This window comes from Ceratotherium simum, chromosome 9, assembly GCF_057802395.1.
Source record: "Ceratotherium simum simum isolate JZ-2026a chromosome 9, ASM5780239v1, whole genome shotgun sequence".
NCBI lineage: Eukaryota > Metazoa > Chordata > Mammalia > Perissodactyla > Rhinocerotidae > Ceratotherium > Ceratotherium simum.
The window spans coordinates 81,464,157-81,586,052 of NC_141908.1; the positions used below are offsets into that span (position 1 = coordinate 81,464,157).

Sequence of the window (121,896 nt, forward strand, 5' to 3'; positions counted from 1 at the left end):
CAAGTGGGTTATAAACAGGGTTAATATGTCTTTTAGCCCTGTACTGGACCTCTTTCTCCAAACTCAGACAGGCACCACTTTGCTTTTTACAAATCCTAAGCCTAGTGAACACTAAAAGTAATGTGATGCCTAAAGTTTAAAGTTAGCTCCTCAGGGAGTCCTTGGTTCTGATCATTTTTACCCGTTTCTAACAAATTATTTCCATCTCCAAATCAGTTTTAGTTATGTCTACATAGGAGCTTCCCCCGCAAAAGTATATCTACCTATTAGAGAAAGAAATCAGAAAACTCTATGACTATGTCTCAAACTCTCCCTTTTTCTATCAAGTTGTCATTTGAAATGGGCAAAGGAAAGAAAAAAGACAGTTCAGAGTTGAAAATGAGGCATGGGGCAGCTTAGGAGGGTTGTTACACCTGGCAATGAGAGAAGGCAGAATGCAGGAGGCCCGTCCTCTGAGAGCAGGGAGCTCTGGACACACACAAATTGCAGCTGCTGTGAACAAGCCCTGTGCTCAGCCCAGAGCCCAGGAACGAGGAGAAGGCACCACATGAAGAGCTTGGAAGGAGAAGGGAAGACAGAACTGCCAGCCTTTCCTCCAGGCTTTCACAGGGAGGGTTGGAGGGTGTGCATAGTGTGGGAGGAGCTCCAGACTCCGGTGGGTCGCCTGGGGCCCAGTCTTCATTGGGGGCCGCTGTATGAGCCCTCCATGGCTATCTGTCTCAGTCAGCTCCAGTTGTAGTAACAAAATGCCCCAGGCTGGGGGCTTACACCACAGGCATTTATTTTCCCACAGTTCTGGAGGCTGAAAGTCCAGAATCAGGTGCCAGCTTGGTCAGTTGCTGGTGAGAACTCTCTTCCCGGCTTGCAGACAGCTGCCTTCTCCCTGTGTCTTCACAGGCCTCTCCTCAGTGTGTGCAGGGAGGGCGGGGGGAGAGAGGGAGGGGGAGAGAGAGGCTCTTTGGCGTCTCTTCACATAAGGGCACGAATCCTGCCAGACGAGGGCCGTACCCTGATGACCTCATCTAAACCTAATCACCTCCCAAAGGCCCATCTCCTAAAACCACCACAGTGGGGGTCAGGGCTTCAACATACGAATCTGGGAGGCACCCAAACATTCAGTCCCTTACACTACTATAGGCCACAAAACCACCAACCACCATGCCTAACGCCACACAACAGCAGACGTTTATTTCTCCCCCGTCTGGGAGGCTCCCTGATTTCATCTGGACTCGCTCACGTTTTTGGGGCTGGCTGGCCCCGCCTGGAGCTCCTGGGGCCCCTGTCCCTGGAGGCCCGTGTCCCTCCCCTCCATCGGGCTGGCCCGGCCAGATGCTCATGGTGGTGGCAGAGGAGTAAGCGAGAGAGCAAGCCTTCTCCAGCTTCTGGTTGTGTCACACGTGGTACCAGCCCATTGGCCAAAGCCAGGTCACATGTCTGAGCCTGGAGTCAGCTTGAGGGCCACTGGAAAGTTGGACTCCTCAGTGGGGTGCAGGAGGGGCCTGGGGCCACCCTTTAACCCCCACGGCCACGCTGGTTGTTCAGATTACCTCGCTCTCTGCAAGGGCTTCCATTTCATCTGAGGGGCATCAGAAAATGTAGTTAATACTCTTTCCAGCCTTATTATTCTATGATGATTGTCTTAATATAATATTTCATGTATAATTTCATCCTATTGATGAAATAGTTAAGTAGTATTTTAACCCTAGTTAAATAGTATTTTAAGCAATATTTTGACATATTTGGGGAGTGGAGCTTTTAAGTCTATATAGTGTTCAATTAAATCAAGACTTTTTGAAGGAGTTAGCCAGAAAGTAACACTGCTCTCTGCCAGCGGTCTACAGTCTTCTTCTCTGAGGAGCACTCGGTGTTGACTTCGGCAAGTGACATATCCAACGGGGCCTGTTGGCAGCAGAGTCCAGTTTGTGTGAGAAAGTTAACACCATCCTGAAAAGTTACAAGGTGAGGGAAAGAAAAAGACAAAAGAGCTATTGTTCAGACATCCCAACGAATTTTAAAAAAGAGAAAAACCCTAGATGGAGATTTAAACAGAAAATCTAGGACTAGAGCTTGTGAGTTGTCAGGATAATTGAGAACAGGCAATTTCCTCAGTGATAATGAACTCATGTAGAAGAAACGCATTTTTTCACCGATGGAAACAGGTTGTACCAAAATATCAAATTTAGGGAGATCCCAGAGAGACAGTTAGACGCGTGGGAGGGAGAACGGCGCCGACCTTACAAAGCCGAGCACCCTAGTGCCTCCTACTGCTCTGGGCCCTCCCGAGCGGGCGAGAGCCTGCGGCGGGTCCCGGTCGTGGTAGCCAGGCCGCCCTTTCTGCAGGGCCGGGGCTCAGCCCCAAAGGGACCGCGGGGCATAATGCAGGCAAACCCTTGCCCAAGAGAGCATGGAGCTTTGCCGCTGGGGAAGACGCCGCTCACTGCTCCTTCCCGAGTCCCCTGACGTGTGACTCCGCGAAGGCAAGCCATCGGCAGACCCTGTGAGCTCAGGGCAAACCCCGCTCCATTTCTCCATCCGCACAACATTCCGATCGGGCGGCCGCGGGCAGGCTGTCTGAGCCGGAAACCACTGCCTGGACGTGCCCACGCGCGTGCCCCCGTGCCGGGCACCATGCTAGCCCCTCCACGCCCGCCGACTCGCAGTCTACGAGACGCACGGAACATCGCGGTGCGCGGAGCCGGCTCCCAGAGCAGACGCCCCCCGGAGGCCCCGCGGGGCCGGAGCGCAGCGCGGCACAGCAGACAGACCGGATCCGGGGCGCAGGGGGGCGCTCGCGGAGGAGCCGCCGTCCTGCCGGGTGCTGGCCCCCCCAGCCCACCGCACGCTCCCCTCCTCCGCAGGACGAGGCCCGCGCCCCGGCATTGGAACCCCTCGCTCACCTGCACAGTGACGGGGAGACGCAGAGGCTGTCCCCCTTGTCACCAACACTGGACGATCTGGTGGAGCCCCCCCCCCCGGCGCTTCTGGTGACCGGCCGTGGGACAGTGCACGACGTGCTTGGAGGGAGGGCAGCGGGGGCTCGGCGCCGTCTGGGCGAGGAGACAAGCACCCGCTGGAAACTCTCCTTCCGCTGGACCAGGACGAGAAGTTGGACCCGAAGTCAGTCAGCGGCCCACACGAGTTCACACTGGACTCCACGCCTGCGTTTCTGGGTAAAACCACGAGGAAAAGAAGGTTTTATCCAAAAGGAACACACAAAGCTGCTTTGATGCTGTGTTCATTCTGTGCCATGTTTGGTCGTTTATTTGATTAATAAACAGAGGTGATTCCACAACTTAAAGAAAGATGAAACTTAGAAGCTACCCTTCAGCAGTATCAGAAAATCACCCCAACCCGTAGGAAAACCCAACCCAGAGGGCAAACAGCTCAGGACTGGGAGCTGCGGGTGGCTGGGACCGTCAGAACGTCTCCACCGCCGGCTCTGCTCCTCTCCCCCTCGCCTGCTCTGCCCCCAGCTGCACACTGTGTGGTCCGACTGCAGATGGACACTGCCCTGAATGCCACAGAACAGGCTACTTTATACCACCAGGAATTCTGTAAAAGGGAAATACGTAAAAGCCAGTGCTTGTAGATTTTCACCATGATTGTTTTCAGCCAGGCTTCAAAAAATTCTCTGATGTTGGGAGAAGTCTGACCCACAAATCTTGCAGGAGGAGACAAGATACCAGAAAACAAAACTGATGTGTCTACACGAGGACAATCACAGCCAAAAACAAACCAGGCCCCAGGTTCTGGCTCAGCCCTCCTCAGCCCACATGCTGTACATCCGTCCTCTTGGCGGTTTTAGGTACCAAGGAGGCGGTCCCTACAAACTGCATCTTTTCATGAATCTTTCATGAAAGCACTCTTTTCTTAAGCAGTGGTAATCTGATGTTCATCGAGATTGACGAGGGGCCCTGGGTGTCAGCAGAGAATCAGACAGATGGCAATTGTGACAAAAAATAATCGTGATGCTTTTCACTCTCTTGACCTCAATAATTTAAGGGTCTCAAAACACAGCAGAAAATCAGAAGTATAGGGAGGGAAGAGACCTTGGGAAAGGGCATCTCCATCATCCTTCCGACTCCTCACCCGGAGCTCAGACTGAGCGAGATGCTCTCACCAGCACTGGGCCCCTGATGCAGTGGGGCCTGCTGTGCTCCTGGTGAGAACACGGTGCGGCCCAGGAGTTACGTGACCGCTTCCTCGGTGCCCCAGGGGGACGGCAGCTTGAGACTCCAGGGCAGGAAACACAGTGGGCTCCAGAGCCCGCCCCCCCCCCCCCCAGTGAAATGGGAAAGCTGGAGAGAAGCTGGTGGCCGAGGGCTGGTGGGGATGCAGAAGGCAGCAGCGGGCCCTCAGAGCACCGTCCTGGCAGGAGCTGGCCGCTCTGGCCACCAGGAAGGGCAGACACTGGGGACCCTGGCTGTGACACCAACGTGCTGACCCAGGCTCATCGCCCTGGATAGTCCCGGCTGCCCTGCTCTTTCCTAGAGCACACATTCTAAATGACCTGCCTCCTGGAGCCCCAGCCTGGGCTTCTGACATGTCGACTCCTCTTCACGGGCTGTAATCAGATGCCGAGAGGGGACGTGGCACAAGATGCTGAGTAGCAGCTCGCCTCGCCTTTCACCTCCCTGCCTCCGTGCCAGGTGTAGACGGTAGTGTCCTGGTATTTCTAGACGTGGGTGGAGGGAGATGCAGGACGGCAGTCACCCACTGGGGTGCCAGGCAGAAAGGGCCAAGGAGCGAGGGGAGGGAGGGAAGTTTGCTTTCAGTTGCCCTCATCTTCCCACTTCCCATCTTCATGAACCAGTTTGAGGACAATGTCTGGCAAAATGGTTGTAAATATACTGATGTTTAATTTTCCTCCTTTCATGCGGTTCAGGGCCTCTTTAGAACTCCCGCCTCTTCATGGCCCATCACCATGAGTATTCCAGCCAAACCGCTCCGGGGTCTCCTGTTTCTGTTGGGGGACCTCTCCCTTCCCTCGGGGCCCGTCTCCCCTGAACCTCACATGTATCTGAATTCTCAGCTCCTTTGAAAAAGACAATCTTGTCTTTGACTAGAAAAGCAGGAACTATCCTGCACCCATCAAGATCTATAATAACACCCTTGTTCCTGAGATCCAGATGAAAAGAGAGAGATGTTTCAGATCCTTCAGGCCTTCTTTACTGGGTCCCAAATGAGAAACCTGAATTGAAGGAGTTTTGAAATTGGACACATTTCTTAATTTACTTTTTCCAATTTTAAAAAATGTAGTTGTTGTGCTACAGAAAACTGACTTTGAAACAACAGATGCCAGCAAGCAAATAGTGGGGGCTGACAAATCATTAAGAAAAATGAAGCATTTTTTATAAAAGTCCTGTGTATGGCTCAGTTATCCTGTTCTAAGTACCTCCACCATCAGAAATAAATCCACACATCATTAAGACAAGATAGAATCTGATGCCCAAAGTGTTCCAAATGCACAGCTGCTCCTCAAAGGCACAGTCTAGCTCCTCTCCTCCCAGCCTCCCAGCCGGCCGCAGATTCCGCAGAGAAAACCCAGGATCGAAGCCCGGCGGTGCTCTGCCATCTGGTGGCCACAGGCGAGATGACCCTGAACGCTCAGCCAACAGACAAAATCGAGGAGTCACAGAAACAACAGTCATCATTGACTAGACGGCCCCCGCTAGTCCCCTACCAAGGAGCAGGGAAAGTTGGGATCCTGAAGAAACAAACCCAATTTTGAAGAATCTTCTCCTCCAAACCTCACAGGTATGAATGCAAAGGTCTTAAATCGCTTCCTTAGAGGAGCCTGTCTGATTACCAAAGAGACAGACAGAAAAATAGTGGTGTCACGTGTACAGTGACAGATGGCAACTGGACTGTTGGTGGTGAATACAGAAGTCGAGATACAATGATGTACGCCTGAAATCTATATGATGTTATAAACCAATGTGACCTCAATTAAATAAACAAGAAAAACAGCAGTTATGAAGTGTGCAAACACCTTTGGTCACATGTATACCCTGACCATCCCTCGGTGCCGTGCTCTTCTCTATTGGGTCAAGTGGAGAAGCAAGTGGCTCATTTTGGTGACAAATTACAGGATGGGAAAGGGGACCCGAGACACTCTGAGAGCTGCTGTGGATGTATTTAAGTAGCCGTGAGCCCTTCCCGGGTCTGGTCTGTGACACACCAGCCCCAGAGGCAACTTCCACGACTGGCCACCGCCCTCCCCCACCGCCTTTCTCCAGCATGTCTTCCCTTTCCCGCCTCACAGATTCGGAGATTAGTAACATACTTGACACAGGAAAGCCTCAGAGAAGTCGCACAGTGAAGCAGTTTAACTATGCTTAACTCAGAACCTCCTAAGTCTCTTGGGCCTCTGAATAGATTTTGGTCTTGGTTTTCTTCAGTTAAATTTTTGTTCTTGGGTCTTTTTTTTTTTTAATTGTTGTTGTTTTTAATATAATCCAGAGAATTTGAGAAATGCAAGTCTAAATGCAGTCTCGGCTCTGCCTCCAACTGAGCAATATTTTGGAAAGTCACCTAGCCTCTATGTGCCATATTTTCTTCAGATGTAAGCCAAGAGCAGAAAAGGAAAGGGGAGAAAATATGTTACTTCCACCGTCTCTAGGCTCTGCCATCGTTTCCGCACACACAGTCAACGTTCAAAAGTCTGCGTTGTGGATTATCTGAGGCCATTCAGCTTGGATTACCCCTCAAAAGAGCCAACTGACACACACAGTTGTTCCTTCCCCCTCCTCACACCCAACTAGGCTGTGAAGGAGTAGTAAAAGGGTATTAACTTATAGGGAACAAAAGAATAGAAGAGGGAACAGCCAAAGACACACGATTTCAAAAAATGCAGGGTGGCTGGAGAAATAGCCACTGGCTCAAGTCACGACACACAGCAGACTGTGTTTTCAAAGATGCCCCACACTCCCTCCCGTCCCCCCCTGCAGTGTGGCCTCACCACGTTCCCGTCAAGACGTGCAGTCCGATTCCCCTCCCCTTGACTCTGGGCTGGCCTTGGTGACTTTCCTGTCACAAACAGAAGTCTTGCAGCTCTGCCTGGGCATCTTGAGAGCTCGCTCTTGGGACATTGCCTTTTGGGTCCAGCTGCCATGCTGTGAGGAAGCCCATGTCGCAGGAGGTGGCTCCGTGTAGACCCCGGTCCACAGCCCACCTGAGCCCAGCCTTAGAGTCATGTGGGTGAGGAAGCCTCAGACAGAGGAGCTTTCCCTGGCCAGTCCATCCAGAACCCCCCCTCATCCTGCTTTGTTTTACCTACAGCCATAACATAATTCATTTGTTCATATTCTCTCCCACTAGAATATAACCTTCATAAGGTCAGGAGACTTTATCTTATTAACCACCATATACCCGACACCTATAACAATACCTGACACATAAAAGGCATTCAATAGATATTTGACCAATAAGTAAATGAATAAAGCAATCAGAAAAAAAAAGGAAAGAGGGGAAAATGCAATCAATGAGAGGAACAGAAAAAAACATCAACAAGGTATTAATTAATGTCCTCAGAGGGGTGGATAGCATCCATGTAACAGGAATTGGAAGCTTTCGGGGGAGCGGGGCAGACAAGAATAAACAGAAAATGAGAAAGAGCTTATACAAAGTAAAATGTGGTAGCGGAAATAAAAACCTCAGTAGAAGGCTTATTAGACAAAGCTGACTAAATCTTCCAGAAAGCTGAACCCAAAAAATGAGATGGAAAATGGGGGACAAGGGGAGGAATGAGGGGGTCAGTCGAGGAGGACTCACGTCTAATACAAGTCCAGAAAATAGGAACAGAGAAACGGAAGGTAGCTGAGCAGCAAAGGGAACTCGCAGGAGCCAGAGGGCACCCGCCAGAGGGCACCCGCCAGAGGGCATCCGCCAGAGGGCACTGCCAACTGGAGCTGACCCAGAGGGCCAGGCTCACGGGACCACAGGACTGACGGATTGTGGGATGTGTTTGAGCATTTGGAAGAAGCACTATACATTTTGTTGGAAAGATATGAAGTATTTACAAAAAATAAATTTGTATAGTGGTAGACCCATAGAAAACTACAAAAATTAAAAGTTAAGATAATTAACTTTTAGCAAAGCAAAACATTGTACAATTTAACCTGGCAGTAAAGAAACGTGACTACTAATTTAACCCCCAAATGTGGTATCGCCGCATCAGGAGGATGGGGGGAGAGAAACTCGGAGAGGAGGGAACTAAATCCTCAACCTCCAGGAAGCCAAGGTCATGTCCAAAATGGGTAACTAACACCTAGTAATATAAGCATACTATTTAGAAACATGGAGTAAATACAGAAGAAAAAACTGTAGCGTTCTAACTGGGGGCCTGTGGAGAGTAGAGAGAAATGGAGCAGGAAATTAATGTTTTTCTCTATAAGCCTTTTGATGCTCGTTGATTTCTCAGCTATGTGCATGTATGTCTTGAATAAAATAAATAAATGTAAAAAGACAAGGAAATAGACTAGCACGATGCCTGAGAAAGGGCTGTGGCAGGTTCTGACAGTGAGACCTGGGCATTGTTCTGCCCTCCTTCTCCTTTTTCACATTTTCCAAATTTTCTGTAATAAGAATGTAATATGTTTGTAATGGAAAGGTCCCAATAAATATTTTTAAAGAAAGTACTTACAAATATGCCAAAGTGAAGGTCCCCGAACGTTAATATGCATAGAAATTACCTGGGGAGTTACTTAAAATGCAGAAGCCCAGGCTCACCCTCTGAGAGTCTGGGCCTTTATAGATGCCCCAAATATACCAGAAGTGCCACAGTGCCCCACCCCTCAGATAATTCAAAGTCAAAAGCAACACCAAACCAAGAAATTTTTTTGCTTTCCTAAGTTATCCAATACATAATACACACACAATGGATATGAAGTTTAAACAGTGTCTTTCTGGACTGAACTATTTTCCAATCTGTGAGTGTGTGTTCCCGCACATGCCTCTGCATGGCTAGTGCTCTCAGCCCATGCCAGCCTGCCTCCTGCTCACTCAGCCCTGGTCAGAGCTGGGGACAGAGACGTGCATTTGCAGCGCCCTCCCCAGGTGATGTGGGAATCGCTGGTCCAGGACTCCGCTCCCCAGGGCCCAGTCTCCCGGCCCACATCCCTCTCCATCCATGCCAGATGCAGTTCCTCCTTCCACTCACAACATCTGTGACCAAGAGACACTTGGAACTTTCCTGGAAAGTCGGATTTGGTGGAAAGCAGCAGCGGCAGCTAGTAAATTCAACTAAAGAACAGTTGACAAAGTGAAGCAAATCCCCTCAGGCAGAGGGAGTCGAGCTCCGTGGAAGTGTTCAAGCCTCATCCCTCCCCATGTCCCGTGGCGAAGAGGGAGGCGCTGGAGTTCAAGGTCACTCATAACCCTAGAGCGGTGGTCCTAGAGCAACTTTGCCCTCCCCTACCCCACCCCGCTCCCCACCCCCAGGGACATTTAGCCATGTTTAGAGACATTTTGATTATTACCACTGGGGAGTAGGGGGTGGGATGCCACTGACATCTAGTGGGTAGAAGCCAGGAATGCTGCTAAAAATCCTACCAAGCACAGGACAGCTCCCCCTACCCACTCCAATAAAGTATTATCTGATCCAAAACGTAAATAGTGCCCAGACGGAACAAACCGTCTGCTAGAACCTGTGATACAATTACTCAAATAAGACAAAAAGATAAGCTGTCGTCTTCTTTTACCACCATAAAGCTCTGTTATCTACAAATACTTGGCTTGATAGATTGTTTTCCAGGCCACCTGAGGAAGTTGGGACAATTTATGACACATGCATTTGCGGGAACCTGGGTCAACCCTTCCCAAGGAAGATCAAAACACACACCATTGCCGCCTCTCCTTGGCAGCCACAGACGTAGCCTCATAAAAGATGCTTTGCATGATATGCTTTTTCTTTCAAGTCTTATTTCCCAGCGGAAGCTGGAGATGGTAAAAAATAAAATCTGTACACAAAGCTAGTGAGAAAAACAATTTGAAGAGTGAAGTCTAATGCTAAAAATACAGTAAGGGGTGTTAGTTTCCTAGTATGAAGGAGAATATAAGATGCTGTGAGGCAAGGTCAAGATATCAGCATGATATTTGCTGGAATGAACGGACGTGACATTCAGTTGTGACATCATACCAGTAATAAAAGGTCTGGCAATGTGCTAGGGTAAGGTGCTTGTTAGGTTGTATTATTGTTTAGATATGGTGAGGCCCACAGATCAGGGGATGATTGCCATTGAAAAGATAGTTTGTTACTAAGAGTTCTCAAGAGGAGGGGGCACGCCAGGCCACCAGGGCCACAGGGGGAAGCCCCAGGGTCAGTCAGGGGGCAGATGGGCTGGGAGTGGGGAATCGGCAAGAGTCTTTATTGTGGTTTTCATGAGAAGGAGTGGACAAGCCAGGGTAAGCAGGCTCGCAGGTTTGGGATTGGCTAGTCTGAATAATCTCAGCAGGCTCTGTGCATAGGGGCCATCGCTAGCTGTCTGGTACCTGGTGATTCGAGCAGGGTAATAGTGGCCCCGCATGTGAGAGCCTGATAAGACAGGCGGTTGGGCTGTGGGCTCTGGGTTGGTCAGTTTGCATTTGAAAAGCACATTGGAGGGTGAGTTCTTTACTATTCCAGAAATTGGCTAATCCTGAGGGACAGTCCCTCCAGGGTCAGCAAGGCCCCAGATAACAAAATATCAGAACACAGAAAATAAAAGACATGGTTAATACACAAAAGGAAAGTCAGGATGAATAACAAAATATGCAAAATGAAAAATAGCGAACTAATTCCTGCTGAGTGTGGGTGGGTCCGTGAGGAGACACACATCCAAGAGAGGTGAATGGAGCCAGACAGGGGGGTTTCTTTTGCCTCTGCAGAAGGGGTTTAATTCACATGGCTGGGTCATATAACAGGAGAAAAAAACCTAAAGTACACCCAAGTGCCCATCAACTGATGGATGGATAAACCAAGTGTGGTCTACCCACATAATGGAATATTACTCATCAGTAAAAAGGAATGGAGTTCTGATGCATGCTAAACCACAGATGAACCTTGAAAACATCCTACTACGTCAGAGAAGCCAGATATAAAGGGTCACATACTGTATGATTCCATCTATATGAAATGTCCAGAATAGGCAAATCTGTAGAGACAGAAAGTAGATTACTGGTTGCCAGGAGCTGAGGGGAAGGGGGAATGGGAATGATTGTTAATGGGTACAAAGTGTCTTTTTAGGATGATGAAAATGTTCTAAAATTAGGTAGTGGTGGTAATTGTGTAAGTCTATGAAAATACTAAAAATACCGTTGAATTGTACACTTTAAAGGGTGAACTTTATGAAATATGAATTATATCTCAATAAAGCTGTTATAAAAAAAAAAAAAAAAACAGGCTGTGTTGGGGCCGGCCCAGTGGCATAGTGGTTAAATTTGTGTGCTCCGCTTCTTCCGCAGCCCAGCATTCTCAGGTTCAGGTCTTAAGTGCGGATTTACGCACAGCTCATGAAGCCATGCTATGGTGGCAACCTACATACAAAATAGAAGAAGATTGGTATGGATGTTAGCTGAAAGACAATCTTCCTCAGCAAAAAAAAAAAAAAAAAAATGCTGTGCAAGTGCTTCCTAAGACAAGACTGATGAATTTATAGAGTGACAAGGCAAGAAGGTGGGGCTCAGGGCTGGCAGTCAGCCCAGGGGAAGGACCTCTGATGGGAACGGAAGGTTGGCAGGCCTGCCCCCAAAATACCTTCCCCAGAGTCTGCCTTGGTTAATTATATTCTACCCTAAGCTATTTATCACGTTGAGACTCCTATTAACATGCAAATGCTCCTGGGAGAGTTATAAAATAGCAGTCTCTCCTGCAGGTGGAAGGAAACCTTGCATCTGCGTTCAAATGCGTTGGTGCAGGTATTGCAAAAACCTCGGTGTCTCCCTCAGTAAGTCTGGGGTGAAGTCCCCAGATGACACCAATGTGCATACTGCCGATCTCACAGCAGATTTCCAGATAAACGATCTTACGTGTTTCCCAGCTCCCCAGAGTGGATGAGTCCCATGAAGATACACACACAGAGTCTAGAAGAAGGGCCCAGGGTCAAACAGGCTGGCTGGGGAGAGACGCCATTGGGAATCCCACACAGTAGAATGATAACAGCACCCAGTACTGGTTTACCGTGCGCTGACAATGTGCTGAGCATCCTCGGAGCACTTTATGATCGATCTCATCGAAACTGCACAGCAACCCGGTGGAGGTGGTGCTATCCGTACCCCGCTGATGTAGAGGGAAGGTAAGTAACTAGGTGGCGCCAAGATTCAAGTCCAGCTCAAGTGCCCACACCCTTGACCGCTGTGCCCTGCTGCAGGCAAAGGGAGCCAAACCAACCAGGAACAGAGAACTAGAATTTTCTTTCCCTTGTGAGTCCTCCTGCCAGGCCTTCAGGTAAGCACCTTAACTTTGCAAGCTAGTCTTTTTGGGAGAGAAGTAGGTGAAAAGGAAGTGGATTCGTCTGCTAAGGCCACCAAAATAAAGTACCACACACTGGGTGGCTTAAAGAACAGAAATGTATTGTTTCACACTCTGGAGGCTGGATGTCCAAGATCAAGGTGTTGGCAGGTTGTTCCTTCTGTTGGCTAGGAGGGAGAGTCTGTCCCACGCCTCCAGCCTAGCTTCTGGTGGTTTGCTGGCCATCTTTGGCGCTCTTTGGCGAGTAGACACATCACCCCAGTCTCTGCCTTTATGTTCCCATGGTGTTCTCCCTGTGTGCATGTCTTTCTCCAAATGCCCCCTTTCCATAAGGACACAGTCATATTGGATTAGGGGCTCACCTTACTCATGTATGACCTCATCTTAGTAAATTACATCTGCAACAACCCTAGTTCTAAATAAGGCCACATTCTGAGGTCCTAAGGGTTAGGACTTCAACATATGAATTTGGCAGAGGGGCTACAATTTAACCCATAAGAGGAAGCAAAAGTCTTCCTGGAACTAACTCCAAATGCCTACATCCTAAAGATATCAAAAATATTTCCCTGGACAGAGCCAACCTGCCGTACTGTACACACTAAATAAGAAGCTTCACTTTCATCCATGACTTTAGAAACCGTCACCTGATGTAGAATCAACTAGGAAAAAGTAGGAGTATGTTAAGGGAATTTTATAATGAGAATTCTTTTTTTCCTAACACTTTACTTCAACTTGAATGTTTCTCTCTCAGATGTATCTACCATCCAATTATAAAGTAGAAATGCGGCAAGTCAGGTGAAAATGGTCTTTGGCACCTGCCACTACCAGTGTGTGAACCTCTCCTCTTTGAACAGCATTTGAATAAAAGCCGTGCTCATTTTTTGAGAGCGGGGTTGAATTAGAAAAGATGGATGTGAAGATTTCTCTGAAGAAAGGTCTAAGAAGTAAAACAAAGAGAGCTGATGTTCTGTATCAAACTGTGCAGGAAAGACATAGTAATCTACTGATTTCGTTATTAGAGATGGTCCCACTTCCTTCCACCACTCAATGTGGGATGGGCCTGTAGGGGAGGAAAATTTTCTTCTACCCTTCTAGGTTTTTTTGGTTGGTCTAATAATTAAATTGACATAAGACAGATTAACAGGAGAAAAACAAATTTAATTATGTACATACGGGAGCCCATACCTAAGGGCAAGTGGGGAAGTTGAGGCTTATATGCCATCCTGAGCTAAGGAATGGGACAGGGGCCTGGGGCTTCAAAGGGGGGAGGGCAATTCACATGAACAGTAAGGAGAGCAGAGGTTTGGTAATTACAAGTTTGCCCTGCCAAACAGACAGGTCTTTCAGATAAAGCTATCTCTGGTAATAGTTCTTTCTCTGAGCCAGACCCACTATCTAAATTCTTTTCGGCAGTTAAGGGAGAGGTAAGAGTTTTACTTGAGTCTGCTGGGTCTTGACTGCCTTCAGCTCAAAACAATCCACACGTCAAAGTGGTATATTTTGGGGTCACATATTCTGCTCTCCTTCAGGCCAAATGTAGGAAAAAGCATTCTCTGAACCCTACAAGAAGTTCCTATGACTAGGGGTGGGAAGAACAGCCTTTCTTTGGGTACAGAATGCAGCATCCTAATTAATTGGAGAGAGAATAAGGAGAACATTCTTGAGAATGCCAATTCACATCCAGTGCAGAATTCAATTTGTTTTAATGTAAATCATACTTCTCTAGAGAGGAGAAGATAAAGAGACTTGGGTTCCAGCCTTTGCTAGAAATACCTCATTCATTCTTCCCTTTCTTCACTTTTCCTGGATTCCTGTCATGTGCCAGGTGTTATGAAAGCAATGAGTTAGAGAGTCAGATGTAACCAGCTCCTCTTCTCGTGGAGCTCTGTGAGAAGTACTTTTCTTCATGCATTAGCTTCTCAATCGGTAATATGAAAATAGAAAATTGAATTTTCCTAAGGAATTCAATTCAACTCGACCAACATCTACCCAGTCCCTAGCTTGGTGCCAGATAGTGTGTTCAGGGCCAGAAGACTAGAGAGCAAGAAAGGGGGATGGGATCTATGGTGAGTTAGACGGGACCTGCCTTAGAGCAACTGATGTAGGACGGGAAGGCAGATGTGTAAATGACCGAGACCAGAGCTCAGCAGAGGCATAGACACCGAGCAAAGGAGGGACTTACTCTGAGTGCTGAGGGAGAGCAAGAAAGGCCCCAGGGAGTGATGTGGACCTTCGCCCTGGGCCTTGAAGGGAGAGATGCTTTCTCTGGTAAAGAACTCAGGAAGGACAGTCTACATTGAAAGTATAGCATGAGCCAAGGTCCAGAGCATGAAAATGCCAGGCTGGTGAGAAAGGCACAGAACAACGTAGTGTCCTGGATAACGTGGCTCCTGTCTCCTCCTATACTCAGGAAAATGCAGTTCAGAGGGGAGTCAAGAGACAGCTGGGCCCCAAGAGCCTTCAGAGCCATTCAGGTAAGTCAATAATTGGACATTGAAATATTGACATGGGCAGGGGTGGTGACAAAGAGCACGCCATCTAAAGGGGACAGCACTGCCCAGCTTGGCACAAGGAAAATTAGAGCAGCCAGAGTTTGGGATTTTCCAGAGAAGCTGGAAAGAGATAGATAGATAGATAGATAGATAGATAGATAGATAGATAGATAGATAGATAGATAGATGGATGGATGGATGGATGGATGGATGGATAGATAGATGGATAGGTAGGTAGATAGATAGATAGATAGATAGATAGATAGATAGATAGATAGATAGATAGATAGATAGATAGATTAGATAGATAGGTAGGTAGATAGATAGATAGGTAGATAGATAGACAGGTAGAGTGTAGGTATGCATACACTCTCACTTATACACATGTATATATATATGCACACATACATACATAATGTATATTTATATATTTTTTCCTTATATTAAATATGCTTACCACATTATGCAGGGCAGATAAAACACACCTGTGTCTTTGGGCCAGCTTCAGACCGACCGGCCACCTCAGCATAAGTCGAGAGGACACTGAGGCTCCAAGAGGATGAGTGACTCGCACGAGGCCTCGACTAGCGGGTTCAGGGGCTGGGCTTCAAATCTTGGGCTGTTGGACCCCAAAGCTGAGCTTGTGGAAGGCTGGGCGGGGAGAGAGAAACCAGTCTGATGATGGAGCTGGCAGCTGCCAAGGAACGAGGACAGCAAGCCGTGGAGCCACCGCAGGACCAATGAGACGTTCCGGCAGAAGAATACTTTTTAGGTGATTAAGAAAGTCGACGTGCACATATGCACTGGTCTGTGAAGAGCAGCAGAGGAAGGGGAGGATGGGAATCCGAGGCTTTGCTCCCGAGAGAGGCTAGGAACCAGGAAGGGGAGAAAACACTGGGAGTCGCCACAACTGCTGACGCTGCATTCTGACGGGCTAGGACTCCACCGTGGCTCCAGACTCTCAAGTGAAGTTATTGCCAATTAAAGAAACACACCAACCTGCCCAAAATAAACCCCAAAAGAGAAACAACTCCCGGTCTCTCCACCCCCAGCCCTTCCAGCCACAATTTCTTTTGACAATAATTGAAACAACATCCCCCAGCATATTAAAGAACCTAGAGGAGAGCTCTGCCCTGCGGGGCCACAGGTGAACGTCTGCGTGTGCCAGAGTGAAGATCAGCGTCTCCACCGGCCCCTGTCCTCCACAGACAACCCCGGGCCTTGCAAGTCGGGCAGAATTTCCTTGGAAGGTGAGTTGACAAACACATGCACGCTTCCACTGAGTGTGTGTGTGTGTGTGTGTGTGTGAGAGAGAGAGAGAGAGTGAGAGAGACGCCCCACTCAACTCAAGTCCTGTCAAGAAACAACTGAGGGGCAGAACAGTCTTTCTGGGAATGTTTCTTTCTAGCCCAGAAGAGAACACCCACACATATAAATGAGGTGGGTATTTCTACCCCTCAGACATGTGTTTCTCAATTATGTTATGAAGAATTGAGAGCAGAAGATAAAACAGAGTTCACATACCCATTTCCTCTCTGCCTGAGGAGCCCGCTGGGTGTGAGAAGCCTGGGTCCGCGACTTCCTGGCGCCTGTGCCTCATTTCTCCATCACACGTCTGCTTGTACTGCGTGCATGCGCATTTTCTTTACAGGAATCATCACTTTTATACACAGCAAAATATCCATGTTTAGTTTTCCCTCGGGTCTCTTAATTCTTTTTTCTAAATATTGAAAAATATCCTTATCAGAAAAAAGTTGATTAGATTTGTTTACTGGATGAAAAAAATCCACTTTCCAAGTGTAAAATATAGTATGAAAAGAGTAATTTGGAAAAAATAGAATTATCAAATCTAGATTTGCATAACACATCTTCTCCTGCAGTTTACTTCCGAGGGAGATGAAATAGGGAAAGACATCACACTAACTGAAAATTTCTCTGGGAAAATATGTTCCTGCTCTGGGAGAATTTTGACAAACAGCATTTCAGAGGCAAGGCTGACCACATCGTAGGTCAAAAACAATTAAACATCCACAATTTCATATGATTGAATTGAAGGGGAGCAAGTTATTGCCACTCCAAAATATGCCACATTGGCATGAGGACTATTTTGAGCGAAAGGAAATCAAAAACCCAGCAGATTCAGGAAAAGCTCTTTGCCTCCCCCTCCGCTGCCGAAATTGACACTGGAGAGGAAGCCTGTACCCGGAAGAGAGCCATCACCAGAGGAACCTTCTCACCTGAGACACTCGTCTGCATAACAGGCAACCTTAGTTTTCCAAACATCCCCTCTGCCTCTCTGTATCTTTATGGGGCTCTCGGACGGGTGTAATTTTGTTTGTATGTTTTCTCCTGTTAATCCGTCTTATATCAGTTTAATTATTAGACCAGCCAAAGAACCTGGAAAGGAAGAAGGGAAAAGTTTCCCACCCCTACAGAATCTTACACAGAGGACTGAGGAAGTGTCGTTACTTTTCTACTTGGTTATAATAAAAGTTCTGCTCAAATTGTACATTTGAGATGCGTGAATTTTATAACATGTAAATTATATCTCAATGTTATAAATTGAATATTTGTGTTCCCCCAAATTCATGTTGAAACCCTACCCTTCGAAGTAGCCTTTGGGAGGTAACTGGGATTAGATGGCCATGAGGGTGGAGTCCTCATGAACGGGATTAGTGCCCTAATTAGAGCGAGGAGAGAGCTTGCTTCCCCTCTTGGCTCTCTGTCTTGAGAGGACACAAGGGGAAGGTGGCCGTCTGCAACCCGGAAGAGAGCCTTCACCAGAACCCATCCATGCCACACCCTGATCCAGACTGCCAGCCTCCAGAACCGTCAGAAATACATTTCTGTTGTTTTTAAGCCACAAGTCTGTGGTGCTTTGTTATGCAGCCCAAGTGGACTAAGACATTCAATAAAGCTGTTACAAATTCTCCCTGAGTCCTTTATTCATGACCACCTCTATTTTCAAAACACTCATCCACTATTATTATAGGCGGGAGATCTCACTGGGGTTCCATGGAGCTCGATGACTTCTCTAACTTATCCAGAGAAGGGGAGAAACCAGGCCACGACAAAGCCCAGACCTTTCTCCTCTTGGCTCAGTCCCCTGCTTCACAAGACTTGGGTATAAAAGGGACCAAGCTATTCCAGTGTTGGCAGTTCTCCAAGACGGGAGGATAATTAAACCAAGGCCACAGAAGTTTGTAGAAAAAGAGCCAGAAACTAAAGTCCACTGCCTCAACTTCTTCTCTCTCCGGGGCAGAGTTAACCATTAATTCGAGGCACAAACAAGGACTCCGTCCTTTTCTCTGCTGCTTCCCTCTTCTACTGCGACACAGCTCCTTCTTCCCACCCCACCTCCCAGCCCCCCGTGTGAAGTGTTATCAGACGACAGCCTCCCTGTGGAAGGCCAGCTCAACCCAAACGGTCAGTGCTGGGAGACGGAAGAGCAGTTTCAGCAGCAACATTCTGAAAGCCTGTGACTTGCTGTGTAGCGTGCCCCAGAGCAGCAGCCCTGCTAGAATGCATTCCTGGTGGCACACGGACGACGCCGCCGGAGGCCCTGGAAGGGCTGCTTCTCAACCTTGAATGCCCCTAGGTGGGTCTGATTGGAATGCAGACTCTGATTCTCAGGTCCTGGTGGACTCCGAGATTCTGCGTTTCCAACAAGCTCTCCGGCAATGCTGGTGCTGCAAGGCAGGCCCACACTTTAAGTCTCAAGGTTCTGGGGCAACGCTGTTCAATAGAAATATAAACATGGGGCTGTTCCCGTGGCGCAGCGGTTAAGTGCGCGCTCTCCACTGTGACGGCCTGGGGAGTGCTGGTCGGGATCCCGGGCGCGCACCGACGCACTGCTTGGCAAGCCATGCTGTGACAGCATCCCAAATAAAGTGGAGGAAGATGGTATGGCATGGATGGTAGCCCAGGGCCAGTCTTCCTCAGCAAAAAAAAAGAAAGAAAGAAAGAAAGAAAAAAGGAGGATTGGCAGATGTTAGCACAGGGCTGGTCTTCCTCACCAAAAAAAAAAAAAGTAAAAAGAAATGGATAAAATTAATTTTAATAATACATTTTTATTTAACCCAATAATTCAAAATAACATTTCACTATGTAACTAATATAAGAATGTTTTTATGAGGTGTTTTACATTCTTTTTTCACACTAAATACTGGAAATCTGGTGTGTATTGTACACTTACAGCACATCTCAATTCCCACTGGCCGTCATTCAAGGGCTCGGTAGCACCACGTGACCAGCGGCTGCTGCACAGGACAGCACGCTCCAGGGGACTCCTCGAGTGGCCCTGTAGTGCCCAGCCCGGCCCACCACGGCAGCCCACACTCAGGGGAGTCCTTCACCCCATCCCACTGTATCTTCCCTAGTGAGAGGTCAGGGAGACTCAGAAATCAGGCAAGAACTGTCTTGTCGTTTGAGGTCTACTTATCAGAAACAGGAAGGAACGTGATTCCAAGGAGGGAGGGCATTTGCAGCTGGGAGCCTTCTACCGGGAATCTAGCGAGCACCTCAGAAAGTGAGGGGTGGCCGAGCCTGGGGAGCGAGAGCCCAGGAAGGGGCGGCAGAGCCCTGCAGCTGCTCACCCGTCCCTGCCCGGGGCTGCTGCGGGCCAGGGCCCAGACCCTCAGGGCATGGGCAAACTCACCCATCCTGTGGTGGAACGTAGGATCAAAAACGAAGTCAGAGAGGGAAAGAAAGGATAAAACAAAAGGAAAAAAGTGAAGTGAGACAGGCGGGAGATGCAAGAATCCCAAGGCAAAGCAAAACTCTCCTCAACACGGCACCTCAGCTTGCCGTACACACAAGAAGATAAGCCCTGGAGACTTCTTTCTCCTGCCTTAGCCTAGAGACAGGAGGAGGCTTGACGCCACAGCACTTAGCCATGAAACCACCAGGAGAGGATCACCCCTGACTCCTCTACAGAATTTGCTCATGGAAGTCGTAGGACCGGAGGACCGCTGACTTCAGACTCCCATAAAAAGCAGCCTTCCCCTGAAAACTTCCAGAGTTCAACACCTCAATAAGACATCCTTTTCCATTTTTAAGAAATATTACAAAGTTATTTCCATCAGGCTGAAATTTACCTCCATTTAATGTTCGTCCACTAATCCAAGTCCTATTTTCTGGAACAACATGAAGTACGTGTTATCCCCCTTCTTTAAATAATGGGAGACAGCTGTTCTGTGTGCTTATCCTAGATCCCTTCCTGTTCAAATCTGCTAACACCTTTACATCAGTTTGAGACCAATGTATATAGTATCATGATATCCAGAAAGAGGATTAGTTAAATAAATTGTAGTACATCCATACAATGGATTATATGCAGCCATTTAAAAAATGATGCTGGAGATGTAGATTCATTGACGTTGAAAGATTTTCACCGTATGTTAAATGATTAAAAGGCAGGCTAGAAAACTATGTGCATGGTAGGATCCCATTTTTTAAAAATATATGTGGGCCGGCTCCGTGGCTTAGCGGTTAAGTGCGCGCGCTCTGATGCTGGCGGCCCGGGGTTCGGATCCCGGGCGCGCCCCGAGGCACCACTTCTCCATCCAACACGAGGCCAAGTCCCACGTACAGCAACTAGAAGGATGTGAACCTATGACATACAACTATCTACTGGGGCTTTGGGGGGAAAAAAATGAATAAATAAAATCTTTAAAAATATGTAAGTATAGATATATACTTTTCTAGAGAGGTCTAGAAGAATTTATGGGTGAAGGCATTATAGATATTTTTGTCTTTTTGCTTAACTGCATTTTCTAATTCTTTAATAAGAACATGTGGTGCTTGTATAATACAGTTAAATCATATTTTATATAAGTAAATATAAATTATAACCAGTCTTCATAGCAGATAAGGACCAATGACAAATCATTCATTCATTCAGTGAATGAGGGCCTACTATGCACCAGACACTGCTCTAGGTGCTGGGGTACTGTAGTGAACAGGACAGACAAAAATCCCTGCTTTTCTGGAACTTACATGCCAGTGAAGACAGACATTTAAAAAATAAGAAAAGTATGTAGTGTATCAGTAGTGACACGTGGTAAGGAGAAAAACTTGAAGCAGGGAGAGGGTATCAAGTGATGGGGGAGGTTGAAACTTCAGAAAAGATTGTGGGGAAAGCCTCGCTGAGCGGTTCTATTTGAGTAAAGACCCCATGTAGGAAGAGAGAGAAGCCCTATCTCAGGATCTGTGGAAAGAAAATCAGGGAGATTAGGGACAAAGACCCTGAGGGAGCAACATGCCCCACATTCAAGAAGTAAGACAGAGCCCCGCAGGGCTGGAGTGGAGGGAGTGGGCGGAGGAGACAAGGTCAGGGAGGAGACGAAGGCCGGGTCACTTGGGCCTTGCATCACCCTGAGACACAGCCCGTGGGGGTTTCTGAGCAGAGGACTCGCATGGTCTGACTTATGTCTTAACAGAATCACTCTGGCTGTCACTTTGATAATAGACTGAAGGGTCACCAAGCGGCCACTGGAAGAATCCAAGAGAGAGACGACAGTGGCTTGGACAGGTGTGGTGACCAGTGGAGGTGCTTCATCAGAATCAACCAATTGTTCCTCAAAGGTAAATGAAGAAAGAGTTTCAAGATGGAAAGAGTGGTCAGCTGTCAAGTGTCGAGGGCTGCTGCTAGGATAAGTAAAGTGAGGAGCAAGGGCTGACCTTGGGATTTAGCAACACAGAGGTGTAGACGACCTTGACAAGAGCAGTTCTGGTGGAGCTGCTGGAGGGGGCTGGAGGTGGTGGTGAAAACCTCATAGGGGTGGGTTCAAGAGAGTACTGAGGGGGCCAGCCCCGTGGCTTAGCAGTTAAGTGCGCGCGCTCCGCTACTGGCGGCCCGGCTTCGGATCCCGGGCGCTCACCGACACACCACTTCTCCAGCCATGCTGAGGCCGCGTCCCACATACAGCAACTAGAAGGATGTGCAACTATGACATACAACTATCTACTGGGGCTTTGGGGAAAAAAAAGGAGGAGGATTGGCAATAGATGTTAGCTCAGAGCCGGTCTTCCTTGGCAAAAAGAGGAGAATTAGCATGGATGTTAGCTCAGGGCTGATCTTCCTCACAAAAAAAAAAAGAGAGAGAGAGAACGGAGGAGAGAGACGGGAGACAGCAAGCACACACATCTCTTTCAAGGAGCTCTGTTCTAAAGAAAAGAAGAAAAATGGAATATTAGAGATGAGGATTCAAGAGAGGGTTTTGTTTTGTTTTTTGTGAGATGTGAAATATCACAGCATGTTTGGATGTGAGTGAAAAAGATCCAGTAGATAAGGAAACGCAACACGGGAGAGAAGGGGAAATTGGACCCTGGAGCAGCGTCTTTGGGTAAATGAATGGGTGTGGCGGCTATGCACCAGTGGAGGGGAGGCCCCTGCTAGGAGCACAGACACGTCCTCCCCCATACCCAGGAGGAAGGTGGAATGAACGGGAACAGGTGCATCTACAGTGAGCAGAAATGTCATAGGAGCGTGCAGGACTTGTCTGTGATGGCTTTAATTTTCTTAGTGAAATAGGAAGCAAGGCCATCTGCTCAAGGCGAGCATGAGGTATGAGGCGAGGTTGGAGCAGAGAGGAGAAAGTATGGACTTAACCATCTGGAAGAGGGAGAGGAGTAAAGGGATTCTGTGCTTCCCCGGAAGCAAGAAGGGCACACTTGACTTTAATGACCACAAAACCATGCTTGAGACCTCCGATTCATAATTCCGTTTTTAAGAATAATGAGGAATCAATCAATGGAAATACTGACTTCACTACTAAAATCAGAGGACCCCAGACCTTTCAAACTGGGAAATACTTTAAATACCATCATTCAACTTCTGTCTTTCATAGAGAAAGAAATAGGTGACCAGGGATGTTAAGACTTTTGCTAAACAAGGTCCTGAAACAAGTTAGTGGCTAAACCCAGATCTTTACTGTGGGGAGGAGAATGACTAGTTGGTAGGGGTGTCCCCAAGTGCAGAATATGCACCAATGGCTGGAATTTATAGATTTCAGCTAATGTGACACTGTCTTACTAGAGACGGTCAGTAATGGGGTGGCCTCCCTGAGAGGCGGGGGGGTAGAAGACTTCCTTTCAGTGTAGCAAAGGATGGCTCCTGAGTCACGGAGCTCGTCCAAATTACCCTCCCAGTTCTGATTTTCCACCCTTCAAAGGGAGTGTCCAAGAATATTGTGCACTGGCTACTAAAAAAAGCAAACCAGGGGCAGAGTTAGGACTAGCAGAATGACTAAAGCCCACAGCTCACCCAAAAGGCCTCCACTTCTAATTTCTGCAATTACAACTTGTGAAGTATCAGAACCCACTGAAGTTCCTCATTTCCCCACCCTCCCTGAGGGACCCGAGCTTACACAGCATGAAGTGTCTAAAAACAAGTCGCCGGAGGAAAAGTTAGGAGACCTAAGGAGCTTGGATAATAAACAGAACAGATAATTAGTCCTTGAATAATTGATGAACTTGGGCTCCAAGGCTATTCAACAAACAGTCTTAATGGTACTAAAACTAATCCAGACATTTTCCCGCTGCCAACCAGTGAGTGGATTACAAGTTTGCTCTGAAGGAAACAATGCGCAGAAATGATGAGTAGGTTGCTATTCCAATAAGTAGGAATTGCCGTGGCAGAGACAGTGCCTGTGAAATACAATCTGGGAACGTATTCTCCAGTCTAGTTTACTCCGTGGCATGTTTGTACCTTTTAAATTTTCTACAGCATATTTGGAAAAGGATTAGGGGATGGCAGGGAAGATAGAACACGTCCACTGGTAATTGCCAAGGGTCGCTCGAGGCTGTCCGGTTCGGCTGCTAGAGAAACAAGGAACCCTGCGGTTTACTACTTAGACAGCAAAAGAACGATGAGCAGAGGTGCAGCTCCCCAAACTCTTTGTTCCACAGGACAGCCCAGGAACAGAAGGGGCAGATGACTGCAGCACGGAGGACAGGAGCTCTGCTGCTGAGGGCTGTGCACACAGCCCAGCAGGTTTATAGCCTGCAGCTTCCCTCTAAAGGTAGGGCAGGCCCCAGACCTGGCCAGAAGTCAGGGAGCATGAGAAACTGTCTCACCATGGCTCCCAGGAAGCCCGGGAGGCAAGTGGGAAATGGCCCTAAGCCTCTCACGTTCGGAGACAATCTCAGGGCCCGTGTGGAGACACGCACAGATGGCCAGGGCGCCAGGGCGGGCCAGTCCCCCACACCACGGTGGACTTAAAGAGTCTCTTGGGAAAGATTATGAAAGAGAGGGAGGAATGACAGGCAGAAGCCAGTAAAAATAGCCAGAAGGGCTCTGATTAGGAAGCTGAGTCACTGGTCAGCCGGCAAGGGAAAGAGGTCACGCAGGCAGTGCGGGTTTGTAGATGTGGATCCATCACAGCGAGGAGCTCAGGAAAGCCTGAGGCCAGGGCACCCCAGCACACGGGACTGAAACGCTACTTCAGATCAACAAAACCAAAGGCAGAAGGGCTTAAGCTTTCAGAACAAACAATTTTTAAAGGCTAACAAAGAAAATCACAAAATACTCTGAGAAAACTATTCTGTTAGGTTACAAGAAGATGCATTTAAAGAGTTTCTGTCATAGCATGGTGCCCCCTCATCACTGTGCTCAACAGACTTGGTTAAAATTTGGATCTTCCTAATCCTGAAGACCCTACAATGCTGGAACCTGGTGGCATAAGGAAGGAAAAGTATGATTAAAAAGAAGGGGTCCGCAACAGTTGTTATCTTAGTACTCTAGACTTCATAGTAAAGACACTATTCCAAAACAAAAATAAAAGTTGTTACAATTTTAGATTTGGAAAGAATCTTGGAGATTATATAATCTGAAGATTTTTTTTTTCAAACATTTTTAATTTTTAGCTCCAGAACTCACTATTCAAACAAAAGCCCATGAAAAGGGAAGGGGGATCATGGAGCCAGCAGTCCGTCGGCTCTACCATTCGCTCATTCACCCGTGACTCTGAGGGGCCTTGAAGACACTCCCAGAGCAAAGTTTAGAAACCACTCATCTAGCCCAATTCTCTTAGTTTACAGATGAGGAATCTAAAGTCCAGAAGGGTGAGGTTATTTTTCCAATAATAACCTCTAGTTATTAAACTTCTAGTTTAGAGAAGCAGCTTGCACCCTTGAGCATTCTTTACAGGACAGCGGTGCTGTTTCTAGTAGACGACTCATTTCTAAATCACTACACGTGTTTTGGTTTGCATACCAGATCACACCAGTAAGAAATTGTTCCAAAGCAATTGAGACTTTTAGACTGAGACTTTTAGACTTCTACTATTCTGAGACTGAAATTATGCTTTTAAAAAATCACTTACTTTTTTTTTCTCCCAGACTAGTTCAATGGCATCAAGCATAGCTTCCATTCTTAGTAATTTAAGCATTATTTTATCAGAAATTTAAGATTATGTGATTTTAATGTTTCATTGCATTTTCTAGCAAGACTTTTATTTAGTCTTAGACCCAAAACACTTCCCAAAGGAGAGCATCTTCAATTTGGTAATTTATGTCAACAGGAAAATATGATTAATTAATATAAATCAGATTTACTGCCAACTTTTCAGTAATAAATTTATTTTGTCAAGTAGCCTGTTAATTAAACAGGAGTATAATAAGAGAAACAAATGATAATAATACAAATAAATTATAGCACCAGGTTTCTTACTATTTTTAGAGAGAAATGTTGTCGGTAATAGTCACGAACAGCAAAACACCTTATACTTTCAATACCAAAATTCAGATACATTATGCTAGTCCATCAGTATATAAAAATTAAATAAAAGAGACACTGGGTACACATTCTTAATGATTAATACTCTGCACATATTTTGAGGGAGACAGGACATATATAAATGAAATGCTGACAATCTAGCATATGCTGTGACAAATGAGTGTTACAGACAAGATCACGAATTTTGAATATCAAGATATATTTGAAGGTTCCTTGTCTTCCCCCATCCAAAGAAACCAGATGTATTATTTGGCTTCTGCTAGCATCACAATGAGCAACAACTTTTTGAGGTTCAGCTCTACGCATTGGGCCACCATCCCAAGCAATAAGATTTTTAAAAAGACAAGTCCTTATCCTAATGTGGCTGGGTCTTCTTGAGGAGCACAAGACACAGAAAGGTAAATAAAAGTCAGGGAAGCCTGTTCTGCGTCACTTAGTGCTACAGGCAGTGAGGGCTGCCAAGGAAAATTGACTCAGGATTTCTCTGGAGTGGGGAGTCTTCTTGAGGGTAGGATGGCTGGAAAGAAGGTAGCTCTTAGATAAGCAGAGGCAGGGTCTTGGCAGTTCTCGTGATCACAGGTCCAGACAGGACGAGGGGCATGTGCACAGAGTGTGTGGGGATGGTTGGGCGGGAAGAGAGGGGCTGTGAAGGGAAGAACATTTGTTGATGATCACACAACAAAATTGGTTCAAACAGGTTATAAGAGACATCATGAGGAGCCTTGACAACGAAACTATGTTGGGACCTTCCAACAGCGGAACGGAAGGAGACTGAACAAAGGAGGTTCAGATCCAAAATCATAAATTACCCTTGGCCGATTTTGGAATGTCTCAGGAAGATCAATCTGGCGTGAGCGTATGTAAAGGACTGATTTTAGGGAGGAGAGGTCAGAAGCAGGGATACCAGTCAGGAAACTACTGCGCTTGTTCAGTCACCAAGTGATGAAAAGCTGGAGACAGGAGAAATCAAGATGATGGAAGATGCTAGTGTGGGTGACGGGGAGTCTCTGTATTTGCTGAATGAATGAGTGAACAAATGAACAAGGGCAAAAATTCAGGGTGAGAGCTGGAAAGATAAGTTTGGGTTTAGACAAACTAAATTTATAGTGATGGTCAAAAATGGAGGCAGAGGTCCTCAGGCAGCAGTGGGAGCTGTGAGACTAAAGTCTGAGAGTAATCAGAGCTGTAGACATGGGTTTGGAGTTCATCTCCAGAGAGGTCAACGTTTAAGCTATGGCAGTAGAGGCATCCTCCACTGGGAGCTCACGTACAGAGAACAACAACAGAGAAGGCTGAAGACTGAGTTTGAGACATGTTCAAATTTAGGGAGAAGAAAGAGGAGAAGGAACTGACAAAGAACCCAGGGAAGACATAATCTGAGAATTAACTGGAGAAGCAGGACAAAGGAGTGTCGTCAGTGCTGACTGGTTCAGAGAGGTCACAGAGAACGACAGTGAAGGTCACTGACGGCCTTGGAAAGAAGATTCAGGAAGATAACAAGGTGAAAGCTAAATGGCAGTGGGGTTGAGGAGTAGACATGGGAAAAGCAAGCACGATGTTTAACAGCAAGGAGAAATAATAGCAAGTGAAAGGACAAGAAAGGAGAGGGAAGATTTTAGTCTTAAAGAAAGGGCCGGCCCCGTGGCTTAGCGGTTAAGTGCTCATGCTCCGCTGCTGGCGGCCCGGGTTCAGATCCTGGGCGCGCACCGACGCACCACTTCTCCGGCCATGCCGAGGCTGCGTCCCACATACAGCAACTAGAAGGATGTGCAACTATGACATACAACTATCTACTGGGGCTTTGGGGGAAAAAAATAAATGAATAAATAAAATTATTAAAAGAAAAAAAAAAGAAATATCCATGGTACAGAGGTAAGTACTGTCAGGCACCATGTTTGGCCTCTGGACTGTGGAGGTGATAGATAGTCTGGCTCTCTAGATTTAATGTCTACTTCTTAGTTTAGCAGGTGACACGCACATCTTTTGATAAAGGACCCTCTACTAATTCTTGGTACATATTTTATTTTCTTAAATACTTTTTAACCCAAAGTATCTTCTCCAAGTCAGGATACAATGATATATTTTGTTCCACTAAATGATGCTTTATACTATGTAAGATGAAATGTAGGAGAATTTTAAAAAGTTATAAAGCAAAAGGCAAACATATTTCAGATAACAGGATTTCAGTAACTGCATATATCCTAGAATATCTTAGAACTTGATCGGGTAAAAGCAACCCCATCTGTTGGTTACCTATGTCCTCTCGTATTATGAAAATCAGCACTCCTTTATCAGGCTCCCTTTATCATCAGAAACTTCTTGCCCAAGCTCCTTGCTTATCCCCATCCTCCTTCTCCACACCTAACCTTTCTTCATTTTCCCTCCACTTCCTCCTAGACACTGATTTCAGGAATTGGTCTATGTTGTTTTTATCTTCAGTCTTTCCCTCTGGTCATAAATGAACATAGCTAAAATTTACCAAGTGCTCACTATGTGCCAGAGACTATCCTAAGTCTTTACAAGGGTTGCGTTGTGTAATCCTCCCCACGCATTTACGGATGAGGAAACCGATGCAGGGGGAGGCTAAATGACTGACTTGAGATCACAGTTTGTAAACAATGGAATCAAGATTAGAACCAAGGAAGTCTTGCTCCCAAGTCCACAGCCTTAACCAATTGCCTTACTGCTTCTCACTGGATCCTCCGAGTCTCTTCAAATCTGCGTTCCTTCTATTCCCGAACTTCTTCAGCATAACGTCATTCAGTAATGTTTACTGTGTGATTACGGGCAAGCACGCTGTGCTAAGGGCTGGGGTTTCAGGAGCTAATGACACAGACGCTGGAGCACACTGTCCAGAAGGTGAGGCTACCAAGAAGTCGTCAGAATGCAGTGTGAGGGGTAAGTGCACACCCATAGAACCTCACAAGGCCAGGGTCGGGGAGGGGGCCGACTCTCCTTAGTGCTATCACTCCTAGGGGCCAATGAAGGCCAGCCTGCAAGCCTTTGAACACCAGCTCCACAGTTACCAAGTGGGAGACTCGGGGAAAATTATTTAAGCTCTTCTGGCCTGTAAATATATTATAATAGGTTACATACAGCTGTTCTCCAAAATCTGCCCTTATCTTCTTCCTTGATCATTTACAGCTGGCTTCAGGCAGGCCCCATGGCTTAGCGGTTCAGTGCGTGTGCTCTGCTGCTGGTGGCCCGGGTTCGGATCCCGGGCGCACATCAAGGCACCGCTTCTCCAGCCAAGCTGAGGCCGCGTCCTACATACAGCAACTAGAAGGATGTGCAACTATCACGTACAACTATCTACTGGGGCTTTGGGGGGAAAAATAAATAAATTAAAAAAATTGTTTACAGCTGGCTTCAACAATCTACTCTTTGCCCATAAATTCCTTACCCATATCTTCAGAAGCTTAGGCCTCTCTTCTGAGCCCTAACTACAACTACTGGTTGGCCATGCCAACTAGATGCCCTTGCATCCAACGTAAATTTTATGTATTAAAACTCATTGCCTCTCTCAAAACCAGAGTGTTGAGAGTGGCACTGCCCACTTCTACCACCAGCACCACCTTTCTTCCAGAAATCCAGGGGTGAAGGCTCTTTTGATTCCTCCTTCTCCCTTGCCCCTGATATCTAATCAGTCTGTTTCCAAGTCTTTTTGAATTCCTCCTTCCTTTGCATTTTTACTGCTACTAGTTTCGACTTCATTAACCAGCCTAACCATTGCAGTGGCCTCCACCTAACTCACCTCTGTTATGAACCCCAATCTTTTAAATTATAATACCAGATTAGTCTTCCTGGATCACAGCTAACCATCACTTCTTTGTCCCACTGCCCATCCTAGCCCTCCATGCTCATGCTCTCACCCACATTAGCTTCTCCACTCTATTCCTCACCAGTCTCCTTCACAAATTCTACACTTGTCAGTTGAACTGCTCCCTGTTCTCACACAAACCATGAGGTACCCACCCTCCCTGCTTATGCTGCTCGCTCCATCTGGAATACTTCCTCCATTTCTGAACGTCCAAACACTGCCCATCCTTGAATGCCCTGTTCAGATGCACCTCCTCTCCTCTACGACAGTTTCTCTCCTTTGGTTGGAAATCATCTCTTCCTGACATGAACTTACACGTTTTATCATTCCTCCTAGCACCTGACGTCTACCTTGTTGGTACAGTTACGCATCTTCTCTCTCCTACCACACGGCAAAGTCTTTGAGCGTAGAATCCAGTTGTGATTCATCATTATGTCTCCCACTGTCCTAACACAAAGCACTCAAAAACAAAAATAAGTGAATAAAAAAGTGAATGGAAGGCTGGAAGGACAGAAGACTGGGGAGATAGAAGAACAGAAACAGCAACATACTCCCAGGAGCTTGACTGAAATCTGAGTGCTAACAATAGGCATCTCTCCACCACAGGGATGTGAAGTAGGTAAAAGAACTGACTATGGTCACAACATGTTAGTTACAGAATTTTCTGGGGCCGGCCCAGTGGCATAGCAGTTAAGTGCGCACACTCTACTGCAGCGGCCCGGGGTTTGCAGGTTCGGATCCCAGCTGCACACCGATGCACCACTTGTCAAGCCAAGCCATACGGCGTCCCATATAAAGTAGAGGAAGAGGGGCACGGATGTTAGCCCAGGGCCAGTCTTCCTCAGCAAAAAGAGGAGGATTGACGACAGATGTTAGCTCAGGGCTAGTCTTCCTCACCAAAAAAAAAAAAAAAAAAAAAAAAGAATTTTCCAGGAAGCCAGTTATGTGAGAGGAACAAATAACACCACCTTAATGTTCAGATCCACACATTGCTGAAAGGTACAAATAAGTAGGTTTTTAAATAATACAGGCTTTTTTTTTTTCTTAAGAATTATTGTTAATGAGGAAGGAGCAATGCGCTGGAGATATGCTAATGAAGCGTTAAGAAAATATATTCTCTTCTAAACTTAATTTCTATTTTCACTTGGAAATCCACAGGCTCTGAGCACCACCCCTTTAAAGATGTTGTCTCAATTCAAACATTTCACTAATAAGCTTGTCTCTCTAAGGCTATTTTTTAAAAATCAAATCAAGAACTTAACCAGCACAATCTCAGAAGTTTGTGCATGTGTGCAGAGATTTAGAAAAGAAGCGTCCTTCAGTAGAAAAGAAGAGTTTTAAATGAACTACCATATAACTGAAGACATGGACCAAATAATTTCAGGCATTAGTCTTCATACTTTGCCAATTTCAAAAGCAGAGACATGGATGGATGACATTCCTCAGTGCTGGCCATTTCACTAGTACTGCAGCCTCTGTTTCTGATCCAAAATGTTAATTTCTTTTAGAGAAGCAAAGGACAATCTTAGAATGAATCTTCAACATTCCTGGATAAGAGACCAAGTCCAAATGCCCCCCAAAATTAAAAAACAGTGAATCTCTACACAAGGAATGTGTGATTACAAGATGACTAATTTTTCTTTGCAAATTTTGTCCTAGCCTCTATGTGGACCACAAAATCCCTCAGCAACAACAGACAGCACGGGAAATGAAGAGTTCCAATCTACATATTTTTTTTAAAAGTAACAATTCACTTCCAAGGAGAACAAGACAGGCACTTGGCAATGCCCTAAAGGAAAAGTGTTTCTTCACGTTTTTTTTAACTTTGGTTATACAGCATGAAATTGTTCTTATACTATGAAGAGAGAAGGGGCTTCTGATGAAATGAAACAGACATTGGCTTGTAAAACCTCCACCAGAGCAGATAACAATTTCAAATGCAACTTCTGGTTGGATTTCAAGGTTGGATACCACATTCAAGTCACCTTGGATAGCATTTAATTGATCCGCAGCTAATACAAGTATTAATCATTGTTAGTCTAACCATAAAGAACCAGGAATACATCTCCCGACAGTTCTTGATAAAATATAAGATATAAAAAAAATGTTTACTCTATTTAAATAACAAAGGGGGGAAAATCTACCCTGGATTGTCAGCTTTCACTAATATCCAGGCAAAGGAAATGACAGTAAAAACAAGGCTACTTCACAGCAAGATTTATTATTATTAATACATCCAAAAGAAAGAAAGAAAAATCATTTTGTCACACTATATACAGATAATACATACAGTGTTTTATACACATATTACATCAGTTTTTACACAAGAAAAATATACATAAAAATGTAAACTTTTGTATACAAAAACCCTTAAACAAATTAAACAAGGACCAGATAACAAAAGGAGACCAATCAATTATTATTTCATCAAATTTTTAAAACAGTAATACAGTACATTCATTGAGATATATATGGAAAATGTGAGCCACCTCTTCTTGTTTAAAGGGAAATTACAAACCAAAAGCCCATCACCTTCCAAAACGTGGTCTCCCCAGCAACACCACACCAATGCCACCAATGCGCATTTCCGTTAGAACTAGGGGGCGCGACCACAGCCTGCCCGTCTCCTCACCTTGCTCCTAGTCTGTGCAGAAATGAGTGGCCCCAGGTTTTTGTGCATATAACCAAGCTCCCAGCCACCATCAACACGAACGCAGAGAAGGTTCTCAGTTTGTAAGTTCCCTTTAAGCAGTGTTTTTTTTTTTTTTAGATATTTCTAATGTATGGCGTGTTAGCATGTGTGCCAAGGTGAAGGAAAACACTGAAGGAGGAGGGCTTGAGAACTGCTAGTCCTTGCTACCGTGCAGTTACTGTGTCAGAAGAGATTTTAACTGTGCGACCTGCCTGTCGCTGACTGGGTTCAGGAAAGCCACCTCACCTTTGATTTCCCACTGCAACTTGGTTTCAACCTGTACTTCAGTCCTCTTGTCAGTACCATACACTCGCTAAGAGGCTCTTTGTTAAAGGCTGCTTCTGATATCAGGGTCCAGCGAGGCTGCTACGTGACGTCGTTCCAACCCCAGCCTGTTTCAGTTTTCAGGGGGACTCTCACTCCCAGTCCTCGTAATGTCTTACAATTTAGGATTGTCCACCTACCTTCTCTCTCTGTCAAGTCTTGAAATGTAACCTGCTGCCAGCTCACCACAAAATAAGATACTTCACAGCTTTCTCTTAGTATTCTTTCGTTCAGTGTGTCAAACTGATATACTAATGAAAATACCTGAAGCTGTGGGAATAAGAATTAAATCTATGTCACATGCATGCAGACTCGGAGTCCTTTTTAAAAAAAAAATTTGGGAAGACCTTGAACTAAAAAAAAGCGAAACATGCTTAGGACAGCTTCGTGAGGACTCTGCCTCTCTCAAAGCTGAACCTTGAACAAGGCAGAACAAGGACTAGGCAATTTATTTCCCTGCAGCGAGAGAGCAGTTACCTTCCTCCAGGCAAAACGATGTCCGTGATCACTGTTTATCAACGAGAGGAAGAGGCAAACTGGTGAGTGAAGCTGACCCAGGAGATGGAGATGACACACACTAATGGAAATGTTAGAATTGCTCCATAACTGAAATACACAGGCTGGTTCTCAGTGCACCTCCATCTCAGAGAGGGGAAAATGCACGGGGTTCCTCAAGGGAGCTTCCAGCTCTCCCCTACTCTCATGGGACAGATGGCATCTTTAAAATGACAGTCTCCCTTTTAGTTAAAAAAAAATAACAATAAAAGGAAAAGGAAGATAAATAAATAACGTGTGGATGTCTTTAGATGAGACTTTTAAATGGTCTTTAAATAATTTTTTTGATACTGTATTTTAAATCATTACATACAACTGCCATCGCAGCGACAATATTCCAGTAGGGGCAGCATTTTGCTAAATGTAAAAGATTGCCATTTAAAACTCATACATATACATGTGTATATACAGTATATCAACACTATTTATATACATATATATCTAGAGAGCAACGATTCATTGCCTTGAGTATCTATATATCCACTCCCACAATATATACCAGAGACATACTGTGTGAGTATATTCCAAAGTGTATGTACACGTGCTCCCACACGTATGTATACACTTCAGGCTGTGTGTGCATAAGAGCTTTAAAGGCACAATATATAGGGATGCGAGTCTTCTAGGGAGCTGCAGCAAAGTTAGAACAATGTCACAAATGTGAGAAAAGTCAAAAGAAGATATAGCAGAATTCATGACACAAAATTTTCATTACAGCAGTTTCATTACGAGTAAAATGAGTTATAGAATTCAAGAGGCTTCCGTGCGACTTTGTATGCTTTCATTTCAATGAAAATGGCAAATCTATGATTAAAATACAAAGTAAACCAAATTATTAAATGGCAAATTAATGACAAAAAACGAGGAAATAAACCTAACACTAATATCAATCATATAATCATAATTATGTTCTTTTTCACTTTAAGTAAAATACTCCAAAATTACCTAGGTAAAACTTTCAAAGTAATCTTGTTTGAATGTTGGTTTATTGTTTGTTTTTGAGACAGAGATGAATGCCCAATTCTCAAAATTACTATAGAAAATATTACCAAAACTTATATCTTCTGGGAAATTTCAGAGATAAAGATCTTTAAAAGAAACAACTGAGAAGTTAATGAAATATGCTTAAGCCAAATGCTTCTGGCTAGAAAAGATGTAATAAAGGGGAAAAACACAGTGAAGTGTGATTTTTAAATGACGAGAGACTGACTTATAAGGTAGTGAAAGTGAAGAATAGTGGACTTGGCAAGTAAGAAGAGTTCCAACAGGAATTTACTTTAATAACCACAAACAAACCTATAACCCAAAGGACTTCCATCTCAGTATGCTCTGATGTCACCTCCTCTTGCTTAGAGAATAATCCAGAATTTTCCATAGACATATAATGTTGCTTAATAAAGGCTGTTTATCTATTGTACACACACACTTTTTTTTAGGGAAATATATGTATATAGCTGTATCTATACACACACATATACATACGTGTATATATAGATTTATACAAATGTATAAATAAACATAATACTTCTCAATCTTTCCATTGACAAGGCAAGTTCACATTCAGCAAAGTGCCACCACATTCCATATACACATCTCTGTACAGATATACACAAAAAGGTCTAGTTTCACCCTTCAATCAGGGGGAATTTATTCTAGCAAATCCCATTAACCAGTAACTGAAGGGAGAAATGGCACCAATACAAGCTCCCTTCTTTCATTTGCATGCATATGTACAAGAAATATGTAGATTTTTTTTAATCCATAAAGCAAGAGTGAATGAAAGTGGGAGATGCTGCAAAAATACAACTGTAAAAAAGAACAACATACAAAGCTTTCCTAGGTCTTGACTATATCTAAGATGAATGAGGCTTCAGAGATAACTACAAATTCAGGTGTATTATCAGAAGATGTTTTGACATGTTTCAAAGTACATGATCTTTTTATATTAAAAATAAATGTGATTGGAGCATTTAATGACTCTAGTTTTGACTATTTCAGACCACCCGATACTTCAGTAATGAATGTACAGCAAAATGACAAAATTCAAAGTCTGTAGGAATGTTTTTTTTTTAATTCCATACGAATCAGCAAAAAGTCATGGGCAGCATAATTAACCAAAATATGGGGGGGGGGGGTAGGAGGCATGCTAACTTCATAAATAATAGCACAACTGAGTAATTTTAAAAAAAATTTTGGAAATAACTGAAATCATCCCAGCTTTGAAATACACGTAGTGAAATGATCCCACCAACTCTTTGAACAAAGCAGCCCCTTCAACAACGGCATTCTTTACAAAAGGCCTATAATTTTCTTAACTTCACCAAGAAAAGACCATCAACAATATTTTCTAACTCAGAATATAAAGAAATCTATTATTAACATAAAAAAGATTCAAATGGTCTCTGGTCCCATCATCCCAACAGACAAACACAGCTCACGTCTGAGTCTGTCTCTCTCTCATTTTTATGCTCAAAGGTGAGAGGCTGGTCTGAGAACCTGCTGTTTCTGTCACTTTAAAAACAGCATATAAGTTAATCACAAGGTTAAAATAAAATGCACATGATATCAGAACTAGCCTTTTAACATAAGCCAACATAATGAAAAATGTGGTGTATTTATACAACAGAGACAATGAGAAAGTAACTCCAAGACCCTCAACTAAATAACTCATATTTCTACAATACATTGTTACCTTTCTCTCTTTACCTAAGCACACATTCATCTCCCTCACACACGTGCCCCGATGTATATTTTTGCATGTGTGTAAAAACACAGATATATACATGCACACAAGTAATTCAATTCTATTTTTAAGTCACAGTGGGAATTCCTTAGTGAGGAGGGATAAAAAGTTCCTGAATAAGACACTGAGAATGTCTAGATTTATTATTTTCTCTATTTTACTTACCAACCTACAGAATAAACTGTAAATTAAAGGACAAATCCATAGGAAATAAAAGAGGTCTCACAAACTTAGTTTACCAATTCCAGCCGCAGTAGTTGGGAGCTTGCTTGATCTATGTATTTCTATTTACCCTGTAACTAAGCTTCTCGCCATCATAAGTGTAAACCACAGATCATTTACTAAAGAAACCTGATTCTCAACAGTCCTATGAGCAGAGATAAATGGTCTAAAGGTGTTCTACATTTCCAGGCCCAGGATGTCCTTATTTTATATACCTGCAAGGTAGCAAAAGGACAGCTACACACCTCGACACGGCAGATCCAGTGTAAGAAGGTGCTTCACTAGTTTGTTTTGCCAAAAAAAAAAAAAAAAAAGCTCATATATAATTTTTTAGCTATTAAACACATAGGCAACATAATTCATTACACTCAATACAGCTTTAGTATAAAACTTATAATTTATGAGGTGATGTTAATAGCATAAATTAATATACCTTTTCTCTTAAAATCTACAATAAGTATTCTGAAAGCTCATTGGGGAAGGAAGTTTTTAAATAAAAGTTTTAAAGCTGTGCGTGATGGGACAGGGTTCTGTACGCTGAAGCTGAGACGAGAGGCTGAAGGAGAAAGGAAGAGTCCTATGCAAGACACCATGGGCGATGAAACCAAATGTTTTCTCTTTCTTGCGCTCTCTTCAATGATGAGTCACCTTTAGTTTCCTTTAAAACTATTTTCTTCTTTTAAAAACTGCCCTAATTTCCACAAGGAATCCCTGAGACATACTCAACACTGTACAGTGGAAAGAACCAGCACTGCGGAGAGGAGCCGCTCCCGCCCTTCCACGCAGACGCAGACACGTCACAAGCATCAATTCCCCGTCACCTCACACGCATCGGCTGGAACCAGCTGCACCTGAACGGTGCAGGGCGAGTCACTTCAGGGCAAATCGGACTATTCCCCACGTGAAAGCAGTGGTGTGGCCTTCAGCTGCACTGGGCTCTGCACTGCATGCTGACAGTTTTCCCAGGGGAACTTTGATAGATAGCTATAGATAGAGCTTACTTCAGTGGTCCCCAGCTTAAAAAAACCAACAGAAACAAAAAACACGTGCAAGAAGAGGATTCTATTACTCCTAGGCCAGGATCAGAACAGACCGTGCGTGTGTGCACACACGGCGGTGCTGGGGGTGGGCAGAAGGGAAAGAGGAAGGCGGGCTGCACGGCACTACACAGCTTACTAAGAGACAGGTTTCCTCTTACAAGACTGCTGTTCAGACCAACTTTACATCCCCAAAACTCTGCCATTCAAAGTAGCCAAACATTCCCAAGATTCGGGAACCTGGGGTAAGAGGGTCACGCCAAATTCGCTCCCTGAAGTGCCACGTCTCCTTTCGTCAGCTCCGTATCACAGTGCAGACAGGGAAGCTGGATCGGAAAGAATCCTTGCTATTGAGAAACAAGGCTCTCCAAGCCTGACCCACAGTTTTCACATTAACAACACCGGCCCTTAGGAGAGAGAGAATTATCCATTCATGTTTTACGTCTTCTCTCCTAACTCACTGTTCAAGGGAAAATGCTTAACAGATATTCAAATGTGTTCTTCACTGTATTTTATTACAAATCTTCTGAAAGTTAACATTTAAAATGTTACTTTAAGCTACTAAACATGCATTTTAGTTCCCTCCAGAATATATTGGAAAGCTTATAAAGCTCAAGATATTAATAAGTCATTAAATTATTTTACCTTTCTATAGAATGCCAGTGAAGATTCAATCATTTTCAATGTATTGAGAGAGAGAAAAAAATCTGTTCTGTCATTTATATATTCCCAACCCTCACCCCCACCCCTAGCAAATATATTTCTCGTCAGGAAAAAATCCTTGGAGCAATGTAGGTGTTGGTGATGAGAGAGATACAAATGAAGATTATTCAGTATGACTATTTTTCTTTCAAGGAATCCTTTAAATTGCCTCATTAAACTGCAGAGTTCTGTTGACTATTTAGAAGATAATTATCTTAGATTATTCTATATATACCAGATTAAAAATAGAATTTAAAAGGATGAAGAAACTAGACACCTAAAAAATTTTAAATGAATTTCAAACCTACTAAATAATTAGTTTAGTGTTACTAATACCCTCATCTTCTTGCAACACCAATCCACAACAACCTTTCGAACGCACTTGGAGAAAAGGCAGTTGCCCACACAAACACTGCTGATGAAGCCACCAACCCTCACCACCCCCACGATACAAGGGCACAGGAGGACTGCAGGCAGGGACCACGGAGATGACAGCATGGCAGTGACCTGCATAGGCTCAAATTCTAGTGCCAACTGATAACAACTGAATGGTGAAGGTCAACAGAAATACAGATTCTTTCATATAAGAAGAAAACTGCACAGACAGGGCACCCGTGTGTACCACGGACATCATTTCCAAATCAAAGAACTGTCTTTGCTTCTGCGGATTGTGATCACGGACTGAGAATGAGCTCCGATAAGAAAAGCTTTAGTGTTAGTCACAGAAAAGGACGATTCTTAACTTGCAGTTGAGAGACTGGGCTTATTTAAGAAATAAATCTTATAAATAATTATTTGGCCAAGATAAAGTATTAGATTTCTTTAGCCTTAAGCCAGTCAAGACTGTAACCATAATTTTAAGAAAAGGAAGAAAACCCCATTTTCCAACTTCATCTCCATACCTACTATTTGCTTCTCATTAAATTATAATCTTTTCACGGAGGGACACTAGACACACCACACTGCCTGCCAACATGAAATTGCTCAGGAAGTCATTAATAAAGCAGTTATGTCTCACACGGTAGGTTACTAGAGAAAATAATCCTTCGCCATATAAGCTATGCGAGGATAAGTAGAGAATTTTTCCATTGCATAGTCTGTCACTTGGTTGGTTAAGTGTAATTGCTATTTACTATTATGAATTATTTACTAGCTACATAACCTACCCAGATGTGCAAAATGCTAAGCCATTTTTACAGAGGAAAAAACAATGTCTTAAGTACTTTAATTAAAATATTAATAATTGCGTAGAGAGAGAAAACATCTTTCCTTGGGATGCTACAGATCACACTAGCGAACTACACACGTTAGAACAGAATTCAGATCCTCGGAGCACAGAACGTATCCATTAACTGCAGAGACTCTGTAAATTAAACCACATTAACACAATCCAACTGGCCCTTATAAATGGTCCCAGAGAACTGCAGAAACAGAGTGAACCTTCTTTGCCATGATTTGTCATGAGTTAAATACTAGAATAAAAGCTAGTTTTCACCTAATTAGGACCTTATATAAAATTCATTTTTGATTCCAGTACTGCCTTCTTATAGCATAAGTGCTATTTAAAAAGGCGCTAATTTTCAGGCCGGCCCGGTGGCTCAAGCGGTTAAGTGCGCGCGCTCCGCTGAGGTGGCCCGGGGTTCGCCAGTTCAGATCCCGGGCGCGCACCGACACACTGCTTGGCAGGCTATGCTGTGGCGGCGTCCCCTATAAAGTGGAGGAAGCTGGGCACGGATGTTAGCCCAGGGCCAGTCTCCCTCAGCAAAAAGAGGAGGATTGGCAGATGTTAGCTCAGGGCCGATCTTCCTCACACACACACACACACACACACACACAGACGCTAATTTTCAAATTTTTGGAATAAAAGACAGTTCACTCCATTCTTTACATATTAATAGCAAACCTACTAGTAATAGACTAGAATTGCTCCATTAGCTAAAAAAAAAAACATAATGGGTATTTCCGGGTTCACAGATCTTGTCTCTTCCAAAAGGGGACTCACAAGGAACAGCAAGAGCAAAGCACATTGTAAGCCCAGATATGTGTTTTGAAGTAGATGAAATGAGAGGAAAGTTTTGTCTTTTGCTAATTCCTCAAATCTATAATGGCACTTTCTACGGGTGCCCTTTCTCCAGCTATCATCGTGGGCATCTAAACAAAAATGAATTTACTCAAAGTTTTTGGTGTGAAGCTGTAACTGGCAACATTCCTGATCATTTCATGCCTCCTTACTAGAAAGCAGAAAAGGGTTTTTAAATGCACATAAAACAGAAAATTGCAAACAATAAAATGTGCAACTTACTGCAAACTCAGTTTTGATAACTGAAGAATTTTAAGCAGCTACCAAGAGGGACAAATAGCCAGAAAAGTTCAAACCGACTACCCATGACTTTCCCTTTGCTGTAAAGAAGGGCAGACGAGAGAGGCAAGGAGCTGCTCTGCTGCAACCCTTCACTAGTACACAATGGAGACGACCTCGAACCGCTGGGAAGGGACAGTTATCTAGTGATGATTGTAATGGGATGTGAAAAAAGTTGAGCAAACTAAACGACACTTTTGAGCAGAGGTAACCACTCATAATCATTTCATTACAGTACATTAAAATAAAAAAGCCTACAAACATAGGTTCATAGGTGAGAAATATTCAAATTACCTGTTCTCACCATTCAGAATAGAAATTTATGGTGATACCAAATATAATTTTGCTTTGTGACATAATTTATAATTTAGAAATTTCTGAATCTGCAAAAAAGGCAGAGCTATTAAAAATAAATCTTCCAATCAATTATCATGATTAAAAAAAAACTAAATATATTACAAACATATTTTTGGCCCAGAAAAAGAAACTTCAATAAATACAAAATAGGGCATATAATGGTTTCATACAGTCATGTGACGTTTCCCCTCCATAATCTCAGGCACGTGGAATCTGCATAATGCCTGCTGATCACCATCATTCCTTTAAAAAGGAGAGAAAGAAAGGCTTTCAAAAGAAGGGACTGGTTAGAATTAGCACGGCATAAGGAGAGTACATACAGGAAGTAGGAAAATACATCCAAATCTTTACCTATTGAAAAGGAATTAAGATCAAATATTCCCTGACAAATGAATTATTATATCACATCATTAATAGATACGTTCTCTCTACTCATCTTTAAAATATATATATGTAAATTAGACTAGACTCAGGTATAAATAGCCAATGGCATCTCAGGGGACAGTGAAACTTCCCAGCAAAAGCAGAGGACAGATGCCTTTCAAATCTAGTCCCACCTTCTGGGGGAGGCTGGGGGCAGAAGGCAGGTAAAACAAACCTCACATATTCATTTCATAGTCACCAACTTACTAAACTACCCAAGATAATTTTTAACCCTAAAATTCTGGTACTTTATAAAAATTTCCCAAAACTTAAACCTAAGTCTTTAAATTATTTTAAAAGTACCAAAGGGTGAGTAAAATTTATATCTAATTTCCATATTCTGCTTTGAAAGAAACTTTAAAATGTGTATCCTTCAAATATTACACATCACTTCACAACTGGCACATTGATCCTACAAGCGTCTTCAACATTTTACAAATCTTACCAAAGAATCACTACTGTAAACATGAAAAATTCAAAAGCAAAAGATGGATCAAGGAATTCACAGATCCCCTCTTTCCAAATCTATCTGACCTATCCTGCATTTCACACCAAATATTTTCTTTACTTACATCTTGCGAATGTATTCCATGAGAGAGGGTTTTAGAAACAAATGCGTGTCTAAAAGGCAACATGACCAGCAGACCCCAGAATCTCAGCAACCCTGCAGTCACTTCACACAAGCTCTTCACGACATGCCCACAGCACTGACACGAACTCAGCGTCTGTGTTCTGGGCTAACTTAGCAGAAAAGGGTTTGCTATTCACGAAAACAGACCACCACCCTCTGCATTCAGGAAGCTTAGTTAACTCATGGAGAGAATGACCAACTTTACCAGGGTTGTGAGATGTGGGAAAGGAGAAGCAAGAGCCTTATACTCATTAGGTAAAAAAATAACAATGGGACAGCTGCTTCCTGCCCTGCACAAAAACACATGTGTGGGCGTACTCAAACACACAGGCGGTCAGAAGACCAATTTTTTCTTTTTGACTAAACATGATCGCAATTGGGAATGGAATCCTGGCCTCATGTGGTGTCAGCGGTTGGTGCTGAGTCAGAGCCTTGGACTGCCTCTGCACACCGTCTGCTGTCTCTTACACAGGAACTCAATGAATAGGATCATTCTATCTAGAACCACCCATGTAAAGACCTGGTAATAGAATGGAAAGCATTGATCTGAATACTAGGAAATAGTAAAGGGCACTGGTAATCTGAGGTATCTTCCACTTCTAGGACTTGCTGCTAAAGTCGGTTCTACGCAGTCACTGTGCTGAGCCACTGAGGAACCACGGGGCCGGGTGGACCTGTGGGAGGGGTGAGCACCAGTGCAGAAAGCACATGTGAACACTGAAGCCAGGTCCGCCGCGGGGCAACGGTTTAGCTGGAAAAGGGGTCCCCCTCTAGTTCCCGTCTGTTATTTTTAAAATCTTCTTTAGGAAAAGGGGAAGAAGGATAAAGAGGAAACAAAGATAGAAAACTCCAGGTTCCCATCTGCCCGCAAACACACAGACGCTCAGTTGGGGGAGGGAAAGGGCGAGGACGCATTATTGGTACTCGTAGCTGTGGCACCTGTCACCGTGAAGCCTGTGGGAGGGGCGATGGAGCTGTGGCTGGGCTGCAGGTCCTTCGGAATGCCACTGTGAGAACTCAGCTGGTGGCCGAAGGCTGCGCTGAACTGAGGGAGCTGCTGCTTGGGAGAGGGGGAGGCCATGAGCTCCGCGGAAGGCCCCATGCCACTGAAGCTGGTCTGCGGCAACCCCGGAAGCCCGCTGGCACTGCTGGGGGTCACGGTGGCGAAGGCAGGCTGTGTGGTCTCTGAGTTCGACGTGGTGGGTGGCGTGGACAGGGACGTGGAAAGAAGATGTCCATCTGCGCCAAGAAGGTTGCTGAACGGAGAGGGCTCCCCCAGGCTGACTGGGAGACTGCCCCAGTGGGTTCTGGGGTTCACGACTCCTCCAAGTGGCACCTCGAGTTGGGCTGGGAGCAAGTGCTGCGCCATGATGGGCATCTCTGCTGAAAAGGTAGCTGCCATGTTATCACCAGAGTAAGATGTCGTGTGGGGGGAGGTGATGTGGTCGCTGTAGGGCGATGGCACGTGCTCACTGTCGTAATGGCTTCCGTGGGGCGAGGAGTGCGAATGGTCACTGCTGTATTGCTGTCGTGAGGTGATTAGGTCATCTGCCTTGCTCAGCAGCTGGGCAGGATGTGGCCTCTGGGAGGCATGGCTGCCGTCATGAAGTCCGTGAAACTGTCCTGGGAAGGCTCTCTCCCCGAGGGCACCCTGGCTGATCAGAGTGGCAGAAGTAAGGCCGACGCTGGCTGGGGCGGAGAACTGCCCCTGAATCTGCCCTGCCAGGGGGGTGGGTGGGTTAGACAAGGTGGCAGAACGGAGCAGGCTCTCGTCCAGCTCGAGACTAGAGAAATTATCATGGACTATACGCCCATTCAACAGCTCCCCAAGGTCTGCGTTCACTTCTCGGCTCAAGGACTGAATTCCTGAAGCTCCGGTACCTGCGGAGAACACCCCCATTCCTCTATCTGACAGCTCCTGGACCGGCACACCATCCGGCTGGGCGAGGACCCCGATGGTACTCAGGCACTCGAGAGAAGTCACAGCCTGCAGGGCCCGCTCCAGCTCCTCGGCCTCCTCGGTAGTGGGGAGGAGGTCTCCATTCTTTCCTGAGGAGACAAAGCCATCAAGAATCAGCAGAGCCCTCACCTGTCCCATGGCACAAAAACCACACATTTGAATTACTTTTAACAATGTTCTATTAAAGAGAGTGCCTGCTGAAAAGAGAAGTTTCCAAGGACTGGACTGAAGGAAAAAGTGAAGTATTAATCTGCAGAAAACATATGAGCAGGAGTCCAGCTCAGCTCTACCCTCACTCCTCCCGCCGCAGGGCAGCTGTGGAAGACAGGAGGAAAGACACTCACACACGCATTGCAGCACAACACTGCACACGTGGCTCATTTTGCAGGTTCTCTGTTAAGATGCTTTTGCATTGCTTTGTAATCCTTTCCTTTCATTCTTCTCCCATTTCTAACTAATTTTCATTAAATGGAAGTCCACAGGCCTTCATTGATTTCATTTCCAATATAAAAAATCTATTATTGGGAACTTGATTAATCACCACAATACGATCCAACTTTTAATAGTGCAAGAAGCATTCTAGGAGGACACGAGATCTCTCTTGAGAGCTCCAGAGGACTGGCGGGACTAAGCAAACCACTGTGGAAAAGTGCATCTCAACTGAAGAACCGGCAGGGGGATCAAAATCAGGACAAGTTCTAAAAGGCTTCAAGGAACTCAAGGTTAAAATATCTTTGTAAAATATCTTTACATTAGTTCTTTGTTCAGAACTAATGTAAAATCCTCATTTTAAAGAAACAAAGTTATAAACCTAGCTATCAAACCATCAACCCACTGATCCTACACCGAGGCTACACATCGCACGACCCCTCCCCTCTGAAAGGGCAGATCACTCTGGAGTGTTCGACTTTCTATCTACAGTGAAGGACAGGACATGTGAGCAGGAATACTTCAAACACATCTCAAAGAAACTATTTCCCTTTTTAAGAACTCGTTTTAAAACCCAGTTTCCTTGAATCAAAATATTGACCATACCTTCAAAAAAATCAAAGTCTTGTAAGTCGTCCGGCAGCCGCGGCAGGACATCTGAAAAGTCCTCCTGGTTCAACTCCAAGTCATGTGGAATGTCACTGATCTCGTTGGCAATGTCATCCGGCAACTCATCAGCACTCAGCTCTGGCGTGGACGGGCTCCTGGGGAGAGGACAAGGTTGGCCCCATCACTCTCTTCTTCCCCCACACCAACGTGCCCAACACACAACTGTCCCTCTCCTCTTCCCCGACACCAACGTGGCCAACACACGGCTGTCCCTCTCCTCTTAACCCACACCAACGTGCCCAACACAGTGTTCCTCTCCTCTTCCCCCACACCAACGTCCCCAACACACAGTGTCCCTCTCCTCTTCCCCGACACCAACGTGCCCAACACACGGCTGTCCCTCTCTTCTTCCCTCACACCAACATGCCCAACACACAGTGTCCCTCTCCTCTTCCCCGATACCAATGTGCCCAACACACGGCTGTCCTTCACCTCTTACCTCCACACCAATGTCCACACACAACTGTCCTTCTCCTGTTACCCCCACACCAACGTCCCCAACACACGACTGTCCCTCTCTTCTTACCCCCACACCAAGGTCCCCAACACACGACTGTCTCTCTCCTCTTACCCCCTACACCAACATCCTCAACACGATTGTCCTCCTCTTACCCTACACCAACGTCCCCAACACACGTTTGTCCTTCTCCTCTTACCTCCACACCAACAACCCCCGCACACAAGTGTCCTTCTTCTCTTACCTCCACACCAACAACCCCCCCACACAGTGTCCTTCTTCTCTTACCTCCACACCAAGGTCCTCAACACACAATTGTCCCTCTCCTCTTACCTCCACACCAATGTCCCCAACACACGTTTGTGAAACTCTACAACGGGAAATCCTAACTCAAAATGTCTCCTTTCCCACTTTACGAGAAGGAAATTTGAAAGCAAAAAGATAGACCTCACTGTATGCAGTCACACATTTCTGCAACCTTTACCCATGTATTAAGAGAAGACAACCATTTCTAGATAATATTTTTACTTCAAATTAGTAGAATGAATTACAATTTTGTGTATCAAGTGTGTCTTAATAGTTTTAGTAGAATTTCAAATCTAGTCAAAATAATAATTTAAAAGGATGAAATAAACAGATAAAACTGAAATATTTAGCTGAAATTGAAGCCTCATTCATCTGTGGAAATGCCTACCGCAGCCAACACTAAACTGCATCCGATTTCTGATGGAATGTTTCTGCTGAAACATACACGAAATTTCTATTAAAGTAGACAAATCTGAGAATAGACAATTCTCAATTTCAGCATCTGCTCTCTGTTATAATCAAAAGCTTTATTTCATATCTAACCCAGTCAGATATTTGGTACAAATTGTACTGAAAACTACAAGGTCTAGGCTGACAGACCGAATGGCTTCTTGCTTCGTTCTAACACCAGGACAGTAAACGAAGCTCGAGGCCCTGAGCACAAACAGAGCACAGGAAGGACACACATGCTCGCACCACTGACCGGATCTGAGAGGCCTCCACTGGCAGTGAGACGCTGGTGGGCATGCTGAGGTTCCCTTGGGGTACTGCAGGGGGAATGGGTTTTTGGGGTCGACGAGGTCCACGCCTTCTCTTCTTCTTGTGTTTTTTGGTAAGTGCAGGAGGCTTGGTTTTTTTCCTGGGTTTCCTCTGCTGCTGGTGCTGAACTTTACGGGAGCTATCTCCTCTCAAGAAATTATCCTTTGGAATGAATAAATGGGTATTTTTAAGCTGAGATTATTTGGGGAAAACCTAACAGCAATCTAAAAAAATACTTGTATCTCTTAATACTCTATATAATGCCTATAACATATTATATGCCTAGAACTATGTATAACAATAATTACAGGAATAAAAAATACATTTTTTATTTAATTCAAATCAATTCAATATATACATATAGTTCATCCCACATTTAAAGACACTGTGATAGGTGCTCTAGTATAAAAAAGTGAATAAAATTTAATTTGCACTCTCAGAGAACTGACTCTCCCATGGGAAAAACATGAATACAAGCATACATAAATACAGTACAGAGTCAACAGCAATAATGATTTAAACACCTTTTTTTGGGTGCACAAGAGGAAAATCAGTTATTTTTAGTTTGGGGGATTAAAAGACAAGTAGGACTTTAACTCCTTGGGGTGGGGGAAGGTCGTTCTAGGCTGAAGGAAACGACACCAACAAGACAAACAGCAGGGCAAGTCATCAGGTGGGACAGGTGCGTGGGGTGTAAGGGAGGGTGAGACAGAGAAGTCAGCAGGAGGAAGATGGGACCAGGTCCTGCGTGACCGAACACCCTGGTAAGGATGCTAACCTCATTTCATAGGAAACAGGGAACGATGCTTGATGAGCAGAGTAACAGGACCTGACAAATGTTTACCAGGGTTTTGACTACCCTGGCAGCCGCGTAAAGGGACAGACGGACGAGAGCTGAATGGAGGCAACAGTTCCAATCAGAAGGCTCCTCCATGGCCCATCCAGGAGGAACGGCGAGGGCAATGTGAGCGGGAATGGAGAGGCAGGGGCCTGTAGAGAGGATTCTCACGATCAGACAGCTCCCTGGATGTGGCAAGGATGAAGGGAACATAGATTCTCAGATGTCTCTAGGGTTTCTGGTTTGGGCGATTATGAGATGATGACAGCATTAGTGGGGACAGAAAACACAGCAGAATAAATACATTCAGAAGAAAAGTTTAACAAACACAGTTTGACGCTCATACAGTCTGAGGTATGCAGACATCCAGGGAGATGGAAGACTATCTGTGCTCAGGAATAAAGAAAGGGACAGAGATGCTGACTTGGGAATCATGACACAGTACAAGTCCTTCCAATAATTTCCATGGGCCAGGGAGACAAGGCGGAGACAGAGGACAATGGGGACACAGCTTTATAAAACTGCTGCAATTAAGGGAGTTGGCAGAGAAGGCACCAGTGAGGAAGGAGAAGTTGACTATAACTAGCTTTCTTCAGTTAGTACCCTTAAACCTGAATACCACATTTCATTAATGCCAAGATGTACATTTTAATATCTCTGCTATTGGGGAGCGTTTTACAATAATGGCATCCTATACCTGCTGTTGGCCAGGTGACGGTCATTATAGTTGGCATTGCCTACACACGCTCAAAGCAGGTCACGGCTCTTTGCACTGCCATCGTGTGAATTAAGGTGCGTGCACTATTGGTTTTGCATGTGGAGGAAACACTGTCGTGTGTGCAGAAAGGCACAAACAGCAGCAGGGTATAACACTGTCATTAGCGGAGCAAACATTCATCACTGAAGAACTGACCACAATGTTGTTTTTTTTTGCAAAGCAACAACCAAATGAGAAAGGAAAATAACCACAAAGTAGACGAAGCTTTGTTAGCTGATATACGTAGAAAATACTGCCTTTCACATGTCAAGTAACACAGCTGAAAACAGGAGCGATACAGAAGATAAAAATCTATGTCTAACTAAGTCTAAGGAAGTATTTTGGTAAGTATAAAACAAAAATTGGGGCCGGCCCTGTGGCTTGGTGGTTGAGTGCGCGCGCTGCGATGCTGGCGGCCCGGGTTCGGATCCCGGGTGCGCATCGAGGCACCACTTCTCTGTCCATCCTGGGGCCGAGTCCCACATGCGGCAACTAGAGGGGTGTGCAGCTATGACATACAGCTATGTACTGGGGCTTTGGGGGCAAAAAATAAAATAAATAAAATTGTAAGTGATAAGAAATGCACTGTGCATCTTTTCTTTCTTGGTGGTATATAAAACAAGAGCTGTTTTATAACTGATGTCACCTTTGATTTGACGAATTCTGTCATAACTCATAACTAAATACATAAGAAGAATGTAGACAATAGTATTTGAAGACTAATGACTATCATCACTAGCATCAAACAAACTCAAAACAAGAAAGAATAAAATTAAAGCTTAAATTCAGGAAATCTCAAAGAAGTTTAACTCCAGCCAAATACTTGAATCCAACACAATTACGGACTCAAGTCACAAATGCACAAATTTTTAAACAACGACAAAAAAGAGGCTGCTTCCCAGCCTCTGTTGTTCTTTTTGGCTCAACGCTTGATGTCTACTTTTATCATGTCCACTATTTAATTCAACAAATAATGAGCAATGACGAGCTCCACCAGCGTGGTGGGTACCCATTCCAGGCCTTCCCTCTAGGACCGCATGGATCTTAGGCAGAAGAAGTTAGAGAGCTCCAGCCCAAGATACGCAAGCCCAACTATAAGACTCCCAGTACCACCTGTCTGGTTCTAGGCTTGTGTCTAATTCTCCTAAGCTTATGCCTCGCACCTGGCAACATCACTGGTAAAGTGCCGGGCACTCACAGAATGCCCGTAACAGAGGCCCTGCCTCGCTCACGGTTGTCCCTCACGGAGCTCCTCCAGACAGCAAGAGCCCCGTGCCCTAGAGGCTTTCCTAATGCCAACTGCTCATCGGCCTGCACTACTGACAAACACTGTTCACGCCCAGCTGTTTCACTGTCTCACTCTGTTTATATGTCAGGACAATGCATGTGCTCACTTACCATCTGCTGTGGTCTCGTCCCTGCTGAAATACCATGTTCTGTCTCCAGCCTGGGCTTCCAGCAGCTTAAGCCTCCTCCACCAATGCCTGATCTATGCAGTGGCCATGTCTAGTTCTGAATCTCCAGCCCGCCCAGCCATGAATCATTCAGTAATTACTGACTGAGCGTCTCTGTTCTAAACACTGGGGAGACAGCAACGGACAAAAATGTTCCTGCCTCTGAGAAGCTGACATTCTAGGAGAGGGATACAGACAACAAATAAACTAATTCATAAATGACGTAAGGTTAGGCAGATACAAATGTCAGGAAGAAAAATAAAGTAGACTGTGAGGATAAAAAGTGACAGGGGAGGCGGGAGACTTCTTTAATGAAGTGACATCTGAGAAACCTGAATGCAATGAGGGACTGAGGCAGGTAGAAATCTGGGGAAAAAAACATTCCAGGAAAAGAGAAAAACAAGTACAAAGCCCTGAGGGTGGGCGCATACTCAGAGTGTGCAAGAAACAGCAAGAAGACCAGTGCTGCTGGGACTCCAGAAGCGAGGGCGTGAGGTGAAGCTGCAGAGGGGCCAGGGCCAGACGAGGAGGCGCCTCACAGGCTGTGGTAGGAATTCTGGACTTGATTCTAGATGTGATGGAAAGCCACCGGAAGGTTCTGATCAGGGCACTAAAATGATCAGATGTGTACTCTAAAAGGCCTGCTCTAAAGGCAACATGCTGGATACTTCCATTTATAAGACATTCTGGAAAATGTAAAATTATAGGGACAGAAACAGAGCAGTGGAGACGGAGGAAAGGACTGATACGAAGGGGTAGTACAGAGAATTTTGGGGGTGATGGAACTGTCCCACGTCTTGATGATGGTGGTGGTTATATGACTCATGCCCTGTCAAAACCCACAGAACTGTCCCTCAAAGGAGCACATCACTGTGGAGTTCAGAGAAAGAGGGACACACGGCCCACTCTGGCTGCCATGTGAACAATACAACTGGGTACGGGGGGCATGGCAAGAAGCAGGAAGACCAATGAGGAGACTATTACGACAACGCAGCAAGGACGTCGGCAGCTAAGGCTAGGGTGGAAGCAGGGAAGTCGTCGAAATGCACCTGGATTCAAGGTACAGACTGAAAGTAGAGCCAAGAGATCTGCGCGATTCTAAGTCTTGCAGTGTAAGTCTGGCACACTTGTAAGTCTCTTACCTGGGGACTGATGGGATTACAAGTGTTTGCTATACTCTTATGTAATTTTTAACTTAAAACAAGAATAGCTCAAACTGCTTTCAGAGAGAGAACCATTCTCAAAACTTTCAATCATAAATACCTTTTACAAACCTGATTAATATTATTTTATATTATCTTTTTATTTTATATTATCATATAAAATGTATATTATTTTATGACTAATTATACTAATTCAACCTTATGTTTGCCTAGGTGAATTTGCCTAAGTAGGAATATTTAATCAGCTGAAGAAAATACACTGCTTTCAGTTCTTTAAAAGCATTCACAGGGGCCGGCCTGGTGGCGTAGCAGCTAAGTTCGCACGTTCCACTTCGGCGGCCCGGGGTTTGCCGGTTCAGATCCCGGGTGTGGACTTACTCACCACTCATCAAGCCATGCTGAGGCAGCGTCCCACACAGAACTAGAAGGACCTACAACTAGGATATACAACTATGTACGGGGGCTTTGGGGAGGAAAAAAAGAAAAAGAGGAAGATTGCCAACAGATGTTAGTTCAGGGGAATCTTCCTCAAAAAAAAAAAAAAAAAACCATTCACATAATAGTTGTTGTCATACTAATGAAAACTTCACTCTTATTAAACCAATAAAGCAGACCCTGAAGTACAGCCTCCCTATTTAACAATATTTTCCTTGTCTTATTAGAAGCATGCTGAATGGTGTGACTTTAAATCAGAACCTACAACCAGGATCATTCACTTCCGTGGTCTGAAGTGCCCATGTTAACAAGGGCCTGTGAAACCAATGAACGTCCACAAAAGTGGTCCCAAAAGCACAAAGAAATCACTCCCTAACCATGATAACGCCTGAATAAGCTAACAAAAATGTCCATATTTTAAATGTTTTTAAATTAAAATGGGAAGAAAAATAATTACTCAACATTTGTATATGTAGTTTACTATAAAAATTTTCAAAATATGTGCTCTATAAAAGAAATTAAAAAACAAAAGAAGTTCTTGGTAGTGAAGCAGCCTGGGAACTAAAAACTTGGAAACTGAGGTCCAGAAAGAATGAAGCACTGGTCCTGTTACACTAGCGGCAATGCCAGATCACAACCTTGGACTAACTCCTGGTCCAACGCCCACTGGGCTACCCTGAGGCAGCCTGAAAACCATGAAATGCTTACAGAGGGCAAGAATTTTCTCACTCAACTTTTAGTACACATCCCTTGCACAATACCTTGCAAATAGCAGAAGAACTCAATGAGTGTCTGATGGGTGAAACAACAAAAATGCATTTATTTTAAATGATTATATAATTCAAATTGATTCACTAATTCAGACTTGTTTCTCCTCCAAATAATTCTGAATTAATTAGGGTTTATGATATCAGCATTAACAAAAGCAATAATTAAGTTCAACAGAATTATAGAAAGGTTTGGCTTTGGGCCAAAATTTTATCAAATATTCAAGACATTCATAGAATTGTATATAAAAAAGCAAAAACCTAGAGAAATGGGGCAAAGAAAGAGCTTGGGGAATCTGCTACATACACGAAAATGTATCTTAAGGAGAAGAGAGGTACAGAACAGGGATAGACAATAAACAAAATACCCATATCTAAGTTCTACTAGGACTCGTCCATAACAGTGTTTCGTTTGTTTTTTTCTTTTTTAATGAGGATACGACATTAATTCGATGGGTCACGACCAGCATTTTTTTTCAGTAATATAGAACAGACTATAAAATATCAGGTACTAAAAGTACCGTTTCATAAAACTTGTTTCAGGGATTTATACACACACATAGTTTGTGCTAAGTCACAGCGTACTTCCTACTATGGATAGCTGTCAAAAGTCAGAAAGCCTCTGCCGCAGAACACAAAATTGGAACTTACCATTTTTTTGGCATGTTCCTCACACAGAGGTGTCTGGTGTGTAATGTCAAACACGGGCACCGAGCACTGCTGTCCGTCTGCAAACTTGGCCGTGCAACTTGAGAAGAGCTGCTGAGAGCGGTTCAAGAGGATATCTGGGTTTTTTAGGTTAGGAATAAAATACACTGAAATTCTATTTAATTTTAAAATTTTTGTATAACATTTGCTTCCTCCCTTACTTCATTTAGGACTTATACATTTTATTATGTATAAAAGCTAAACAATCAACCCAACTACTGACGTGGGAAAATGGTAACAGTTGAATTTACCATCATTATTTATCAGAAGATACTTCTGAGGGAGTCCGTTTTGCTAATGGGCTCCTAACATGAGTCTACTGCGTGGCCATTCTGATTTCTGTTATTTGGAGAAGCAGGGTCATTTCCTTCTTAACACACTAACTTCTAAAAGTTACACTATAATGGTTAAAAAAACCACAACTACTTTCTTTTAAGGAAAACTTCTGCACATGATACTCATCAAGAAAAATAAAGATATAGTTACAAAAAACTCATCTATGCAAATTTGGGTTTTTCATTTCACATTTCCAACCCCAAACTCAAACTTACAACTTATAAAAAATTACCTTTCAATCAAAACTGCGCTATTAAAATTGGAATGTCAGCTTCACAGCATCAACACTTTTAAGCATCCATATGCTCAACAACTACCTACATTCCCACATCATTTACTTTCTCTCCACTCAGGAAGCATCTGTTTTCCTTTATGCTCTTATGGTTAGGGCTATTGATAAAGCCTGTCTTGCATAGAAGCTGCTCCTGAAAAAGTTGTGAAAATACAACTCTAAGAGCAGAAAGGAGGGCAAAAGTCAAACAGATAGTAAAGAAGAATAATTGCTACTATATGAATTTTCAAATGCTACTCAATTTTAGATGTTTAATAAAAGTGAGAGTAGTAAGATTTCATAACCAGCCTGAAGCTCTTTAACATAGTTTTCCTCAAGTATATTCTGTCTCCAGGTATCTTCTTTCCTAGTAGAAAGTGATGTTTATCTTTCATTCATTTCAAATCAGCACTGTACTCAATACAAACAGCAAATTATTCCCACTGCAGAAGGCACGTTATAAAACTACATAACTTTCTTGGAAGACTAAAAACAGTCTTTGAATAATATTTGATTTTTCCAACAATGAATCTTATAGTTGCCTCTTATAAACTATCTAGAACCACCGGAAGGAACAGAATTCTGTTAACAAAATTTAATTGACAGCCACTAGAAGAACCTGCTACTTGCTGTCAATTTTGCTTATTTTAATGTGATTCTTGAATAAAGAATTGCAAAGAGATAAGCAGAAAGAAATTATTCAGAGGACATCATGAAAACTGGAAGTTATATAAAAATTATTTTATTTATTTTTTTTTTAAAAGATTTTATTTATTTATTTTTTCCCCCCAAAGCCCCAGTAGATGGTTGTATGTCATAGCTGCACATCCTTCTAGTTGCTGTATGTGGGACGCAGCCTCAGCATGGCCGGAGAAGCGCTTGGTGCGTCGGTGCGCGCCCGGGATCCGAACCCGGGCCGCCAGCAGCGGAGCGCGCACACTTAACCGCTAAGCCACGGGGCCAGCCCTAAAAATTATTTTAAACATTAAATAGTTATGATTTCAAAAGTCATTCACTTGGGCCGGCCCCGTGGCTTAGTGGTTAAGTGCGCGAGCTCCGCTGCTGGCGGCCCGGGTTCGGATCCCGGGCGCGCACCGACGCACCAAGCGCTTCTCCGGCCATGCTGAGGCTGCGTCCCACATACAGCAACTAGAAGGATGTGCAGCTATGACATACAACCATCTACTGGGGCTTTGGGGGGGAAAATAAATAAATAAATAAATAAAATTAAAAAAAAAAAAAAAAAGTCATTCACTTGGCCTAAGAATGAAATACACAGCCCCAAACAAGTCAACACTTGTCAGCGCCTGTCAATTTAGTGAAGAGGATACGTTGGAAACAATGTCTGGTGAAGGGAAGGGCTCTGTTAGTGCACTGTTCACCCTTCACGGTTCCACTGCACACGGCTGGCTCCATCTCCCTCAACTTGGTCTGGCTTATGCTGAGAAAGAAAAAAACAAAATTAATTTTTGAAAAATGCTTTAAGAATCCAGGGCAGTTTTCCAACATATGTTACCACAATGTAATACCAACATTTGACCTATCTACATTCATTAAATAAATGCAAATATGAGTTACAACAACCAGTTCCAATATTTCTCCAATCTACTGACAAAACAAATAATTACATCAGAAACGGTTTTGACTTTGTTTTTTTTTTAAAGTGATATCTGGTTCCTTTTACTTCACAAAGAGGCAGTAGAGAAAAGTAACGAGGACATGAGGCTAGCTCTATCCCTTCCTAGCTGTGTGACCTTGGGCCAGTCACTCAGCCTTGCTTAAGCCTCCACTTCCTCACCCGTGAAGTGGAGAGAAGAGCGCCTTTAGCTGACAGGTACGCACCAAAGACACAGCCCACCTAAACACCTGTCACGTACAGCAGACACTGTGGCCACAGCAAACAGTGTGAGGTCGGCAGTCACCACAGTTGTATCATCACTATCAGATTTTGGCTGTGTCTGCTGCTGAACAGCAAATCTGCAAACACACTGATTAACACATTAGGAGAGGACACTGATATGCAGAAATGGTTGATTTGCTCTCATCTTCCAAAATGCACTCACTCGGGACTTTTTTTTAACTTTCTATCATACGTTTGACTCCAACTTTCGTTAAATGCTATCTCCACTTTGTATATTTAATATTTAAATATTTTAATTTATTTTTGAATTTTATGAACAGGCAATGCGTTCACACGGTTCCAAAAAAAATCGAAGAGAAAGCTAGCCAGTGAAGAATCCCCTTTCCACCCTCGTCCTGATTTGACAACTCCCACTCCCTCTATGATAAGTATTCATTTCATGAGTTTGTGGATCCCACTATAGTTTATACAAACATAAAAAACCCACAATATTTAAATTCTTAGAAGCACAAAAACCATCCTCTCTACGTGCCTCTCTACAGCCTCAGAAACGCTAGGCCTTGACGCATGTCTGCGTATGGAGGAGTCTACTTCACTGAGTCACAGGGCAGGCACCAGAGATAAAAAAATCTTTTGAATTGTTTGTTTCCAGTATCTTTCTAAGGATTTCAACGGAATGATTTACACAAATTAGAGAAGGTCATACAGAATCTAAATTACAAATGAATTTACATAAAATCTAAATAAAAGAATACTTCTGTTGTAACTTTCATATGAACGGTAAATGCACATGGACAACCAGGTGCTGCCCTGGACGCCGCCTTAATGAAGGGCTCTGCGAGGTCCTCCAGGACCACAAGAGTGCGGAAGTGGTCAACAACTTTAGCCCTGTAAAACGGACATACAATTTCAAATAAATGAAGCTAAGCCCAAATTCTCTCGGTCTAGATTTAAATAGAAGGCAGACTCTATATTGAGTGGATAATTTTCGTTGCACACTTTAATAATTTGCTCGGCCATCTACCAAGGCCAGTGTACAACACATTCCCTCACTCTCTTTATCCCAGACTTCAAAGGAAACCACTGGTTTCATTTTTTAAAATCGCCAATATGTTCCAACTCACCAACCTATCTCTTAAAATAAACCTGAAGTCAGACTTTCAATATTCCCATGGATAACATAAAGTAAAAATGCTGCTATGATGTTAGATATATTTTATTGTCCAGATAATCCCAACAAAACCAAGGGAGAATTATCAAAACGTTTTCATGTTTTTTAATATGAAAACATCTACCACAGGCTTCCATTTTGAAAGCTCTATTGGATCCCCCACTAACAATGAAGTTTCCATACAAACAACACTAGTCTCTGTAGTATTGTGGGCTACAAGATACTAGGAGTAGGGTTTATACTTTGAGCTATTTCAATGGTTTATTCCACATATTCACCAATAAATATGACAAAGTTATTAGATAAAAAATACTTTAATGTGGGCCGGCCCTGTGGCTTGGTGGTTAAGTGCGCGCGCTGCGATGCTGGTGACCCGGGTTCGGATCCCGGGTGTGCATCGAGGCACCACTTCTCCGTCCATCCTGAGGCCGAGTCCCACATACAGCAACTAGAAGGATGTGCAGCTATGACATACAACTATCTACTGGGGCTTTGGGGGGAAAAAAATAAAATAAATAAAATCTTTAAAAAAAAAAAAAAAAATACTTTAATGTTATTCAGTTTATATCCAAACGATATTTTAATAGATACCTATTAGAAGGTAGCCATTAACGTTTTAATTTCTAAATATATTTAACAGCAACTTTTTAAATGTCTTTTGTGGAATTAGTCTCGGACAGCAAAAACATCAAATAGACGAAGGGCATTATCCAACTGACAGCAGTTTTTTGTGAACCTAAAATATAACGTAAAGGAGCAAGCTACCAATCACCAGGGAATGCTTACGGCACATCGTCATAAGATTATCAGCGAGGCACCGGGCAACACACTTTTTACCATTCATGGGTGACACAACCAAATGACATCCAGTAAACCCGGGAACTATAAGAGAGTTCATCTTGGTGTTTGTTTTGTAACTCAGGAAATTCTTTAAAAAATATCACTAAAGGTGGTTTGGGAGATGTTCTCAAAAGGAAGGGGTTGATTCTGCCTTCATCAATAAATCATAATCACATAATCATAATGTTATAATCACATAACCACATAATCATAAATAAATCACAAATCATAAATAAATACAGTTTTCTACACAAATACCAAAGTGTCCCCAACTCATAGTATCGTCTCTTACATCTTTGAGAAGGTCATAAAAATATACTAAACGCAATGTATACAACGCTTTACATACACAATGCTTCATGCTGGACAAAACTAAAGTTTCTACTGAAATTCTATACTTAAAAAGCATTATATAATATAAATGTCAGCTATCATTATTTTAAAACCTATGTCAAACTGAGTGAATTCTTTCAACAAATAGAGAACAGATGTCTCTTCACTTATTCAATTCTATTTATCAACACTGGAGATTTAAGAACAAAATGTACATTGTTCCTGCCCTCATAGAAATTATTGTCTAGCCTGACAGACAGACATTAATGTAAGTATAAAATCCTACAATGAAGCAGAGTGCAGAGCACAATAACCATATACAACAGGGGACCTAACATAGTCAAGGGAATTTGGAAATTTTTCTGAGAAAGATAAGTCTCTAAGTCAGTAAACTACGACCTACAGAATGTTCTAGAACAGACACTACCTCCCTACAGAGGACTGGGAGCTCTACAAGTGAGGGAAAATACGGCAGGCTGCAGTCACTATGCAGGTATATTAGACACACAATCACAGTTTCACACAACTCTATGCCAAGAAGCAGAAAACTCCTCAGGGCATAGCATCTTTTTAAGGTAAGTGATTGAAAACTAGGTTACTTTTTTTACAGCAAATATAATGAAAATGAAAATACACAAAACTAAAATGAAATTTCAAAAACTATATAGGTATGCAAGAAATATGATCAATAGCTACTAAAGCAAAGATTATTTTTTTTAGTTGTCTGGGTTTTTTAAACCCTTTTTTCTTCAAGTGGCTCATGATTACTATAGAAAACAGAATATACAGACTACAAATTTTTTTTAACTTTAATTTATCAATAATCCCACGATCTAGAGATAACTACTGCTAATATTTAGGTATATAAACTCCTAAAATGTTATATATTCAAGGTTATCTAAAAAATTAATAAGTAAAAAGTGTGAAGAAAAAAACTCATTACAGAACTGAGCCTTCTAAATCTGAAAATTATTTCCTTCAATAAAAAGATGTTTTGGAAATTTTCAATTCAATTAAGCTAGTATTTTCAAAAGGTACATAATCTAATATAATTATGATTCAATTTACATTTTTACCACTTAGATAAACTTCCAAAACGGCAATATACCATAATTTTTTCATCAAAACATCAAATAACTCTATATTTCCAATATATAGATTTTCATTCAATAAAACATTATGAAAACATTATAAATCATGTTTCCAAAACAATCTTTGAGAAAAGAGGGGAACGGGTATGATATATTTTTACGATAAAAAAACTGGACACATACTCTTAAATAGTAGAGATCCAGTTTTGCTTAAATACATACATAAAACAGGAAGTGTAAGGACTAACATCCATGTTATGAAGCCATCAAGTCATGTTTTAAAGAATTAATATCATGAGAAAATGGTCATAATTCAGTGTTAAATGGAAAAAAAGCAGGAAATAAAAAAAATACATAGCATGATCTTAATTTTGCTTCTTAATACAAACATGGCTCACTGGAGATTTCATACAATATACACCCACATACCAGACACAGAAAACAACTAGAAGCAAAAAGAGTCAAAATGTTCACAATGCATATTCTCTGTTTTGTGAATGTTGATATTACTGAGATTTTCCCCTTCTTTTTTCTATATTTTTCAAAATTTTCACAATAAGGAAGTATCTGTACTATCAACAGAACTGAATTTTTCCCAAAAGAAATCCAATGTAATAAGATATTTTGAACACATAATATGTGGGAAAATACATTGGAAAGAAAATTTTAAAATAATACAAGTAAAAAATGTGAAATACTACTTTTGTAGTAAATAAAAATACAAATATTACTTTGAAATAACATGAAATTTCTAAGCATTGTATTTTTTTAAAGACAGGTAAAATTCTCAAATCCTTTATTAAATAAATTCTAATCAAACTCCAGCAAAATACAGTAATGCTTTAATTTTACTGTCAGCTCATGGCAGTATTCTTTTACCACCTATGTAGAACTTCATCTGAGCAACAAGACCAAAATACAGTGCCTAAATATTTCAGGCTTAAATGCCCACCGTCCCTCGTATCTCAACTACCCTCTCAAAATACACACAAAACAAACTGAGACAAGCCCCTCGGAAGCAGGTGGCCGGCAGGGCTCTAACCTGGCTCGACTGCACGCAGCTCTCTGCAGCTCCTGGATGAACTGCCCGGTGCACTCTGGCTCTCTGCTGGCCGCCTGCAGCAAGGCTTTCCTAAACGTGTGCCGGCATTTCTTCTGACGAGATTCTGCCCGCTCCAGGCGGCAGAGGTGCTTATATTTCTGCTGAAAGTAAGTGCAAAGTTGGGTCACCCTGGAGCTCCTGGTCTCTGTGTCATCGTCATCTGACCTGGAAAGTGCAGGGAGAGAAGTGAAAACTGATTACACGTCAGGCTTGTTTAGAAAGGGCCACTCTGAGCAAGAGTGGCAGGATGCACAAGGTTAAATCCCGTGAGCACATACCAACAAAATCAGAGGAAGAGAATTAGAGCAGAGCTGAAAATAAGGACACTGCGTCAACAATAAGTGAGGTGGCTTCTTAAACCCAATGCTTTACGAAGCTTCACCCTTCAGCATGTCATAACTAGACACCTAATGCACCAGTCTTCTAAACTTTAAGTGACTGGTGATTCTTGGGAAGAAAATAATTTCTTTGCCTTTACTTACTAAAAAGTCTGAGTAAATGACAGAGCAGCTATCCTCATTAGCACTCAGCATAATTTCCTAAAAGAGAGGTCGCACCAGAACAGAGCAGTGACCTCTACTTTCAAAGAGCTGCCCTTTCAGAGGGACCCTTTCCTGCCACGCACTTAAAGAGTTTTGATTGTGGAGATCACAATCATTCCTCAGTGCTTTTTAAATTAACCTCAAAAGACAGCCTCAACAACATTTCCTATACCAGGGACCTATACCAGGGACCACAGAGAGGTTTTCCGCTGATGTTGACGGACTGGTGGCCCCTGCTGGAAGGCTATGTTGAAAGGATGCTGAGGCTCAACAACAAGAGTGCTGGTTGGTCAGCAATGTCTCCCATAGCGAGGGTGACAGGGCCACCTCTCCACGGAACAAATGTGGTCTCACTTCTTACTGTTAGGAATAATGCACTCTAGACTTGGAACCTGACCCTTGTTGTTTTATCTTCTTTCTCTTCTATCATAACATAAGCAAACAGCACACGTGTGACGCTACAGGTGCTATATTATTTTATTACACTTCTGTGAATCACTGCTTGGAGTCTCTTCTCTTCCGAAGCGGTATGGCTCCTTTTCCTTCAGAATAGCCACAACTGGCTACTCTGTAAACTTCAGTGAAGTATGTGTCCTAAGAAACACATTCTCTTCAGTATAGTTTCTACTACAGATATATCAACTGAAGGATCTTACTTCAATCTTTCATTTATTCAACATTCAACATCTACAGTATGTCTATAGGCTGAATACTGTAGAGGAGAAACAAAAAATTTCAGGGAGTTTGCAATGCAATTTAGACAAGATAAACACCCCAAAAGTTAAACAATTCAAAAAGAGGATAGAATCAGTAACCAAAACTGCGGGGCAGACAGACCAGCGATTCAAATATCTCACGTCAAATTAGAAAAATCCAGGAGCTTTTTAAAATTTCAGATTCCCAAGACCTACCCTAGATCTACTGAACTAGAATTTCCATGGGATGGGCCCAGGAATCTTTATTTTGAATTATTCCTGAAGTCCCACAGAAAGCCCGCGTTCAGAGGTCCAGGGGAGCCAGCATGCTACAAACATCTTTAGCGGGAGGTAGAGACAATTCGCAACACAAGAAAGTGCTGTGAAAGTTCCCCAGAAAGACTGCTGGATGAAAGGCTCTGCAGAGGAGATGACAAGAGGATGAACTCTGAAGCAAGGGTCAGATCTAAAGATGAGAAAGAAAGGGCAGCTCACGAGGATAAAGCCACGGAAGCCAAGATGCAAGACGGCAGGGCAGGGAAGAGCGAGCGCCCAGCAGCTCAGTCTGGCTGAGGGGAGGGGCGTGTAGCGGAGTGATGTGGAGTAAGGTAAACCTACTAAACCTACAAGCCACATTAAAGAGTTCAACCTTTATTCCACAGGCAACGAAGAACCCTGTAGATTTTTTAAAAAATAGATAACAATAATGAGCTGTACACAGAAAGATTACACTGTCAGCAGATATATGGAGGAAGAGACAGAAGGGAACGGTGAGGAAATTATCATACAACTCCAGGTAAGAGATAACAAGGACCACACAGGTGGCAGCAGCAAGACTAGAGAAGATGAGAGGTAATCTGCATGTTTAAAAGACAGACTTGGTCAACGGAGCAAGGAAGATGGAAGGGACTGTAATCACTCAGCAGTTTCCATCGGCAAAGACCAGGGAAGAGGAGCACGAGCAGATCTAGGGCAGGAAACACATTCCATTTCAGACCTGGGGAATTTAAAGTACAGAGGAGGGGCTGGCCCTGTGGCTTAGCGGTTAAGTGCGCGTGCTCCGCTACTGGCGGCCTGGGTTCGGATCCTGGGTGCACACCGACGCACCGCTTCTCCGGCCATGCTGAGGCGGCATCCCACATACAGCAACTAGAAGGATGTGCAACTATGACATACAACTATCTAATGGGGCTTTGGGGAAAAAAAAGGAGGAGGATTGGCAATAGATGTTAGCTCAGAGCCGGTCTTCCTCAGCAAAAAGAGGAGGATTAGCATGGATGTTAGCTCAGGGCTGATCTTCCTCACAAAAAAAGAAAAAAAGAAAGAGGCACATATATTGAGCAAAATAATGAGTTTGATTTTAGAAATGCTGAATTTAGGGTATTTACAGAACATTTGATGAGAAATATCCAATAGGCAGTTCAAACTCAAAAAGAAAGGCCAACATGAGAAAAAGATTTGGGAGTTATTCACATAGAGATAAGAGTTGAAACAAAAAAGAATGAAAGACTTATGGCAATATGGCAACTCAGATGCTCGAAGGGACCTAAAGCAACTTCACTCTAGATATGATATACTTGGGGACACACTGTTGGTCTCAAAGAAAGTAGAGGAAATCTCTTCCCCACACTGCTTGGTCAACAAACAAACATTTTTTAAAAAAATCAGAACTGAGGCTACCACTGGAAACAGGAAACAAAAGAGGGAAATGGCTGCTCTCGGGGCCCATGGAGACAGAAGCACCAAGAGTGGGTATAAATCCTCATCCCAACAAGATGAAGGAGCTCAATCTAAGATTCTAGGACCAGTCCAGAACCTACAAAACCAAAATTACCACGCAACCGAGGAGGTGAGCCACTTTGCATGACAATAAGAAAAAAAAAATAATAATAATAAGCGACAGATACAGACTTATAAAGACTCCAAAGGCTAGAATTATGAGATACAGAGTATGAAATAGTTGCCTGTGAAATGTTTAAAGGATGGATTTACAAAGATAAGAAAGCGTTAAAGACAATCAGAAATGATCAGGTAGATCCGAAAAGGAAATAAACGAAACATCTATATATAAAAAAATTATTTTAAACCAAAATTCCATGGATATTTTACCCAAAAGAAAGGAAACAAGGCAATTATGTCCATGCTTACTATTTTTTTTTAAAGGGAATTCTTATTTTATTATATTTTTCCCCCCAAAGCCCCAGTAGATAGTTGTATGTCATAGTTGCACATTCTTCTAGTTGCTGTATGTGGGACGCGGGCCTCAGCATGGCTGGAGAAGCGGTGCATCGGTGCACGCCCAGGATCTGAACCTGGGCCGCCAGCAGTGGAGCGCGAGCACTTAACCACTAAGCCACGGGGCTGGCCCCATGCTTACTATTTCCATTCAATATTTTACTGAAGGTCTTAGCCAGTGCAGTAAGGCCAGAAAAAGCAACCAAAGGCATAAAGATTAGAAGGGAGGAAGTAAAACTCATAGATGACATAAGTATTTGCAAAGAAAATCCCAAAGAATTTACCAAAAATATCTAGAACTAATAAATTTATCAAAATTGCAGTATACATTAACGACTGCAAGTCAATCTAACAATAAACTTTATTTCTACATAAGCAGCAAACAAATGAAAACTAAAATTACAAGAAAAATTCAGTTTACAACAGCATCAAAAACAAAATAGTTCAGAATAAATTTAATAAAAGATGTGCAAGACCTTCATACCAAAAATTAAACACTACTGAGAAAATTTTAAAAGACCTAAACTAGAGCAGTATCCTATATTCACGGATTGGAAGACTCACTATTGTTAAAACATCAATTCTCTACAAATTAATTCATAATAAACAACAAAATCACAACAGCCTGGTTTGTAGAAAATGAAAATTTGATTCTAAGATTTTTGCGGAAATGTGAAGTACCTAGAATAGTCAAAATAATCATGAAAAAGCTAAGCTGTAGGATTCAAACCATTGAATTTCTAGACTTACTATAAAACTACAATAACAATAAACTAAAAGTTAAAAAATTAATTAATGTAACAGAATAGAGAGTTCAGAAATAGGTTTGATTTATATGGTTGATTAATTCATGCAAATATGTCAGGGCATCTGAATGAGAAGTGAAAGATATTTTCAACAAATAGGATGGGAATAACTAGACATCCATACATATAAAAGAATGAGCCTTAACCACGACTACACCACACAAAAAAATTATTTGAGATGGGTCTAAATGTCACGGCCAAAGTTAAACCTACAAAGTTTCTAAAGACAAAAGAGGAGAGAACATTAGAAATCAGTAACTGAATGAAATTGGAGAAATTCATAAATGTGTGTAAATTAAACAATACATTCCTAAATAATCAATGGGCCAAAAAAAAAAAACCACAACAGAAATTAGAAAATATTTTGAGATAAGTGAAAATGAAATGCAGATACCTAACTTACTGATGAACGTAAAGGGAAAACTCGGCGTTTTCCTTCCCGAGTAGGGAAAACCCAGTTCTTCCTCCTGTGATTCCCTTTACTCTCACACAGAACACTTCACTTCTGGTCACCAAACGTGTGGGGGGTTTCCCCGCACCAAACAATCACCTGCCACATCAGATGGGCATCCTATGACCTAACTCAATTCTAACACTCTCTACCTGGAGATAGCATCAGATCCCACAGGTTAAGGGCTCAGTCCCAGAAGACTGCTCCCACCTTACTTCAGATGCCAAACGTGAGCATTAAGTCCCAGGTTACCCAAAACTTCTGTCCGATTTAGCTACAAATTGAGGTTCCCACCACTCCCTCATCAGGTTTGACTGATTTGCTAGAATGGCTCACCGGACTGAGGAAAACATTTATGTTTACCAGTTTATTAAAGGATACGATAAAGGATCCGGATGAACACTGAGACGGAAGATATGCGTATGGCGAGGCAGGTGGGAAGGGGCACGCAGCTTCCGTGCCCTCTCTGGGCACACCACTCTCCCAGCACCTCCACAAATTCACCACCCAGAAGCTCTCTGAGCCTCACACTATTGGGTTTATGGAAGCTTCTTCATGTGGGCATAATCAATCATTAACTCCATTCCCAGTCCCTCTCCCCTCTCTGGAGGATGGGGCTGGACTGAAAATTACAAGCTTCTAATCACAACTTGGTCTCTCTGGTGACCAGCCCCCATCCAGGAGCCCACCCAAAGTCACCTCATTGGAACAAGAGATGTTCCTGGTGCTCTTATCACTTAGGAATTCACAAGGGTTTCAGGAGCTCTGTGCCAGGAACCAGGGGCAGAGACCAATATATATTTTCCATTATCTCACAATGAAGCTTAGAAGAGAAATTTATAGTGGTAATCACTTGTTTTTAAGAAAGAAAGATGCCAAATCAATAACCTAATATTCTATCTTAAGAAACTAAAGAGAAGACTAAACCCAAAACAAGTAGAAGGAAGGAAATAATAAAGACTAGGGAAGAAATAAATCAAAAAATAGAAAAACTATAATAGATAAAAGTCAATGAAACCAGAAGTTGGTTCTTTGAAATGATCAACAAAATTGACAACCCTTTAAGTTCGACTAACAAAAAAAAGAGAAGACTCAAATTACCAAAATTAGGAATGAAAGAGGGGACCTTACTACCTATCTTAAAGAAATAAAAAGGATTATAAGGGACTATTATAAAAGTTGTACACCAAGAGATTAGATAACAAAGATGAAATGGACAAGTTCCTGGATAGACACAAGCTTCTGAACCTCACTCAAGAAAGGGAAAAATCTGAATAAACCTATAACAAGTAAAGAGACTGAATCAGTAATCAAAAACTTCCTACAAAGAAAAGCTCCACAACCAGATGGCTTCACTGGTGAATTCTACCAAATGTTTAAAGAAGAATTACCAACAATCCTTCAAAAATCTTCCAAAAAATGAAGAGAACACTTCTCAACAACTCATTCTATCAGGCTAGTATAACCCCAATACCCAAATCAGACAGACAGCACAAGGAAAGAAAAGTGCAGACCAATAACCCTTATGAATACAGATAGAAACTTCTCAGCAAAATACAAACGAAATCCAGGAGCAGATAAAGAAAGATTATATCCCACGACCAATGGCATCTATCCTAGAAACGCAAGCTGGATTCAACATACGAAAATCAATCAATGTGACAGACCACATTAATAGAATAAAGACAAAACCACACCACCACCTTGAGAGACATATGCTACCACATGGACGAATCTTGAAGACATTATACTAAGTGAAATAAGCCAGACAGAAAAGGATAATTATTGTATAATTCCACTTATATGAGGTACCCCTGTGTTGGTGCCAGCAAGCAGATTCCGACTCCCAGTGACCCTGTGTACAGCAGAGTGGAACCCTGTCCAGTCTTTTTGCACCATCCTCTCACCTTCCAGCACTCTATCAGACAATGCTCCCTGCTACTCATAGGGTTTTCATGGCCAGTTTGTTCAGAAGTGGGTGGCCAGGTCCTCCCTCCTAGTCTGTGTTAGTCTGGAAGCTCCACTGAAACCTGCCCACCATGGTCACTCTGCTGCTACTTGAAGCACTGGCAGCACAACTTTCAGCATCACAGCAACACACAGCCACCACAGCATGAAAACCGACAGACGGTGGTGTGGTTCCCTGACTGAATGAACCTGGGCTGCAGCAGTGAGAGCACTAGATGTTAACCACTAGACCACCAGGGCTGGCTAGGAGTTACCTAAAGTAGTTAAATTCATAGGGACAGTAAGTAAATGGTAGTTGCCAGGGGCTGGGGAGAGTGAGAAATGGGGAGCTATTCTTTAACGGGCACATAGCTTCAGTTTAAGTGAAAAAGTTTTGGAGATGGATAGAGGTGGTAGTTGTACAACAATGTGAATGTACTTAACGCCACTGAACTGTACACTTAAAAATGATTAAAATGGTCAATTTTACGTTATATGTATTTTACCACTTAAAAAAAAAAGTCTCGGACTGGTAGTGTTTCTAAGTGCCTTACAGAAGCAAATACAAATCCTCTCTGGGGGAATCCACTTTCATCCCAGGGTTAAAAAAAAATTCTCATGGATAATTTTTCTTAAAACTTCAACATATAAAAAATTTTTTTAAATATCCACAAAACACAAAAGGAAACAAGGCACCCAGAGTAAGGGCTGGCAGAAACAAGAAACAGCTGACTTCAGATATTGGAACCATCAGACATAGAAAATAAAATGAGTATTTGTAAGATGTTTCAAGAAATAAGAGAGGCTTAAGAATATGAATCAACAGCAAGTTGATTTGAACAAGAACTAAAGAGAAGTTATGAAAATTATAATAAGTAAAATTTAAAATTCAATGTACAGATCTAACAGGAGATTAGACATAGATGTAAGAAATTATTCAGAATACAGTACCAAGAGGCAAGGAAAAAAAAATGAAAGAAATGGATGACAGAGTGAAAAGGTGTACCATGTGTCTAACTGGATTTTCAGAAGAAGAGAGAGACAATGGGGTAAAGACAGTATTTCATGAGATAACAGCTGAGAATCTTCTAGAACCAGAGAAAGATACAAGTCTACAGATTCAAGGAGCTCAACAAATCTAAAAGAGGATAAATAAAAAGAAATCCACATCCAACCACTGAAGTTAGAAATAAACAACAACAGAAAAAACACAAAATAGAAGATAAAATAAGGACAGAAGCAGAAATCAATGAAACAGAAAACTATATACTGGAGAAGGACGAAGAAAAATCAAAAGCTGGTTCTCTGAAAACACCAATAAAATAGCAAACCTCTGGAAAGACTGATCAAGCCAATAAGAAAAAGACAAAAGTAATAATAGAGAAAATATGCAATGAAAAATTTCAGGCCAAAACATTTTAAATCTTAATCAAAAAAACCAAATTCTTCTAAACTATTACTTACAAAAATGACTCAAGAAGAAACAGAAAACCTGAAGAGTCCTATATCCACTAACTAAAACTGAATCACTTATTAAACACACACAGAAAACTCCTCGCCCAAATAGTCTCACCATGAGCTCTACCAATATTCAAAGGAAAAATAATCCCAATCACACACAAAACATTCCAGGTGTCAGAAAAAGAGGGAATATTCTCCTCATTTAATAAGGCTAGCATAAACTTGACACCAAAACTTAATAACAATATGACAAAAGGAAAATTATAGGAAAATATTATTAATGACCACAGAGGCAAAAATATAAGCAAATTGAATCTAGCATTGTATAAAAAAAAGAGAAAGATCCAGTCTGGGTTAATTAATGTAGAAACATGCAACAAATACTCTTCAATCCTATCTCACTAGACATCTCTTATGCAAAGAATCCATTTATTTTTCTTTTCCTTCCATCTTGAAACCTTCTACTCCCCTGCTTTCTCCCATCACATTCTCCTCATTTTTATTCTTTCCTCTTTCTCCTCTCAGTTGTCATTTCATTTATGGGAATTCTCATTCATTTTCATAACTTCAACATTAGCTTATACACTAAAGACACAAATTTGTTCTCCAGCTCACACCTCACAATCAAATTTCAGACCCAAGATATTCATTTGGCATGACCACCCACATCTAACTAACCAAGGAATACTAGAATTAGCAGGACAGAGTACTGGGGAAGAGAGAGGTGCGCAGAGAAAAGGGCTCTGAAGGTCGGGGGAGGGCTCCTCTCAAGTCTTCACCTGAGCACCAGACAGAGCAGGTGGGGGTGAAACTAGCTAAGGCGGGGAAAAAACCACCTGAAAAGATGGGCCAAACAGGCTCCCACAGCTCACACGGGGCCAGGGCTCGTTTGTGCTCTTGCCACCCAGAGTGGAAAGCCCCGGAACATGCGGGGCTCTGGGTAGACCACTCAGAAGTGCCCTGCCTCAGCAATCAGGTAAAACCAGCCCTCAGCTAAAGGCTGCTGTGGTCCCAGTTAACACAGTTAGAAAGCAAGCCTCAAAAGCTGTTTCTAAGTAACATAACTACATCCCCAAAAAGAGCTCAAGAATATTTAAAGGAAGACAAAAAAATCCAGAATCAAACAGGCAAAATTAACAATGTCTGGCATCTAATAAAAAATCATCAGGCATTCAAAGAAACAGGAAAAGAGGACACATGAGAAAGAGAAAAATCAATCAACAGAAACAAGCCCAGAAAGGACACCGCTGATAGAATTAGTAAACCAGGCACCAAAAAACTAGTTATTCTAACTATATTCCATATCTTCAAGAAGGCAGAGTGCATCACGATCACATGAAGGAGAGACATGGAAGGCATTAAGAAGACCCTAAACAAACTTCTAGAGATGAAAAACACAACATCTAATATGAAAAATACACTGGATGGGATTAATGGCTGATTAGGTACCACAAAAGAAAAGATTAATGAACCTGAAGACAGCAAGAGAAACTTTCCAAAATGAAACTGAGAGGGAAAATCTAGACTAAAAGAAAATGAACAGAACATCTGTAAACCATGGGATAATTTCAAGCAACCTAAGCGTAACTAGAATCTCTCAAATAGAAGGGGGAAGAAAAATAACTGAAGAAAACTTGGCCAAAATTGTTCCCAATGTGGTGAAAACTATAAACCCACAGATCCAAAAAGGTCAATGAACCCCAAGCACAGGAAACATAAAGAAAACTAACAACATCAAACTGTTTAAAACTATTGACAAAGAGAAAAACCTTGAAACTCAGAGAAGAAAAAAAGGATACATAATGTTCATTGCACCAAAGATGTGAATGACAATAGACGTGAACACAGCTAACTTCTCACTGGAAATAACGCAAGACATGTGAACAACATCTTTAAATGGTGAAACAAAAATTGCCAACCTAGAATTTTAGGCCAGCAAAAATATCTTTCAAAAATGAAGGCCTAGTCAACTATATGTCAATAAAAAATAAATTTAAAAAAAATGAAGGCCAAATAAAGACTTTTTCAGATATATAAAAGCTGGAAGAATTTATCACCAGAAGACCTGCAGTACAAGAAATGTTAAAGAAAACCATTCAAACAGAAGAAAATGACATCACATGGAAATCTGGAACTACTCAAAGAATAAAGAGCTCTAGAAATTGTCAATATGTGGATAAATACAAAAGACATTTTTTCTTATTTTTAAAATCCCCTTAAAAGATAACTGACTGCTTAAAAACAACAAGGTATTGGGGGGTGACAACATATCTAGAAGTAAAATGTATGACAACAACAGCACAAAGTAGGGGAAAGGAGAGTTGGAAGTGTACTGTCACATGGTTCTTCTTCAGAAAATGGTGCAATAATTCCAGAAGGTAGACTGAGGCAAGTAAGGATGTGTACTGTAAACCCTAAAGCAACCACCATAAAAATAAAGCAAAGCAGTACAGCTAATAAGCCAAGAAAGGAGATAAAATGGAATCATAAAAAAAACAGGCAAAAAGAACAAAGAACAGATGGGACAAACAGAAAATGAACAAAAGATGTTGAATTTAAACCCAATAATATCAATAATCACATTAAATTTAAGTGGTCTAAATACTCCAAATAAAAAGCAGAGATTGTCAAAGTAGATAAAATGCTGCCAACAAGAAACACACTTTAAATAGGTTAAAATTAAAAGGACTGAGAAAAGACACCAAGTTAACAGTAATCAAAAGAAAGCTGGAGTGGCTATATTAATATCACATAAAGTAAATCTCAGAGGGGCCGGCCTGGTGGTGTAGCAGTTGAGTTCGCATGCCCTGCTTCGGTGGCCCAGGGTTCGTAGGTTTGGATCTTGGGCGTAGACCTACACATTGCTCATCAGGCCATGCTGAGGCAGCATCCCACATACAAAATAGAGGAAGACTGGCACGGATGTTAGCTCAGGGATCATCTTCCTCAAGCAAAAAGAGGAAGATTGGCAATAGATGTTAGCTCAAGGCCAATCCTCCTCACCAAAAAATACAACTGTAGATCTCAGAGCAAACACTATAACTGGTATAAAGAGGGTCAATTTATAATGATAAAAGGACCACTTCATCAAGAGAACAGAACAAGGGCCAGCCCTGTGACGTAACAGTTAAGTGTGCACACTCTGCTGCTGGCGGCCCGGGTTCAGATCCCGGGCGCGCACCAACACACCACTTGTCAGGCCGTGCTGTGGCGGCATCCCATATAAAGTGGAGGAAAACAGGCATGGATGTTAGCTCAGGGCCAGTCTTCCTCAGCAAAAAGAGGAGGATTGGCATGGATGTTAGCTCAGGGCTGATCTTCCTCGCACACACACACACACACACACACACACACACACACACACAAAGAGAACAGAACAATCTTAAATGTTTAGGCATCTAACAACAGAACTACAAGATGAGTGAAGTAAAAAGTGAAACAACTCATGCAATTCAACAGCAAAAAAACAATCTGATTTAAAAATGGGTAGATCTTTGCAAAGAGACATACAGATGGCCAACAGACACATGAAAAGATGCTTAACATCATTAATCACTAGGGAAAGGCAAATCAAAACAACAATGAGATGTCACCTCACACCTGTCAGATAGGCCGTCATCAAAAAGACAAGAAATAACAAGTGTTGGCGAAGATGTGGAGAACAGAGCACTCTTGTGCACTGCTGGTGGGAATGTAAACTGGTGCAACCACTATGGAAAACAGTATAGAGGTCCCTCAAAAAATTAAAAATAGAACTGCCACATGAGCCAGCAATTCCACTTCTGGGTATTCATCTGAAGAAAACGAAAACACTAGCTCAAAAAGATGTCTGCACCCCCACGTCATCACAGCATTTTGCTTGTAAATTGCTTGTAAAAAGGAGAAAAATATACTGAAGGAAAAAGAGCCAGGAAAGCAGAGTATCAAGGTAAGTCAAAGAGGGAGCAAGAGCACGAGTGGCCAAGAAAGCAGAATGCTACAGAGATAAAGGAAAAGGAGGACGTCACACATCTAAATCAACAAAAGAAATATTCTCAACACTCTGCAAGAACAGAAGGCAGAAGTGAAATATACACTGCTCCTAATCAAGAGCAAATACTCCCAATACCAACATACAGGTCACCTTGAGAATTAAAATAGGCATCGTAACTACCATTTATCAATCATCTCCCATACACCAGGTATCGTGCTGAGCATTTACTTACGTTATCTCATTTACAGCAACTTGTAAAGTTAATCCAAAGTATCCCAAGTTAAGCTAAGGTGATGCGAACATCAACCTTAGGAAGCATGACTGATAGTATCCGTGACTAAGACAGCTTAAGCTCCCATGATTTCCCTCATAAGTGGAAGATAAAGCAACACACTGACAGAACAGTCTGGTGGTTACCAGGGGCAAGCAGGGTGGGGGTGGGCACAAGGGGTGGAGGGAGGCATCTATATGGTGACTGACAAACAGTATGTACAACAAACACTCACAATAAAGAAAAAAAAGGGAGGAAAAAAAAGAAAGCTTAAGCCAAATTGTACTTCCATCTGAAAGAAAGAATACGCTAACGGTAAGGAAACAGTGACGAATGACATGAAATGGAACCTCAGAGAGAGAAAAAAAGTATAGCATTCTCCAATACTATCTAGGAGACAAGGGAGGCAGGGACGACTGTATGCGAGATAAATCCCAAAAGTGGAAATGGACACATCAGGCTACTACAGTTTAATGACACTGGCCACTGATAAACTCAACTGCTCTCCTTGCTCTACTGCCACACCCAAATAAGCTTGTGATCGTAATTTGCTTCCTGCGCAGTTTTGCTTAGTGAGCATTTGTACTGCTTAATGATTACATTTCTCACTATAAACTGGTGTTTTAGTTTATACATTAGTCTCTAATGAATCAGTTCCCTAGGCCTAATCACCTCTGGGTGTACTAACAAATCACATTTTTAAACCCATAAATTCAAAACCCAGACCCTAGAATGTATGTGCATACAATGATACTGTGAAATTCTAGGAGTTGGCCTGGGGCAGAAAGCTCTCTCCCCTCTATCTTGCTGAACATCTATTCAAACCACAATACTTTTTAAAAAAATAATTAGCTGAGTCTGAGTCATCCTTTGGTTCCACAGACAAGGATCTATCTCTGTACTGTCACACTGCACCAAGTGAACCCCCAGGACGCTAGGGCAGTCCCTTGAAAGAGGACTAGCTTGCTCACTATCACTGAAGGGGCTATGCATTAATCCACAGCTTCCTGATAAAACAGATACCAAGAACCTCTAATGAGATTATCTTGAAAAACATTTTAGCACATTAGAAATATTCAAGAATGCATCAATCTTGCGAAAGACAGAGACATTGCTGGGATAGGGCCAAAGAAGATACGGAGAAGTCCGACAGTGGGACCACAGGCAAGTTCCTTAACCTGTCCAGGCCCTAGTTTCCTCTTCTGTAAAATGAGGACACGGATCAGATCATCTCTAAGGTCCCTTTCGATTCTAAATTGAATTACAACTGGTTCCTTCAACGATACGTAGGAAAGATATAGAAACAAATTTACCAGCAAAACTTAAGAGTCGCTTTCCTCAAACCACATAGTACGTTTCTTCCCAGGTGGAATCTATTTTACCTCCATTACAATAAAACTAAACCCAATGAAATAAAAAAAAAAATTAGCATATATAGGGGAAAAAATCAGTCAACAACAGTGGTAATTTAAGAATGAAAACAAAAAGGAAGGCTTACGTGTGTCTTTCACATCCGAGGGTTTCTCGGATGGACCAGGCAACCTGGTACGGTGAGGCCTGCTCTGAGTCCTCCAGCTCCTCTCCGCTCTCTTCAGACCAGTCCAACCCTGGGACAGATGCAAGGATATTGCAAGTTAGAAAAAAATTTACTTTTATTAAATTTGGATAAAAAGCTATCCAAAATACATAACCCCAACACCGATAGCAAGTACTGTCATAGTGTGAATAAATGCCTCCTGATGCATTTCATCCCTGTTCTGACAAAGATATTAATAATGAACGCATGACATACACTCAGGTTTAAAATAATGACATTCTAACAAAAAGGCTATATTCCAAGCATGAACTTCTTTCATCAGACACTTCACAAATGGAGTAGAAACAACACAAGCAAAGAGACAGAGTTCAAGTCAAAAAAAAGGTAGAATTTCTTAAGTATCAAAACATCATACACTAAAATAATGTCAGAAAAATATAAAACATGTTCAAGATGGTGAGAAAAGAAGCCTAAAGTATGTTCAGGCAAGAAAAAAATCAAAAGGTGCCGGTGGAGTCACTCTATACTTCAGGAAAGAAGGGCCCTAGAATAAACTGTCAGAGGTGGACACACTCCATCCCCTTCCTCAACACCTCTGGAGGAAAGGACCCTACCCACTGAGCAGGCCATGCCTTGGCACTCGCCCACTGCAGAAAGAGGGAAGGGCAGGATGGCAAAGTTCTATTTCTGATGTGGCTTGGGGTTTCTTTTAATTCTTTTAAGCAACAGCTGCCACATTTTGTCTTCCATTTTGAAAAACAAGTTTAGAGGGAAAAGGAGAGAAATATAGTATGCACAATGCTTAACTTATTTTGTTAAATGCTATTACTTTTAATGATAATTGTTAGCTTCCAACATAAAGGTTTTACCTTTTTAAAAAGTTTTATATTTCGAAGAGGTCTTGATAAGTAGACCCTTACCTTACACCATACACAAAAATTAACTCCAAATGGATTAAAGACTTGAATGGATTAAAGACTGAAACTATGAAACTTCTAGAAGAAAACACAGGCAGTACGCTCTTCGACATCAGTCTTAGCAACATATTTTCAAGCACCATGTCTGACCGGGCAAGAGAAACAACAGAAAAAATAAACAAACGGGACTACATCAAACTAAAAAGCTTCTGCACAGCAAAGGAAACCATCAACAAAATGAAAAGACAACCTAACAATTGGGAGAAGATATTTGCAAACCATACATCTGATAAGGGCTTAATCTCCAAAATATATAAAGAACTCATGCATCTCAACAACAAAAAAACTACCAACCCAATTAAAAAATGGGCAAAAGACCTGAACAGACATTTCTCCAAAGAAGATATACAGATGGCCAACAGACACATGAAAAGATGTTCAAAATCATTAACTATCAGTGAAATGCAAATCAAAACTACAGTGAGATATCACCTCACGCCCGTCAGAATGGCTATAATTAACAAGACAGGAAACAACATGTGTTGGAGAGGATGTGGAGAGAAGGGAACTCTCATACACTGCTGGTGGGAGTGCAAACTGGTGCAGCCACTATGGAAAACAGTATGGAGATTCCTCAAAAAATCAAGGATAGAACTACCATATGATCCAGCTATTCCACTGTTGGGTATTTATCCAAAGAACTTGAAAACACCAATGCATAAAGATACATACACCCCTGTGTTCACTGCAGCGTTATTCACAATAGCCAAGACTTGGAAGCAACCTAAGTGCCCATCAAGGGACGAATAGATAAAGAAGATGTGGTATATATACACAATGGAATACTACTCAGCCATAAGAAACGATGAAGTCCAGCCATTTGTGACAACATGGATGGACATTGAGGGTATTATGCAAAGTGAAATAAGTCAGAGGGAGAAGGTCAAATACAATATGATTTCCTTCATTAAGTAGTAGATAATAACAACAATAAACAAACACATAGAGACAGAGATTGGATTGGTGGTTACCAGAGGGGAAGGGGGGAGGGAGGAGGGCGAAAGGGATAATTCGGCACATGTGTGTGGTGATGGGTTGTAATTAGTATTTGGGTGGTGAACATGATGTAATCTATGGAGAAATAGAAGTATAATGATGTACACCTGAAATTTATACAATGTTATAAACCAATGTTACTGCAATAAACAAAAAATTAAAAAAAAAAAAAAAACAACTAATGTTGCACAGCCTAAAATATAACAGTGTGTGGGACTACATCACTTTAATATACTCATACCACTATGAAACTTGAATGAGATACCTTGATAACTAGTATTCTCTGTCTTCCTTCTTGAGACCCTCAAAAATCAAAAGACCACCACTCAGTTATGTTAAAAAGGACCTCACTGATTTCTTCCATAATTTAAATGAGTTTACATGTGCCAAATAGGGAAATTAAGAAAAGGTTAACTGAAATGCAAATTACAAATGCTTAAAATTAAAGAACACATTGCCACTGGCATAGAGAAACCTCAAAAGTAGTTCCAAGATGACTATCTAAAAGGTCAGGTCACCTTAAAAAGAATTTACTTTCTTTCAACTAAACTAATCAGTAATTTGTTTAAAAAAAAAAGTAAAAACAAGCTTCAGGATGTTGAAAGGTGAGGTCTTTCAAACACTAAGTGTCACTTAAGACACCTTTAAAAATTAGAATATAAGTTACCTTTTATTGTTTCTGTAGAAGTAATAATAATTTCTACTAAGACATCTATCCTTTCTCTGAAAAAGTCAAGATCAAAGTCACAAGAACTAAGATGGAAGTGTTTCTCCTGCAGTGAAATTAACTGTTCACTAAAGAAAACCTTTGATCTTGGCTTCATTATCACTAGTTTTAATGTAACTAACTGAGATAACCAGCCCAGACAGGTCTGTAAAAGCTAATTACAAGACTGCATTTTTCTTTAAGCATCTTTGTTGACATGAATGCAGACTATGCTTGGTCATAACAGTGCATTACAATTTCTGGTTTCTCCAAAATAACCTTTGTTTTGAAAACTTGGGTTCCTAATATGCTTGAATTAAAAAAAAAAATTAGAAAACAAACTTTAAGTTTTCATTCTCTTCAAATTGATAGAAAAATCAGCCCTCAACACAACATAAACTTTCATGTTTCAAAAGCTAAAAAACTGTCACATCCATAAATAAATAAAGGTATAAATAAAAATTTAGCAGATGCTATAGGTAAAGGGTAGAATAAGAGACAAACATTTCAGAAAAATATAGATCTCTGTCTCCAACTAATGCCTGGAGTTCCCAATAGATGACTGAAATGTAAATAATAAAAAAAAAGGGACTAAAAAACATAGGTAAATATATTTATATCCTCTTGGAATGAAGAGAGCCCAAACAAGGGGAAAAAAAAAAAACCATCAAAAGAAAGAAATCCTAAAAAAGGAGAATACATAAAAAATTTTAACTTCTAAATTCCAAAATCATTATAATAGATATTTAAAAGCAAATAACAAATGGTAGGGAGCAGAGCAGCAAACAAGAAATGTGTATAAAAAGCTCTTACTAATCAATAAAAAAGAGAAACTGCAATAAAAATGGATGAAAATATTGAAAAGGCAAAATAAGAAATACAAATAAAAAAGCATATGAACAAATACTCAAAACTACACTATTAATGCAAAATAGCAATTCTCACTCAAGGAATGGTCCACAGAGCCCCAGGGGTTCCTGAAAGCCCCTCAGGGGGCTCCTTAGGTCAACACTACCAAAGATAATGCCAGGACATTATTCGCCTTTTCCACTGTGTTGACCTTTGCACTGCGGGTAAAACCCCGGAGGCGGGACTGCTGGGGCCTCACAGGACAAGGCGGCGGCACCAGCCCCCCCCCCCCAGCAGTCGTCATCATGTGCTTCAGGACTCGCAGTTAAACCAAAACAAAAACCAAAAACACCGTTTTAAGAATGTCCTTGATAAAGCTCCTGTCTATTTCGATAAATCTCGATTCCTGAAGACAGGTCTCCGTGAGATTCCGTGTGACTCAATGCGACGGCACAGGAAGCCCCTCTGCCCGTGCAGAGGCACGACAGGAGGAAGAGCACCCCCCCGACTCTTTTAACTGTGACCCAAACTAGCTGCTTTTTTTTCATTCAACACTCTTTATTTGCAAGAGTGACTGCCAGACAAACTATGGTTATCGAGACTTGGATATCGGCAGTAACTTTTTTCTAAAATGAACACATGAAACCATCACTTCAAGGAAAACAATGGATGGTATTTGTTGCCGATGATAAAAATTGAATTTTCAATGAAAGCTTGATTTTTTTGAAAACTTGAATTCATCACTGAGAGTACGACAACTTCCTAATGGTTAGACTTTCTTGATGAGATTGGGATTTAAGAATTTTGTATAATACAACATGTCAACTTCTGGAACATCTGTAACACTCAGTAAACCAATATTTTCCAAACGACCAACACATGACACTACAAAATCACACTGGGTGAAAGACCCATAAAGTACAAGGCAGTCAATGGAGTTTAATGTAACAGTATGCAAAATTCCTTGATGTGGTTTCAGATTCCACACTGCAACTAATCTTTAAGGAACTACCACTGGTCAAGTTTTGGTGTAGAATCAAATAAGAATAACCACACTTATTTGAAAAAAGCTATGAAAATATTCTTCCCTTTTCCAACCAGTAAGGCCATATTTTCATCTACTAACCAAAACCACATATCACGACAGACTGAATGCAGAATCAGATAGCAGAATCTAGCTGTCTCGTAGTAAATCAGACATTAAGATTCGCAAAACAATGTAAAACAATGCTGCTCTTCTCATTATATTGTTTTTGGAAACCAGTTATTTTTCATAAAAAGAACACGTTAACATGTAGTGAGTTTGTTGTTATTTTTTGAAATGAATTGGCATTTTAAAAATTTATCAGTTTTAACTTCTAATTCAGTAAGTATCAATAGATATAATTCACATACACAAAAGCTCTATGGCATCTTCAATAATTTTTAAGAGAGTAAAGGAATTCTAAGGCCAAAAATTTGAGAAAAACTGATCTAAGATATGCAAATTAAAGCAAATTTTTATCAAATTTTCAAAGGCAAAATAACGATTATAATATCTAAGTTGCAAGACTGTAAAGATGTAGAGAAATTGTCACTCTGATACACTGCTGAAAGAAGGGCGAACTGAGAAGACAATTCTGAAGGAAAATTTGGCAACACATACCAGAAGCCTTTTTAAAAAATGCAAAAGCTTGGAATCGGCAATTCTGTTTCTAGGAATCTATTTGAAGGAAAAATTAAAGATACGATGGTAATTATTTTACTTCGAGGCTATACAGCCACAACATTTTCTAATGATACAAACTGGAAACGACTTAAATTAGACAAAGAATTCAGTTGTGACGAATTATGCTGTGTATGAAAAACTACTAACTTGATAAGACATTACGAAAAATTTTAAACTAGGTTACAAAACTGTTATGTATACCAGGAACCCAATTTTATATATCTGAAAGAATATACCAAGGTATTAACAAATGGGCATTAATAAGGTTTGGGATGTTTTAATTTTTAATTTATCATTTTTGTTTATCTATATTTTTTCTTTAAGTTTTATTAGTTTTTTTAAATTACCAAAAGTCATAGACAGGGTTTAATAACAGATGAAATAATATAAAGCTATATAAGAAGAGTTACCACTCCCATCTCTCTAAAAAAACATCCTGTCCAATTCCACCTGCCCCCTCGCCCCCTGTGGTGGCCACTGTTAACAGCTTGGTAGTGCAAATCCATTCACACTTTACCCATGTTCACATCAAATAGGCAAACTTCTACCCATATGATCGGTAGATATACTGATGTCCTTCATATATTTATTTATTTTTACAAAAATGAGATAATACAATACTGCTTGATTTTTTCCTACTTGTTAATATATCATGGGCACATCCAGGCAAGAGACAGATTTTATTCATTCTTTTTAGCAGTTGCATAGTACTTCATGCAACATATATGTACCATAATTTACTCAGGGTTTGCTATCAGTTATAAAGATTGTTTGCAGATTTTTAATATTGCAAGCAATGCTGCAACAAACATCCCTGAATACATATTGTTACATTCTGATACTTTTTTTATCCATAGGCTAGAGTCCCAAAAGTGAGTTTGCTAACTATACACATACTTTTAATTAGTAGATACTGTCACAATACTCACCAGCACTGTATGAGATCCCATATCCCCATCAACATTGGATATAATTTTTGCCAATCTGATGGTAATTCATTGTTATTTGAATTTGCATTTCCCCACCTGCTATGGGGATTGAGGTTTGCATTTGTTTATTGACCATTTATATTTCTTCTTTCTCTATTCCCATCTTTTTCCCATTTTTCTACTGCTGTCATATGTCACGCAAATAATTTTTCCTGAAGCTATAATCACAGCTCACACCACATTCAAGAATAAATTGCAAATGAATTAAAGGTTTAAATAATCAAAACCAAAACAAACTATTAATAGAAAATACAGAATATCTGTGTAAACTTGGGATCAGAGAGATTTTCTTGAGCAAGACAGAAAGCTCAGAAGCCACACAGGAAAAACAGACATTTAACTACATTCAAGTCTTACCTGTATTTTTTCACTTTTAAATCATGAACAGGTATTACTTTAGGAATTTTTTTAAAAGTCGTTTTTTAAAACAACTGTCAGCAGATAGTAACAATGCTATCATTATTCCAAAGTCCTCCAGTAAGACATGTAGAGAACCTCACTAGACAACGCGAGCCTGAGGCACAGCGGCGCCGGCCCGGCAGAACCGCCACCGCCACCGCCACCGCCGCCAGCACCGCTGCCACCGCGGGGAGCTGAGCGGCCTTGTCCCTCCCCAGCTCCTCTGTCTGCACCCTGTTCTCCAGGTGTTGCCGGCCCGCAGCGCCCGGACGTGAAGGTGGTCGACCTAAACAGACTCTCGCCGCGGCCCACGCTGTGTAAGGGTTCCTCTACCCCACCACATCCGCGGCAGGGCTGAAAACAGAGCCTGTGCCGAGGGGCACACTTTGTCGCTTTACACAAGGAGGACACGGTAACAGATAACTCACCTAAATGGGGGAACAGGTCAGCGTCCAGCTGATGCTTCTGGGTGCACAGTGTCACCAGTCTCTGCAGCCGGCTCAGACAGGAGAAGGGCGGCGAGAAGGCGGCGGCCCGCATGAGCACGCGGTCCGCCCGCGGCGGGGCCGCGCCGGGGGGCGGCAGGGGCGCAGGCCCCCGCTGGGCCGCCCCCTGCAGGGTCGGGCTGGTGTGCGGAGGCTGGGGCGACCTGCAGCCCGGGCCCTGCGGGGGCGCTGGCGGCCGCACAGACGCGGACAGAGGAGGCAGCTGGGAGTGCTGCTGCGGGGGCTGCGGCTGCGGAGGCGCGGGAGGGGGGCTAAAGTGCTCTTGTCGGACTTTTAAAATCTCTGTCTCTCTCTGCCGCTGCCGGTTCTGGGCCAGCTTGCTCTGCAACTTCTTTCTCACGGTTGCCCCTTTCTTTAGGTCATCATCTTCCTCGTTGAAAGCAAACGGGTCTTCCAATTCAGTTTCCAGGTAGTGGAGAGGGACCCTTGCCCCCGGTGGAGACAGGGACATTCCATCCAGTCCATTGGGCATCTTCAAGGCCAACGTGGGCACGGTCAGGCTAAAGGCCATGGTATCCATCTGGTGCCTGACCTTGACCTCATCTAGAGGATCATTCTTTTTCTTCCTCTCTTTTTTCGGGATAAAGCCAAGTACCTGCAAGTGGCTGTTGCAGTACCTTTAAAAATACACACATACATGGGAAAATGTTCATGATACATACCAAGAAAAGCAGAATACAAAATTACATATTATAAAATGTGAATCCTAATATGTTAAAAATGCATGACTACAGTAACTCCTGGCATTCATGGATTTAATATATGCAACCTCCATTACTCTCAAGCAATCCTCCAAGTCGGTGCAATTTTGCTGAAGCAAATATGTGAACTGTACATGTCCAGAGGCTGCCAGACAGGGGCAAGTCATTCACATAGTGGGTGGCCCTGGATAACGGTCTAGCCCTTGTTTCTCACACAGCTTTGTTTTTCTCTCTTCACAGCATAAAAAGTAACTCATCAAGAGTCTATAGGATCATTTAAAATTCTCTAATGGAGGAAAAAATATATGTTCTACTGCCAATAGAGTATTTGGAGATTCACAAAGATCTATGACATAACCTTTACAGAATGTCAAGTGTCTACTATGTGTTTTACACACACCCACACAGAAAATAGAAGGGAAGGAGAAAAGTAAAATAACAAAACTAGTGAGTGTGAACTATAGACACAATGAGTTCCTCAATAGCCAGACAGAAGCACATAGATTATCTCCTCTAGTTTCTACCTGCAGTAGGTACTAAAATAATGCCCTTTATATAGATGAGGAAACTCAACTTTATAGAAATTAAATAACTTGCCCAAAATGACCCATCTGGAAAGTGACAGAGCTGAGACTTGAACTAAAAATCAAAGGTCATGAAGACTCTTCTTAGTCTTCAGCAATGAGCAGGCTACTCTTGTAATGTAAACACTATTTTTAAAATACCATGAAAGGATAGAATCCTTTACGTGCTGGGAGAGTAGAACGAATGTTGTTCCAGTAACCACACTGGAAACCTACGGAGGCTTTTAATCAGTGGAACAGTCATGTCTTCCAAACGTGTCTTCCTCACGCAGCTCCACAGTATGTTAATGAGAACACAGTAAAAAAAGTATTCCATGCTTAAATAAATTTGAAAAATGCTGGCTTAAACAGAATTAGACAACAATTTTGTTCTTTGCTTCTATACAAAAAGCATTTTGTATAATAATGTGCATTATGCTTCAAGGTGGAGATGTACCTGTCTGGCAGTGTTTCCCAAACTTATTTGAAAATGGCACCTATTTTTATTGCAGCACACCTGTGGTATCTCCACAGAACACAATTTGGCAAAAAAGGCAATAAAATAAATAATTAATGTCAATCCTCAAACTCACTGGGCTGCATCAAAAAAAATTTTTTTTTAAATAATTGTTAAAAATACAGATGCACCCGAATAATCAGGAGACATGGTTTTGTTGGTTTGTCTTAGAAATAAATCTATCAGAGGCATTCTTTAGTTTTAAATAGCGCTATTAAGAAAAAGCTTTCTGGGGGCTGGCCTGGTCGCGTAGCGGTCAAGTTTGTGTGCTCCACTTCTGCGGCCTGGGGCTCGCCCGTTCAGATCCCGGGCACGGACATACACACTGCTCATCAAACCATGTTGTGGTGGTGTGCCACATATAAAGTAGAGGAGGATGGGCATAGTGCAGGGACAATCTTCCTCAGCAAAAAGAGGAGGACTGGCAACAGTGTACCTAGCAGGTTTGAGCTGGGTCCCATGTCTACTGTAAACAGAAGAGAGTCATAAAGCTGTGGGCAACGGGGAACACAGCTGCAGGGATCACTGTACTAACCAGGAAGCTTCCCAATAAAGAGTAAAGGGTTTTGTTGTTGTCTTCAACTCCTTTTCAAGTTACAGCCCTCCCTCAACCCCACCTGCCCCTCTTGCCCCAGCCACTCCGTCAGCACCACCACAACCACCAGTCTGAACTCTCCTAAAAGGGACAGTTCCTCACAACTAGAATTAGAACAGCTTCCTTAGTTATGAACAGCACTTAAAATACGTATGCAAATATGAATTTCTAGTCTAAAAGAATAACTGTACAGGGCAGTGACTGCTAATGGGTTCTTTGGGGGGATGAAAATGTAAAATGAGACTGCGGTGACAGTTGCACAACCCTGTGAATATACTAAAAAATCTTGAACTGTACACTTCAAATGGGTGAACTGTACGGCATGTGAATTATATCTTCATGAAGCTGTTTCAGAAGAGAGTAAACATACAGGAAACAAGAAAATTTCTTGGCAAATATAAAAATAGATATAAAATTATAGCAAACAAATTTAAAATATCATTTAAAATAACCAACTTAATATAACCACTTATCTCTGAGAAACCAAGGCTAGAGTAACGAGCCTTAGCTTCGCACTGCACAAGTATATTAGAAAATGGACTTCGTTTTTCAACTATACCAGTACTTCTATCGAATGTAACACTATTCTATTTCAAAAAAGTGGAATCCCATAAGTTAGCATTTGTAACACACACCAGGTAAGTTAGAAATCAGATACTGAGAAGCATCCTCTAGGTGACCACCAACCAGATAATTTTGTCAATTAAAAGTCCTTAGGAATTTATTTTCTAAAACAATACATAAAACCATCTCAAATCCCTAAGTGTTCAAAGAGTAACTGCATTAACAATGATGAGAGCTTATAAATCTTTTCCACATTATGTTATATACTATAGTTATAACTCACTATTTATACACAGGTTTAGACATATTATTATATGAATTCAACCTGGATTTCTTGAGGCAACATAAGAATATTACCTCCTGCTAATGTTTACTTGAATCTACTTTCAAACAACCCCAGGAACAATAAAAATATTAATATCATTTGCATTCATATGGTCTTGGACCAATTTTGAAAAAAATATATACAACTTAGTACTTATTAAGCATAGCTTCTCTTGACATAGCAACACAAAAGTCCTTTCCCTTCTTATCTTGTTCGAATATAAAGGTGAAGACATGCACTTCAGGGAATTAATATTCTGGAGAAATCCAGAGCGACTCTTACTTTACTTCTCGCTGTTAGCTATCAACACTTGCTTCAGCCAAAATGAAAAAAATCCAAGGCTGACAACTGCAACTGTGATAAACTGAATTTAAGACAAATTATAGATATGTGTTTGTAATGGAGCTTGGAGTAAAAATTAATCCAAGTTTATCCATTCTTTAAGTTAAAGAAAGGCAGGGATAAGAAATTATCATTTTCAGACTGATTAAACTCACCAGACAGATATGTTTAGCCTAATACAGTGGTCCCTTTCTCACCTGAGATTAAAATTTTATTCCTTAGCTCACTAAGCAGCTGTTTCTAACTTTCAGGTATTGTCATTTGAAGCCTTAAGTGCTCATTAGAAATTCTAAGAGAGTATTCCCAAATTACCACATTATACTACACTCATTTTGATGGGATCTCGATCAACACAAATTATTTATTTCACCCTAAAAGTCTAAAAATTGCTCACCAGGACATATGAAATACATGATTCCTTTTCAAGCAATTTATGCAGGTGACATTTGCTTATGTATAGGAACAAGGATGAAGGTTGTATATATTTTTTTTAAAGACAAGTAAAAAGTTCAAATCTTTTACCTAAAGATAACAAGTATTTGAAACTTTTTGGAAAATAAGCATGCATTTCTCTGTAATATCCTACAGTGATCAACATGGTTTCTGGGGGATTAAAGAAAAAGAGATTATATGTGAAATATAGTGTGAATTTTCCTAAGAATATGAAAGATGAATAACTACTATAAGATTCCTTCTTTAAAAACACCTCCATGTGTTATTAGTTTTAATTTAGCAAAGCATAACTTCATAATTCTAGTGCTAAAGCCTACCCTTACTATGAAACTACAGCTTCTAAATTATAGTAAACACACTCTATATGGAACACTGTCTAACCAAGAGGCAAAATTATAAAACACGCCAAACCCACTTAGAAGTCTGACAGGAAGTAAATCTTCTGAATGATTCAACTAATCATTCTTTTGAGCAATTTTTTTTCAATAAGGACATACCCTTTGCTACCTTTCAAGCAGAGATTTAAAAATTCCCAAATTATCATCATTAATTACAGCACCTAAGTAGTTCCTATGATGTCTCTCATTTAGCAGACGACAAAACTAAGTACACAAGTCAGGAACTGCCTCATGAGGCTGCAAACCAAACATATCAGCACCAAGACTACAAGCAACTATTTTGAGGAAAAAAGGATTTTTTAAAAATAATCCTAGAAAGTCTATTAAATCAATAAAAAAAAAATCAGAAAACACTGAAAGATACTTTTCAAATAATTCCCCATATTTACTACTCCATTTTTTAAAAATTGCTCTCCCTTATCTGTAGAAGCATTCCAAAGTTTACTTCGATTACCCCCAGAACTCAACATTTAAATTCACCATGTCAAAAAAAAAAAAAAGACAGGAAAAAGAATAATTCCAAGCCTGCTAGTTAAATTAAAGGTTGCTTCCCATTCTTGGCTCTTACCTACGATCCTCTGATTTGGGGATGGGGTTGGTGCAGCGTTGGCTGTTATACTTGGCCACATATTCACATTGCTTGAAGGGGGCAGTCTTGTCCTCCAGAACGTGTCTGATACAGAAAGCGTAGCCGTTGAGTCGCCGCTGCTTGCACAGTTTGGGGCTATACGAGCACAAGGGCTTATTGTCAACCTCAGAGAAGTGTATATGTTTCCCTTCATACATCACGTGACTCTATTCCTTGTGAACATCAGCTAAAAGACCACCACAAAAAAAGAAACCCAAATGATCAGTCAGAGAGGATAAGGCAGATTTAAGTTGAGAATTTCACTGAGGGACTCCTGGCCCCACAGCCATACCTGATCTTAAATCTTCTGCAACGTTAAGAGAACCCCAGGATACCACAGTTTGCAATGCTGCAGAATCAAGATGAGGCAGATTATCTACAAAAATATCAAAAGGCCTAGTTAAAAAACAGAAATAAGCAGAGCTTGCTCACCTGGGAAGTAAAATACTAGGATATCACCCTTCCTAACAGGATGGATTCTTCATTGTAGTCCAACATCCCAATACTGAATTCAAATCATAAGAGGCATTATAAAATACGAAGTTACCTTTCTTCTCCAAAGTGAACTAAATAACTCTTACTCTGGTTCAGCTTGTAAACATCTCAAACCAGCAAGGCTCTTCCACTAAACAAACTGAGGGGTGGGTCTTCTGATCTCACTACTGGTGGCTGCACGCTGTCCCTCTCTCAGAGGGACACAGCAAATCGCTTTACAACGCCAATGGAAGGAACTCTACAGACCTAAAACTCCCTGCAGAAATTCTACCTTTTTTGATATGTTGGCAAAATATTTAGCAATCTGTAACAAATGTTTCTATGAAATACAAAAAAAGAGCAAATTCTTGTTTTTTAAAAAAGTCATTTTCCCTCTAATATTCCCCCACACTTATCCCATCAAAACTACAAACTTCTTGAGCCCAAAGCCTAGTCAGCCATGCGAGCATACTTCCACCACGCAGTGCAGGGCTCTGCACCACACGCTGCTCCCAATTACACTGAAGAGGGTAATAATCACAGCTTATGAGTCTCTGGAGGGTTAATAAGAAATGGAAGGAAGAAATCACTCAGTCCTCACTACTTCTCTACACACAAAAGATCCAGCAGTAGCATTTATATATGATAACACCGTATAGTCTACAATGAAACTGAATCAACTAACTCGTCAAGTCAGGATCGCAGTGGGCTGAGGTGTTCTAACCCACTTTCTTCACACTCCACAAGTCACCCAGATGACGGATGGAACAGCTTACATACCAGCTACAGAAAAACTCAAGAAATACTCTCTCCTTTACAAAACTGGTTATGAGATTCCTTACACCAGTGAACGACAAGACACAAAAATGCTTGAGGAGTCAGAAGACATGTCTGCTCATGTCCAAAATCGGACACGTACAGTGTTACCTTGAACAAACCATCTAACCTCAGTGTTCTCATCTGTAAAACATGGATAATAATAGTAGCCATGATATCATTAGTTGTTCTATGGACCAAATGATACAAAGCACGCAACATCCTAAGTGCCATGACTAGTATATGTTAAGCACTGAACAAATGGAAGCTACTATTCAAAAATGTTAATTCGTATTATTACTACATTCTACCTGCCGATGATAAAAGGAGAGAATTTGTATTACCCTCAGGAAGCATTTCACTTACTCTAGTAGGAAAAAAAGAAACACCTGAAATATTAGCTTTGTTAATAAAACCACATTCATTACTGAGTAAACCTAACCGTATGTCACTGGACAACAAAAGTGAGAGCTCTCCCTCCTCACTTCAGCAGAATGCAAGGAAGACAAGTGGGACCAAAACTTTAAATTTAGCTGCCCCAAAGGTCTGGATGTTCAGGACAGGAACTATTTCAAAGCAAACCCATGGTGTTTCATTTTTACACTCTCTCTTTGGCCCGCTCATCCACCTGGCAAATATAAATCTTTCATGAATTAGTTCAAGTAAATCTATATGAACTTTAGGGAAAAAATATGCCGGATATAAGTAAGTGAAAAAAGTAATTTACAGAATCAATTTGATTGCCATCATGAAAAAAGCAGCCTATATATCTATATGTATAAGAATATTCTATAAATCATAAAAAGACTGAGGGCAGGGATGGAGGGATACGAAGGACAACGTTCACTTTTCACTCGGCCATGTTCTAGGTATACAATCATACCTGTCAAGCTGATGATTTCCCCTTTCTCCCCAATTTGTATACATCTTCCCCCTCCCCCATTTGAATTGGCTAGAACTGCTGGAACAACGTTAATAATAATGGCAACCACTGTTACTCCTAACTTTAAATGAGAAATGCTTTGAGTCAATGGTGGGAATAATGCTGACTTTTACCATAAGACACATTTCCTGTTATGTTAGGGAAGTATCAAGTAATTTCTATTTCATTAAGAGTTGTTTCTTGGGGCCAGCCCAGTGGCGCAAGGGGTTAAGTGTGGCACACTCCGCTGCGGCGGCCCAGGGTTCGCCGGTTCGGACCTCGGGGTGCACACCGATACACGCATGTGGCAGCGTCCCATATAAAGTAGAGGCAGATGGGCACGGATGTTAGCCCAGGGCCAGTCTTCCTTAGCAAAAAAAGAGGAGGATTGGCAGATGTTAGCACAGGGCTGATCTTCCTCACAAAAAAAAAAAAAAAAAAGAGTTGTTTCTTTTTTTAAAAACTCAGAATTGATGCTTAATTTTACCAAATTCTTTTTCACCTCCTAGGGAGACGATCATTTTTCTCTTTTGTACTTTTTATTTTTTATTTATTTATTTATTTATTTTTGGTGAGGAAGACCAGCCCTGAACTAACATCCGATGCCAATCCTCCTCTTTTTGCTGAGGAAGACTGGCCCTGGGCTAACATCCGTGCCCATCTTCCTCTACTTTATATGGAACGCCGCCACAGCATGGCTTAACAAGCAGTGCGTTGGTGCGTGCCCGGGATCCGAACCAGTGAACCCCGGGCCGCTGCAGCAGAGCTCTCACACTTAACCACTTGCGCCACCGGGCCAGCCCTCTTTTGTACTTTTTAAAACAAAGAGTTTAGTATTGCCTGATACCGAACTCTTCTTACATTCCTGGGATGAGAGCAACTTGGTCATCATTTATTATTCTTTTAATGTGTTGCTGAATTACACTTGCTAATATTTTGGATTTTGAGAATGGTCTGGAGTTTTCTTTTTGTGTCCTTTGCCAGAATTTGGTATCCATATAATATTTCAAAAAATAACTTAGAAAATCTTTCTCTTTTTGTTCTTGAACAAGGTAAAAAGCATTGCAGTTATAACATTCCTCAGAAGGTTGCCTGGGCCTAGTAGTGATTTTTTTGTGCAGATCAGGTTTTCAAATTTACCTGCATACAATGTAGCAATTCGACCTCTTACATTTAATTTTCTAAATATGTGATTCATTCTCATATTCTGCATATATTCATACACATACATGATACTTGTGCTTTCTCCCTTTGCTCACGATTAGGTTCTATAGGGGTTTATCTGTTTAATATTTTTACCAACATCCTCTAAAAAAACAAATAAACCAAAATCTCTTCAATTAGTATCCCTATATGTCTTCTAATTCATCAATTTCTGCTTTTACCTTTGCTACTACCATCTTTCTGCTTTCTTTCCACTTGCTTTATTATTCTTTGCAACTTCTTGGGCTGAATTCGTTTTCATTCTTTTCTTGCTTAGTAATTGACTGATATCCATGAGTTTTCCTCTGAGTACTGTTTTAGCCATATCCCGTAGGTATATTACACAGAATTTTTTTTTTGCTGGGAAAGATTCACCCTGAGCTAACATCTGTTGCAAAGCTTCCTCTCTCCCCACCACCCCACCCAAAGCCCCAGTACGTATTGTATACTCCAGTTGTAAGCCCTTCTGGTTCTTCTGTGTGAGCCACCGCCACAGCATGGTTACTGACAGATGAGTAGTGTGGTTCCATTCCCAGGAACCGAACCTGGGCCACGAAAGCAGAATGCGCCGATCTTTAACCACTGGGCCATCAGGGCTGGCTCACTAATTCACACAGAACCTTGATGATCAGTACTTTCTGGTTGATTTGGATTTGATTTTTTAATTTCTCCTTTGACCTAAGAGTTATTTCAATTTTTTCAGATGGTACAGTTTTAAGCTTTCCTTTGCTTTAGTTCTGGTTAAGAATAAGAAGCATAATCTGCATATATCTCTGCTTTTTGGATTTGACTGAGATACTCTTTGGGGCCTAAGAGGTACTCTTGAAAAACAGTATTCAGGGGCCAGCCCTGTGGCTCAGCGGTTAAGTGCGTGCGCTCCGCTCCTGGCGGCTGGGGTTCGGATCCCGGGCGGGCAACGACGCACCGCTTCTCTGGCCCTGCTGAGGCCACGTCCCACATACAGCAACTAGAAGGATGTGCAACTATGACACACAACTGTCTGCTGGGGCTTTGGGGAAAAAAAGTAGAAGCACTGGCAATAGATGTTAGTTCAGAGCTGGTCTTTCTCAGCAAAAAGAGGAGGATTGGCATGGATGTTAGCTCAGGGCTGATCTTCCTCAGAAAAGAAAAAAAAAGAAAGAAAAACAGTATGCATTGTTTCCAGGGTATGTCTTTCTTACACCATATATCATGCTATCAACGTCCACTATGTTCTTACTTATTCTGTCTGTTGTTCTATCAAGAGCTGGAAGAGATGAATCCAAGTCCCCTACTATAAGCTGATTTCTGTCTGTTTCTCCTTATATTTTTTGTTTTATAATTTTTAAAGCTGTATTAGATATATGCGATTCATGACCACTAGACTATCACTCTTTAAAATTAGAAAATGAAACTCAATTGATGCTTTATCTCTTGCATTCAACCTTGTCTAACACAAATATCTGGACTCTTACTTTTTTGATTTGAATTTGCCAGTTAAGTCTTTGCACATCCTTTTACTCTCAAGTTGTCTGAGGCACTGTTTTAGATTATGGGTTAGCAAACTCTGCTTTATAGCACAAATTTGGCCCGCCGCCTGTTTTTGTAAACAAAGTCTTATTGGACCCCTGTCTTGTTAGTTCGTTTACATGTTGTCTATGGCTGCTTTCATGCTGTAAGAGTAGAGCTGAGAAGTTACAACACAGTGTGTGGCCACAAAGCCTAAAACATTGACTAAAATATTATTTGCTGGTCTCTTCTTTGGTGCATCTCTTAATGGGTTTGACTTTTTTGCTCCTATGTGAATGTCATGTTCTTTTAATAAATGAGTTTATCCAATTTATAATTTTATATTTATTTATATGACAAACATTTCATCTTAATTTTATCTTCTTTTATCGCATTGCTTTTTGCTTTCAATTCTTTTTATTACGTATTTCATTATATAGTCTGTTCACTCGGAAGATCTATAATCTGTGCCCTTTAGATAACATTTCTTTACTCCATACTAAGAAAATTAGTATACTTAGCATTACCATGGTTGATCTCATATTATGGATAAGAAAAATTTTCATTTTTGTAATGACCTACCCATCCCCAACTCAGTATTTTTTCCTTATGTTATTATCTCTACATTGCCATAGTTTATAACATTTTACTGTTGGTTCTACATTTAAATTTATTCCATACTAATCCTTTTAACTTAGTTTTCAATTCATCTCTTGATTCAATAGTTGATAGTAAAGTCACCCCCTTTCTCTACCCCATCCCAAGGGCTGACTTATGGGAACTAAGCCATGGTTTTTCTTTGGAATTATGTGTCAATTGATATCATACTTAAACTATAGCTTGCCTGGACATAAAATTCTTGGGTCATAAGTATATTTTTTTGTTTACTGACTTTGTATATTTTTTCCATGTCTTCTAGAAAGGAAAAGCCTGAGGTCAGCCTCTTTAGGGGGCTCTGTTTTTCTTCCATTTTGACCTAACAATAAAACTCTTTATATTTAAAGACTAGAAACTATTCTAGAATTTCAGGTCTTCTTTTATTGTGGGAAACTCTTCCTTAATGTCTTAAAAAAATTTTTCTGCTTCATTTATTCAATTGTTTTCTAATTATTGGTATACTAGATTTACTGTATTCCGTATCTATCACTCTCTGTCTAGTCTTTCTTAATTTTTACTTTTTCCATTTTGGATTGCTCAAATTTCTCAAGCTTACTTCCATTACCGCCAGCTATAGTGTGTATTTACTGCTTTGAAAGTGATCTTTATTTCTATAATGACTGTTTTTCTCTTTTATTTTGTACCCTGGTTCCATCAGCTTACTTTATCTCTTTCTGTTATCTTATTCATTTCTTGAGCTTTTGCCACCTCCCGCCATAAGAACTATTTGTTCATAATTTTCACTTGCTCTGCTATTTCTGAAAATTATTATCCCCACACTCTTCCCTTGAGACTTGACTCAATGGTGCACTCGTCTTCCCAACTCACAGGGGCCCACATGGCATAGATTTTTAGGGGATGACAACTTAGGCTTTATTTCTCTTCAGTTGACCAAGATCGGCAGCTGGAAGGCTGCTTGCTGCCAGTTTCTCCTCCACTCTAAACTTCTTGTAAAATCAGTATGACTGTACAGTTCGTAATTCAACCTTACCTCTCCTGCCACTCAGGGAACCCAATGTACATACCACCTCTGCCATTCCAAGTATGGGGTTATTGGTTTTGTCCCATGGTGTGTCACCTACTTGGGAGAAGCTGCTCCCCTCACTTTGCCTGAGTTCTACAGAAGAAATCCTCCTCTCCTGGCATCCTCTCTTGCCCTGGTTCAATTTTCACTGCACTTAATAGCACTAATTCGTATATACTGATTACAAGGTTTTGTTAGTTATCAAAGATTGAGTTTCTTTTCTGTTTCTTATTCTCCTTATTCTTTTTAGTTGGTTTAGAGAGGAAAGAACTCTGCCATTCATTAACCAGAAATATCTTTTAAAATTCTGTATAGTAAAATATACCAAAATAAAATCAAAATCACAGGGCCAGTCCCGGTGGCCTAGTGGTTAAGTTAGGCCCACTCTGCTTCGGCAGCCCGAGTTCAATTCCCAGGCGCAGACCTATACCACTCATCAAGGGCCATGCTGTGGCGGTGGGCACAGATACAAAAAAAAGAGGGAGATTGGCAGCAGATGTGAGATCAGGGCGAATCTTCCTCAGCAAGAAAAAAAAAGAAATCATAAATCATACTTATCTAATTTTTCACAATAAACATTACTTTTGTAATAATTTTCTATTTTTTTTATTTTAAAGAATCAACATGTTATTAAAGAAGTTACTAAACTTGACTCTATTTATTCTCACTATGTCAAATTCAGGTGATTCTAGCTTTAATGGCAAGTATTTATTTACTAAACACTTATGAAAAGTCCATCATTTTCCCAGAAGCTGTGGAGGACATAATAGTAAGAGACACAATTTTTGCCCTTAGAAGATTATAATCTATGAGATGAGATGCACTCACAAGAAGGAAGTGAATAATGGGAACAGCTCACCCACAGCTCTGAGCACCCGGGATCCGCTAGCCACCAAGCCTAGGAACAGACTGCTCCCTCCCTCCAGAGCAAAGCCTTCTTCCCTGTGGCCCCTCCTCCGGCCAGCCCTCGTCCCTAGGCTAATCTGTGACCGTCACCAAGTGCAGATGCCCACAGGCTGAGTTGGTTAGCCTCCTCTGAGGTACTCCGTGCACATCCCTGCTTCAGCACTCACCGCATTCTACCTGAATTGCCTACATTTCTGTAGTCTCCCGTCCTAGAAACACACTCCAGGGGGGGACAAGTTCCCTGGTCATCGCAATGGCCCAGGGCCCAGCATGTGCCCAGAGGCTAACAGGTGCGCAGTGAGGACCCACTGCCCACAGAAACACTTCTGTGACAGGAACTCTTAATTCCAGATTATCTACCCAAAAAAAAGTTACTAGATTCACACACTGATCATTAAATAGTTTTCAAAATCACTAAATTGGTACTTCACATAGTCTATACAATAATTTCTGGGTCCGGTCCCGTGGCGTAGCGGTTAAGTGCTCGTGTTCCGCTGCTGGCGGCCCGGGTTCGGATCCCGGGCGCGCACCGACACACCGCTTCTTCGGCCATGCTGAGGCCACGTCCCACATACAGCAACTAGAAGAGTGTGCAACTATGACATACAACTATCTACTGGAGCTTTGGGGAAAAAAAGGAGGAAGATTGGCAATAGATGTTAGCTCAGAGCCAGTCTTCCTCAGCAAAAAGAGGAGGATTGGCATGGATGTTAGCTCAGGGCTGATGTTCCTCACAAAAAAAAAAAAAAAAAAAAAAATTACAATAATTTCTAATTGCCATAGTCATATACCAAGAGAAAGTATAATTTAGAAGCTTTAAAACTTTTGAATATTCCATGAAGCAACGTCAGACGTTTCATCAAGTAGATGTCATATAGTTTGCTACCCAATGTCCATTTAGCAAGTAATGCTAAATATTATTAAGCAATAAATAGTAATTAATATTATTATTAAGTAATGCTTACTTTTTTTAAAAAAAAGTAAGAATGCATTAAAATCTGCCTATTCAACTTTCCTCAACTCTAAGAATTCATTAATCTATCCAACTGCCCTCTGTCAGCATTTGCCACAGGTGCCAAAGCTCTCGCTAATCACCTCTATGCCTTACAAAAAGGGATTTAATATCAGTATCTTATAAACAACTTCTCTTCAACCTTAATTTTTTTACATCTACCTGTGATTAACTTTTTCTTCCCATTTCTTTGATTTTTAATCTTTTAAAGTCCTACTAACAGCCAACTTTATATCGTTCTTTGCATCTTCCCTTTGAATATTCAACTATTCTCCATTTTCAACTCCCTCTTTTAAAAGCTCAATCAATCTTTATACTTATATTTTCAATTCCCTGATGTATCCAGACTCACTTTAGATACCATATAAGGAAGGAATGTGGGGGGAAAATGGCCCTCTGCTTTGAAATCTAACTTCCTTCTAAATGAGTATTATTTATTATCAAAACCACTTTGTCTATAAACTAGAACAACTATTCATCTGGTCTTCTCTACATTAATAGGCTTTTCCTTTTTAACTAAAGAAGAAATCATGACAAAAGTACCAAGGCAGATCTCAGGAAAAGAAAATGAAAACATTTTTTTCATTCTTTACATCTAGCCTCCCACAACTGAAAGTTCTTTTCCCCTACTCCACCGAAAGCGAAGTTCACAAGGCCTTCACTCTTTGTCATTCACTGTAAGTGTAAAGAAGACAGGAAATATACACTATATAAAGTCCACATGATCTTAATCAAATAGACCCTACTATTTAAATGCTAACCCACTGTCTAATCCATGAAGAAGAAAAGCTATATCTAAGCTGTACCTTTTAACACGGGATGGATATCACCTAAAAAAAGAAGAAAAAAATCCCAACCAAACTAAGTTTATTAACAGCTATAGCAGATATTATCTTCAGCTGTGGAAATAACTTGCTTAGACTATAAACATTCTATGCTCCCTTCAAGAAGTGAACGCAGGCAAGCAAGCACTTTAGAACCCTTATTTAATTATTACCAAAAAGCAAAAATAACTATTACTGAGAACAGTCTCACAGAAGAACATATCCTAGACTGGAATTCAAGAGTACGCAATACAGTTAGGTGTAAAATCTTAAAAAAAAAAAAAAAAAAATCCTCCTTGATATTATATGCTGAGTTTAATTGGAAAATAAAATAATTCCTTTCCATAGTTTGTTTCTTCTTGCAAATAGAGAAGAATAAGACTTGCACAGGGAGACAAGGAAGGAAGATAAGCTTTTAACAGAAGCAACCTATGGCCCTTTCAGTCTTCCAACAGCAACCATAAACCAGTTTGACAAAAACATGAACATTCCTCTCTTGGGGACCACCGCTGTATCAGCTCCAGTGGAGCCTGTGTGTCATGACTGTTCTTTTGAGTCTCAGGTTTCAGAAGCATGTTCATTTCACTGCCACAGCACTTCCCCTAATTGCCATCTCTAATTGTACCTCCTACTCCCTTTTAAGAGCCTAGACCTACAACATACTTTACAATTGTTTTCAATCCAGCATGAACCTAAATTCTCAGAATGTTAGTTTTCTAATACATTTAATACAAATGAAAGGAATATTTACTTATCTCAAAGGCATATACTTAAAAGTCTTAAAAACCTTTCCCTTCCAATTTAAGCTTTTTTGAAATGAGTTTAATTCAACTTCATGGAGGACAGAAATGTAACAAGATCCTAAACAGATGAGTATATTGATTAAAAAAAAACACAAAAAACCAACACCACACATATCCATGTGAAAAGTAGTAAAACTAGACTCAGTAATGATGAAAATCTATCAGCTGATGTGATTCAAAGAGAAATATCAGTGAGAGAAATTGCCTATGACCCAAAAATATAAATAATATTCAGCATAATTCAAGTTCAAACTAGAATATTTAAAAATAAATGCTTATTAAATGTCTATTAAGTTCCAAACACCATGCTCAAACATCACTGTACTAATAAGTTTGCATTGAGTTTAACTTAAATCGGCCTTCAGGCTGGCTGAGCTCCTTGCCTGATTTATTAGAAGGTGAGGGTGGTTCACGCAGCCCTTGAGCTCATGGGCTCCAGTGGGAGTCAGAGATGATGCTCAGCTCTGGTTCCGATAATTACTAGGGGTGTGACCTTGGGCAAGTTATGCAGGTTTCTGTTTTCTCATAGGTAAAGAGAGGATTATAATAGTATGTACCTCATTGAGTCCTTCAAGAGAATTAAATTAGGTATTTCATGAACCGTGCTTAGCACAGTACCCAGTACATAGCAATCACGTAATGTTAACTACTATTAGAAGCAGTAAGTAGTAGTCTATTGGCACTATCATTTTAATCTAGAATCTGCAGGGCTAAAATGCACTCCCCAGCTACCTAGAGGTTTTCTGAATGGTACAGTGTAACTCTCCATTAAGTTAGGCCCTCCCACCTCCTTGGGGCTGGTATAACAGAATCCACTGACAATTGTTTCCTATAATCTATATCAAAAATCTGATAAAAATATTTTCTACATTCTATAGAGCATCAACATACTGATGTTCTTGTGACGGAAAATACTAGCGGGACAAGCAGTGTTTGGTTACAGCATTTACCAGCTCCAGTTAACAATCCTTTACCACAAATGCTCTCTGAGTTCCTACCCAAGCCACCATCTCTCCCAATTGTTACAGAAACCCTACATTGTAGGACAAGAAGAAAGAAAAACTAAGTTGTAGCTATAGTCCTCAAAGTTCTTTTGTTCTAAGAATCTGAAACTAACCGCCTCTTTGTTGCTAAATTCCACACACACTTTTCCATCCTTATCTTACCTGACCTCTGCAGCACTGGACACTTTCTCTTTCTTAAAAATCTCTCCTTTCTGGCTGCTCAGTCAGTGACTTCCTTTCTCTGGCCCCACTCCTTTTTTTGTTTTGTTTTGTTTTGTGAGGAAGATCAGCCCTGAGCTAACATCTATCGCCAATCCTCCCCCTTTTTTTCCCTTTTTCTCCCCAAAGCCCCAGTAGGTAGTTGTGTGTCATAGCTGCACATCCTTCTAGTTGCTGTACGTGGGACACCGCCTCAGCATGGCCGGAGAAGCGGTGCGTCGGTGCGCGCCCGGGATCCGAACCCGGGCCGCCACATATCAGGGCACGCGCACTTAACCGCTAAGCCATGGGGCTGGCCCCGTCTCTCGCTCCACTCTTAAATGTCAATGTTCCCCAAGATCCCCTCAATCTTATTTTATAGGGATGTAAGATGAAATACCTACATGGGCCAGGGGCAGACTTTGGCAAACTTTGCTCATCTAAAGGCGGCTGACTCAAACCAGTTCCAGCAAGTTGTTGTGATTAAAAAAAAAAAAAAATGCGGACCCAGGGTTTCCAGATCTTCCAATTTTTCAAAAGAAGATAAAAATCCATATTTTCCCACAAAATCTCCTAATTTTATGTCAGCAGCTCATTTAAACTACAAGATGTGTGACCTTGAACATCTTATAAATCTGTTTCCTCATCTATGAAATGCCAGTGACAAAGTCACACACTAACACACAGACAGTGTGAGTCAAACAAAACATTTCTAAAGGCTTTCATTTTAATTCTTACTCTATATCTTCCTACCCCAAGACTAGACGTTATTATCACAGGTTTCAAACCAAATGTACAAAACTGTGAATGTGTAAAAATGCATTTTTCTGGAGAGGGGTCCATAAAGTTCATCAGATTCTCAAAAAGACCAAGAACCACTGACTAAGCCAAATTTCTCCACTTCTACAACCTGGGCTGTCACCTCTACAGGGACGATTCCCAAGTCTGCAGACCACTTGACCTCTGCCCTCAGACACTCCCCTTCCTTCTCTGTCCACCACTGCCCCCGCCTGAGTGCACACCTTCAATCTCTTCTCAGCAGCTCTCCCCTGGTCTCATCCCAGTCTTGCCCTCCTTCATTCCACTCTTTGTACAACTCAAATCCTCTAAAATGGCAAATAATTTATCTGGCCAAAGGCCTTTAGGATCTGCTTATAAATGTAAAAAGAAACCAAGTTCCTTAGCCTAATACATAAACTCCTTAGGACCTGGCCAGGCTGACCTCTCCCTGCCCACCATCTATTCCTATTCCCACAACTCCTACAATTTGCAACACAGAACACTCTTTTGTCCTCAGGCATTTATTCCTGCTTGCAGATCCCACCTCCTGGAATGCCGTCCTGACTCCTCCCATTCGCTCAAGGCAGAAACCCCCACTGGAAAATCCTTACTTTAAGGCTTGCCCCTAGGCCAGAATAAATAGGTTTTCTTCCTCCAGGCTAATCTATCCCTTATCATTCAGTGTTGTGAATGGCAGCTTTGTCCTCCTCCCCACTAGACTAAAAACTCCTCAAGGGCAGAGAATGTGTCTTTGTATTACCAGGCCCACAGTTAAACGCAGGAAACAGCACAGGCTTCAGGAACTCTGACCATGGCCTCCCACCACCATCCCACCCTCCCAAGGTGAGCCCACCAAAGCCACAGACCAGTCAGCGCCTTCAGAGCCAGTCACACACAGGTAACTTCAAGAGTTTAAAAGGAGGAGCAAAGAAAAGTAAACCCACCTTCTTTGCCCCCTCCCAGGTTAAATTTACCAAGTCACAGAATTCAATAGCAGAGACTAGACTAACATCAAGCTGCTGAAACTTTCTAAGAATATACTGCTAATTTTTTACTGGCACAGAAACATTTGCCCCACAAAGGTAATTATAACATTCTATCTACACTCAAATACTTATAAGTATTATTAACACATACTGAGTCAAGAACTCATTCACATTGAAAAAATTCATCAAGAATATTAAAAATCTTTAGAGGAAAATATTATGTAAGGTCATGTACCAGCCCCATTCTAAAGGCTTTAGGTGCAATTCCTCACTGAATCCTCACAGTAGGCCTCTGGAGAAGGTATCGACACTCCCTTTCACAGAGGAAGAAACTGAGACCTAATGAGATTAAGTAATGCGTCCAAGTCACATCATAGGATTCAAGGCCATTTGACGCAGCCCAAGCTTTAACCAACACAAAACTACACACATTGTTAAACGGAAGATCCTAAGATTATGCTTCTGTTGTATGCACACACAATCATACAAAAAAAGAGAAAGAAAATGTTAACAATGGCTATCTCCTGCGTGGGACAAATAGGTCTGGGTGGGATGAATGAGCGTGCATTACTTTTCGTCAGGAAAAAAGCAAACAAATAAGAGAAATGGTATTTAGATGGTCCCACGGAAAGGTAACATTTAACTAGCACCTTCGGAGAGCTGAGCACAGGGGCGATCTCATCTGATCCTTACATCAAAAAACGTCATTTCCACTTTACAAAGAAAGAAACCGGAGATAAGTAACCCACCCAGTGGAAGAGCTGGAATCAGAACCCAAAACCCAGTCCCAAAGTGTCTGACTGCAGGAGCCCAGGCTACAGATAAAATGCAACCGAAAAGCTGTCTTAGAAAACAAATCCCATTCTGGGAAAGAATCAGAACCCAGTCACCTGGCATCTTAAGGGCAAGGAGGGAAATGAGGGCTGATTAAGGTTTTAACTGCAGGCGTTGGTCAAGCGTCTCTCTGGGAGGGTCTCCAAACAGCTGGAAGCCTAGGCTTAAACCAGCCATTACCGCCAGGGCTCGGTACCTGATGGTTCGGGAAGGAGACTCTGCTGTTTGTTTTGCAAAGCGCCGAGTCCCACTAGCACAAGTTAAATGGACTTAGATGTGACTCCCCTGTATACGCATGCAGCATCTGCTGGGACAGCGTCCTGCCTCCAGCCCAGTCCCACCTACTCAGCCACTGTTCACAGGCTACCTGGTGTGTGAGGAGAGACGGCAGTTACATGTTTGAGAATACTGCTAACCGTATTCAGAAATAAAGGACCTCTCAGTATCCACAACTACTGTTCCAAACCTGCTTAGGGAGAGCGGCTAACCCTGGGGGGACATTCAGGTGAGAAGGAATGGATCAACATCTTTCTGAAATGACACATTTAATTTTGGCTGCTCTGACTTAGAAAATTTTAAATCCATCTAAACTAAAATTTCATTTATCTAAAACTAGTAGTAACATGACTTGCTGAGGAAAAAAGTTGGGGTGGGGTATACAAATTTCCTTATACAACCTTTCAGAGGAAAGAAAACTTGATTATTTCAGACTTATAAATTAAAATAAACATCTACTTTTGAAACTAAACATTTAATAGTGAAAAAGTGTATTACCTTAGCAATTTAACTCAATACTTGCCCTGAAAATCTTTTATAAGTTTCAAATAAAATGTAACTTTTTATAAGATCAAACCCACTGTTCCTTCAAGAATGAAGTAGCCCAGGAGGCAATCAGATTAGGACATTAAAATATGCTTGAGACAGGGTGGAAAAAAGTACAAAACTTTTGGGATTTGTACATAGACAGTTTTCGAAGGCTCAGGAATGCAAAGTCAAGAATACACCTTAAAAATATCAAATTATGAGGCGAAGAGACTTTTTTAAAACCTTAAAATGTTCTAAGAGACTCATAGAACGATTTCTTCCATCCAATATGCTCTAAGGCTGCAGGTATATGCAAACGTCCACGTCAATAAGCAATTGCAATTAATCAATAAAGTTAAACAACCATTAAATGTAGTTCATTTTTTCTATGAAACCCATACCATCTCAAATATCAAGTTTCTCTTAAGTAAAATGCTCAATGGCTGGGTCTCTCTCATTGTGGAGACACAGAAGGAGTTTTATTTCAGGCAGACAAAAGGGGAGGGAGACACTCGGGGCGCGACAGCCGGAGCCTCACTCCGCGCCGCCGCAGCCAGCACCGCCCCAGGCCGGTGACCCCGCTCGGCCGGGCCCCGGGGCCCGAGCCCTGGGGCGAGCGGTCAGAGCGCGCGCCGCCGCCCCGCGCAGGACACACACGCACGGCCCCCTGCCCCGGCGCGCACGAGGGGAAGACGCAGCTCCCCAGTGCCCCCGCGGGCCGGGCGCATTAACGCCTCAACGTCCGCGGCGAGAAGCGCCGGGAGGGCAGGGCAGGAAACGTGCCACCCCGAAGACCAGGAAATCTGCGCTCGGAAATTTAAGTTTTCGACTTTTTGTGTTAACTTTCAAAGCCCATGGCAGCAACATACAGCCCAACTAGAATTTGTCCGAACATAGGAGAAGACACACGTACCCAACCACACCGCGTCAGCTCCGTGCGGCTCCCCCAGGGCTCCTCCACAGACCCCGCCGAGGGCGGCGATCACAAGCTTCCCCGCGATCCCCATTTTCCTGCTTCTGGGGGAACGTGAGCCGCGCAGAAGTGCGGACGGCGCTCGGGAGGGAACGCGCTCCCGGCCCCTCCGCGCGCGCTGTGTCGGGAGCCGCCCTGCCCCCCAGCACTGCGCTTTCGGGCGCCCCGACCGGGTCCCCGGCTCCCGCGGCTCGCGCAGGGCCGGCGGCCCCGGGCCGGCCGCTCCACACGCCGCGCGGGGCCGTCCGGGAAGGGGGCGCAGACGGGGCCCGGGCGGAGGGCCGGGGTCGGGCCGGCGGACACACCCCAGCGCCCCCGCCGCGGGGCCCGGTCAGCGCCCGCGCGGGGCCCCCGGAAACTTTTCCCCGCGCCGACAGCGGGTGCGGGGCCCGGGGGGCGGGGGGCGGGGGCGCGGGCAGTACCTGCCGTGGCCGGGCCGGCGGCGTCTCCCCGCGGGCGCGGGCCCCGCGGAGGGCGGCCCCAGTTCGGGCCTAGGAGGAAACTTTCCGGCCGCGGCTGCACCTGCCTCTCGCCGCCTCGCCCGCCCCGGCCGCCCGCCCCGCCCCGGCCTGGCCCCCGGGAGGGGACCCCTGTCCCGGGCCGGGAGCGTCGGGGCCCGGGCGCGCCGGCCCGCGCCCGCTCCCAGGCCCGCGCCCGCCCTGCCCCGGCCCGCGGCGCCGCCGGCCGCCCGCAGGCCCGGGCCCGGGGGCGCGGGGGCCGGGTGCGCAGGGCGCGGCCGCCCGGGGCCGGCCGAGGCCCAGCCGGCGCCCCCGCCCGCCCCGCACCCCGGCCTCCGCGCAGGCCGCGCCGCCCGCCCCGCGCCGCCCGCAGACCCCCGCCCGCCGCCGCCCGGGCGCCCCCCGCGCCCCTGGCCCCGGCCCCGGCCCGCCGGCCCCTCACCCTCTCATCCTCCGCCCGGGCCTGGCGCGGGCCGGCGAAGCCCCGGCCTCACGTAAGCGCGCGCACCGCCCGCCCTGCCCGCGCGGCCCAGCCCGCCGCCCTACGGGAGCCCGGGGATGTGGGCCGGGCCTGGCCGCCGCCGCTTACCTCGCAGCTGCCTCTTCCTCCTTCCCTCCCGGCCGCGCTGACAGGTCGGCTAGGCGCGGGCGCGGGCTGGCTCGGCCGCCGCCGCTCCGGCTCCGCAGAGAGCCCTTCCCGGTCAGGCGCGAGCGGCGAGGATCATATTTTTATTTTGGAAACTCGAAAGTGCTCCCGGGGTCGGTGATTATTGAGGGGAAATCCCTGAATACACTCTCCAGCCAAGAAGGCAGGGCTGCGGGCGCAGCAGAGAGGCGGCAGCCTCCTACAGCACCACTACCGGCACCGCGGGGACATAGCAGCAGAGCCTCCCCTGCCCTCCGAAACGACAACTTTCCTACCATCTTGGAGCCCAGGGCAGGGGGGCCGCGGCGCGCGCCCCGCTCCGGGCCGGGCGGTCCCCGCGGCCCCCGGCGGGCGGGAGCGGGACCCGGGCTGGGGACGCGGCCATGCGCGGGATGCCTCTGCATCTTCCGAGGGAAGGAATCTTGACGAGGCGCGCGTTTTCCGGTGATTGCGGTTTTCTTTTCTCTATTCCATGTTTCCAGGGTCGACAGTGGTATCTTAATTTTCTTTCAGGCTCATCATGACTTTCTCCGTTACAGAGCTAAGTTCTGTGTCTGGTGGTCAGTTCATGGATTTGGACTTGAAGAGACTTCACAGCCACTTGATCTTTGTCTCTTTATTTATTTATACGTTTTTGTACAGAGAGACATTTACAGGTTTCTTTGTGTTATATATAAAAATGTGTTGTATATTCCCCTCAAAACTGAGGCTGCTGACAGACAGTTGCACAGGGATGTCTTCTGTCTCCTTTCCTCCAGGCAGTGTAAATGGAGCCCGTGGACCGTCCGGAGAGGAGATGCAGCTGTTGGTTTTCACGGTGCAGATAAAGGCGGAGACCACGGGGCTAACTACGGCTCAGGATAACTGACCACGTTCTGGGAATCATCCTCCTGTTATGCTCTGCCCACGAGGAAGGGGGACTGTAAAACTGGAAATAGATTTCAAAGACAGCTTTAGGTTTTCTTTAACTAAAAATGCTTATTAAGAATTATATCCAGGCACTTAATTTTTCTATTTAGACTCTTCAAGGTTTAGATCTTTGGTGCCCCACACGTGTTGCTGTCCACTCTCTGTGTCACAGCATTGAGAAATGTGTCTATTTTGGTTAGAGTCGAAATGTTGTTGGTTTAGAACTTCCAGCGTGCTGCCAGCCTGTGTACGTCACTTTTCATAGATTGCAGTGGATGTCATGAATCTGCTTTTTTAATGAGCACAGCTGACTAGATAAATGGGATCAAAGTTATGCAATGCTGAGGTAGCACAGAGGTGAGCGAGAAGGGTGCCGCCCACTGGAAACCATTCCGACGGAACTCTTATTGGAGGAGAATAAATTGCAGATACGTTTCTTTTTTTGTGAAGAAAGAGAATAGGAGAAAATGACCAGCAGATCTTTTTGTATGTTCTACAGGGAATGATGAATCGAGTCTTGTACTAAAAGTTATTTTTCTGACATATGTTGGTTAACCTGGTGGGAGTGAATTTGTAATATTAGTTCCTGCAATCAGCAGAATATTTAATTTCTCTAATTTAAAATTTATTGCAAAGCATTTAGAAATAATTGGGGACTCCACTTAAAAATGTTTATTTTTTGAGCTTCCAAATTTGGAAATTCCCGTAATGTTCAAGTCAGTTCAGATTATGCATATATCATGCTGACTCCCATCTTTATCGTCTAAATTTGAATACAGTACCTGAATAGTCTAGGTTTTCTTGTGTTTCTTTTCTTTCTTTTTGATAGAAAACTCTAAAGTAATTAAAGTAAAATTAAGTGATTCTTATCATCTTGGAAACCTCAGTTGTGAAGTTGTGTTCTATTTACAATTTTTTTTTTTTAAGATTTGAAGATCAAATACATTGGTCATGACAAGGAAATACTTCCCTTACCATAGAGCTCTAGTGGACTTGAAAAACATGTTTTCGAACAACTTGTTGTACCTTATATATGACATGACTTTATAGATATGCTTTGAATTTTTCAAGAGATTAAGATGTGTGTGCTTTAAGCTGACTGCACCCTTTTATGCAATCCCTCTTGTAACCAACAGACCCCTTATTTTCATGATGTCTGTCTGGGGATGGGGATATGGTGCATAATCAGCATTTCAGTGTCTTTCTCTTTATAAAGCTCAACTTGTATGTGGCTATAATCCCTGATATTTATCCACCAACTGAGCTAAATAGCCCAGACTTTGGGAATTACAGCCCAACTAAGAAAGAAATCCCACTACATTTGCAAGATTGGTGAATTGGGTCAGTGTCTATTTCAGTTGATAATTGAACTCTGAAATTTCAGGTGCTGTGTCTCAATAATTCCTAGAAGCTGCAGGTGCTAACAAAACTACTAACATAATTAACCTTAAATAACCCTATTTCTGCCCAAAATAAGTCCAGTCCTTAAATCTGGCTCATGTTATGAACACCTGATGTGTCTTGATACCTTGCTGGACACTTACGTACATGCTCCCATTTAATTCCCCCAAGAGCTCCAAAAAGTGTTATTTTTCTTTCCTTTTTCTTCTCTTCCTTCTTCTTTCTCCTTCTTTTAGATGCAGTTGGGAAAACTGTTTTCACTTTCAAGGAGTGTAGACCTTCTTGGCCCTAAAGCCTTCCAATAGGACTCATTCCACATTCTCCACCTGCTCTAGCGTTTCTGAGGTGCTGCCACAGCTCTGTGCTCTCTGCCCGGCAATGCTGAGTTCCTGCCATGTACGCTTTGCCAAAAACACACTCTGAGTAGCCAGCAATTGGAGCCCTCTTCATTCATTAGTGCAACCAGTGGCTTATTTCACCTTCATGAAGTCTAGTACCTGAGCCTATCCATTGTTTTGAGGCAAAAATATAAATATATTTGTCAGTTGAAATGCACTGTGATTGAGACTTCCTTCCTGATCCTGCAAATGAACAGTATATGTTGTAAGGCACTAGCACAATTAGAAATATTACCTATGGTTGTAAAATTGTGCTGTTTTTTTAAAGATCTAGTCAGTGGGTGACAGTGACCTACAGCCATGAGTGCCCGAGTCTACCTGTGTGATACTTGAAGCAGTAGTGTCTGATTTATTCTGTTATTATGCCTTAATTTCACAAGTAGCTTGTTTGGCCTTTAGTTGAAATAGGAAATGCTTGCCTTAATATGTTTACTGTTACTAGAAGCTTTAATTTATCTGCCTTTTGGTATTAATGATTTTAATTTTGTAAAAGTTAACTGCCTTATTGTGAACACTATAGTGAAGTTATTAAGAAAATACCACCTGTATCCTTAAAAGGTCTCATTCATAGATTATGTGGATTTAAAGTGAGATTGATGCATGTTTAATATATTAGATATCTTTAAGTAATAAAGCCATGCCTTTATTGGCAAATGTTTGCTCACAGAATCACCAAGTGTTAAAAAAGACACTGACAGGGGCCAGCCCCGAAGCATAGTGGTTAAGTGCGCGCGCTCCGCTGTTGGCGGCCCAGGTTCAGATACCGGGCGTGCACTGACGCACCGCTTGTCAGGCCATGCTGTGGTGGCGTCCCATATAAAGTGGAGGAAGATGGGCACAGATGTTAGCCCAGGGCCAATCTTCCTCAGCAAAAAGAGGAGGGTTGGCAACAGATGTTAGCTCAGGGCTGATCTTCCTCACCAAAAAAAAAAAAAAAGACACTGATAACAGGTGTGGTTATGCAAATTTAGTGGTGTTTCTGGGGGAGTAGGGTGTGGATATAAACCTCCCCTAATCATACACATGTTTTTTCTAACATTTCTGAAGTCACCCCAAGAGTGCCTGGCTAGTGTAAAACTCCCACGGAGGTAAAAAGGTAGAAGTGGGGAGTGTACGCAGCCTAGAAGTTTTCAGAACCACATTGTTATGATAGCTATAGACAAATTTTTTTCACTTCAAGCATTTTTGTTTTGGAAACATTTGTTGGTAATGTTTCTGTCTAAAACACACATTATGGTTTTATTGTGGTTACTGTGCCCTGCAAGAAGATGTTTCTGAGGCAAGCGCTGTGTTTGGCAGACATCCACGTCATAGCCTTAGATTATCTGAGTGTAAAACTTCTTTAATACAGACTCGACTGTAGCCAAAACATGCATGATCAGGTAATCTCCAAGTTCTAATGCCTAACCCAGGGCACTGAGACCTGTGAACTACTATCTGATGCCAAGCCAGAAACCAGGAAAGTCTTTTTTTTTTAATCCCCACAAGGGCCAAAAGATCCTCCAGGAATGGGATGGCCACTGGCAGCAGCAGGGAAGACATGCCCCCAGTGCCATCGCACCGCCTCCCCGTCATGCGGGCAGAGAATGTGACATTGCAGCCTGGGCAGTGGGCATTCTTGGGCCATTCCATTGACTCCTGACCTTAGACTAAGGAAACCAACTCTCCAACTGAAGTCATGTTCCAACGAATGATTAGTAAAAAGAAACATCCCAAAACAGTATTAAAGATTGGATTTGGGTAGAATTATAAGTGATAGTCAACCTTTTCTATAATTTATAATGAAAAAACTGTGTCACAAAAGTGGTGCTTAGCTAAAACATTGTAGTAAGAAGAGAAATCCATCGAGTTCTCAGAATAATTGGCAGAGGTCAACACAAAGGTAACACTGTTCATTTCTGCTACATTCCTGGTGAAGCAAGCTTTTGTAGACCCGCAGGGAACCTAACCACTATTTCCATGGGAAAATAAATTCCAGGTTCCAAATAACTAATTTACAGTGAGGTTCTGGAATACAGCCCATTAATAAAAGTTTGGACATCCTGTACTGTAATATCTGTGCCACATATTTGTTATAGACTGTCAGAATTCAGTAATAAGGGTGGGGAAAAAACAGGACAATCCTCTCATTCAATTAAAATGACTAACTTAACACAATTCAAACAGCTTGATTTAAATTCATGTGAGGAAGACTATCAAAGACACAAAATGGTAAGGCCAGTTGAAGGACACAGGAAGGAAGAAAAGACCTCAGTAACTAAAATTGTGCTGTTGACCTTAGGCTTCTGTTTTATGCATATCTGGGTGCTATGTGATCTTACCGTAGGCATTTGCATTTTGTGTAATTCTTAAGGAAAACCAGAAGGGAAAGAAATGAGGGACAGGAGTAGATAAGAGTCTACTAGAGATCACCCAGCCTCACCCTTCTATTAGGTGATGCTGTGTCTGCCCCACAGCACACCCAGCCCCTCTTGTCTTGATGCCCCTGCCCTCAGTGCTGCCAGGGCAGTCCCACTCTGCTCCAATGCCTCGCTCAAATCTTGTCCCCGAAGCCTTCTGGTGCCAACCTGGGGCTACAGTGACCTTATTCTTCCTTTAATGCCTTTTTGTCTTAGGTTTGTTTTTCCCACACGTGTCGCTCTTGTGCAAGGTGCCGCGCAGTAAGAGCTCAGTCTCCGTCAAGGCCGGCTGCTTAGAAACACTCCACCCCTTTCCTCGTGGTGTGACCCTGGGCAAGCTCCTCAGCCTGGCAGTCTCCTGTCTGTAACCTAGGGACGGGAGCACCTCCCTCACCTGTGGCTGTGACGGGTGAAGGGCGCAGTGTGAGAGGCAGGTCCCAGCCCACAGTCAGTGCCATGTCGAGTCAGCTGCTCCTCTGGTGGCTCGCCAGTGAACACGTGACGGGCAGTGTGGCTCAAGGTCAGGGAGTCCTGTTTTGGTTTTGTTTTGTTTTTAAACTCCACCAAGACAGTGGACTTAGCAGCAGTAGTCACAAGTTGAATTCAACACAGAAAAAGATGAGAGAAGACTGATTATGGCACACCAAGTATCTACGTTACAGCAGAAACAGTCCACTGACTTATTTTTGCAGATGTTTTTGAATACCCAGATAGTTGACAGTCTGCAACAGAGTTTTAAGTTTGGCTGAGATTTGGGGGTCCTTCAGACTGGGTCAAGGTCTTAAAACATATCAGGTAGGGTACAGGAAGAGTACATACAGAATACACAACAGCAGATAGTGTGACCAGCTAAGGCCTCTTCCATTAGCCATTCTAAAGAAAAATGCATTTACGTTTCAATATGAGGTATCGAAGAAGAAAGACTCTTCCGACAATGAGGCATAAAAAGGATTATGAAATACTTTTAAAGAGTCATCCCACAAAGGGAACGGTAGCTGTTTCACACAGGTAATATTTCCAGCTGTTTTGCAAGGCGGGGACTAGTCTGTCGTTCTCAAGTGCACACAGGTTAGGTGGTAGACAGTGTGGGGTTTAGATCCCGGACTGTGTGTGGACGTCAGAGCTGATACCCATTCACTAGCTGAGCAAACAGGGGTGGGCTCCCTAGCCCCAGACCTCAGTACCTTGCTCTTGCACAGCTGCTTGAGTAAGATGATGTACAGGACCACGTGTGGTCGAATGTCTGACACCTAACAGCCGCTCCATAACTCTCAGTTTCTATTTCTTTTCTCTTCACTGAATTTATAGAAAGTGCCTGGACTCAAAGTAGGGACTTTAATTAGAAAACTGTAAAAAGGGGCCTTGCTCTGGAATCAGTTTCTAAAGTATCGAAGAACAAATATCAAATTAATTAGAACCCTATTTACATATTTACTATTTTCTCACATGATTTATGTGGGCTTTCTCTCTCTATTTTTTTTTTTTTTTTTTTGGTGAGGAAGATTAGCCCTGAGCTAACATCTGTTGCCAATCCTCCTCTTTTTGGTGAGGAAGATTGGCCCTGGGCTAACATCTGTTGCCAATCCTCCTCTTTTTGCTGAGGAAGACCGGCCCTGGGCTAACATCTGTGCCCATCTTCCTCTACTATATACAGGACGCCGCCACAGCATGGCTTGACAAGCAGGGCATCGGTGTGTGCCCAGGATCCGAACCTGCGAACCCCGGGCCGCTGCAGCGGAGTGCGCGCACTTAACCGCTGTGCCACCGGGCCGGCCCTGAGATTTCTCTTTTTGATTAAAATTATTAGTGCTCTTGAGTAAATTCAAGTTTCATTTTAAAAACTGTGATGGAGTTATATGTTTCCACAGTGAGCCCAGGCTCAGCCAGCGCAGCCCACGGCGTCTGGGTTCTCAGTCATGTGCCGGGGGCTGCTGGGCTTTTCCCCGGCCCTGGGCTCCAACAGACCTCGCTTACAGGGGCTTCGGTACAGGGACCTCCCCTCCACTCTGTGGCGTAGTGTGTTTGAAACAGGGAACTTAAGAAGTCAGTTTAGCAGCTTGTGACCTACTGAAAAGAACGGAATGATGTAGAATAGAAAATATCCAGGGCCGGCCCTGTGGCTTGGTGGTTAAGTGCACGCGCTGCGATGCTGGTGGCCCGGGTTCGGATCCCGGGTGCGCGTCGAGGTACCACTTCTCCATCCATCCTGAGGCCGAGTCCCACATACAGCAACTAGAAGGATGTGCAGCTATGACATACAACTGTCTACTGGGGCTTTGGGGGGAAAAAAATAAAATAAATAAAATCTTTAAAAAAAAAAAAAAAAGAAAATATCCAAAGTCGTCGTGCATAAGGTCTTATTTCATGAAATGGTTCTCTTCAGTTACAGTGCATGTGTGTGTATTTTTATGGCAGATTGGGACAAAAAGTTGAAGAGCTACTGCTATTTATTATTATAAGGCTCAAGTCTGTAGCGTCCTGCAGTGGTTAAGATGTGAACAAGACAGACAGTCCCACTGGCTTTACAGTCTGGAGAGGATAAAGGTATGAACTGGCCTGGTTGAAGGCTGTAAGAATGATGGGGCCTGAGAAGAACTTAAGACCACTGGGCTTAAAAATATTAAGTTGCTTATTTTTTTCCAACTGCTGGCCAAGCTAAACACGTCTGTGGCACATTTGCTGGCTGATGAGAACGTGTGACCCTAGGTAGGTTATCTCATCAAAATGAGCTTGTCTGTGTGGTTTAGCTCGCCATACCTCAAAGACACGAGGGAGCCATTGTGTGGTCAGCAGAATGAGAGGAAACCTGGAGAGACTAAGACTTCTCTGGGAAAATAAACTAAGCAGGGTTGTGATTAAAGGCAATGAAGTAGATCAGCTGAACATTAAGTTGTTTCCCTGTAAGTCAGAGATAACTCAAATCTCAAGTAAAGTATTTAAGTGGAAAAGGAAGTATTTTCACACAGCAAGTTCTGATAATATAGAATTTAATTTGAAAGATGGAATTTGTTGCAAAGGTTAACTTTGTAACAGTTGAAAATAGGAGGCTTGCCCAAACTGGCTCGCCTTCTCTGAGAGTGCGGTGTTTGTTGAGTGCTGGCTGGGCTCCGTACGCGGTTGGGCTGTGTGGGAAGTCAAGGAAAATACACCGCACAGGGCCGGCTCCGTGGCTTAGCGGTTAAGTGCGCGCGCTCTGATGCTGACGGCCCGGGTTCGGATCCCGGGAGCGCCCCGAGGCACCGCTTCTCCGTCCAACGCGAGGCCGAGTCCCACGTACAGCAACTAGAAGGATGTGAACCTATGACATACGGCTGTCTACTGGGGCTTTGGGGGGAAAAAACTGAATAAATAAAATCTTTAAAAAAAAAAAAAAAAAAAAAGAAAATACACCGCACAGGTGTGCACAGGGCGCCTGCGGTCTACTCTCGAGGATAAACACCCCGAAGCCCAGGACAAATGGGCCTCAGTAGGGAAGGGAAGGGGCAGAGTAAAGAGAGACGGCTGTGGGGCTGCTGTCCAGGCCCGAGGGGGAGTGGGGTGACCCTGGGCTGCTCTCAGCTCTCAGCCTCTTTGGCTCCTTCTAACAACCGACGAGAGTGCTTGTGTCGATTCAAGAAGATACGTGAAAGTCTCTAGCACAGTCTTGGCACATAGGAGATGCAAGAGCAGTGTTTGCCCACTCTAAATGGAGGGTGTTGGTCTCTCTGGGCAGAGGACTGGCGTGAGCACAGCGGGAGTGAGCGGTCTCCTCTGCAGGACGATGGAAGGCTGTGTGGAGATGGCGCGGTGCAGCAGCAGGTAGGCCCCAGCTGGGGGGCTGGGAAAGCCGGCCCAGAAAGGCCGAGCAGGTAGAACAGGCAGTGAGGAGCCGCTATTTGTGCACAAGCAAAAAGGATCTTCTGCTGCGTGGTGATTCAAGGAGGACCTGTGGCTCCTTTATAGCGTGCCAGGCGCTGTGGTTAGGGTGCCGGGCAAGCAGTCGCCCCTGCCCTCGAAGGAGAAGGAATTGTTTCAGCGATGTTTTATTTTTATTCAGATCCTACTTTAAAAAATATAGGCCTTATGAAGACTAGGATTTTTGTCCTTTTTTTTGATCTATTTTGTTCACTTAGCATCTAGAATAGTGCCTGGCACAAAATATGCACCATAAATATTTGTTGAGTCAATGGATATTTGAGATTTTGAATTCATAAGAGATTTGAATTCTCAGTCTCTTTGAGGCTATTAGATAATTAAGATGTGGGTTTTAGATCGATTAAATGAGAAGGGTTCTGAGGAAGCAAGGGTGGACTCTGTCAATCTCCCTGAAAGAGTCCAAGATGATTAGCAAAATGTCTGTACAATTCTATTTGTGTCAGTAACCCTTGAGCATTATATTCCAGCTGACCTATTGTAGTCTAGCTAAAAAAATCTGGGAGTGGGGTTAAGTATTCCACTTTTTTCTGTTGGCATATTTCTGTTGTACATTCTTTATTACTAAAAACACTTAAAATCTATGCATACTCTATTTTTGAATGACTAATGTCACTAAATATTGAAAACTCTACAGGTTAAAAAATAAGAAATACGATATAAGAGAATCACTTGAAGTAAAAAGCAAACACACAAAAGGAAAGAAAATATGATTTTCATTCTAGCCTTTTGTGTGGAAACTCTCTAGCACACGTGAGAAAATATCTTCGAGTATTCCCTTCCCTTGTTTTGTAGACCTGATCAATTATACCCTCTGCTCCTCTAGATGACTTGGCAGCTGTTAACTGACTGACATTGTTCCCTGAGTTTTGCTGTTACCAAAGATGATTCTAGAACATAAGAACAAAAGATTTGTAAGTATAGCTTTCATAACACATTTCCTTTAACTTACAGAGGAAAAAGAATCAATATTGACAAACCGGGAAGAAGTAAATATTTACGTAGTCATGAATCATTTCAGTTTTCTCAGAGGTTATTACCTGATGTTTTATATACGTAAATGTTTTAAATGTATAAAGCAAGAGCAATTAAGTAATTGAATAACAACAGAATTTATGTTCAAATGGGGCAAGAATGGATCATGTCAGTGTGTGGTAAGCTCACAGATGCTTCCTGCTGCTCTATCCAGAGCAGTGTTAACATCAGGCTCTGAGGGGCCGTGAAGCCAGCCTTGAGCTGCGGTAGCCCTGTTTCTCTCTATGGGGGAGGGAGGGAAGAGTGACGCTCCCTGAAATGTGTGAGCAGCACACAATCACTGACGAGGTGACAAATTCTCAGTCAGTCCCTACAACGTGTCCATCTCTCTGAGATGAAGCTAAGAAAAACATTACAGGGAAAGAGACTCACGACGCCCTTCTTGGGAAGCTCATGTGAATGCTCCATGCGGGCCATTCGCCCTTTTTTTCCTGTTGGAATGGGGTTTCTATCTTGTCTGAAGCAAACTGTTTGAATACTGTGTTACTGAGTTCTTTTTTGCTTTTGCTTCCCTCTCTGTATCTTGACTTGAGTTCAGAAAACTTCTGAAATGTTCATTCTTTTAAGCTGTTGAAAGGATTTTGTGTATTTATAGTTTTACATGGTAACTCCTTAATTTGAAGTAAAAGTAAAAAGCAAACATCAAAGCAGCAACCACAAAAAGCCTCTACGATGTACTAACTTGTCCAAATTTTCATTTTTTTTTTTTTAAAGATTTTATTTATTTATTTTTTCCCCCCAAAGCCCCAGTAGATAGTTGTATGTCATAGCTGCACATCCCTCTAGTTGCTGTATGTGGGACGCGGCCTCAGGATGGACGGAGAAGTGGTGCCTCGGTGGGCGCCCGGGATCCGAACCCGGGCCGCCAGCATCGGAGCGTGAGCACTTAACCACCAAGCCACGGGGCCGGCCCTAATTTTTGGATTGCACCTGTTAATAGTATTTGCTGTCATTAATCTATGCTACTGCATCAAAATCATTACAATGTTGAAGCATACTTAGTCTTCAAAAACACACCAACTCTTCCAAAATTAAGCTATCTTAAAGGAAAATAGAATTTGAATTATTAAAAGACAAACAGTAAGCAACATAACCACTGCTCTTAGCTAAGAATCTCAAAGCACGTTAACGAACGCTTTTCGTGTTTTGTAACAATTGGAATAACAAGTTCTAGCAAGTGAATTGCTTAAGACTCCCTAGTCTAGCCTAATGCTAGGGAGAAATAACTTGAGGTGTGTTTTGTTGTGATTTTTGTTGTTGTTAACTACACTGCAGACTTCATTCAGATTTCCTCAGTTTACCACTGATGTCCTTTTCTGCTCCAGACACTCAGTCCCTCCCCGTCTTTGATGACCTCCACCCTTTTGAAGAGGACTAGTCAGTTATTTTGTAGAATCTCTCTCCATTTTGGTTTGTCTAGTGTTTTCTCATGATTAGATGAGGTAAGTATTTTTGGCATGAAAATCTCAGACGTGAGGCGTCCTTTTCAGAGCATCCTATCAGGGAGGACCTGATGTCGACATGTGTTACGACTAGTTGTGTAGTTTTCTCCGGCTGCTGTGACATCACCACAGACCCAGCGCTGTAAAACAACACCCACTTATGATCTCGCAGTTTTGGAGGTCAGAAGTCCACGCACAGGATGGCTGGGCTCTCTGCTCAGGGTCTCGCAAGGCCGAGATCAAGGTGTGGGCGGGGCCGCATTCTCACCTAGAGCTTGTAGTCCTCTTCCCAGCTCACTCAGGTTGCTGGCAGAAATCAGGTTCTTGGTTAGGCCCGCACTGCTTTCTTGCTGGCTGGCAGCCAGGGGTCACTCTCGGTTCCTGGAGGCCACTCTTGCTGCACTGCCGCTCCATCTACAAGGACAGCAGGAGAATTTCCCTCCCATACAATCCCTTCCCGACCTGGAATCTCTGACTTCTAGATCCAGATTTAAAAGGCTCATATGATTAGGTCAGATGCAAATCTCCCTTTCTTAAAGCCAACTGTGCCACATAATGTAACCTAATCACGGGATTAAAATCCATCATATTCACAGCCTGGGTGATTATGCAAAGTGTATATACCAAAGGTGGGGAGGAGGCTACCTCTTAGAATTCTGCCTACCACGCTGGTGACGTTAGCTTGATTAATTGGTTAAGCTGGTGTGTTCTAGTTTCTTCACTGTAAAGTTACTGTTTTTCCACTTGTAATTAAAAAAATATCTTGGGGGAGATACTTTGAACTATGCAAGTATTCTGTTTCTCAAACTTTCCTACATTAATTTTAACATTCAGCAATGGAACTGTCCATTCTCTTCCATTTATTTATTTACTTGTTTATTTTATTGCAGAATCATGGATATATATTCTTTTTTTTTAATTAATTTATTTATTTAGTGTGTGTGTGTGTGTGTATATGTGTGAAGAAGATCAGCCATGAGCTAACATCCATGCCAATCACTCTCTTTTTGCTGAGGAAGACTGGCCCTGAGCTAACATCCATGCTCATCTTCCTCCACTGTATATGGGATGCTGCCACAGCATGGCCCAACAAGTGGTGTGTCGGTAATCGCCCAGGATCTGAACCCGGGCCACCAGCAGTGGAGCGCCTGCACTTAACCGCTACACCATAGGGCTGGCCCCTATATTCTTTTATTTTTTTGTGTGAGGAAGATCAGCCCTGAGCTAACATCCCTGCCAATCCTCCTCTTTTTGCTGAGGAAGACCGGCTCTGAGCTAACATCTATTGCCAATCCTCCTCCTTTTTTTTCCCCCAAAGCCCCAGTAGATAGTTGTATGTCATAGTTGCATATCCTTCTAGTTGCTGTATGTGGGATGCCACCTCAGCATGGCCGGAGAAGCAGTGCGTCGGTGCGCACCCGGGATCCGAACCCGGGCCACCAGCAGCGGAGCATGCACACTTAACCGCTAAGCCATGGGGCCGGCCCCCCTGTATTCTTTTTTTAATTGAGGTAGAGTTGACATATAATATTATGTTAGTTTCAAGTGTACAACATAGTGATTTGACATTTATATGCATTACAAAATGATCACCACGATAAGTCTAGTAACCATCTGTCACCATACAAAGTTATCACAATATTATTGACTATGTTCCCTATGCTGTACATTACCTCCCTGTGACTTATTAATTTTATGGCTGGAAGTTTGTACTTCTTGAGCCCATTCACTATTTCACCCACACCCTGCCCCCTCCCCTCTGGCAACCACGTTTGTTCTCTGTGTCTGTGAGTCTGTTTCTGCTTTGTTTTGTTTGTTCACTTGTTTTTTCAGTTTCCACATATAAGTGAGATCATAAGGTATATGTCTTTCTCTGTCTGGCTTATTTAACTGAGCCTAATGCCCTGAAGGTCCATCCATGTTGTCGCAAACAGCAAGATTTCATTCTTTTCTATCATGGATATGAATTTTATTTGGGGGTTCTAATCCAGTGCTATCATTATTTTCTTGCCCAAGTTGTCACAGCTTTGACCTTTTGGAGCACTTTCAGGTTAGCAGCTGTGCCCCTTTGACATGCTGCCATCCTTTCTGAGCACATCTTTACTTTCTGACACCATAAGATGCTCTAAATTCATCTTGTATTTTTTCTTGTAACCACTTTTCTAAGGATAACCTCAGTTTTAGTCCAAGAGAACTAGAAGTAAATTTCAGTCTGTATTGGCTACAGATTAGTGACTGCACAGGTTAGGTGCAGATTAATGAATGTATTAGTTTCCACTTGCTGTCCTAACACAGTACCACAAATTTAGTGCTTAAAACAATGCAGATTTATTATCTTACAGTTCTGCAGGTCAGAAGTCCAAAATGGGTTTTACTGGGCTGAACTTAAGATGTCAGCAGGGTTGCATTCTTTCTGGAGGCTCTAGGGCATCATCTGTTTCTTGCCTTTTCCAGCTTTTAGAAGCTGCCTGCCTTCCTTGACTCATGATCCCTTCCCACGTCTTTAAAGCCAGCAGCAGGCCAGCCCGTGGCATAGTGGTTAAGTTTGGAGCACTCCGCTTCGGCGGCCCAGGTTCTCGGGTTCAGTTCCCAGGTGCGGACCTACACCACACATCAGCCATGCTGTGGTGGCAAGCCACATACAAAATAAAGGAAGATTGGCACAAATGTTAGCTCAGGGCTAATCTTTCTCAAGCAAAAAAATGAGGAAGATGGACCACAGCTGTTAGCTCAGGGTGAATCTTCCTCAGCGAAAATAAAATAAAGCTAGCAGCATAGTGTCTTCCAATCTCCTCTGACCTGTCCTCCTGCCTTGCTCTTATTAGGATCCTTTCTGGTTCCATGGTACCCACCAAATAATCCAGAACAATCTCCCCATTTTAAGAGCCTTAACTTAATCATATCTACAAAATCCCTTTTGCCATGTGAGGTAGCATGTTCACAGTTTTGGGAGATTAGGATATAGGCATATTTGGGGGCTGTTACTCTGCCTGCCATACGAATATGCTTGGACTAATGGGACCATCGGTCCACATAAATCAGGCAAAAGGAAAATATCCCTCTATTAATGCGTCCCTTTTTACTTTTTCTTCTTAGCCCAGTAAGTCACCTTTTAAAAAATTGCAGTATATTTGCAGATTTGTCTAAATCCTTCATGAATGTAAATGTCATGGGTCCTTCATGGGCAGGATGCTGGTTTTGGCTTGTCCTCCAGCAGCAGTGAGAAACTCCTGTTGATCCATCTGTCTGTCCTCCTCCTTCGTTCGTTTGTCACCAACAGCACAGATTTTTACAGGATCCTACCCATTGTGAAAGCAATGACTGTCATTGCCCACGATGCACCCTCTGCTGTCCAAAGAGCTCGGGTTACATAACTCGTCGGCATGCTGTTGTTGGGAAGTACATTGGCAGAGCTAAGTGGAAAAATTACATGTTCTCTTCATACTCTTGGCTATACCTATGCATTTACTTTTTATTCATTTATTTATTGAGCAAATGTTTACTGAATATCTGTGCATAAGACACTGCAATAGATATTGGTGATGACCAGTAAGATGTAATAAGCCATGATTCAAAATATGGGGATATTACTTTTAGTAGTTTAACCTCAGGGAGTAATTCAAGTATCTAATACTTACTTATTTTCTGTCTGGGATGTCATTTCTAAAACCAAGATTTTCCCTTTCTTATTACTTTCAACTGACTAGAAATAAAATTTTTGATGTAATATGTATAAAAAGCCATTTAATGCTTTCTGTTCTACTGCTAAACTATAGATTGGTGGTATACTAAATCATAGGCTTCCAGGTGTACATTTTCATTCTTTTTTTTTTTTCCTCCCCAAAGCCCCAGTACATAGTTGTATATTCTAGTTGTAAGTCCTTCTAGTTCTTCTATGTGAGCCACCACCACAGCATGGCTACTGACAGACCAGTGGTGTGGTTCCACACCCAGGAATCCAACCTGGGCCTCCGAAGCAGTGAGAGCACCAAACTTTAACTCCTAGGCCATCAGGGCTGGCTCTCATTCTTTGTTTTTATTTTATTTTTATTTATTTATTTATTATTATTTTTTTCTTTTTGTGAGGAAGATCAGCCCTGAGCTAACATCTGCCAATCTTCCTCTTTTTTTGCTGAGGAAGACTGGCCCTGGGCTAACATCCGTACCCATCTTCCTCCACTTTATGTGGGACACCGCCACAGCATGGCTTGACAAGAGGTGCGTCGGTGCACGCCCAGGATCTGAACCTGCGAACCCCGGGCCACCGCAGCCGAGCGCACGCACTTAACTGCTTGAGCCACCGGCCGGCCCCTCATTCTTTCTTTTTAAGGGATGAAATATCAACAACAAGTAACACTTACTCCTGCACAGTGCTTTACATGTTAGATTATTCAGTCAACCCCCTGAGGCAGGTGTTACCATCATCATCATCTCCACTTCAATAGGTAACAGAAATAGAACATGGCTGAGGAGTGGTCAAGCCAGGATTTAAATCTGGGAGCTGGCTGGCCCCACGGCCTAGTGATTAAGTTCGGCACGCTCTGCTTCCTCGGCCTGGGTCCCCTTCCTGGGCGAGGACATATGCCACTCCTCAGCAGCCATGCTGTGGCAGCGACCCACATACAAAGTCGAGGAAGATTGGCACAGCTGTTAGCTCAGGGTGACTCTTCCTCAGCAAAAATAAATAAATACATCTGGCAGCTGATTCCAGAGCTTTGTCCCTTATACACATCAGTGTGTACAACATCACATAGTGTTGAATCAGTAAATAGTGCTGGATGTAGTGCTGGCTCCAAATCTTGCTCATAACTGGATCATTTTTCCCAACTTTGGAATATACCTGAAAAACTATAATCTCAATGGATTGTGATACAGTGAACAGAGATTTTAAAAGCAGCCTAAATGCTGCGCAGACTCAAAGTCCTGTTGAACGCACACACAGTAACTAGAGCCCAGACCTTGCAGACCCAAGCTCATCACGCTGCTGTTGAAACCATCTCTTTAATTTGATGGCATGACTCAGGGAGAATGTAGCTCCCAGCTGTTATTCAGAATAAGGTAGAACTGTATGCTAGTATCTGTTTTACCGTTGGCAATTACTTTCCCATAATTAAGAAGGACTGCTGTCAATTTAGGTTTTTGCTATGATTTGAATGCTTGTGTCCCCTCAAAATTCATATGTTGTAACCTAACCCCCAGTGTGATGGTGTTAGGAACTGGGGCCTCTGGGAGGTGCTTAAGTCGTGAGGGTGGGGCCTCATGAATGGAGTTAGTGCTCTTATGAAAGAGACCCCAGAGCTCCTCGTTCCTTCTACCATGTGAGGACAGAGCAAGAGATGGCCATCTCCAACCCGGAAGAGAGCCTTCTCCAGAACCCGACCATGCTGGCACCCTGACCTTGGACTTCACAGTCTCCAGAACTGTGAAAAATAAATTTCTGTTGTTTATAAGCTACCAAGTCTGTGGTGTTTTGTTATAGCAGCCCAAACAGGCTAAAACAGTATTATTTTTTCCAGTTCTTGGAAAAATCCTGGAAGGAAACTCTTGGGTAAATAAATTTTGGCTGCCTAGTGATAGATTCTTAAAAATATATTCTGTTCACACCTAATCAGAAAGAATGTTTTGCATGATTGCTTTATTTCTACATTTGAGTGAGTACGTACATAGAGTGAGCACGTCTCATAGAAATGTGTACGTTTTTCTCTTCCAGGACACCCAAGTCTAAAGTATATTCATACTGAAGTTTGTAGATATTTCCCAACCTAGTTTAAAAAATATATAAATCTAGATAAGTTAGAAAGGGGAAAAATGAATTAAATTTATACCCACATTTGTACAAGTCTTTGAAGTATGGATACACTCAACAAGAAGGAACATTATTCAAGATAATTGAAAATTTTGGAATAAAATAGAAGATGAAATGTATGAAATGTGATTCATATAGTTCAATAAAATACACATAATCTAAAATATATTCAAAATAAGTTTATATTATAATTTGAAAGTAAGTTTTGTCAGCATATATATGACTACACATGACTAATTTCTACAGAATTGCTAATTACTTGGATTTTCATAAATAGGGTTGTCTACCAATAACTAAAGAAATAGAAGATAGTGTCCTGAAGGACCAATCAATTGTACAGCATAAGTAAAGGGTTACTAGTCAATGAATGGATTATTTTTCTCCATTGCCGTATTTTCCAATTTTATAGGAGGCAGTTACTTAATATTTGACAAACTAGATAACCTCAGGCTCTTGGCTGTGGATGATTTGGTTATTAGCTTGCCGGAGATCGAATTTTAAGACCCTTAAACCGTATTATGAACATTGTCCTCCTAAGGAAGATACAGATATTTATTATTTAGGGGTAAGACAAAGTGCTAAACATGATTTTCTTTTTTTTAGAGGGGATATTAGTTTGAGCCTCGGAAAACTGATGAGTGGCCTTGAAAACTTTGTTCATTCATTCATTCATAAACATCTGTAGTGAGCCCACCTGCTGAAAGTGTACTGAGACTTACACAGATGGTCACACGAAATAAGTGGTTGAGCAGTTACTATCTCTGCTAGAGTTTCTGATGCCATGAAGCACACAGATGCATTTAGTGACCAAAAGTATACCAGATCTCAATTTCCTATGGGACCATAGTTCCTTCCCTGGTCCCTGGGTGGGTACCCCTCCATTATATGTGTTCTCAGTGATACATATGAGCAATGTATACATTCATTTTTGTACCTCTGAATCCACAGGTGGTAGATAATATCCCTATTTTACAGATGAAAAAAAAAATCACAAAGACCTGGGTCTTTGAATCAGTCACTAACTATCCTGACAGGCCCCTATCCAGTGCCCTTTGCTTGCAGTTTACCTGTCTCTACTCCAAATCAAATAACAGAAATGATTTGATGAAAGGACCACTTCGATAATGACTTCCTAGTACTTTTGCTGGTAAAATTTTAACTATATCAAGAAGATGGCCTGTTGCCTCTGACAAAATGCTCCCTCCTCAAAACAAATGATAAATTTGGAGGAGAAACTTTTCGGTTCAAATAAAAATGAGCTGCTCCTTGACCCCATAATGTCATTTCAAAGAATGTTTCCTTACAGATATACTTAGAAAAGTATGCAAATATTTATGTACAAGGATATTTATTACTGCATTATCTGTGATAGCAAAAAAAAAAAAAAATCTAGAGAAAGCCCTAAATATCCCATCAATAGGGAAGTTAAGAATTGCCTGGATTCAAATCCCCACAAATGTTCCCTGTGATCCTGGACGAACTGTTTCCCTGTGCTTTTAGTTTCCCCATTGGCAAAGTTGAGCTAACAGCAGGTCTCCTTCACTGGCTGTGGTGGTGTTAGAACAGGCCTAATTTGTGCATATGCTCCATGCATTCTAGTTACCATCATTGATGGGGAAGTAGGAGATCTTCGGCAGAGGCACACAATGGAACACTCGCAGCTGTCTTTTTTTTTCTTTAGTGAGGAAGATCAGCCCTGAGCTAACATCCGATGCCAAGCCTCCTCTTTCTGCTGAGGAAGACTGGCCCTGGGCTAACATCTGTGCCCATCTTCCTCTACTTTATATGGGACGTTGCCACAGCGTGGCTTGGTAAGCAGTGAGTAGGTCCACGCTGGATCCCCAGGCCACCCAAGGAGAGCGAGAGAACTTAACCGATGTGCCACCGCACCAGCCCCTCGGCAGCTGTTTTTAAAAGGGGCTTAACCAGAGGGCAGTCTTTGCTGACTCTCTCCCTCCCTCCAACACCCCAGGAAAAACACAGCTAGAGAGGGGCTAAATTTGGTGCATATATTGAAGAATAAAGAGCAAATTTTTTGAGCTCTGTGGAAAAAGCATTTGGGGGATTTTGGGGGAGGAGGGTGAGAGGCTTTGGAGCGACATGGAGGGTGAGGAGAGGAAAGAGAAGCCAACGCTTTTGGTGGATTAGTTTGGTGGGTAGGTGCTGGGGAGGAAAGGGACCAGGGGAAGGATTACGGGCCCTGTAGGAAACTGAAATCTGGTATCCTTTTGGTCACTAAGTGCATATATCTGCTTTACTGCCTCAGAAACCCGAGCAGAGACAATAATTGCTTACCCGTTTATTGTGTGTGATCATGCTGAGTCAGAGGGTGAGTCAGCCCTGCTCTGGGGCGGGGGGGGGGGGGGTTTAGGGGGTGCTCACAAGGAGAAGGAACGAC

At 42.5% G+C, this 121,896-nt stretch overlaps 1 protein-coding gene and 1 long non-coding RNA gene across 4 annotated transcripts; one reads left to right on the top strand and one right to left on the bottom strand.

The window, feature by feature from the left end:
- Positions 1-31,700: 31,700 nt before the first annotated feature.
- Positions 31,701-102,282, bottom strand: INO80D (INO80 complex subunit D). 3 transcript variants are annotated; one of them, XM_087435684.1, is made up of 11 exons: positions 102,140-102,256; positions 85,677-85,760; positions 85,325-85,571; positions 80,221-80,915; positions 73,130-73,238; positions 59,191-59,415; positions 54,184-54,293; positions 52,189-52,322; positions 46,068-46,285; positions 44,539-44,696; positions 31,701-43,592 (listed from the first exon to the last, which is right to left on the bottom strand). In XM_087435684.1, exons 3-11 carry the CDS (start codon positions 85,540-85,542, stop codon positions 42,427-42,429), a joined length of 3,033 nt encoding a protein of 1,010 aa, XP_087291810.1. In that variant the 5' UTR covers positions 85,543-85,571; positions 85,677-85,760; positions 102,140-102,256; the 3' UTR covers positions 31,701-42,426. The 3 variants fall into 3 exon arrangements, with proteins under 3 accessions (XP_087291810.1, XP_087291811.1, XP_087291812.1); XM_087435685.1 differs by lacking the exon at positions 102,140-102,256 and adding an exon at positions 101,033-101,317; XM_087435686.1 differs by lacking the exon at positions 85,677-85,760 and having other exon boundaries at positions 102,140-102,282.
- A 481-nt stretch (positions 102,283-102,763) lies between these two features.
- On the top strand, positions 102,764-103,986 carry LOC147916360 (uncharacterized). The gene is made up of 2 exons (XR_015553255.1): positions 102,764-102,852; positions 102,955-103,986. It is a non-coding gene; the product is annotated as an uncharacterized LOC147916360 (long non-coding RNA).
- Positions 103,987-121,896: the final 17,910 nt, after the last annotated feature.

Bases quoted from the DNA above. Each gene is read 5' to 3' on its own strand.
- INO80D (XM_087435686.1), bottom strand. From the start codon at position 85,542: ATGTATGAAGGGAAACATATACACTTCTCTGAGGTTGACAATAAGCCC. The intron at 54,294-59,190 runs GTTAGAGCCCTG...TTTCTTTCTCAG, and splicing joins GCTGCGTGCAGTCGAGCCAG to CATAAGCCAGACCAAGTTGA. The intron at 43,593-44,538 runs GTATGGTCAATA...TTGTCTCCTCAG, and splicing joins AGACTTTGATTTTTTTGAAG to GAAAGAATGGAGACCTCCTC.